Raw genomic sequence first — 144,179 nt, 5'->3', positions numbered from 1 at the left:
AATGGAGCCTTTGTTGTCTTTTCCTAGCGCTACCTAGCACACATGAGGGGAAGGGGGATGTTATTCCATATGTGGCGAGGTGGCGATGAAATAAATAAAGGCAAACAGTATGAATTATGTACATGTGTATATATGTATATGTCTGTGTGTGTATATGTATGTGTACTTTGAGATGTATAGTATGTATATTTACCTGCGTGGACGTGTATGTTTATAAATGTGTATGGGGGTGGGTTGGGCCATACTTTCGTCTGTTTCCTTGCGCTAACTCGCAAAACGCGGAAGACAGCGAAAAAGGGAAAATAATATATATATATATAGATATATATATATATATATATATATATATATATATATATATATATATATATATATATATATATATATTTTTTTTTTTTTATTATACTTTGTCGCTGTCTCCCGCGTTTGCGAGGTAGCGCAAGGAAACAGACGAAAGAAATGGCCCCACCCCCCCCCCCCCATACACATGTATATACATACGTCCACACACGCAAATATACATACCTACACAGCTTTCCATGGTTTACCCCAAACTTTCACATGCCTTGATTCAATTCACTGACAGCACGTCAACCCCGGTATACCACATCGCTCCAATTCACTCTATTCCTTGCCCTCCTTTCACCCTCCTGCATGTTCAGGGCCCGATCACACAAAATCTTTTTCACTCCATCTTTCCACCTCCAATTTGGTCTCCCTCTTCTCCTCGTTCCCTCCACCTCCGACACATATATCCTCTTGGTCAATCTTTCCTCACTCATCCTCTCCATGTGCCCAAACCACTTCAAAACACCCTCTTCTGCTCTCTCAACCACGCTCTTTTTATTTCCACACATCTCTCTTACCCTTACGTTACTCACTCGATCAAACCACCTCACACCACACATTGTCCTCAAACATCTCATTTCCAGCACATCCATCCTCCTGCGCACAACTCTATCCATAGCCCACGCCTCGCAACCATACAACATTGTTGGAACCACTATTCCTTCAAACATACTCATTTTTGCTTTCCGAGATAATGTTCTCGACTTCCACACATTCTTCAAGGCCCCCAGAATTTTCGCCCCCTCCCCCACCCTATGATCCACTTCCGCTTCCATGGTTCCATCCGCTGCCAGATCCACTCCCAGATATCTAAAACACTTCACTTCCTCCAGTTTTTCTCCATTCAAACTCACCTCCCAATTGACTTGACCCTCAACCCTACTGTACCTAATAACCTTGCTCTTATTCACATTCACTCTTAACTTTCTTCTTCCACACACTTTACCAAACTCAGTCACCAGCTTCTGCAGTTTCTCACATGAATCAGCCACCAGCGCTGTATCATCAGCGAACAACAACTGACTCACCTCCCAAGCTCTCTCATCCACAACAGACTGCATACTTGCCCCTCTTTCCAAAACTCTTGCATTCACCTCCCTAACAACCCCATCCATAAACAAATTAGATAACCATGGAGACATCACACACCCCTGCCGCAAACCTACATTCACTGAGAACCAATCACTTTCCTCTCTTCCTACATGTACACATGCCTTACTTCCTCGATAGAAATTTTTCACTGCTTCTAACAACTTGCCTCCCATACCATATATTCTTAATTCCCTCCACAGAGCATATCTATCAACTCTCTCATATGCCCTCTGCAGATCCATAAATGCTACATATAAATCCATTTGCTTTTTTAAGTATTTTTCATATACATTCCTTAAAGCAAACACCTAATCCACACATCCTCTACCACTTCTGAAACCACACTGCTCTTCCCCAATCTGATGCTCTGTATATATATATATATACATATCTTTCTTTCTTATTCTTTTAAACTATTCGCCATTTCCCGCATTAGCGAGGTATCGTTAAGAACAGAGGACTGGGCCTTTTTTGGAATATCCTCACCTGGCCCCCTCTGTTCCTTCTTTTGGAAAATTAAGAAAAAAAAAAAAACGAGAGGGGAGGATTTCCAGCACCCCGCTCTCTCCCCTTTTAGTCGCCTTCTACGACACGCAGGGAATACGTGGGAAGTATTCTTAATCCCCTATCCCTAGGGATATATATATATATATATATATATATATATATATATATATATATATATATATATATATATATATATATATGTGTGTGTGTACTGACAATAATCATATATCTTTCTTCTATACTGATGAGGTTCGTGAATGCTTCAGGACCCAGATGCCCGTGGTAGTGTAAGGAGTGTAGTAACCATTTACGAGGTTAGATGCATATTGCAGGGAACCTTCCAGACGTATAATGTTGCCATGGGCGTGCAACACCACTCACCACTGAAGAGGAAGTTCAACCAGCTCATGGGTTGGGTACAGCAGAGTGGCTTGCCCAGGAAGTTTTTCCTAGACTCCCTTCAACAAGCGGCGTCACTCGGGGTAAGAGGTTTAGTAGGGTACAAAAGAACAAATTATAATCACTGCTTTTGTGACTTTCAGTCACACTGTATGTTAACTACCACGCATCAGTGCGCAAGACAAAACAAAGTCAGTTTCCAGTACAAGTTAACATGTTACGAAGGATCTTGATAATAATGATAATGATAATCATAATAATAATAATAATAATAATAATAATAATAATAATAATAATAATAATAATAATAATAATGATAATAATAATAATGATAATAATAATAATAATAATAATAATAATGATAATGATAATAATAATAATAATAATAATAATAATAATAATAATAATAATAATAATAATAATAACAATAATAATAATAATAATAATAATAATATTAATAATAATAATAATAATAATAATAATAATAATGATAATAATAATAATAATAATAATGATAAAAATAATGATAATAATAATAATAACAATAATAATAATAATAATAATAATAATAATAATAATAATAATAACAATAATGATAATGATAATGATAATAATGATAATAATATTGATAATGATGATAGTAGTAATAATAACAATAATAATAATGATAATAACAATACTAGTAATAATGATAGAAATGATAATAATGATGATGACAATAATGATAATGATAACAATAAAAATAATAATAATAATAATAATAATAATAATAATAATAATGATAATAATAATAATAATAATAATAATAATGATAATGATAATAACAATATTAGTAATAGTAATGATAATAATAATAATAATAATAATAATAATAATGATAATGCTAATAACAATATTAGTAATAGTAATGATAATGATAATAATAATTATAATAATAATAATAATGATAATAATAATAATAATGATAATAATAACAATAATAATAATGATAATAATAATTATACTAATAATGATAATGATAAAAATAATAATAATGATAACAATAATAATAATAATAATAATAATAATAATAATAATAATAATAACAATAATAATCATAATAATAATAATAATAATAATAATAATAATAATAATAATAATAATAATAATAATAATAATGATAATAATAATAATAATAATAATAATAATAATATATATATATATATATATATATATATATATATATATATATATATATATATATATATATATATATATATATATATATATAAATATATATATATATATATATATATATATATATATATATATATATATATATATATATATATATATATATATATATATATATATATATATATATATATATATATATATATATATATATATATATTGATAATTATTATAATAATAATGAAAATGATAATGATAATAATAATGATAATAATAATAATAATGATTATAATAATAATGATAATAATGATTATAATAATGATAGTAATGATAACAATAATAATGACATAAATAATGATAATGATTATGATAATAGTAATAATGGTAATAATAATAATGTAATAATGATAACAATGATAATGATAATAATAATAATAAATGTAATAATAATAATAATAATAATAATAATAATAATAATAATAATAATAATAATAATAATAATGATAATAATAATAATAATAATAATAATAATAATAATAATAATAATAATAATAATAATGATAATAATAATAATAATAATAATAATAATAATAATGATAATTATAGTATTGATAATGAAAATAACAGCAATAATAACAATAATGATAATGGTAATAATAATAACGATAATAGTAACGATAATGACAATAATGGTAATAATAGTAATAATAATAATAGTAATGATAATAATCATAATAATAATGATAATAATAATAATAATCATAATAATAATAATAATAATAATAATAATAATAATAATAATAATAATAATAATAATAATAATAACAATAATAATAATAATAATAATAATATTATTATTATTATTATTATTATTATTATTATTATTATTATTATTATTATTATTATTATTATTGACAATGATAATAATAGTAATAATAACAATTATAATAATGATAATAACAATAGAAGTAATAATGATAATGATAATAATAATTTACTTTTCTTTATTAATATAATAATAATAATAATAATAATAATAATAATAATAATAATAATAATAATCAAAATAATAATAATATTAATGATAATGATAATAATGATAATAATGATAATAATAATGATACTAATAATGATAATAATGATAATAATGGCGATAATGATAAGAATAGTAGTAATAATAACAATAATGATAATAATAATGATAATAATAATTTTTTTCATACTATACGCCATTTCCCGCATCAGCGAGGGTAGCGATAAGAACAGAGGATTGAGCCTTCGAGGGAAATCCTCACCTGGGCCCCTCTCTGTTCCTTCTTTTGGAAAAATCATAAACGAGAGGGGAGGATTTGCAGATAATAATAATAACAACAATAATAATAATAATAATAATAATAATAATAATAATAATAATAATAATAATAATAATAATAATAATTGGTATACATAGGGTGTTCAGTGTTGTAAATGGAAATGGTGAAGAGCTTGTAGATTTATGTGCTGAAAAAGGACTGATGATTGGGAATACCTGGTTTAAAAAGCGAGATATACATAAGCATACTTATGTAAGTAGGAGAGATGGCCAGTGAGCGTTATTGGATTACGTGTTAATTGACAGGCGTGCGAAAGAGAGACTTTTGGATGTTAATGTGCTGAGAGGTAAAACTGGAGGGATGTCTGATCATTATCTTGTGGAGGCTAAGGTGAAGATTTGTATGGGTTTTCAGAAAAGAAGAGTGAATGGTGGGGTGAAGAGGGTGGTCAGAGTAAGTGAGCTTGGGAAGGAGACCTGTGTGAGGAAGTACCAGGAGAGACTGAGTACAGAATGGAAAAAGGTGAGAACAATGGAAGTAAGGGGAGTGGGGGAGGAATGGGATGTATTTAGGGAATCAGTGATGGATAGCGCAAAAGATGCTTGTGGCATGAGAAGAGTGGGAGGTGGGTTGATTAGAAAGGGCAGTGAGTGGTGGGATGAAGAAGTAAGAGTATTAGTGAAAGAGAAGAGAGAGGCATTTGGACGATTTTTGCAGGGAAAAAATGCAATTGAGTGGGAGATGTATGAAAGAAAGAGACAGGAGGTCAAGAGAAAGGTGCAAGAGGTGAAAAAAAGGGCAAATGAGAGTTGGGGTGAGAGAGTATCATTAAATTTTAGGGAGAATAAAAAGATGTTCTGGAAGGAAGTAAATAAAGTGCGTAAGACAAGGGAGCAAATGGGAACTTCAGTGAAGGGCGCAAATGGGGAGGTGATAACAAGTAGTGGTGATGTGAGAAGGAGATGGAGTGAGTATTTTGAAGGTTTGTTGAATGTGTTTGATGATAGAGTGGCAGATATAGGGTGTTTTGGTCGAGGTGGTGTGCAAAGTGACAAGGTTAGGGAAAATGATTTGGTAAACAGAGAAGAGGAAGTAAAAGCTTTGCGGAAGATGAAATCCGGCAAGGCAGCAGGTTTGGATGGTATTGCAGTGGAATTTATTAAAAAAGGGTGTGACTGTATATTGACTGGTTGGTAAGGTTATTAAATGTATGTATGACTCATGGTGAGGTGCCTGAGGATTGGCGGAATGCGTGCATAGTGCCATTGTACAAAGGCAAAGGGGATAAGAGTGAGTGCTCAAATTACAGAGGTATAAGTTTGTTGAGTATCCTGGTAAATTGTATGGGAGGGTATTGATTGAGAGGGTGAAGGCATGTACAGAGCATCAGATTGGGGAAGAGCAGTGTGGTTTCAGAAGTGGTAGAGGATGTGTGGATCAGGTGTTTGCTTTGAAGAATGTATGTGAGAAATACTTAGAAAAGCAAATGGATTTGTATGTAGCATTTATGGATCTGGAGAAGGCATATGATAGAGTTGATAGAGATGCTCTGTGGAAGGTATTAAGAATATATGGTGTGGGAGGAAAGTTGTTAGAAGCAGTGAAAAGTTTTTATCGAGGATGTAAGGCATGTGTACGTGTAGGAAAGAGGAAAGTGATTGGTTCTCAGTGAATGTAGGTTTGCGGCAGGGGTGTGTGATGTCTCCATGGTTGTTTAATTTGTTTATGGATGGGGTTGTTAGGGAGGTAAATGCAAGAGTTTTGGAAAGAGGGGCAAGTATGAAGTCTGTTGGGGATGAGAGAGCTTGGGAAGTGAGTCAGTTGTTGTTCGCTGATGATACAGCGCTGGTGGCTGATTCATGTGAGAAACTGCAGAAGCTGCTGACTGAGTTTGGTAAAGTGTGTGGAAGAAGAAAGTTAAGAGTAAATGTGAATAAGAGCAAGGTTATTAGGTACAGTAGGGTTGAGGGTCAAGTCAATTGGGAGGTGAGTTTGAATGGAGAAAAACTGGAGGAAGTGAAGTGTTTTAGATATCTGGGAGTGGATCTGGCAGCGGATGGAACCATGGAAGCGGAAGTGGATCATAGTGTGGGGGAGGGGCGAAAATTCTGGGGGCCTTGAAGAATGTGTGGAAGTCGAGAACATTATCTCGGAAAGCAAAAATGGGTATGTTTGAAGGAATAGTGGTTCCAACAATGTTGTATGGTTGCGAGGCGTGGGCTATGGATAGAGTTGTGCGCAGGAGGATGGATGTGCTGGAAATGAGATGTTTGAGGACAATGTGTGGTGTGAGGTGGTTTGATCGAGTGAGTAACGTAAGGGTAAGAGAGATGTGTGGAAATAAAAAGAGCGTGGTTGAGAGAGCAGAAGAGGGTGTTTTGAAGTGGTTTGGGCACATGGAGAGAATGAGTGAGGAAAGATTGACCAAGAGGATATATGTGTCGGAGGTGGAGGGAACGAGGAGAAGAGGGAGACCAAATTGGAGGTGGAAAGATGGAGTGAAAAAGATTTTGTGTGATCGGGGCCAGAACATGCAGGAGGGTGAAAGGAGGGCAAGGAATAGAGTGAATTGGAGCGATGTGGTATACCGGGGTTGACGTGCTGTCAGTGGATTGAATCAAGGCATGTGAAGCGTCTGGGGTAAACCATGGAAAGCTGTGTAGGTATGTATATTTGCGTGTGTGGACGTATGTATATACATGTGTATGGGGGGGGGGCCATTTCTTTCGTCTGTTTCCTTGCGCTACCTCGCAGACGCGGGAGACAGCGACAGAGTATAATAAATAATAATAAATAATAATAATAATAATAATAATAATAATAATAATAATAATAATAATAATAATAATAGCAATAATTATAATAATGATAATAATGATAATAATAATAATAATAATAATAATGATGATAGTGATGATAATAATAATAGTAATAATAATAATATCAATGATAATAATAATGATAATAATAATGATAATAATAATAATAATAATAATAATAATAATAATAATAATAATTTTTTTTTTTTTATTATTTTTGCTTTGTCGCTGTCTCCCGCGTTTGTGAGGTACCGCAAGGAAACAGACGCAAAATCTTTTTCACTTCATCTTTCCACCTCCAATTTGGTCTCCCACTTCTCCTCGTTCCCTCCACCTCCGACACATATATCCTCTTGGTCAATCTTTCCTCACTCATTCTCTCCATGTGCCCAAACCATTTCAAAACACCCTCTTCTGCTCTCTCAACCACGCTCTTTTTATTTCCATACATCTCTCGATCAAACCACCTCACACCACATATTGTCCTCAAACATCTCATTTCCAGCACATCCACCCTCCTGCGCACAACTCTATCCATAGCCCACGCCTCGCAAAAATACAACATTGTTGGAACCACTATTCCTTCAAACATACCCATTTTTGCTTTCCGAGATAATGTTCTCGACTTCCACACATTCTTCAAGGCTCCCAGGATTTTCGCCCCTCAACCACCCTGTAATTCAATTCCGCTTCCATGGTTCCATCCGCTGCCAGATCCATTCCCAGATATCTAAAACACTTTACTCTCTCCAGTTTTTCTCCATTCAAACTTACCTCCCAATTGACTTGACCCTCAACTCTACTGTACCTAATAACCTTGCTCTTATTCACATTTACTCTTAACTTTCTTCTTTCACACACTTTTCCAAACTCAGTCACCAGCTTCTGCAGTTTCTCACATGAATCAGCCACCAGCGCTGTATCATCAGCGAACAACAACTGACTCACTTCCCAAGCTCTCTCATCCCCAACAGACTTCACACTTGCCCCTCTTTCCAAAACTCTTTCATTCACCTTCCTAACAACCCCATCCATAAACAAATTAAACAAGCATGCAGACATCACACACCCCTGCCGCAAACCTACATTCCCTGAGAACCAATCACTTTCCTCTCTTCCTACACGTACACATGCCTTACATCCTCGATGAAAACATTTCACTGCTTCTAACAACTTACCTCGCACACCATATATTCTTAGTACCTTCCACAAAGCATCTCTATCAACTCTATCATATGCCTTCTCAAGATCCATAAATGCTTCATACAAATTATTTGCTTTTTTAAGTATTTATCACATACATTCTTTAAAGCAAACACCTGATCCACACATCCTCTACCACTTCTTAAACCACACTGCTCTTCCCCAATCTGATGCTCTGTACATGCCTTCACCCTCTAAATCAATACCCTCCCATATAATATACTAGGAATACTCAACAGACTTATACCTCTGTAATTTGAGCACTCACTCTTATCCCCTTTGCCTTTGTACAATGACGCTATGCACGCATTCCGCCAATCCTCCGGCACCTCACCATGAATCATATTGATTCATTTATTTATTTATTTTGCTTTGTCGCTGTCTCCCGCGTTTGCGAGGTAGCGCAAGGAAACAGACGAAAGAAATGGCCCAACCCACCCCCATACACATGTATATACATACACGTCCACTAACGCATATATACATACCTAAACATCTCAATGTAAACATATATATATACACACAGACACATACATATATACCCATGCACACAATTCACACTGACTGCCTTTATTCATTCACATCGCCACCTCGCCACACATGGAATACCATCCCCCTCCCCCCTCCTGTGTGCGAGGTAGCACTAGGAAAAGACAACAAAGGCCCAATCGTTCACACTCAGTCTCTAGCAGTCATGCAATAATGCCCGAAACCACAGCTCCCTTTCCACATCCAGGCCCCACACAACTTTCCATGGTTTACCCCAGACGCTTCACATGCCCTGATTCAATCCACTGACAGCACGTCAACCCCGGTATACCACATCGATCCAATTCACTCTATTCCTTGCCCGCCTTTCACCCTCCTGCATCTTCAGGCCCCGATCACTCAAAATCTTTTTCACTCCATCTTTCCACCTCCAATTTGGTCTCCCACTTCTCCTCGTTCCCTCCACCTCCGACACATATATCCTCTTGGTCAATGTCTCCTCACTCATTCTTTCCATGTGCCCAAACCATTTCAAAACACCCTCTTCTGCTCTCTCAACCACACTCTTTTTATTACCACACATCTCTCTTACCCTTACGTTACTTACTCGATCAAACCACCTCACACCACATATTATCCTCAAACATCTCATTTCCAGCACATCTACCCTCCTGCACACAACTCTATCCATAGCCCTCTCCTCGCAGCCATACAACTTTGTTGGAACCACTATTCCTTCAAACATACCCATTTTTGCTTTCCAAGACAATGTTCTCGACTTCCAAATATTCTTCAAGGCTCCCAGAATTTTCGCCCCCTTCCCCACCCTATGATTCACTTCCGCTTTCATGGTTCCATCCGCTGCCAGATCCACTTCCAGATATCTAAAACACTTTACTTCCTCCAGTTTTTCTCCGTCCAAACTTACCTTCCTATTGACTTGTCCCTCAACCCTACTCTACCAAATAACGTTGCTCTTATTTACGTTTACTCTCAGCTTTCGTCTTTCAAATACTTTACCAAACTCAGTCACCAGCTTCTACAGTTTCTCAAACGGATCAGCCACCAGCGATATATCATCAGCGAACAACAACTGACTCACTTCCCAAGCTCCCTCATCCACATCAGACTGCACACTTGCCCTTCTTTCCAAAACCCTTGCATTCACCTCCCTAACAACACCATCCATAAACAAATTAAACAACCATGGAGACATCACACACACCTGCCGCAAACCAATATTCACTGACAACCAAGCACTTTCCTCTCTTTCTACACGTACACACGCCTTACATCCTCGATAAAAACTTTTCACTGCTTCTAACAACTTGCCTCCAACACCATATATTCTTAATACCTTCCACAGACCATCTCTATGAACTCTGTCATATGCCTTTTCCAGATCCATAAATGCTACATACAAATCCATTTGCTTTTCTAAGTATTTCTCATATACATTCTTCTCTACCACTTCTGATACCACACTGCTCTTCCCCAATCTGATACTCTGTACATGCCTTAACCTTCTCAATCAATACCCTCCCAAGTAATTTCCCAGAAATACTCAACAATCTTATGCCTCTGTAATTTGAGCACTCACTTTTATCGCCTTTGCCTTTGTGCAATGGCACTATGCAAGCATTCCGCCAATGCGCAGGCACCTCACCATGAGTCATGTATACGTTAGATAACCTTACCAACCAGTCAACAACACAGTCACACCTTTTTTTAATAAATTCCACTGAAATACCATCCAAACCCGCTGCCTTCCGGCTTTCATCTTCCGCAAAGCTTTTACTACCTCTTCTCTGTTTAACCAAACATTTTCCCTAACCCTCTCACTTTGCACACCACCTCGACCAAAACACCCTATATCTGCCACTCTATCATCAAATACATTCAACAAACCTTCAAAATACTCACTCCATCTCCTCACGTTACCAAAACCTGTTACCACCTCCCCACTAGCTCTCTTCACTGAAGTTCCAATTTGTTCCCTTTTCTTACGCACTTTATTTACCTCCTTACAAAACATCTTTTTATTCTACCTAAAATCTAATGATACTCTCTCACCCCAACTCTCGTTCGCCCTCTTTTTCACCTCTTGCACGTTTCTCTTGACCTCCTACCTCTTTCTATTATATATCTCCCACTCATTTGCAATATTTCCTTGCAAACTTCGTCCAAATGACTCTCTCTTCTCTTTCACTAATAATCTTACCTATTCATCCCACCACTCACTACCCGTTCTAATCTGCCCACCTCCCACGCTTCTTATGCCACAAGCGTCTTTAGCGCAAGCCATCACTGCTTCCCTAAATACATCCCATTCCTCTCCCACTCCCCTTACGTCCTTTGTTTTCTCCTTTTTCCATTCTGTACACAGTCTCTCCTGGTACTTCTTCACACAAGTCTCCTTCCTAAGCTCACTTGCTCTCACCAATCTTTTTACCCCAACATTCTCTCTTCTTTTCTGAAAACCTCTAGAAATATATAAATATGTATATATATATATATATATATATATATATATATATATATATATATATATATATATATATATATATATATATATATATATATATATATTTTTTTTTTTTTTTTTTCATACTATTCGCCATTTCCCGCGATAGCGAGGTAGCGTTAAGAACAGAGGACTGGGCCTTTTTTGGAATATCCTCACCTGGCCCCCTCTGTTCCTTCTTTTGGAAAAAAAAAAAAAAAGAGAGAGGGGAGGATTTCCAGCCCCCCGCTCCCTCCCCTTTTAGTCGCCTTCTACGACACGCAGGGAATACGTGGGATGTATTCTTAATCCCCTATCCCCAGGGATAATATATATATATATATATATATATATATATATATATATATATATATATATATATATATATATATATATATATATATATATATATATATATATATATATATATATATATATTTACATATATATATTTACATATATATATATATATATATATATATATATATATATATATATATATATATATATATATATATATATCTTTTCTTTTCTTTCATACTATTCGCCATTTCCCGCGTTAGCAAGGTAGCGTTAAGAACAGAGGACTGGGCCTCTGAGGGAATATCCTCACCTAGCCTCATTCTCTGTTCCTTCTTTTGGAAAATTTAAAAAAAAAACGAGAGGGGAGGATTTCCAGCCCCCCGCTCCCTCCCCTTTTAGTCGCCTTCTACGACACGCAGGGAATACGTGGGAAGTATTCTTTCTCCCCTATCCCCAGGGATATATATATATATATATATATATATATATATATATATATATATATATATATATATCATGCCCTGATTCAATCCACTGATAGCACGTCAACCCCGGTATACCACATCGATCCAATTCACTCTATTCCTTGCCCTCCTTTCACCCTCCTGCATGTTCAGGCCCCGATCACACAAAATCTTTTTCACTCCATCTTTCCACCTCCAATTTGGTCTCCCACTTCTCCTCGTTCCTTCCACCTCCGACACATATATCCTCTTGGTCAATCTTTCCTCACTCATTCTCTTCATGTGCCCAAACCATTTCAAAACACCCTCTTCTGTTCTCTCAACCACGTTCTTTTTATTTCCACACATCTCTCTTACCCTTACGTTACTTACTCGATCAAACCACCTCACACCACATATTGTCCTCAAACATCTCATTTCCAGCACATCCATCCTCCTGCGCACAACTCTATCCATAGCCCACGCCTCGCAACCATACAACATTGTTGGAACCACTATTCCTTCAAACATACCCATTTTTGCTTTCCGAGATAATGTTCTCGACTTCCACACATTCTTCGAGGCTCCCAGGATTTTCGCCCCCTCCCCCACCCTATGATCCACTTCCGCTTCCATGGTTACATCCGCTGCCAGATCCACTCCCAGATATCTAAAACACTTCACTTCCTCCAGTTTTGCTCCATTCAACTTACCTCCCAATTGACTTGACCCTCAACCCTACTGTACCTAATAACCTTGCTCTTATTCACATTTACTCTTAACTTTCTTTTTTCACTCACTTTACCAAACTCAGTCACCAGCTTCTGCAGTTTCTCATATGAATCAGCCACCAGCGCTGTATCATCAGCGAACAACAACTGACTCACTTCCCAAGCTCTCTCATCCCCAACAGACTTCATACTTGCCCCTCTTTCCAAAACTCTTGCATTTACCTCCCTAACAACCCCATCCATAAACAAATTAAACAACCATGGAGACATCCCACACCCCTACCGCAAACCTACATTCACTGAGAACCAATCACTTTCCTCTCTTCCTACACGTACACATGCCTTACATCCTCGATAAAAACTTTTCACTGCTTCTAACAACTTTCCTCCCACACCATATATTCTTAATACCTTCCACAGAGCATCTCTATCAACTCTATCATGAACCTTCTCCAGATCCATAAATGCTACATACAAATCCATTTGCTTTTCTAAGTATTTCTCACATACACATATATATATATATATATATATATATATAAATATATTTCTTTTTTGGTGTGTCGCTGTCTCCCGCGTTTGCGAGGTAGCGCAAGGAAACAGACGAAAGAAATGGCCCAACCCACCCCCATACCCATGTATATACATACGTCCACACACGCAAATATACATACCTACACAGCTTTCCATGGTTTACCCCAGACGCTTCACATGCCCTGATTTAATCCACTGACAGCACGTCAACCCCGGTATACCACATCGATCCAATTCACTCTGTTCCTTGCCCTCCTTTCACCCTCCTGCATGTTCAGGCCCCGATCACACAAAATCTTTTTCACTCCATCTTTCCACCTCCAATTTGGTCTCCCACTTCTCCTCGTTCCCTCCACCTCCGACACATATATCCTCTTGGTCAATCTTTCCTCACTCATTCTCTCCATGTGCCCAAACCATTTCAAAACACCCTCTTCTGCTATCTCAACCACGCTCTTTTTATTTCCACACATCTCTCTTACCCTTACGTTACTTACTCGATGAAACCACCTCACACCACACATTGTCCTCAAACATCTCATTTCCAGCACATCCATCCTCCTGCGCACAACTCTATCCATAGCCCACGCCTCGCAACCATACAACATTGTTGGAACCACTATTCCTTCAAACATACCCATTTTTGCTTTCCGAGATAATGTTCTCGACTTCCACACATTCTTCAAGGCTCCCAGGATTTTCGCCCCCTCCCCCACCCTATGATCCACTTCCGCTTCCATGGTTCCATCCGCTGCCAGATCCACTCCCAGATATCTAAAACACTTTACTTCCTCCAGTTTTTCTCCATTCAAACTTACCTCCCAACTGACTTGACCCTCAACCCTAATGTACCAAATTACCTTGCTCTTATTCACATTTACTCTTAACTTTCTTCTTTCACACACTTTACCAAACTCAGTCACCAGCTTCTGCAGTTTCTCACATGAATCAGCCACCAGCGCTGTATCATCAGCGAACAACAACTGACTCACTTCCCAAGCTCTCTCATCCCCAACAGACTTCATACCGCCTCTCTTTCCAAAACTCTTGCATTCACCTCCCTAACGACCCCATCCATAAACAAATTAAACAACCATGGAGACATCACACACCCCTGCCGCAAACCTACATTCACTGAGAACCAATCACTTTCCTCTCTTCCTACACGTACACATGCCTTACATCCTCGATAAAAACTTTTCGCTGCTTCTAACAACTTGCCTCCCACACCATATATTCTTAATACCTTCCACAGAGCATCTCTATCAACTCTATCATATGCCTTCTCCAGATCCATAAATGCTACATACAAATCCATTTGCTTTTCTAGGTATTTCTCACATACATTCTTCAAAGCAAACACCTGATCCACACATCCTCTACCACTTCTGAAACCACACTGCTCTTCCCCAATCTGATGCTCTGTACATGCCTTCACCCTTTCAATCAATACCCTCCCATATAATTTACCAGGAATACTCAACAAATTTATACCTCTGTAATTTGAGCACTCACTCTTATCCCATTTGCCTTTGTACAATTGCACTATGCACGCATTCCGCCAATCCTCAGGCACCTCACCATGAGTCATACATACATTAAACAACCTTACCAACCAGTCAATTATACAGTCACCCCCTTTTTTAATAAATTCCACTGCAATACCATCCAAACCGGCTGCCTTGCCGGCTTTCATCTTCCGCAAAGCTTTTACTACCTCTTCTCTGTTTACCAAATCATTTTCCCTAACCCTCTCACTTTGCACACCAACTCGACCAAAACACCCTATATCTGCCACTCTATCATCAAACACATTCAACAAACCTTCAAAATACTCACTCCATCTCCTTCTCACATCACCACTACTTGTTATCACCTCCCCATTTGCGCCCTTCACTGAAGTTTCCATTTGCTCCCTTGTCTTACGCACTTTATTTACCTCCTTCCAGAACATCTTTTTATTCTCCCTAAAATTTAATGATACTCTCTCACCCAACTCTCATTTGCCCTCTTTTTCACCTCTTGCACCTTTCTCTTAACCTCCTGTCTCTTTCTTTTATACATCTCCCACTCAATTGCATTTTTTCCCTGCAAAAATCGTCCAAATGCCTCTCTCTTCTCTTTCACTAATAATCTTACTTCTTCATCTCACCACTCACTACCCTTTCTAATCAACCCACCTCCCACTCTTGTCATGCCACAAGCATTTTTTGCGCAATCCATCACTGATTCCCTAAATACATCCTATTCCTCCCCCACTCCCCTTACTTCCATTGTTCTCACTTTTTTCCATTCTGTACTCAGTCTCTCCTGGTACTTCCTCACACAAGTCTCCTTCCCAAGCTCACTTACTCTCACCACCCTCTTCATCCCAGCATTCACTCTTCTTTTCTGAAAACCCATACAAATCTTCACCTTAGCCTCCACAAGATAATGATCAGACATCCCTCTAGTTGCACCTCTGAGCACATTAACATCCAAAAGTCTCTCTTTCGCGCGCCTGTCAATTAACACGTAATCCAATAACGCTCTCTGGCCATCTCTCCTACTTACATATGTATACTTATGTATATCTCGCTTTTTAAACCAGGTATTCCCAATCACAAGTCCTTTTTCAGCACATAAATTTACAAGCTCTTCACCATTTCCATTTACAACACTGAATACCCCATGTATACCATTTATTCCCTCAACTGCCACATTACTCACCTTTGCATTCAAATCACCCATAACTATAACCCGGTCTCGTGCATTAAAACCACTAACACACTCATTCAGCTGCTCCCAAAACACTTGCCTCTCATGATCTTTCTTCTCATGCCCAGGTGCATGTGCAACAATAATCACCCATTTCTCTCCATCAACTTTCAGTTTTACCCATACTAATCGAGAATTTACTTTCTTACATTCTATCACATACTCCCACAACTCCTGTTTCAGGAGTACTGCTACTCCTTCCCTTGCTCTTGTCCTCTCACTAACCCCTGACTTTACTCCCATGACATTCCCAAACCACTATTTTCCTTTACCCTTTATCATCATTATCATTATTATCATCATGATTATTATTACTCCCGAGGTAAGCTCCTCTCCACTGTGGCCAGTGTGTAGTTACACTGTACATCCACCACATCGTCTTTGTGTGTGGTATTGATGTGGATCGCATGTCGGATATTTATCAAATCGCATGTGCGGATTTAAGGAATAATGCGGATGTTCGGCTTATGCAGATGTGGATATCTGATACATCTTTATGTACTGCACCTTGAGAACCATGAAAGTCCTGGACCATCAACCATCTGTTATTCCGAATCATTATAGCGACCATGTTTACTTCGCTGATGATGAATGGTCGTAAGACATTGGTCCAGGGTCACAATGGTTAACAAAGGAGGGATAAAATACAAGTTATATCTCGAGACGAAACCATATTACACGAGTCACCATCTTTGTCACCAAGTATCAAACAATGTGTCACCAAGTATCAAACAATGTGTCACCAAGTATCAAACAATGTGTCACCAAGTATCAAACAATGTGTCACCAAGCATCAAACAATGTGTCACCAAGTATCAAACAATGTGTCACCAAGTATCAAACAATGTGTCACCAAGTATCAAACAATGTGTCACCAAGTATCAAACAATGTGTCACCAAGTATCAAACAATGTGTCACCAAGTATCAAACAATGTGTCACCAAGCATCAAACAATGTGTCACCAAGTATCAAACAATGTGTCACCAAGTATCAAACAATGTGTCACCAAGCATCAAACAATGTGTCACCAAGTATCAAACAATGTGTCACCAAGTATCAAACAATGTGTCACCAAGCATCAAACAATGTGTCACCAAGTATCAAACAATGTGTCACCAAGTATCAAACAATGTGTCACCAAGTATCAAACAATGTGTCACCAAGTATCAAACAATGTGTCACCAAGCATCAAACAATGTGTCACCAAGTATCAAACAATGTGTCACCAAGTATCAAACAATGTGTCACCAAGTATCAAACAATGTGTCACCAAGCATCAAACAATGTGTCACCAAGCATCAAACAATGTGTCACCAAGTATCAAACAATGTCAGCAACTATCAAACAATGTCACCAAGTATCAAACAATGTGTCACCAAGTATCAAACAATGTCAGCAAGTATCAAACAATGTGTCACCAAGTATCAAACAATGTGTCACCAAGTATCAAACAATGTGTCACCAAGTATCAAACAATGTGTCACCAAGTATCAAACAATGTCAGCCAACTATCAAACAATGTTCAGCCAAGTATCAAACAATGTGTCAGCCAAGTATCAAACAATGTGTCACCAAGTATCAAACAATGTGTCACCAAGTATCAAACAATGTCAGCAACTATCAAACAATGTCACCAAGTATCAAACAATGTCAGCAAGTATCAAACAATGTGTCACCAAGTATCAAACAATGTGTCACCAAGTATCAAACAATGTCAGCAACTATCAAACAATGTCACCAAGTATCAAACAATGTCAGCAAGTACTGCAAGCACACATCACATACTCAGCTGGTGAAGGGATATGTTTATCATGCATGGCTTGGTGGTAAATGATGATGCAAGATAACGTGAGCTGGTGTTTTGTAACATAGAGATGATGTACACATGATATCTGCCGTACAGTTAAGCACTGATTGTGACGCTAGATGTTGTCTGCCGTACAGTTAAGCACTGATTGTGACGCTAGATGTTGTCTGCCGTACAGTTAAGCACTGATAGTGACGCTAGATGATGTCTGTCGTACAGTTAAGCACTGATAGTGACGCTAGATGTTCTCTAACGTACAGTTAAGCACTGATAGTGACGCTAGATGTTCTCTAACGTACAGTTAAGCACTGATAGTGACGCTAGATGTTCTCTGACGTACAGTTAAGCACTGATAGTGACGCTAGATGTTCTCTAACGTACAGTTAAGCACTGATAGTGACACTAGATGTTGTCTGTCGTACAGTTAAGCACTGATAGTGACGCTAGATGTTGTCTGTCGTACAGTTAAGCTCTGATAGTGACACTAGATGTTGTCTAACGTACAGTTAAGCACTGATAGTGACGCTAGATGTTGTCTGTCGTACAGTTAAGCACTGATAGTGACGCTAGATGTTCTCTAACGTACAGTTAAGCACTGATAGTGACGCTAGATGTTGTCTGTCGTACAGTTAAGCTCTGATAGTGACACTAGATGATGTCTGTCGTACAGTTAAGCACTGATAGTGACACTAGATGATGTCTGTCGTACAGTTAAGCACTGATAGTGACGCTAGATGTTGTCTGTCGTACAGTTAAGCACTGATAGTGACACTTGATGTTGTCTGTCGTACAGTTAAGCACTGATAGTGACGCTAGATGTTGTCTGTCGTACAGTTAAGCACTGATAGTGACACTAGATGTTGTCTATCGTACAGTTAAGCACTGATAGTGACGCTAGATGTTGTCTGTCGTACAGTTAAGCACTGATAGTGACGCTAGATGTTGTCTGTCGTACAGTTAAGCACTGATAGTGACGCTAGATGTTGTCTATCGTACAGTTAAGCACTGATAGTGACACTTGATGTTGTCTGTCGTACAGTTAAGCACTGATAGTGACGCTAGATGTTCTCTAACGTACAGTTAAGCACTGATAGTGACACTAGATGTTGTCTATCGTACAGTTAAGCACTGATAGTGACACTTGATGTTGTCTGGGTAAAGTTAACATCGTCCCAGTTAACTCTGGGTAAGGGAGGTATGTGTGTTGAGCCGACACACTCCAGATCTTGCATAGGTTAACGATGTATAATGCTTGGGTGATCTCTGCTACTTGTAGTCTATCATCACTTCAGAATCATAGTTAAAGATAACCTTTATCATACTGGATAACCTTTATCATACTTGATAACCTTTATCATACTTGATGACCTTTATCATACTTGATAACCTTTATCATACTTGATGACCTTTATCATACTTGATAACCTTTATCATACTTGATGACCTTAATCATACTTGATGACCTTTATCATACTTGATAACCTTTATCATACTTGATAACCTTTATCATACTTGATGACCTTAATCATACTTGATGACCTTAATCATACTTGATGATCTTTATCATACTTGATGACCTTTATCGTACTTGATAACCATTATCATACTTGATGACCTTTATCATACTTGGTTGACCTTTATCATACTTGATGACCTTTATCGTACTTGATAACCTTTATCATACTTGATGACCTTTATCATACTTGGTTGACCTTTATCATACTTGATGACCTTAATCATACTTGGTGACCTTTATCATACTTGATAACCTTTATCATATTTGATAACCTTTATCATACTTGATGACCTTTATCATACTTGGTTGACCTTTATCATACTTGATAAACTTTATCATACTTGATAACCTTTATCATACTTGATGACCTTTATCATACTTGATGACCTTTATCATACTTGGTTGACCTTTATCATACTTGATGACCTTTATCGTACTTGATAACCTCTATCATACTTGATGACCTTTATCATACTTGGTTGACCTTTATCATACTTGATGACCTTAATCATACTTGGTGACCTTTATCATACTTGATAACCTTTATCATATTTGATAACCTTTATCATACTTGATGACCTTTATCATATTTGATAACCTTAGTCATACTTAATAACCTTTATCATACTTGATAACCTTTATCATACTTGATGACCTTTATCATACTTGATGACCTTTATCATACTTGATAACCTTTATCATACTTGATAACCTTTATCATACTTGATGACCTTTATCATACTTGATGACCTTAATCATACTTGATAACCTTTATTGTACTTGATGACCTTTATCATACTTGATAACCTTTATCATACTTGATAACCTTTATCATACTTGATGACCTTTATCATACTTGATGACCTTAATCATACTTGATAACCTTTATTGTACTTGATGACCTTTATCATACTTGATAACCTTTATCATACTTGATAACCTTTATCATACTTGATGACCTTTATCATACTTGATGACCTTAATCATACTTGATAACCTTTATTGTACTTGATGACCTTTATCATACTTGATGACCTTTATCATACTTGATGATGAATATCATATCAGCTCAGCCAGTGTCCTCCCCGCCCACTCTGGTCAGATCATTTAACACTTCGTAAAGTATAATTATTATTATCATATCATTATAACTATAATCATCATTATCATTTATCATTATATTTATCATTTTTCGTGATGAGGAAGACGTCAGATCTCGTGTGTGAGACAGCTCTTCGTCTGTGTTAACCATCTTCAGTGAAATTTGATAACAGTTATAGAGGCAGCGATTAAGGTTAACTCTCTCTCTCTCTCTCTCTCTCTCTCTCTCTCTCTCTCTCTCTCTCTCTCTCTCTCTCTCTCTCTCTCTCTCTCTCTCTCTCTCTCTCTCTCTCTCTCTCTCTCTCTCTCTCTATCTCTCTCTCTCTCTCTTTCTCGTCTATCTTCGTGTATCTTCACACTCCACAGAGGAACTGCTTTGCCTCTTCTGTTAACTGGAGTCAATCGCATAAAAAAGAATTCTTCAGTTTTTCACATGTTGAAAAGCGGGGTTTTTTTCTTTTTTATTTCATGTACATAAACACACTGTGAGTGAGAGGAGTTCAGTCACAGATCTTAATTCCTATCTCCCCTGATATTTTGTATGTGGCTTGGAACCCTTGTTTCACTAACCAGCTTCTTAGCTCCTCAAGACTCAACACAAACTTAATAAATGTTAAGTTGCATGAGGTTAATAAATGTTAAGTTGCATGAGTTAGTATTAGATTATGTACGTTGTGTGAGAAATGATAATAATTGGTTAGATAACTACGTATTGTTATGTTTTTTTTTTTATGAATATGAGCAAGACATGATATCTCAGTGTGTCTCCTACACGGAAGGCTGACGGTGGTGTAGAGGGCAGTGGGAGCAGCCAGGAGGACGTGGCTGAAGCAGACGGGGTCATCCCACTCAGCATAGACCACATGCAGGGTCTCTTCTTCATCACCTGCTTCGGCTGGCTCAGTTCTCTCCTCTCTTTTGCCTTCGAGAAAACAATGTTGTCAGAAGAGCCATGAGTGGGAGTACCACGATACCTGACGCATCCAGGAAACTGGGAATTGATACCAGCATTGTAGAGTTATCGTGATGGACGAAGGTATCGTAGATATGGCAACCACACACACAGGTACCATCCAAACGGGGCACCACACACCGAGGTACCACACACAAGGGTACAACACACGGAGGTACCACACACAGGGGTACAACACACGGAGGTACCACACATGGAGGTACCACACACGGAGGTACCACACACAGGGGCACCACACACGGAGGTACCACACACGGAGGTACCACACACGGAGGTACCACACACGGAGGTACCACACACGGAGGTACGACAACAGAGATACCACACACGGAGGTACCACACACGGAGGTACCACACACGGAGGTACCACACATAGAAGTACCACATACAGGGACACAACATACAGGGACAAAATATACAGAGGTACAACATACAGGGACACAACTTACAGGGACACAACATACAGAGGTACAACATACAGAGGTACAACATACAGGGACACAACATACAGGGACACAACATACAGAGGTACAACATACAGGGACACAACATACAGGGACACAACATACAGAAGTACAAGATACAGGGACACAACTTACAGGGACACAAGATACATGGGCACAACATACAGAGGTACAACATACAGGGACACAACATAAAGGGACACAACATACAGAGGTACAATATACAGGGACACAACACACAGGGACACAACATACAGGGGCACAAAATACAGGGCACAACATACAGGGGCACAACATACAGGGACACAACATACAGGGACAAAATATACAGTGGTACAACATACAGGGACACAACTTACAGGGACACAAGATACATGGGCACAACATACAGAGGTACAATATACAGGGACACAACATACAGGGACACAACATACAGAGGTACAACATACAGGGACACAACACACAGGGACACAACATACAGGGGCACAAAATACAGGGACACAACATACAGGGGCACAACATACAGGGACACAACATACATGAGCACAACATACAGGGACACAACATACAGGGGCACAACATACAGGGGCACAACATACAGGGACACAACATACAGGGGCACAACATACAGGGACACAACATACAGGAACACAACATACGGGGACACATCATACAGAAGTACAACATACAGAGACACAACATACAGTGACACAACATACAGGGGTACAACATACAGGGACACAACTTACAGGGACACAAGATACAGGGGCACAACATACAGAGGTACAACATAAAGGGACACAACAAACAGGGACACAACATACAGAGGTACAACATACAGGGACACAACATACAGGGGCACAACATACAGGGGCACAACATACAGAGGTACAACATACAGGGACACAACATACAGGGGCACAACATACAGGGGCACAAAATACACAACATACAGGGACACAAGATACAGGGGCACAACATACAGAGGTACAACATAAAGGGACACAACATACAGGGACACAACAAACAGGGACACAACATACCGAGGTACAACATACAGGGACACAACATACAGGGGCACAGCATACAGGGGCACAAAATACACAACATACAGGGACACAACATACAGGGGCACAACATACAGGGACACAACATACAGAGACACAACATACAGGGTCACAACAAACAGGGACACAATATACAGGGACACAACATACAGGGGCACAACATACAGGGACACAACATACAGGGACACAAGATACATGGGCACAAAATACAGGGACACAACATACAGGGACACAACATACAGGAACACAACATACAGGGACACAACATACAGGGACACAACATACAGAGGTACAACATAGTGGAACACAACATACAGGGGTACAACATACAGGGACACAACATACAGGGACACAACATACAGAGGTACAACATAGTGGAACACAACATACAGGGGTACAACATACAGGGACACAACGTACAGGGACACAACATACAGGGACACAACATACAGGGGTACAACATACAGGGACACAACATACAGGAACACAACATACAGGGACACAACATACAGGGGTGCAACATACAGGGACACAACATTCAGGGACAAAACATACAGGGGCACAACATACAGGGGTACAACATACAGGGACACAACACACAGGGACACAGCATACAGGGGCACAACGTACAAGGACACAACATACAGGGGCACAATATACAGGGACACAACATACAGGGGTACAACATATAGCGACACAATATAAAGGAGTACAACATACAGGGACACAACATACAGGAACACTACATACAGAGACACAACATACAGGGGTACAACATATAGGGACACACCATACACGGTTACAACATACAGGGACAAAACATACAGGGGTACAACATACAGGGACACAACATACAGGGTACAACATACAGGGACACAACAACCGAGACACAACATGCAGGGACACAACATACAGAGGCATAACACACAGGGACACAACATACAGGGACACAACGTACAGGGACACAACATACAGGGACACAACATACAGGGGCATAACACACAGGGGCACAACATACAGGGACACAACGTACAGGGACACAACATACAGGGACACAACATACAGAGGCATAACACACAGGGACACAACATACAGGGACACAACGTACAGGGACACAACATGCAGGGACACAACATACAGAGGCATAACACACAGGGACACAACATACAGGGACACAACGTACAGGGACACAACATACAGGGACACAACATACAGGGGCATAACACACAGGGGCACAACATACAGGGACACAACATACAGAGGCATAACACACAGGGACACAACATACAGGGACACAACGTACAGGGACACAACATACAGGGACACAACATACAGGGGCATAACACACAGGGGCACAACATACAGGGACAAAATGTACAGGGGCACAACGTACAGGGGTACAACATACAGGGGCACAACATACAGGGACACAACATACAGGGACGCAACATACAGGGGTACAACATACAGGGACACAACATACAGGGTCACAACATACAGGGACACAACTTACAGGGACACGACATACAGGAGTACAACATACAGGGACACAACATTCAAGGACACAGCATACAAGAACACAACATACAGGGGTGCAACATACAGGGACGCAACATACAGGAGTACAACATACAAGGACACAACATACAGGGTACAACATACAGGGACACAACATACCGGGTCACAACATACAGGGACACAACATGCAGGGGCACAACATACAGGGGCACAACATACAGGGACACAACATACAGGGCACAACATGCAGAGGTACAACATACAGGGGCACAACATACAGGCTTACAACATACAGAGGCACAACATACAGAGCCACAACATACCAGGACACAACATACAGGAGTACAACATACAGGGACACAACATACAGGGGCACAACACACAGGGACACAAAATACAAGGACACAACATACAGGGGCACAACACACAGGGACACAACATACAAGGACACAACATACAGGGACACAACATACAGGGGTACAACGTACAGGGTTACAATATACAGGGACACAACATACAGGGGCACAACATACAGGGGTACAACGTACAGGGGTACAATATACAGGGACATAACATACAGGGGCGTAACATAATGGGACACAACATACAGGGGTGTAACATACAGGGATACAACATACAGGGGTACAATACACAGGAACCACACTAAACATGGGCACAAAAGCGATAATCCGATAACATTTAATTTTTGTTATCGGATGATCATATGAAGATAACTTCCATTATCGTTATCGGACTGGTTAACTTCCCATAACTTGATTTTCTAGTAACATAACGTCCGTTGATTTTTTTTTCCGTTAAATTCTTTATTACTTTCATTTTCATTTCTTCAATTCAATTGTTATTCTTTTCTGTTCAGTCTATATCTTGAAATAAAAGTTTAGAATATAATTGGTTATATAACTTATATACATTCTTGTTAATTCTATTTGTTGTCATTTACATATATATATACAATAGTATATAACGTGTTATATAAATAAAATACATAGCTCAGATATATTGTTTATTTACATTGTAAGTCCACCTATCTTTCTTCGAAGTTTTTTTACACGACAGAACATCTGCTTTCACGATGGCTGCTGCATCAAACGTAATCTCGGACACATTTGTCCAAGAGAATAGGATGACGCAAGGCAGCGTTCTTAGCTCAACATTATTTAATATTATGATTAATAATATTCTGTCTCCAGCTTCCGTCCCGCGAGATCTTACATACTCACTTTATGTTGATGATTGTGCACTGTGGCACATCCTCACCTGGTGTACAACTGTCGGCTGTGCGGGTTCAAGTTACACTTGAGTCCGTCCAACGTTGGACGCTACACTGGGAGATGGAAGTTCTCACCAGCTAAAAGTGGCGCGCTGGTTCTTACCCATACAAATAAGACCCCGAATTTGCAGCTGAAATTAGACAATAACCCACCTACAACCTTACATCACATACCATACCCACCTACAACCTTACATCACATACCATACCCACCTACAACCTTACATCACATACCATACCCACCTACAACCTTACATCACATACCATACCCACCTACAACCTTACATCACATACCATACCCACCTACAACCTTACATCACATACCATACCCACCTACAACCTTACACCACATACCATACCCACCTACAACCTTACATCACATACCATACCCACCTACAACCTTACATCACATACCATACCCACCTACAACCTTACATCACATACCATACCCACCTACAACCTTACATCACATACCATACCCACCTACAACCGTACATCACATACAACACCCACCTACAACCTTACATCACATACCATACCCACCTACAACCTTACATCACATACCATACCCACCTACAACCTTACACCACATACCATACCCACCTACAACCTTACATCACATACCATACCCACCTACAACCTTACATCACATACCATACCCACCTACAACCTTACATCACATACAACACCCACCTACAACCTTACATCACATACAACACCCACCTACAACCGTACATCACATACACACACCACCTACAACCGTACATCTCACACAACACCCACCTACAACCGTACATCACATACAACACCCACCTACAACTGTATATCACACACAAACACCCACTTACAACCGTATATCACATACAACACCCACCTACAACCGTACATCACATGCAACACCCACCTACAACCGTATATCACACACAACACCCACCTACAACCGTATATCACATAAAACACCCACCTACAACCGTACATCACATACAACACCCACCTACAACCATACATCACATACAACACCCACCTACAACCGTATATCACATACAACACCCACCTACAACCGTACATCACACACAACACCCACCTACAACCGTACATCTCATACAACACCCACCTACAACTGTATATCACACACAACACCCACTTACAACCGTATATCACATACAAACCCACCTACAACCGTGCATCACACACAACACCCACCTACAACCGTACATCACACACAACACCCACCTACAACTGTACATCACACACAACACCCACCTACAACCGTGCATCACACACAACACCCACCTACAACCGTACATCACACAACACCCACCTACAACCGTATATCACATACAACACCCACCTACAACCGTACATCACACACAACACCCACCTACAACCGTACATCACATACAACACCCACCTACAACTGTATATCACACACAACACCCACTTACAACCGTATATCACATACAACACCCACCTACAACCGTGCATCACACACAACACCCACCTACAACCGTACATCACACACAACACCCACCTACAACTGTACATCACACACAACACCCACCTACAACCGTGCATCACACACAACACCCACCTACAACCGTACATCACACACAACACCCACCTACAACCGTGCATCACACACAACACACACCTACAACCATACATCACACACAACACCCACCTACAACCGTACATCACACACAACACCCACCTACAACCGTACATCACACAGCACCCACCTACAACCGTACATCACACACAACCCCACCTACAACCGTACATCACACAGAACACCCACCTACAACCGTACATCACATACAACACTCACCTACAACCATACATTACACACAACACCCACCTACAACCTTACATCACATACAACACCCACCTACAACCGTACATCACACACAACACCCACCTACAACCGTACATCACACACAACACCCATCTACAACCGTACATCACACACAACACCCACCTACAACCGTACATCACACACAACACCCACCTACAATCGCACGTCACACACAACACCCACCTACAACCGTACATCACATACCATACCCACCTACAACCGTACATCACGCACAACACCCACCTACAACCTGATATCAACAAAATTTTTCAACCAAGATGTGAATCATGACAAATAAATGTGACCACAGAACACCTTCTCATGCCATGCAGCGAAGAGACGAAGCTAGGACGCCATTTAGTAAACATGCGATTGTCCAAGACAGACAACGAGCGTTCATAAGCTTATTATGTGGACAAGAAGGTGAATTGTTTACAAATTTGATCAACAATAAAGCAATCCAATTTGGCGTCCTAGCTACGTCTCTTCGTTGTATATCAAATGACTCTTATATTTCTCTCTTGTGTCTCCCCTGAAGATGTGATTATTACACGAAAGTGCACTTGGGAACTTATCGTGTTTCATTTTCCCCGGGGACTCATAGGAATATACTTGATCACGCGCAAAATTGTGATCCTTTCCAACATGGATTCGACACGGCTCTTCTATTACTTCTCTATAAGCTGTCCTGGACTTTCTTCTCTCGTTACTGCTTTCTCCAAATCGTTAATCAAGTCCCACCAACTGAAGTTTCGATTTGGATTCCTTAGATATTCCTTGATGAACAAGTGATGCCAACATCTGTCCTGCCCCAGCGATTGCTGCAGCTGAGAAAAGAAACGTGCCTTTCAAATGGCTATACCGACATATTGGAAGAACCGGATGTTGGACTATTGCTATAATAGATTAAGGAATGAACACAATGGGTTACAAATGACACTGAATTGTAAGTTGGGCCATCTTATTAATAAACAGCGACTAGACTAAGAACACAAACCTTTCTTTTGTGATAAACCTGTCCAATAAACAACTAAATAAGGATTCCTTGTGTGCATTAGGCTATGGTTTAAGTTTTGTTTGCTCTAACAGGGAAGCCAGCTGTGTTGATGTCACATGGCCTTTTTGCAATTTAGAGAAATACAGTAATTTGAATAATGATAAAATTTATATCAGTAAGGGTTCAGTGTATGCCAATTTGTCAAAACCAGTGGATCCTAATTGCCCTAAAAGATTTGTAAGAACTATTAACACCTTAAAAAAGACGATGATATGCATCTTACTAAAGCAGATAAGGATAACACTGTTGTGATTATGGACAAAAGTAATTGTCTATCTAAAATGAATGATCTTTTAGGTGATGACACAACATATTCTAAACTCAGTAAGAATCCCCTAGAACCAGTTAATTCCCATTTCAATAAAGAAATGAAGTTGTTGTTGAAAGGTAATGGTTCTCTTATCAAAAGTTTGTCATCTATGTCCCCTTCATTGCCATATATGTATGGACTTATCAAAACACATAAACAGAATTTTCCAGCAAGACCTATAGTGAGTTCAGTAGGCTCTATCACATATAAATTGTCAAAATAGTTAGTTTCTTTATTAAGCCCTTTAGTGGGTAAGATATCAAATTCTAATATCATGAACAATGTAGATTTAGTCAACAAGCTTAACAATATCAATGTTAATCTTGATTTCAAAGTTGTTAGCTTTGATGTTCCCTCACTGTTCACAAAAGTTCCAGTTGATGACCTTTCAGAATATCTATTTGATGTCTTGGATGATATTCATTTACCTGTTTCAAAGTCTGTTTTCAGTGAAGTGATAAAATTGTGTATAAAAGACTTTGTATTTGAATTCAATGGAGATTATCATAATCAAAGACTTGGTATGGCAATGGGTAGCCCCCTTTCACTTGAACTAAGTAATCTTTATTATGGAATTTTTTGAAACAAAATTACTAAGGGATATCTTACATTCTAATGCAATTTGGTTTAGGTATGTAGATGATGTTCTTTGAGTTTGGCCAACAAGTGAAAATCTACAAATATTTCTCCCCCTTACTTAACAATTTAGTACCTTCCGTCAAATTTACTGTTGAAAATGAAGAAAATAATGGTATGTTACCATTTTTAGATTACATGATCCATAAGCAAGGAAACAAGTTTAGCGCATAGAGAAAACCTACCAATGTATGCTCATATATCCTTTATTACTCATCGCTGCATTACAGAGTTAGATTATCATCATTTCAATCTACGTTCCTTAGGGCATTACGTATTTGCAGTCCAGAGTTTATTGATGATGAGTTTGAGAAGATATATTCTATTGGATCAAAGTTAAAGTACCCTACATCTATCATTGATAAATCCCTTAAGTTAGCAAAGAAATCATTTTATAGAGTTGAGCCCAAACCTCCCACTAACACCAAGTATCTTTTAGTTCTTCCTTTTGATAAAAATTCTACTTTGCTTCCCATGTTGCTTAAACACTTTTATGTTAATGTTGCCTTCAGCAGCAAGAATACTATAAAGAATGTCTTAATCAGGAACTCACCAGAAAATTCTCCTGGGTGCATCTATAAAGTGCCATGTAGAAATTGTGATAAGTCTTATGTTGGGCAGACTAGTAAGGATCTTTCTGTTAGACTTAAGCAACATGAGTATAGTATAAGAACGGGACAAGAATCAAATGCCTTGTTTAATCACGTTAAAAACTATGCTCATTGTATTGACTGGAGTAAAGCCATCTCAGTTATTAACTCTAACTCTGTCACCAAGAAAGATATTATTGAATATTCTATTATCAAATGCACAAAGAAGTATAATCTTGATATTAGTGATGGTCTTTACAAATTGGATAACTTTATTGTTGATAAAATTTGCAAGCAATTCACCTTCTTGTCCACATAATAAGTTTATGATAAGCTTGTTGTCTATTTTGGACAATCACATCTTTACCAAATGGCGTCATAGCTACGTCTCTTCCTTGTGTATCAATTGACTGTTATATTTCTTGTGTCTCCCCTGTTGATGTGATTATTACACGAAACTGCACTTGGGAACTTATCGTGTTTCATTTTCCCCGTGGACTCATAGGAATATATATATATATATATATATATATATATATATATATATATATATATATATATATATATATATATATATATATATATATATATATATATATATATATATATATATATATATATATATATATATATATATATATATATATATATATATATATATATATATATATATATATATATATATATAATATATATATATATATATATATATATATATATATATATATATATATATATATATATATATATATATATATATATATATATATATAAACGGCACGGGAGCGGGAGGCCAGAAACCCTCCCCTCCTTGTACTTTTACTTTTCTAAAAGGGGAAACAGAAGAAGGAGTCACGCGGGGAGTGCTCATCCTCCTCGAAGGCTCAGATTGGGGTGTCTAAATGTGTGTGGATGTAACCAAGATGAGAAAAAAGGAGAGATAGGTAGTATGTTTGAGGAAAGGAATCTGGACGTTTTGGCTCTGAGTGAAACGAAGCTCAAGGGTAAAGGGGAAGAGTGGTTTGGGAATGTCTTGGGAGTAAAGTTAGGGGTTAGTGAGAGGACTAGAGCAAGGGAAGGAGTAGCACTAAACCTGAAACAGGAGACTGGTGGAATTATGTGATAGAGTGTAAGAAAGTAAATTCTAGATTGATATGGGTAAAACTGAAAGTTGATGGAGAGAGATGGGTGATTATCGGTGCATATGCACCTGGGCATGAGAAGAAAGATCATGAGAGGCAAGTGTTTTGGGAGCAGCTGAGTGAGTGTGTTAGTAGTTTTCATGCACGAGACCGGGTTATAATGATGGGTGATTGGAATGCAAAGGTGAGTAAAGTGGCAGTTGAGGGAATAATTGGTATACATGGGGTGTTCAGTGTTGTAAATGGAAATGGTGAAGAGCTTGTAGATTTATGTGCTGAAAAAGGACTGACGATTGGGAATACCTGGTTTAAAAAGAGAGATATACATAAGTATACGTATGTAAGTAGGAGAGATGGCCAGAGAGCGTTATTGGATTCCATGTTAATTGATAGGCGCGCGAAAGAGAGATTTTTTGGATGTTAATGTGCTGAGAGGTGCAACTGGAGGCATGTCTGATCATTATCTTGTGGAGGCGAAGGTGAAGATTTGTACAGGTTTTCAGAAAAGAAGAGAGAATGTTGGGGTGAAGAGGGTGGTGAGAGTAAGTGAGCTAGGGAAGGAGACTTGTGTGAGGAAGTACCAGGAGAGACTGAGTACAGAATGGAAAAAGGTGAGAACAAAGGAGGTAAGGGGAGTGGGGGAGGAATGGGATGTATTTAGGGAAGCAGTGATGGCTTGCGCAAAAGATGCTTGTGGCATGAGAAGTGTGGGAGGTGGGCAGATTAGAAAGGTTAGTGAGTGGTGGGATGAAGAAGTAAGATTATGAGTGAAAGAGAAGAGAGAGCCATTTGTATAAAAGAAAGAGGCAGGAGGTCAAGAGAAAGGTGCAAGAGGTGAAAAAGAGGGCGAATGAGAGTTGGGATGAGACAGTATCATTAAAATTTAAGGAGAATAAAAAGATGTTTTGGAAGGAGGTAAATAAGTGCGTAAGACAAGGAAACAAATGGGAACTTCAGTGAAGGGGGCTAATGGGGAGATGATAACAAGTAGTGGTGATGTGAGAAGGAGATGAAGTGAGCATTTTGAAGGTTTGTTGAATGTGTTTGATGATAAAGTGGCAGATATAGGGTGTTTTGGTCGAGGTGGTGTGCAAAGTGAGAGGGCTAGGGAGAATGATTTGGTAAACAGAGAACAGGTAGTAAAAGCTTTGCGGAAGATGAATTCGGCAAGATAGCAGGTTTGGGTGGTATTGCAGAGGAATGTATCAAAAAATGGGGTGACTGTATAGTTGACTGGTTGGTAAGGTTATTTAATGTATGTATGACTCATGGTGAGGATTGGCGGAATGCGTGCATAGTGCCATTGTACAAAGGCAAAGGGGATAAAAGTGAGTGCTCAAATTACAGAGGTATGATTTTGTTGAGCATTCCTGGGAATTTATATAGAAGGGTATTGATTGAGAGGGAGAAGGCATGTTTAGAGCATCAGATTGGGGAAGAGCAGTGTGGTTTCAGAAGTGATACTGGATGTGTGGATCAGGAGTTTGCTTTGAAGAATGTATGTGAGAAATACTTAGAAAAGCAAATGGATTTGTATCTAGCATTCATGGATCTGGAGAAGACATATGATAGAGTTGATAGAGATGCTCTGTGGAAGGTATTAAGAATATATTGTGTGGGATGTAAGTTGTTAGAAGCAGTGAAAAGCTTATATCGAGGATGTAAGGCATGTGTACGTGCAGGAAAAGAGGAAAGTGATTGGTTCTCAGTAAATGTAGGTTTTCGCCAGGGGTGTATGGTGTTTCCATGGTTGTTTAATTTGTTTATGGATGGGTTGTTAGGGAGGTAAATGCAAGAGTTTTGAAAAGAGGGGCAATCATGCACTCTGTTGTGGATGATAGAGCTTGGGAAGTGACGCAGTTGTTGTTCGCTGATGATACAGAGCTGGTAGCTGATTCATGTGAGAAACTGCAGAAGCTGGTGACTGAGTTTGGTAAAGTGTGTGAAAGAAGAAAGCTGAGAGTAAATGTGAATAAGAACAAGGTTATTAGGTACAGCAGGGTTGAGGGACAAGTCATTTGGGAGGTAAGTTTGAATGGAGAAAAACTGGAGGAAGTGAAGTGTTTTAGATATCTGGGAGTGGATTTGGCAGTGGATGGAACCATGGAAGCGGAAGCGAATCATATGGTGGGGGAGGGGGCGAAAGTTTTGGGAGTGTTGAAAAATGTGTGGAAGTTGATAACTTTATCTTGGAAAGGAAAAGTGGGTATATTTGAAGGAATAGTGGTTCCAACAATGCTATATGGTTGCGAGGCGTTGGCTATAGATAGTTTTGTGCAGAGGAGGGTGGATGTGCTGAAATGAGATGTTTGAGGATAATGTGTGGTGTGAGGTGCTTTGATCGAGTAACTAATGATAGGGTAAGAGAGATGTGTGGTGATTAAAACAGTGTGGTTGAGAGAGCAGAAGAGGGTGTTTTGAAATGGTTTGGCCACATGGAGAGAATGTGTGAGGAAAGATTGACCAAGAGGAAATATGTGTCAGAGGTGGAGGGAACGAGAAGTGGGAGAACAAATTGGAGGTGGAAAGATGGAGTGAAAAAGATTTTGAGTGATCGGGGCCTGATCATGCTGGAGGGTGAAAGGCGTGCAAGGAATAGAGTGAATTAGAACGATGTGGTATACCGGGGTCGACGTGCTGTCAATGGATTGAACCAGGACATGTGAAGCGCCTGGGGTAAACCATGGAAAGTTCTGTGAGGCCTGGATGTGGAAAGGGAGCTGTGGTTTCGGTGCATTATTACATGACAGCTAGAGACTGAGTGTCAACGAATGTGGCCCATGTTGTCTTTTCCTAGCGCTACTTCGCGCACATGAGGGGGGAGGGGGTTGTTATTTCATGTGTGGCGGGATGGCGATAGGAATGAATAAGGGCAGGCAGTATGAATTATGTACATGTGTATATATGTATATGTCTGTGTGTGTATATATATGTATACGTTGAAATGTATAGGTATGTATATTTGTGTGTGTGGACGTGTATGTATATACATGTGTATGTTGGTGGGTTGGGCCATTCTTTCGTCTGTTTCCTTGAGCTATCTCGCTAACGCGGGAGACAGCGATAAAGCAAAATATATGAATACATATATATATATAATATATATATATATATATATATATATATATATATATATATATATATATATATATATATGTATTCTTTTTTCCTCTTTTTCTTTTCATACTCTTCGCCATTTCCCTTATTAGGGAGGTAGCGTTAAGAACAGAGGACTGAGCCTTTGAGGGAATACCCTCACTTAGTCTCCTTCTCTGTTCCTTCTTTAAGAAAACTAAAAACGAGAGGGGAGGATTTCCCCCCCCCTCCTCCCCCCACTCCTTTCCCTTTCAGTCGCCTTCTACGACACGCAGGGAATACGTGGGAAGTATTCTTTCTCCTCTATCCCCAGGGATGATAGATAGATAGATAGATAGATAGATAGATAGAGAGAGAGAGAGAGAGAGAGAGAGAGAGAGAGAGAGAGAGAGAGAGAGAGAGAGAGAGAGAGAGAGAGATAGAGAGAGAGAGAGAGAGAGAGAGAGAGAGAGAGAGAGAGAGAGAGAGAGAGAGAGAGAGAGAGAGAGAGAGAGAGAGAGAGAGAGAGAGAGAGAGAGAGATTATTTTGTACGTGGCTTCTTTATTGCTGATAATTGTTCTTGCATATTACAAGGTAAACAACACTAAAAATTCGTTAAGCAATGGACGCGTTCGTTATGAAATGTACGAACACGCAAAAACACAACGAAATTGGTTGATTAGACTGTAAAGATCTTGTAACATGTAATGTGAAATTCCTTTGAAATCTTGATAATATGTTTAATATCGGAAATAGTACGGGGCTGTTCTGAAAAATCACACCAAATTGAATATAGGCATCAATCAATACCAAGGTTAGACTGAAAGACGTTGTTGTATATTCTACATTATAATGTATGGTAAAGAAGATGGTGCTAATATCTGTATATCACAATCTTGCTATAGCTTTGTATAGCTGATGTTCTTAGTGATATCAGATTTCCAGATGGACATTCCATTTCCACTCGTAACTAATCTGTCAGAATAAGTTTCTCAAAGATGAAGGAGATGACACCAGAGAGCCAGCCAAAGCAGGTGATGAAGAAGAGACCCTGCATGTGGTCTATGCTGAGTGGGATGACCCCGTCTGCTTCAGCCACGTCCTCCTGGCTGCTCCCACTGCCCTCTACACCACCGTCAGCCTTCTGCAGAAGAGAGACACGAGGGATATATATATATATATATATATATATATATATATATATATATATATATATATATATATATATATATATATATATATATATATATATATATTTAATTTGCTTTGTCGCTCTCTCCCGCGTTTGCGAGGTAGCGCAAGGAAACAGACGAAGGAAATGGCCCAACCCACCCCCATACACATGTATATACATACGTCCACACACGCAAATATACATACCTACACAGCTTTCCATGGTTTACCCCAGACGCTTCACATGCCCTGATTCAATCCACTGACAGCACGTCAACCCCGATATACCACATCGATCCAATTCACTCTATTCCTTGCCCTCCTTTCACCCTCCTGCATGTTCAGGCCCCGATCACACAAAATCTTTTTCACTCCATCTTTCCACCTCCAATTTGGTCTCCCACTTCTCCTCGTTCCCTCCAACTCCGACACATATATCCTCTTGGTCAATCTTTCCTCACTCATTCTCTCCTTGTGCCCAAACCATTTCAAAACACCCTCTTCTGCTCTCTCAACCACGCTCTTCTTATTTCCACACATCTCTCTTACCCTTACGTTACTTACTCGATCAAACCACCTCACACCACACATTGTCCACAAACATCTCATTTCCAGCACATCCACCCTCCTGCGCACAACTCTATCCATAGCCTTGCAACCATACAACATTGTTGGAACCACTATTCCTTCAAACATAGCCATTTTTGCTTTCCGAGATAATGTTCTCGACTTCCACACATTCTTCAAGGCTTCCAGAATTTTCGCCCCCTCCCCACCCTATGATCCACTTCCACTTCCATGGTTCCATCCGCTGCCAGATCCACTCCCATATATCTAAAACACTTTACTTCCTCCAGTTTTTCTCCATTCAAACTTACCTCCCAATTGACTTGACCCTCAACCCAACTGTACCTAATAACCTTGCTCTTATTCACATTTACTCTTAACTTTCTTCTTTCACACACTTTACCAAACTCAGTCACCAGCTTCTGCAGTTTCTCACATGAATCAGCCACCAGCGCTGTATCATCAGCGAACAACAACTGACTCACTTCCCAAGCTCTCTCATCCCCAAAAGACTTCATACTTGCCCCTCTTTCCAAAACTCTTGCATTCACCTCCCTAAGAACCCCATCCATAAACAAATTAAACAACCATGGAGACATCACACACCCCTGCCGTAAACCTACATTCACTGAGAACCAATCACTTTCCTCTCTTCCTACACGTACACATGCCTTACATCCTCGATAAAAACTTTTCACTGCTTCTAACAACTTGCCTCCCACACCATATATTCTTAATACCTTCCACAGAGTATCTCTGTCAACTCTATCATATGCCTTCTCCAGATCCATAAATGATACATACAAATCCATTTGCTTTTCTAAGTATTTCTCACATACATTCTTCAAAGCAAACACCTGATCCACACATCCTCTACCACTTCTGAAACCACACTCCTCTTCCCCAATCTGATGCTCTGTACATGCCCTCACCCTCTCAGTCAATACCCTCCCATATAATTTACCAGGAATACTCAACAAACTTATACCTCTGTAATTTGAGCACTCACTCTTATCCCCTTTGTCTTTGTACAATGGCACTATGCACGCATTCCGCCAATCCTCAGGCACCTCACCATGAGTCATACATACATTAAATAACCTTACCAACCAGTCAATAATACAGTCACCCCCTTTTTTAATAAATTCCACTGCAATACCATCCAAACCTGCTGCCTTTCCGGCTTTCATCTTCCGCAAAGCTTTTACTACCTCTTTTCTGTTTACCAAATCATTTTCCCTAACCCTCTCACTTTGCACACCACCTCGACCAAAACACCCTATTTCTGCCACTCTATCATCAAACACATTCAACAAACCTTCAAAATACTCACTCCATCTCCTTCTCACATCACCACTACTTGTTATCACCTCCCCATTTGCGCCCTTCACTGAAGTTCCCATTTGCTCCCTTGTCTTACGCACTTTATTTACCTCCTTCCAGAACATCTTTTTATTCTCCCTAAAATTTAATGATACTCTCACCCAACTCTCATTTGCCCTCTTTTTCACCTCTTGTACGTTTCTCTTGACCTCCTGTCTCTTTCTTTTATACATCTCCCACTCAATTGCATTTTTTCCCTGCAAAAATAGTCCAAATGCCTCTCTCTTCTCTTTCACTAATAATCTTACTTCTTCATCCCACCACTCACTACCCTTTCTAATCAACCCACCTCCCACTCTTCTCATGCAGCAAGCATCTTTTGCGCAATCCATCACTGATTCCCTAAATACATCCCATTCCTCCCTCACTCCCCTTACTTCCATTGTTCTCACCTTTTTCCATTCTGTACTCAGTCTCTCATAGTACTTCCTCACACAAGTCTCCTTCCCAAGCTCACTTACTCTCACCACCCTCTTCACCCCAACATTCACTCTTCTGAAAACCCATACAAATCTTCACCTTAGCCTCCACAAGATAATGATCAGACATCCCTCCAGTTGCACCTCTCAGCACATTAACATCCAAAAGTCTCTCTTTCGCGCGCCTGTCAATTAACACGTAATCCAATAACGCTCTCTGGCCATCTCTCCTACTTACATGCGTATACTTATGTATATCTCGCTTTTTAAACCAGGTATTCCCAATCATCAGTCCTTTTTCAGCACATAAATCCACAAGCTCTTCACCATTTCCATTTACAACACTGAACACCATATGTATACCAATTATTCCCTAAACTGCCACATTACTCACCTTTGCATTCAAATCACCCATCACTATAACCCGGTCTCGTGCATCAAAACCACTAACACACTCATTCAGCTGCTCCCAAGACACTTGCCTCTCATGATCTTTCTTCTCATGCCCAGGTGCATATGCACCAATAATCACCCATCTCTCTCCATCAACTTTCAGTTTTACCCATATTAATCGAGAATTTACTTTCTTACATTCTATCACATACTCCCACAACTCCTGTTTCAGGAGTACTGCTACTCCTTCCCTTGCTCTTGTTTTCTCACTAACCTCTGACTTTACTCCCAAGACATTCCCAAACCACTCTTCCCCTTTACCCTTGAGCTTCGTTTCACTCAGAGCCAAAACATCCAGGTTCCTTTCCTCAAACATACTACCTATCTCTCCTTTTTTTCACATCTTGGTTACATCCACACACATTTAGACACCCCAGTCTGAGCCTTCGAGGAGGATGAGCACTCCCCGCGTGACTCCTTCTTCTGTTTCCCATTTTAGAAAGTTAAAAAAATACAAGGAGGGGAGGATTTCTGGCCCCCCGCTCCCGTCCCCTCTAGTCGCCTTCTACGACACGCGAGGAATGCGTGGGAAGAATTCTTTCACCCCTATCCCCAGGGATAATATATATATATATATATATATATATATATATATATATATATAATATATATATATATATATATATATATATATATATATATATATATATATATATAATATATATATCCCTGGGGATAGGGGAGAAAGAATACTTCCCACGTATTCCCTGCGTGTCGTAGAAGGCGACTAAAAGGGAAGGGAGCGGGGGGCTGGAAATCCTCCCCTCTCAATTTTTTTTTCTTTTTTATTTTCCAAAAGAAGGAACAGAGAAGGGGGCCTGGTGAGGATATTCCCTAAAAGGCCCAGTCCTCTGTTCTTAACCGCTACCTCGCTAATGCGGGAAATGGCGAATAGTATGAAAGAAAGAATATATATATATATATATATATATATATATATATATGTATATATATACATACACATACATACGCACATATACACACACACACACATATACATATATATACATATGAAAAATGTAGAGAAATAATTTAGAAAACTGAAACTTCTAGCTTGAAATGATATGAAAAAATAAATGTCACATAATGGTTCAACCTCTGGCTATGGAAAAGGGAAATGTATAATTTATTTACACAAACGTCAATAGTAGTTCTCATATATATATATATATATATATATATATATATATATATATATATATATATATATATATATATATATATATATATATATATATATATATATATATATATATATATATATATATATAATATATATATATATATATATATATATATATTTATATATATATATATATATATTTATATATATATATATATATATATATATATATATATATATATATATATATTTTTTATACTATTTGCCATTTCCCGCATTAGCGAGGTAGCGCTAAGAACAGAGGACTGGGCCTTTGAGGGAATATCATCACCTGGCCCCCTTCTCTGTTCCTTCTTTTGGAGAGAGAAAAAAAAAAAATGAGAGTGGAGGATTTCCAGCTCCCCGCTCCCTTCCCTTTTAGTCGCCTTCTACGACACGCAGGGAATACGTGGGAAGTATTCTTTCTCCCCTATCCCCAGGGATATATATACATATACATATATATACATATATATATATATATATATATATATATATATATATATATATATATATGTATATATATATATATATATATACGAATAAAGTGTATATGAACGCGCACCTTCATAGAACATACAAAGCTCCAACATCCAGGATCCAACCTGGGACCCCTTGTGCAAGAGGCAGGCATGCTAACCGCTAGTTTAAGGGACTGTCTGACGCTCAAGTAATTAGCAAAATTATGCATCAAAGATGTCTTTTATTTAATGGGAGAGACTTGGGAAGGTAAAGAGTTCCAAAGCCTCCAGGTGTAGTGATAGGAACAACTATCAAAACGGCCTACCCTTGAGCTGGCAACAGCCACACAGTAATCATATGACGCAGCAGCTTGCCGAGTATCGTGTGGTCTAGCTAGTGATGTGGGCACACAAGCAGCCAGCTCTTGGGAGCAAAAGCCAAAGTAATAATTTAAGAAAAAGTAAACAGAACCAACATTGCGGCATAGGGTAAGCGGGTCAAGTTTTGAAGTTGGGTTAGGGGAGTTGATAAGATGTGAAAGCAATAGGACGATATGTTGAGGGGTCGAAACGGTCACCCTTGTTTGTGATGGAATCATCAACGTATGCTTTTCAGCATGTTACAACTTTATCCAAGAAAAAAGAAAAAAAAATGTTTTCCACACTGTACATGAAATCTCTTACACTGGGATTTTACTAGTTGATGCAAATGACATGCAAAACACATTCCAGTGTGGAGTACTGCGTTCGTCATGAGAAGCTACAGAACTGAATACTGAAGGGAAGGGTCTAATCCACCTGCATAATGACAAATGAATACTTACCACTAGAAGCTTCTTCGATCGTTCATGCGCATTCAAGACACTTTGGTCGATGTTATATTCTAGTTTTCCGAGGCGTTGATTCTCCTTGTCCTACGTATGGTTGTGGAACTTAGTGAGACTGCTGACTTGACTATAAGACTAACGATCTATTGTACTGATGTTCCGCTGAGACTAAGATGTATTGTCTAGTGTTCAGACGGAACCTGCCTTAGTGTGGATAACTGCACTGATCACCAGATACTGATCCTCTCTGTAGAGTTGCCTCAGAGAAGATTATTAAGTTGGATTATTAAAGAGACAATTACGGAGCTACTTTGCGGCAAGTATGGTCATCTTATTAAGAGATCTCGTACATGAAGGTCCTCTCCAAATCTCAGCTCTGGCATCAAAATGAGAAGGGTTGGAACACGTTGATACAGCTTATGTTCTGGACGTGAAGGGTTGGAACACGTTAATGCAGCTTATGTTCTGGACATGAAGGGTTGGAACACGTTGATACAGCTTATGTTCTGGACGTGAAGGGTTGGAACACGTTGATACGGTTTATGTTCTGGACGTGAAGGGTTGGAACACGTTGATACGGCTTATGTTCTGGACGTGAATGTAAGTAATCCTTTTAAGTATTTTATTCTTCACGGCCGAAGAATAAGATGTAGTCACTTTAGACTCTTAAGTAAATTTTCGCACGTTGGCCTTGAAGGCCATTTGAAGCCATCAAAGGCCGCTTTTCAAAAGCCTCATAGCACACGGAAAGCATCCAACATAGGCGACCTATCAACTCCAGAGAAGGTATATCAGAAATGAAGGCAGGATCCATGAGCATCAGATACCAGCCCTCACAACCACTGAAGACGAATTATCTAAATTTAAACGAAAAAGAAAATACCAAGGCCGTGGTTGGCCTAGCACCTCCTGGTGCTCAATTGTATGGAACCGAGTGATCAAAGCTGTGTACAGCAACATGTAATGTAAGGTTATCACACCTGGAGTCACAATAATAGAAATTATATTGAGGTTTCTAGGAACCCAGACACACTGTCCAATACTACATCACAGTGATAAATCTTGTGTCTCCTCAGTGTTGCATATAGTAGCATATAACATATATAATGCACATAACATATAGTAGCATATAACATATATAATATATATAACATATAGTGGCATATAACATATAGTAGCATATAACATATATAATACATATAACATATAGTAGCATATAACATATATGATACATATAACATATAGTGGCATATAACATATATAATACATATAACATATATAATACATATAACATATATAATACATATAACATATATAATACATATCTTTCCTTGTATTAGACTGTCTAATCCATCTTGTTTTTGACATTTGCAGTGACTGTAGAGAGAAAGTGGAAGTCAGTCTTGCAAAGGATTTCCTTTTTGCTATGAGTTTTGATATGTCTGGCAGACCTTCATAGGTCATCAGGAAGACAGAGAAGGAGTCAAAATATGTGATGGCAGTTTCTTCTGCAACTATTAATGACAATGCATTGGCCCAACAGCACACTGGTTGAGAGAGCAGAAGAGGGTGTGTTGAAATGGTTTGGTCACTTGGAGAGAATGAGTGAGGAAAGATTGATAAAAGGGATATATGTGTGTCAGAGGCGAAGGGAACGAGAAGTGGAAAACGAAATTGGAGGTGGAAGGATACAGTGAAAAAGATTTTGAGCGATCGGGGTCTGAACATACAGGAGGGTGAGAGGCGTGCAAGGAAAAGAGTGAATTGGAACGATGTGGTATACTGGGGTCGACATGCTGTCAATGGTCTGAACCAGGGCATGTGAAATGTCTGGGGTAAACCATGGAAAGGTCTGTGGGGCCTGGATGTAGAAAGGGAGCTGTGGATTCGGTGCATTACATGTGACAGCTACAGACCGAGTGTGAACGAGTGTTGCCAATTTTTGTCTGTTTTCCTGGCGCAACCTCGCTGAGGTAGGGGTTAGCGATGCTGTTTCTTGCGGGGTGGGGTAGCACCAGTAATGGATGAAGGCAAGCAAATATGAATATGTACATGTGTATGTATGTATGTCTCTTTACATGCGTATGTATATGTATGTTTATGTGTATACATGCGTGTATGGGAGTTTATGTATATGTATGTGTATATGAGCGTATGGGCCATTCTTCGTCTGCTTTCTGGCGCTACCATGCTAATGCGGGAAACGGCAATCAAGGTTGATAAAATATACAAATACATATAAATTCTAACGTATACATACATATACATACACAAACATATACATATATACACATGTACATTTTGATACTTGCTGCCCTCATCCAATCTCGTCGCCACCCCGCCACACACGAAATAGCATCCCCCCCTCCAGCAAAGCAGCGGCAGGAACAAACTAAAAAGGCCACGTTCGTTCACACTCAGTCTCTAGCTGTCATGTATAATGTACCGAAACCACGGCTCCCTTTCCACATCCAGGCCCCACACACCTTTCCATGGTTTACCCTAGATGCTTCACTTGTCCTGGTTCAATCCATTGACAGCACGTCAACCCCGAATACCACATCGTTCCAATTCATTCTATTCCTTGCACGCCTTTCATCCTCCTGTATGTTCAGGCCCCGATTGCTGAAAATCTTTTTCATTCCATCTTTCCACCTCAAATTTGGTCTCCCGATTCCCCTTGTTCCATCCACCTCTGACACACATATATCATCTTTGTCAATCTTTCCTCACTCATTCTCTCCATATGTCCAAACCATTTCAACACACTTTCTTCTGCTCTTTCAACCACACTCTTTCTATTGCCACACATCTCTCTAACCCTTTCATTGCTTACTCGATCAAACCACCTCACACCGCATATTGTTTTCATTTCCAACACATTCACCCTCCTCCGTACAACCCTATCTATAGCCCACGCCTCACAGCCATATAACATTGATGGACCACTATTCCTTCAAACATACCCATTTTTGCCCTCCAAGATAACGGTCTCGACTTCCACACATTCTTCAACGCTACCAGAACTTTCGACTCCTCCCCCGTCCTATGATTCACTTCCGCTTCCATACTTCCATCCGCTGCCAAATCCACTCCCACATATCTAAAACACTTCACTTCCTCCAGTTTTTCTCCATTCAAACTTACCTCCCAATTAACTTTTCCCTCAGCATTACTGAACCTAATAACCTTGTTCTTATTCACATTTACTCTCAGCTTTCTTCTTTCACACACTTTACCAAACTCAGTCACTAACTTCTGCAGTTTCTCACCCGAATCAGCCACCAGTATTGTATCATAAGCGAACAACTGACTCTCTTCCCAAGCCCTCTCATCCACAACAGACCGCATACTTGCCCCTCTTTCCAAAACTCTTGCCTTCAGCTTCCTAACCATCCCATTCACAAACAAATTATACAAACATGGAGACATCACACACCCCTGCCGTAAGCCGACATTCACTGGAAACCAATCACTTTCCATTCTTCCTACTCGTACACATGCCTTACATCCTTTGTAAAAACTTTTCACAGCTTCTAGCAACTTACCTGCTACACCATATACTCTTAAAACCTTCCACAATGTGTCTCTATCCAGCCCATCATATGCCAGCTCCAGATCCATAAACGCTACATACAAATTCATATGCTTTTCTAAGTATTTCTCAAATACATTCTTCAAAGCAAACACCTGATCCACACATCCTGTACCACTTTTGAAACCTCACTGCTCTTCCCCAACCAGATGCTCTGTACATACCTTGACCCTCTCAATCAATACCCCACCCATATAATTTCCCAGGAATACTCAACAAACTTATACCTCTGTAATTTGAACACTCACTTTCATCCCCTTCGCCTTTGTACAGTGGCACTATGCACGCATTCCGCCAATTGTTAGGCACTTCACCATGATCCATGCAGACATTAAATATCCCTACCAACCAATCAAAAACTCAGCTACCCCTTATTTCATAAAATACACTGCAATACCATCCAAACCCGCCGCCTTCCCGGCTTTCATTTTCCGCAAAGCTTTCACTACCTCTTCTCTGTTCACGAAACCATTCTCCTTGACCCTCTCACTTCAACCACCACCCCAGACCAAAACACCCTATATAGGCCAATCTATCATCAAACTTATTCAACAAACCTTGAAAATGCCCACTCCATCTGCTGACTTCATCACTACTTGATATTACCTATCCATCTGGCCCCTCCACCGATGCCCCCTTATATATATATATATATATATATATATATATATATATATATATATATATATATATATATATATATATATATATATGTATGTATATATATATATATATATATATATATATATATATATATATATATATATATATATATATATATATATATATATATATATATATATATATATATATATATATATATATATGTATATATATGGGTTTTCAGAAAAGAAGAGTGAATGTTGGGGTGAAGAGGGTGGTGAGAGTAAGTGAGCTGCGGAAGGGGACTTGTGTGAGGAATTACCAGGAGAGACTGAGTACAGAATGGAAAAAGGTGAGAACAATGGAAGTAAGGGGAGTGGGGGAGGAATGGGATGTATTTAGGGAATCAGTGATGGATTGCGCAAAAGATGCTTGTGGCATGAGAAGAGTGGGAGGTGGGTTGATTAGAAAGGGTAGTGAGTGGTGGGATGAAGAAGTAAGAGTATTAGTGAAAGAGAAGAGAGAGGCATTTGGACGATTTTTGCAGGGAAAAAATGCAATTGAGTGGGAGACGTACAAAAGAAAGAGACAGGAGGTCAAGAGAAAGGTGCAAGAGGTGAAAAAAAGGGCAAATGAGAGTTGGGGTGAGAGAGTATCATTAAATTTTAGGGAGAATAAAAAGGTGTTCTGGAAGGAGGTAAATAAAGTGCGTACGACAAGGGAGCAAATGGGAACTTCAGTGAAGGGCGCAAATGGGGAGGTGATAACAAGTAGTGGTGATGTGAGAAGGAGATGGAGTGAGTATTTTCAAGGTCTGTTGAATGTTTGATGATAGAGTGGCAGATATAGGGTGTTTTGGTCGAGGTGGTGTGCAAAGTCCGAGGGTTAGGGAAAATGATTTGGTAAACAGAGAAGAGGTAGTAAAAGCTTTGCGGAAGATGAAAACCAGCAAGGCAGCTCGTTTGGATGGTATTGCAGTGGAATTTATTAAAAAAGGGGGTGACTGTATTGTTGACTGGTTGGTAAGGTTATTTAATGTATGTATGACTCATGGTGAGGTGCCTGATGATTGGCGGAATGCTTGCATAGTGCCATTGTACAAAGGCAAAGGGGATAAGAGTGAGTGCTCAAATTACAGAGGTATAAGTTTGTTGAGTATTCCTGGCAAATTATATGGGAGGGTATTGATTGAGAGGGTGAAGGCATGTACAGAGCATCAGATTAGGGAAGAGCAGTGTGGTTTCAGAAGTGGTAGAGGATGTGTGGATCAGGTGTTTGCTTTGAAGAATGTATGTGAGAAATACTTAGAAAAGCAAATGGATTTGTATGTAGCATTTATGGATCTGGAGAAGGCATATGATAGAATTGATAGAGATGCTCTGTGGAAGGTATTAAGAATATATGGTGTGGGAGGCAAGTTGTCAGAAGCAGTGAAAAGTTTTTATCGAGGATGTAAGGCATGTGTACGTGTAGGAAGAGAGGAAAGTGATTGGTTCTCAGTGAATGTAGGTTTGCGGCAGGGCTGTGTGAAGCTCCATTGTTGTTTAATTTGTTTATGGATGGGGTTGTTAGGGAGGTGAATGCAAGAGTTTTGGAAAGAGGGGCAAGAATGAAGTCTGTTGGGGATGAGAGAGCTTGGGAAGTGAGTCAGTTGTTGTTCGCTGATGATACAGCGCTGGTGGCTGATTGATGTGAGAAACTGCAGAAGCTGGTGACTGAGTTTGGGTAAGTGTGTGAAAGAAGAAAGTTAAGAGTAAATGTGAATAAGAGCAAGGTTATTAGGTACAGTAGGGTTGAGGGTCAAGTCAATTGGGAGGTGAGTTTGAATGGAGAAAAACTGGAGGAAGTGAAGTGTTTTAGATATCTGGGAGTGGATCTGGCAGCGGATGGAACCATGGAAGCGGAAGTGGATCATTGGGTGGGGGAGGGGGCGAAAATTCTGGGAGCCTTGAAGAATGTGTGGAAGTCGAGAACATTACCTCGGAAAGCAAAAATGGGTATGTTTGAAGGAATAGTGGTTCCAGCAATGTTGTATGGGTGCGAGGCGTGGACTATGGATAGAGTTTTGCGCAGGAGGATGGACGTGCTGGAAATGAGATGTTTGAGGACAATATGTGGTGTGAGGTGGTTTGATCGAGTAAGTAACGTAAGGGTAAGAGAGATGTGTGGATATAAAAAGAGCGTGGTTGAGAGAGCAGAAGAGGGTGTTTTGAAATGGTTTGGTCACATGGAGAGAATGAGTGAGGAAAGATTGACCAAGAGGATATATGTGTCGGAGGAGGAGGGAACGAGCAGAAGAGGGAGACCAAATTGGAGGTGGAAAGATGTAGTGAAAAAGATTTTGTGTGATCGGGGCCTGAACATGCAGGAGGGTGAAAGGAGGGCAAGGAATAGAGTGAATTGGAGCGATGTGGTATACCGGGGTTGACGTGCTGTCAGTGGATTGAATCAAGGCATGTGAAGCGTCTGGGGTAAACCATGGAAAGCTGTGTAGGTATGTATATTTGCGTGTGTGGACGTATGTATATACATGTGTATGGGGGTGGGTTGGGCCATTTCTTTCGTCTGTTTCCTTGCGCTACCTCGCAAACGCGGGAGACAGCGACAAAGCAAAAAAAAAAAAAAAAATATATATGTATATATATATACATATATATATATATATATAGGGGTGAAAGAATACTTCCCACGTATTCCTCGCGTGTCGTAGAAAGCGACTAGAGGGGACGGGAGCGGGGGGCCGGAAATCCTCCCCTCCTTGTATTAACTTTCTAAAATGGGAAACAGAAGAAGGAGTCACGCGGGGAGTGATCATCCTCCTCGAAGGCTCAGAGTGGGGTGCCTAAATGTGTGTGGATGTAACCAAGATGTGAAAAAAGGAGAGATAGGTAGTATGTTTGAGGAAAGGAACCTGGATGTTTTGGCTCTGAGTGAAACGAAGCTCAAGGGTAAAGGGGAAGAGTGGTTTGGAAATGTCTGGGGAGTGAAGTCAGGGGTTAGTGAGAGGACAAGAGCAAGGGAAGGAGTAGCAATACTCCTGAAACAGGAGTTGTGGGAGTATGTGATAGAATGTAAGAAAGTAAATTCTCGATTAATATGGGTAAAATTGAAAGTTGATGGAGAGAGGTGGGTGATTATTGGTGCATATGCACCTGGGCATGAGAAGAAAGATCATGAGAGGCAAGTGTTTTGGGAGCAGCTGAATGAGTGTGTTAGCGGTTTTGATGCACGAGACCGGGTTATAGTGATGGGTGATTTGAATGCAAAGGTGAGTAATGTGGCAGTTGAGGGAATAATTGGTATGCATGGGGTGTTCAGTGTTGTAAATGGAAATGGTGAAGAGCTTGTAGATTTATGTGCTGAAAAAGGACTGATGATTGGGAATACCTGGTTTAAAAAGCGAGATATACATAAGTATACTTATGTAAGCAGGAGAGATGGCCAGAGAGCGTTATTGGATTACGTGTTAATTGACAGGCGTGCGAAAGAGAGACTTTTGGATGTTAATGTGCTGAGAGGTGCAACTGGAGGGATGTCTGATCATTATCTTGTGGAGGCTAAGGTGAAGATTAGTATGGGTTTTCAGAAAAGAGGAGTGAATGTTGGGGTGAAGAAGGTGGTGAGAGTAAGTGAGCTTGGGAAGGAGACCTGTGTGGGGAAGTACCAGGAGAGACTGTGTACAGAATGGAAAAAGGTGAGAACAATGGAAGTAAGGGGAGTGGGGGAGGAATGGGATGTATTTAGGGAATCAGTGATGGATTGCGCAAAAGATGCTTGTGGCATGAGAAGAGTGGGAGGTGGGCTGTTTAGAAAGGGTAGTGAGTGGTGGGATGAAGAAGTAAGAGTATTAGTGAAAGAGAAGAGAGAGGCATTTGGACGATTTTTGCAGGGAAAAAATGCAATTGAGTGGGAGAAGTATAAAAGAAAGAGACAGGAGGTCAAGAGAAAGGTGCAAGAGGTGAAAAAAAGGGCAAATGAGAGTTGGGGTGAGAGACTATCAGTAAATTTTAGGGAGAATAAAAAGATGTTCTGGAAGGAGGTAAATAGGGTGCGTAAGACAAGGGAGCAAATGGGAACTTCAGTGAAGGGCGTAAATGGGGAGGTGATAACAAGTAGTGGTGATGTGAGAAGGAGATGGAATGAGTATTTTGAAGGTTTGTTGAATGTGTCTGATGACAGAGTGGCAGATATAGGGTGTTTTGGTCGAGGTGGTGTGCAAAGTGAGAGGGTTAGGGAAAATGATTTGGTAAACAGAGAAGAGGTAGTAAAAGCTTTGCGGAAGATGAAAGCCGGCAAGGCAGCAGGTTTGGATGGTATTGCAGTGGAATTTATTAAAAAAGGGGGTGACTGTATTGTTGACTGGTTGGTAAGGTTATTTAATATATGTATGACTCATGGTGAGGTGCCTGAGGATTGGCGGAATGCGTGCATAGTGCCATTGTACAAAGGCAAAGGGGATAAGAGTGAGTGCTCAAATTACAGAGGTATAAGTTTGTTGAGTATTCCTGGTAAACTATATGGGAGGGTATTGATTGAGAGGGTGAAGGCATGTACAGAGCATCAGATTGGGGAAGAGCAGTGCGGTTTCAGAAGTGGTAGAGGATGTGTGGATCAGGTGTTTGCTTTGAAGAATGTATGTGAGAAATACTTAGAAAAGCAAATGGATTTGTATGTAGCATTTATGGATCTGGAGAAGGCATATGATAGAGTTGATAGAGATGCTCTGTGGAAGGTATTAAGAATATATGGTGTGGGAGGCAAGTTGTTAGAAGCAGTGAAAAGTTTTTATCGAGGATGTAAGGCATGTGTACGTGTAGGAAGAGAGGAAAGTGATTGGTTCTCAGTGAATGTAGGTTTGCGGCAGGGGTGTGTGATGTCTCCATGGTTGTTTAATTTGTTTATGGATGGGGTTGTTAGGGAGGTAAATGCAAGAGTTTTGGAAAGAGGGGCAAGTATGAAGTCTGTTGGGGATGAGAGAGCCTGGGAAGTGAGTCAGTTGTTGTTCGCTGATGATACAGCGCTGGTGGCTGATTCATGTGAGAAACTGCAGAAGCTGGTGACTGAGTTTGGTAAAGTGTGTGGAAGAAGAAAGTTAAGAGTAAATGTGAATAAGAGCAAGGTTATTAGGTACAGTAGGGTTGAGGGTCAAGTCAATTGGGAGGTGAGTTTGAATGGAGAAAAACTGGAGGAAGTGAAGTGTTTTAGATATCTGGGAGTGGATCTGTCAGCGGATGGAACCATGGAAGCGGAAGTGGATCATAGGGTGGGGGAGGGGGCGAAAATTTTGGGAGCCTTGAAAAATGTGTGGAAGTCGAGAACATTATCTCGGAAAGCAAAAATGGGTATGTTTGAAGGAATAGTGGTTCCAACAATGTTGTATGGTTGCGAGGCGTGGGCTATGGATAGAGTTGTGCGTAGGAGGATGGATGTGCTGGAAATGAGATGTTTGAGGACAATGTGTGGTGTGAGGTGGTTTGATCGAGTAAGTAACGTAAGGGTAAGAGAGATGTGTGGAAATAAAAAGAGCGTGGTTGAGAGAGCAGAAGAGGGTGTTTTGAAATGGTTTGGGCACATGGAGAGAATGAGTGAGGAAAGATTGACCAAGAGGATATATGTGTCGGAGGTGGAGGGAACGAGGAGAAGAGGGAGACCAAATTGGAGGTGGAAAGATGGAGTGAAAAAGATTTTGTGTGATCGGGGCCTGAACATGCAGGAGGGTGAAAGGAGGGCAAGGAATAGAGTGAATTGGAGCGATGTGGTATACAGGGGTTGACGTGCTGTCAGTGGATTGAATCAAGGCATGTGAAGCGTCTGGGGTAAACCATGGAAAGCTGTGTAGGTATGTATATTTGCGTGTGTGGACGTGTGTATGTACGTGTGTATGGGGGTTGGGCCATTTCTTTCGTCTGTTTCCTCGCGCTACCTCGCAAACGCGGGAGACAGCGACAAAGTATAAAAAAAAAAAAAAAAAAAAAAAAATATATATATATATATATATATATATATATATATATATATATATATATATATATATATATATATATATATATATATATATATATATATATATATATATATATGTATATATATATGTATATTTATTTTGCTTTGTCGCTGTCTCCCGCGTTTGTGAGGTAGCGCAGGGAAACAGACGAAAAAAATGGCCCAACCCACCCCCATACACAATGTATATACATACACATCCATATACGCAAATATACATACCTATACATCTCAATGTACAGATATATGTACACACACAGACACATACATATATACCCATGCACACAATTCACACTGTCTGCTTTTATTCATTCCCATCGCCACCTCGCCACACATGGAATACCATCCCCCTCCCCGCTCATGTGTGCGAGGTAGCACTAGGAAAAGACAACAAAGGCCCCATTCGTTCACACTCGGTCTCTAGCTGTCATGCAATAATGCCCGAAACCACAGCTCCCTTTCCACATCCAGGCCCCAAACAACTTTCCATGGTTTACCCCAGACGCTTCACATGCCCTGATTCAATCCACTGCCAGCACGTCAACCCCGGTATACCACATCGATCTAATTCACTCTATTCCTTGCCCTCCTTTCACCCTCCTGCATGTTCAGGCCCCGATCACACAAAATCTTTTTCACTCCATCTTTCCACCTCCAATTTGGTCTCCCTCTTCTCGTTCCCTCCACCTCCGACATATATATCCTCTTGGTCAATCTTTCCTCACTCATTCTCTCCATGTGCCCAAGCCATTTCAAAACACCCTCTTCTGCTCTCTCAAACATGCTCTTTTTATTTCCACACATCTCTCTTACCCTTCTATTACTTACTCGATCAAACCACCTCACACCACACATTGTCCTCAAACATCTCATTACCAGCACATCCACCCTCCTGCGCACAACTCTATCCATAGCCCACGCCTCGCAACCATACAACATTGTTGGAACCACTATTCCTTCAAACATACCCATTTCTGCTTTCTGAGATAATGTTCTCGACTTCCAAACATTCTTCAAGGCTCCCAGGATTTTCGCCCCCTCCCCAACCCTATGATTCACTTCCGCTTCCATGGTTCCATCCGCTGCCAGATCCACTCCCAGATATCTAAAACATTTTACTTCCTCCAGTTTTTCTCCATTCAAACTTACCTCCCAATTGACTTGACCCTCAACCCTACTGTACCTAATAACCTTGCTCTTATTCACATTTACTCTCAACTTTCTTCTTTCACACACTTTACCAAACTCAGTCACCAGCTTCTGCAGTTTCTCACATGAATCAGCCACCAGCGCTGTATCATCAGCGAACAACAACTGACTCACTTCCCAAGCTCTCTCATCCACAACAGACTTCATACTTGCCCCTCTTTCCAAAACTCTTGCATTCACCTCCCTAACAACTTCATCCATAAACAAATCAAACAACCATGGAGACGTCACACACCCCTGCCGCAAACCTACATTCACTGAGATCCAATCACTTTCCTCTCCTCCTACACGTACATATGCCTTACATCCTCGATTAAAATTTTCACTGCTTCTAATAACTTGCCTCCCGAACCATATATTCTTAATACCTTCCACAGAGAATCTCTATCAACTCTATCATATACCTTCTACAGATCCATAAATGCTACATACAAATCCATTTGCTTTTCTAAGTATTTCTCACATACATTCTTCAAAGCAAACACCTGATACACACATCCTCTACCACTTCTGAAACCACACTGCTCTTCCCCAATCTGACGCTCTGTACATGCCTTCACCCTCTCAATCAATACCCTCCCATATAATTAACCAGGAATACTCAACAAACTTATACCTCTGTAATTTGAGCACTCACTCTTATCCCCTTTGCCTTTGTACAATGGCAATATGCACGCATTCCGCCAATCCTCAGGCACCTCACCATGAGTCATACATACATTAAATAACCTTACCAACCAGTCAACAATACGGTCACCCCCTTTTTTAATAATATATATATATATATATATATATATATATATATATATATATATATATATATATATATATATGTATATATATATAATGGTTGTTTAATTTGTTTATGGATAGGGTTCTTAGGGAGGTGAATGCAAGAGTTTTGGAAAGAGGGGCAAGTGTGAAGTCTGTTGGGGATGAGAGAGCTTGGGAAGTGAGTCAGTTGTTGTTCGCTGATGATACAGCGCTGGTGGCCGATTCATGTGAAAAACTGCAGAAGCTTGTGACTGAGTTTGGTAAAGTGTGTGAAAGAAGAAAGTTAAGAGTAAATATGAATAAGAGTAAGGTAATTAGGTACAGTAGGGTTGAAGGTCAAGTCAATTGGGAGGTAAGTTTGAATGGAGAAAAACTGGAGGAAATAAAGTGTTTTAGATATGTGGGAGTGGATCTGGCAGTGGATGGAACCATGGAAGCGGAAGTGGATCATAGGGTGGGGGAGGGGGCGAAAATCCTGGGAGCCTTGAAGAATGTGTGTAAGTCGAGAACATTATCTCGGAAAGCAAAAATGGGTATGTCTGAAGGAATAGTGATTCCAACAATGTTATATGGTTGCGAGGCGTGGGCTATGGATAGAGTTGTGCGCAGGAGGATGGATGTGCTGGAAATGAGATGTTTGAGGACAATGTGTGGTGTGAGATGGTTTGATCGAGTAAGTAACGTAAGGGTAAGAGAGACGTGTGGAAATAAAAGAGCGTGGTTGAGAGAGCAGAAGAGGGTGTTTTGAAATAGTTTGGGCACATGGAGAGAATGAGTGAGGAAAGATTGACCAAGAGGATATATGTGTCGGAGGTGGAGGGAACGAGGAGAAGTGGGAGACCGAATTGGTAGTGGAAAGATGGAGTGAAAAACATTTTGTGTGATCGGGGCCTGAACATGCAGGAGGGTGAAAGGAGGGCAAGGAATAGAGTGAATTAGATCGATGTGGTATACCGGGGTTGACGTGCTGTCAGTGGATTGAATCAGGGTTATATGAAGCGTCTGGGGTAAACTATGGAAAGCTGTGTAGGTATGTATATTTGCGTGTGTGGACGTGTATGTATATACATGTGTATGGGGGTGGGTTGGGCCATTTCTTTCGTCTGTTTTTTTGCGCTACCTCGCAAACGCGGGAGACAGTGACAAAGCAAAAAAAAAAAAAAAAAAAAAAAAATTTATTTATATATATATATATATATATATATATATATATATATATACATATAATTAATTTATATATATATATATATATATATAATTAATTTATATATATATATATATATATATATATATATATATATATATATATTTATATATATATATATATATATATATATATATATATTTATATATATATATATATATATGTATATATATATATATATATATATATATATATATATATATATATATGTTTATATATATAAATCCCTGGGGATAGGGGATTAAGAATACTTTCCACGTATTCCCTAACGCTACCTCACTAAAGCGGGAAATGGCGAATAGTTTAAAAGAAGGGATGAAGAATACTTCCCACGTATTCCCTGCGTGTCGTAAAAGGCGACTAAAAGGGAAGGGAGCGGGAGGCTGGAAATCCTCCCCTCTCTTTTTTTTTTTTTTTTTTTTTTTAAAAGAAGGAACAGAGGGGGGCCACGTGAGGATATTCCACAAAGGCCTAGTCCTCTGTTCTTAACGCTACCTCGCTAATGCGGGAAATGGCGGATAGTTTAAAAGAAAGAAGAAAAAAGATATATATATATATATATATATATATATATATATATATATATATATATATATATATGTATTATATATATATATATATATATATATATATATATATATATATATATATATATATATATATATATATATATATATATATATATTATATATATTATTATTATTTTCCTTTGTCGCTGTCTCCCGCGTTTGCGAGGTAGCGCAAGGAAACAGACGAAAGAAATGGCCCAACCCACCCCCATACACATGTATATACATACACGTCCACACACGCAAATATACATCCCATACATCTTAATGTACACATATATTTACACACACAGACACATACATATATACACATGCACACAGTTCACACTGTCTGCATTTATTCATTCCCATCGCCACCTCGCCGCACATGGAATAACATCCCCCTCCCCTCTCATGTGTGCGAGGTAGCGCTAGGAAAAGACAACAAAGGCCCATTCGTTCACACTCAGTCTCTAGCTGTCATGCAATAATGCCCAAAACCACAGCTCCCTTTACACATCCAGGACACACAGAACTTTCCATGGTTTACCCCAGACTCTTCACATGCCCTGATTCAATCCATTGACAGTACGTCGAACCCGGTTACCACATCGATCCAATTCACTCTATTCCTTGCCCGCCTTTCACCCTCTTGCATGTTCAGGCCCCGATCACTCAAAATCTTTTTCACTCATCTTTCCACCTAAAATTTGGTCTCCCATTTCTCCTCGTTCCCTCCAACTCTGACGCATATATCCTCTTGGTCAATCTTTCCTCACTCATTCTCTCCATGTGACCAAACCATTTCAAAACACCTTCTTCTTCTCTCTCAACCAAACTCTTTTTATTTCCACACATCTCTCTTACCCTTACATTACTTACTCGATCAAACCACCTCACACCACATATTGTCCTCAAACATCTAATTTCTAGCACATCCACCCTCCTGCGCACAACTCTATCCATAGCCCACGCCTCGCAACCATACAACATTGTTGGAACATCTATTCCTTCAAACATACCCTATTTTTGCTTTCCGAGATAATGTTCTCGACTTCCACACATTTTTCAAGGCTCCCAGGATTTTCGCCCCCTCCCCAACCCTATGATTCACTTCCTCTTCCATGGTTCCATCCGCAGCCAGATCCACTCCCAGATATCTAAAACACTTTACTTCCTCCAGTTTTTCTCCATTCAAACTTACCTCCCAATTGACTTGACCCTCAACCCTACTGTACCTAATAACCTTGCTCTTATTCACATTTACTCTTAACTTTCTTCTTTCACACACTTTACCAAACTCAGTCACCAGCTTCTGCAGTTTCTCACATGAATCAGCCACCAGCGCTGTATCATCAGCGAACAACAACTGACTCACTTTCCAAGCTCTCTCATCCACAACAGACTTCATACTTGCCCCTCTTTCCAACACTCTTGCATTCATCACCTAACAACCCCATCCATAAACAAATTAAACAACCATGGAGACATCACACAACCCTGCCGCAAACCTACATTCACTGAGAACCAATCACTTTCCTCTCTTCCTACACGTACACATGCCTTACATCCTCGATAAAAACTTTTCACTGCTTCTAATAACTTGCATCCCAAACCATATATTCTTAATACCTTCCACAGAGCATCTCTATCAACTCTATCATATGCCTTCTCTAGATCCATAAATAATGCATACAAATCCATTTACTTTTCTAGGTATTTCTCACATACATTCTTGAAAGCAGACACCTGATCCACACATCCTCTACCACTTCTGAAACCACACTGCTCTTCCCCAATCTGACGCTCTGTACATGCCTTCACCCTCTCAGTCAATACCCTCACGTATAATTAACCAGGAATACTTAACAAACTTATACCTCTGTGATTTGAGCACTCACTCTTATCCCCTTTGCCTTTGTACAATGGCACTATGCACGCATTCCGCCAATCCTCAGGCACCTCACCATGAGTCATATATACATTAAATAACCTTACCAGCCAGTCAACAATACTGTCACTCCCTATTTTAATAATATATAAATTTTTTTTTTTTTTTTCCAAAAGAAGAAACAGAGAAAGGGGCCAGGTGAGGATATTCCCTCAAAGGCCCAGTCCTCATCCTCCGTTCGTAACGCTACCTCGCTAATGCGGGAAATGGCGATTAGTATAAAAAATATATATATATATATATATATATATATATATATATATATATATATATATATATATATATATATATATATATATATATATATATATATATGTGTATAAATATATATATATATATATATATATATATATATATATATATATATATATATATATATATATATATATATATATATATATATATATATATATATATATATATATATATATATATATATATATATATACATATATATGTATATATATATATATATATATATATTTATATAAATATATATATATATATATATATATATATATATATATATATATATATATATATATATATATATATATATATATATATATATATATATATATATATATATATATTTATATAAATATATATATATATATATGTATATATATACATATTTATATATATACATTTATATATACATTTTTATTATCATTATTTTCCTTTGTCGCTGTCTCCCGCGTTTGCGAGGTAGCGCAATTAAACAGACGAAAGAAATGGCCCAACCCACCCTCATACACAATGTATACACAGACGAGTGCACACTCGCAAATATACATACCTATACATCTCAATGTACACATATATATACATACACAGACACATACATATATACCCATGCACACAATTCACACTGTTCGCCCCCATTCACTCCCATCGCCACCTCGCCAAACATGGAATACCTACCCTTCATTTGTGCGAGGTAGCACTAGGAAAAGACAACAAAGGCCCAATTCGTTCACACTCATTCTCTAGCTGCCATGCAATAATGCCCGAAACCACAGCTCCCTTTCCACATCCAGGCCCCACACAACTTTCCATGGTTTACCCAAGACGCTTCATATGCCCTGATTCAATCCACTGACAGCACGTCAAAAAAACAAAAAAAAAAAAAAAAATAAAAATAAAAAAAAAAAAAATAAAAAAAAAAAAAAAAAAAAATAAAAAAAAAAAAAAAAAATATAAAAATAAAAAAAAAAAAAAAAAAAATAAAAAAAAAAAAAAAAAAATAAAAAAAAAAACAAAAAAAAAAAAAAAAAAAAAAAAAAAAAAAAAAAAAAAAAAAAAAAAAAAAAAAAAAAAAAAAATTTATTTATATATATATAATAAATATATATATATAATATATAATATATATAAATTTTTTTTTTTTTTAAATTTCCACACATCTCTCTTACCCTTACATTACTTACTCGATCAAACCACCTCACACCACACATTGTCCTCAAACATCTCATTTCCAGCACATCCACCCTCCTGCGCACAACTCTATCCATAGCCCACGCCTCGCAACCATACAACATTGTTGGAACCACTATTCCTTCAAACATACCCATTTTTGCTTTCCGAGATAATGTTCTCGACTTCCACACATTCTTCAAGGCTATCAGGATTTTCGCCCCCTCCCCAACCCTATGATTCACTTCCGCTTCATACTTCCATCCGCTGCCAGATCCACTCCCAGATATCTAAAACACTTCACTTCCTCCAGTTTTTCTCCATTCAAACTTACCTCCCAATTGACTTGACCCTCAACCCTACTGTACCTAATAACCTTGCTCTTATTCACATTTACTCTCAACTTTCTTCTTTCACACACTTTACCAAACTCAGTCACCAGCTTCTGCAGTTTCTCACATGAATCAGCCACCAGCGCTGTATCATCAGCGAACAACAACTGACTCACTCCCAAGCTCTCTCATCCACAACAGACTTCATACTTGCCCCTCTTTCCAAAACTCTTGCATTCACCTCCCTAACAACCCCATCCATAAACAAATTAAACAACCATGGAGACATCACACACCCCTGCCGCAAACCTACATTCACTGAGAACCAATCACTTTCCTCTCTTCCTACACGTACACATGCCTTACATCCTCGATAAAAACTTTTCACTGCTTCTAATAACTTGCATCCCAAACCATATATTCTTAATACCTTCCACAGAGCATCTCTATCAACTCTATCATATGCCTTCTCCAGATCCATAAATGATACATACAAATCCATTTGCTTTTTAAGTAATTTCTCACATACATTCTTCAAAGCAAACACCTGATCCACACATCCTCTACCACTTCTGAAACCACACTGCTCTTCCCCAATCTGATGCTCTGTACATGCCTTCACCCTCTCAAATCAAAAAAAAAAAAAAAAAATATATATATATAATATATATAACATATAGTGGCATATAACATATAGTGGCATATAACATATATAATATATATATATTATTATTATTTTCCTTTGTCGCAAGGAAACAGACGAAAGAAATGGCCCAACCCACCCCCATACACATGTATATACATACACGTCCACACACGCAAATATACATACCCATACATCTTAATGTACACACATATATATACACACACAGACACATACATATATACACATGCATACAATTCACACTGTCTTCCTTTATTCATTCCCATCGCCACCTCGCCACACATGGAATAACATCACCCTCCCCTCTCATGTGTGCGAGGTAGCGCTACGAAAAGACAACAAACGCCCATTTGTTCACACTCAGTCTCTAGCTGTCATATAATAATGCACCGAAACCACAGCTCCCTTTCCACATCCAGGACACACAGAACTTCCCATGGTTCACCCCAGACTCTTCACATGCCCTGACTCAATCCATTGACAGTACGTCGAACCCGGTATACCACATGGATCCAATTTACTCTATTCCTTGCACGCCTTTCACCCTCTTGCATGTTCAGTCCCCGATCACTCAAAATCTTTTTCACTCCATCTTTCCACCTAAAATTTGGTCTCCCATTTCTCCTCGTTCCCTCCACCTCTGACGCATATATCCTCTTGGTCAATCTTTCCTCACTCATTCTCTCCATGTGACCAAACCATTTCAAAACACCTTCTTCTGCTCTCTGAACCACACTCTTTTTATTTCCACACATCTCTCTTACCCGTACATTACTTACTCGATCAAACCACCCCACACCACATATTGTCCTCAAACATCTCATTTCCAGCACATCCACCCTCCTGCGCACAACTCTATCCATAGCCCACGCCTCGCAACCATACAACATTGTTGGAACCACTATTCCTTCAAACATACCCATTTTTGCTTTCCGAGATAATGTTCTCGACTTCCACACATTCTTTAAGGCTTCCAGAATTTTCGCCCCCTTCCCCACCCTATGATTCACTTCCGCTTCCATGGTTCCATCCTCTGCCAGATTCACTCCCAGATATCTAAAACACTTTACTTCCTCCAGTTTTTCTCCATTCAAATTTACCTCCCAATTCACTTGACCCTCAACCCTACTGTACCTAATAACCTTGCTCTTATTCACATTTACTCTTAACTTTTTTCTTTCACACACTTTACCAAACTCAGTCACCAGCTTCTGCAGTTTCTCACATGAATCAGCCACCAGCGCTGTATCATCAGCGAACAACAACTGACTCACTTTCCAAGCTCTCTCATCCACAACAGACTGCATACGTGCCCCTCTTTCCAAAACTCTTTCATTCACCTCCCTAACAACCCCAATCCATAAACAAATTAAACAACCATGGAGACATCACACACCCCTGCCGCAAACCTACATTCACGAAGAACCAATCACTTTCCTCTCTTCCTACACGTACACATGCCTTACATCCTCGATAAAAACTTTTCACTGCTTCTAACAACATGCCTCCCACACCATATGTTCTTAATACCTTCCACAGAGCATCTCTATCAACTCTATCATATGCCTTCTCCAGATCCATAAATGATACATACAAATCCATTTGCTTTTCTAAGTATTTCTCACATACATTCTTCAAAGCAAACACCTGATCCACACATCCTCTACCACTTCTGAAACCACACTGCTCTTCCCCAATCTGATGCTCTGTACATGCCTTCACCCTCTCAATCAATACCCTCCCATATAATTTACCAGGAATACTCAACAAACTTATACCTCTGTAATTTGAGCACTCACTCTTATCCCCTTTGCCTTTGTACAGTGGCACTATGCAAGCATTCCGCCAATCCTCATGCACCTCACCATGAATCATACATACACTAAATAACCTTACCAACCAGTCAACAATACAGTCACCCCCTTTTTTAATAAATTCCACTGCAATACCATCCAAACCTGCTGCCTTTCCGGCCTTCATCTTCCGCAAAGCTTTTACTACCTCTTCTCTGTTTACCAAATAATTTTCCCTAACCCTCTCACTTTGCACACCACCTCGACCAAAACACCCTATATCTGCCACTCTGTCATCAAACACATTCAACAAACCTTCAAAATACTCACTCCATCACCTTCTCACATCACCACTACTTGTTATCACCTCCCCATTAGCCGCCTTCACTGAAGTTCCCATTTGCTCCCTTGTCTTACGCACTTTATTTACCTCCTTCCAAAACATCTCTTTATTCTCCCTAAAATTTAATGATACTCTCTCACCCCAACTCTCATTTGCCCTCTTTTTCACCTCTTGCACCTTTCTCTTGACATCCTGCCTCTTTCTTTTATACATCTCCCACTCATTTGCATTTTTTCCCTGCAAAAATCGTCCAAATGCCTCTCTCTTCTCTTTCACTACTAATCTTACTTCTTCATCCCACCACTCACTACCCTTTCTAATCAACCCACCTCCCACGCTTCTCATGCTACAAGCATCTTTTGCGCAAGCTATCACTGCTTCCCTAAATACATCCCATTCTTCCCCCACTCCCCTTCCCTCCTTTGTTCTCATCTTTTTCCACTCTGTACTCAGTCTCTCCTGGTACTTCCTCACACAAGTCTCCTTCCCAAGCTCACTTACTCTCACCACTCTCTTCATCCCAACATTCTCTCCTTTTTTCTGAAACCCCTACAAATCTTCACCTTCGCCTCCACAAGATAATAATCAGACATCCCTCCAGTTGCACCTCTCAGCACATTAACATCCAAAAGTCTCTTTTTCGTGCGCCTATCAATTAACACGTAATCCAATAACACTCTCTGGCCATCTCTCCCATTACATACGTATACTTATGTATATCTCGCTTTTTAAACCAGGTATTCCCATTTTACCAGTCCTTTTTCAGCACATAAATCTACAAGCTCTTCACCATTTTCATTTACAACACTGAACACCCCATGTATACCAATTATTCCCTCAACTGCCACATTACTCACCTTTGCATTCAAATCACCCATCACTATAACCCGGTCTTTTGCATCAAAACCACTAACACATTCATTCCGCTGCTCCCAAACACTTGCCTCTCATGATCTTTCTTCTCATGCCCAGGTGCATTTGCACCAATAATCACCCATCTCTCTCCATCACCTTTCTGTTTTACCCATATCAATCTAGAATTTACTTTCTTGCACTCTATCACATACTCCCACAACTCCTGTTTCAGGAGTAGTGCTACTCCTTCCAATGCTCTTGTCCTCTCACTAACCCCTGACTTTACTCCCAAAACATTCCCAAAGCACTCTTCCCCTTTACCCTTGATCTTCGTTTCACTCAGAGCCAAAACATCCAGGTTCCTTTCCTCAAACATACTACCTATCTCTCCTTTTTTCTCTTCTTGGTTACATCCACACACATTTACACACCCCAATCTGAGCCTTCGAGGAGGATGAGCACTCCCCGCGTGACTCCTTCTTGTTTCCCCTTTCAGAAAGTTAAAATACAAGGAGGGGAGGGTTTCTGGCCCCCCGCTCCCGTCCCCTTTAGTCGCCTTCTACGACACGTGAGGAATGCGTGGGAAGTATTCTTTCTCCCCTATCCCCAGGGATATGGATTATTATCACTACTACCTTTATCACTATTTTCTTTTAAGTACTTCATTTTACCCTCTCAAAGATGAATATCAACGAATTTGCACTAACAGTACTTACTTATCTTTATACCTGATTTACCCCCTACCTGATTTACCCCTACCTGATTTACCTCCTTTCTAATTTGCCCCCTACCTGATTTACCTACTATCTGATTTACCCTCTGCCTGATTTACCACCTGCCTGATTTACACCTGCCTGATTTACCCCTACCTGATTTACCCTCTACCTGATTTATCCCCTGCCTGATTTACCCCCTACTGGTTTACCCCTACCTGATATACCCCTGCCTGACTCACGCCTGCCTGATTTACCCCCTGCCTGATTACCCCTTCCTGATTTACGCGCTGCCTGATTTACCCCTTACCTGATTTTCCCTTGCCTAATTTACCCCTTGCCTGATGTACCCCCTGCCTGATTTACCACCTGCCATCACCTATGTACAGCGTCTCACCTTCAGCGACGCTTCCAGTTGTAGGGACTGCAGGAGGAACTTGTTGACCAGTCCACTCTGCTGTATCCAGCCCATGATCTCGTCGAACTTCGTCTTGAGCGGCGAGTGACGCTGCAACCCCATACCGACGCTGTACGTCATGTAATGTTCCTGCAAGACATGATCTGGTCTTACTCGGAAGACAATGTTCCTGCAAGACATGATCTGGCCTTACTCGGCAGACAATGTTCCTGCAAGACATGATCTGGTCTTACTCGGAAGACAATGAACACAGTAAACAGGAAAGGAAAACAAAAATATCAACATTTACGGATGTAGAAGTGTATACACAATCTCACGTGGACTGGAGCCACGTCTACAGATCTACAGGAGATCTGTGTGTTGCTACTTAACTGTGATGTTGTGGAGGATATGGTCGCTACACTCCTCTACTGGTGAATGTTGTGAGGCACAAGAGACGTGTGGAGAGGAGCGTCTACCATGTGACTTGCTCTCTTGAAAATACTTTACCGTAATTCGTTCAATTTTAAAAACAGTTTCTGGATACTTTTTCATATGTCCCGTCGTAATACAATCATAAATGATTATAGAAAGTCGCATTATTTCTTAAGGTTGATAAATAGTCGCAATTGCAAATGATAGTTTTAAATTTTCTCTTCTTAGCTGGAGAGGTTCAGCGTTGAAACCAAAGTAAGTTTCAGAATGATGTTAGATTATAATCAGTGATTTATGAATTTGAAGCTTTTTCGGTTATTATTCCCTGATTAACATTATCAGTTATATTCAACAGCCACTCATAACCTTCGTGGTGTAGCGGTTAGCGTTCCCGACCGTCATGCATACACAGGTCGCCTGAGATCAAACCCTCATGGGTTCGATTTCTGTTCGCAGTGGCCGGTCCACAGTCCACACAGCTGTTCATCCTTCCATAGAAGTTGGTCGACAAGATTGGTACCTGGCATAGGCTAAGGTGTGTTTGTGCGTATATGCATATATACATAGGAATAAATACTTGACCCATATATACAAAATTAAGAAAGGGAATGAAACGAGTACCAAACTCTTCCTGTAACACAAATAGCAATCACATCACTGACCTTCATGAGCCTGACGCGAGAGACACCTCTCTTGGTAAACCTGTTCTTGATCAAGTAGTCCCAAGTGAACTGGTTCACAAGGTAAACACACTTCCCCTCCAGCAGTGACGGGAATACTTTCTCTTGGTTGTCGTAATACTTGAAGACCTTCGTCAGGCCCTGTGAAGATGAGGTCATAACTGCACTCCAATATTGATATTAGCAAGTTTTGCTTCGTGAAATGTCTAACATGTAGATATATAAACACAAAAAGATAAAGAGACTCTAACATACACAGAATTACATTCAACTACACATACATACACATAAATGCACATATGTAAACACGAAAATACATATAAATGCACATATGTAAATACGGAAATATACATATATGCACATATGTGAACACGAAAATTAGTTATACATTTAAACGATTCATACAAAATGAACTAGAATAGTTTCTTCGGAAACGTAAATTGAAATTTGGAATTGTGAAGCAATGATACATAGCTACAAACACAGAAGGAAGGTTAAAGAAGAAAATCTGGTTCAGTAAAAGAAGTTACATCGCAAAAGACTTAAAGAAATACACTATACAACAGTCAACCGAGATCTGAAACATATAAGAGAACCAGGAAGAATTATAGTGGGATAAAAAGAAGGGACAGAAAAAATCTGACAAGCTTATTATGGACAAACCAAGAGATAGTATACGTAGTTTCCATGAATGTGCCTGGAGTAGCTGATTAAGATATGGAGTTAAGATGAATGAGTTGCAGTGGACAGATGAAATTATGCAACGAGCTGAGCGACAGGTTCAAGAATCTTTCCAAAGTGGAAGACAACGTAGCCACAACACCAACAAGATAAAGTGGTGAGGAAAATTGATAAAGTATAGAATTCTCTTTGAATAGTTGAGCAGTGTGCTAAAACCCTTGACATACTGGGCTCACAATGCTGAGGATGGTTCTCTATATGTCCTTAAAGCGTGTGTAGATAAAGTTGATAGATCTCTTGAATCATGGTTCAGTATGTGGCTAAAGGAAGGTAATGTGGCAGAAGGGTGTTTTGAAAAACGAGACTCACTGACCCACAGACCAGTTTCTCTAATGATGAGTATAGTCTTCAAAACACAGAGAAAAACAATAAAAAAAAGCAAATGGTTGACTACTTGTAAGTGTAGTTCTAACGAGAGACAACAGAGATTCATGGCAAGTAGTCAGGAGTGATAAAGTTCTTCAACTTTTTTGAGAATGTTGGCTTTGTTCTTCACAGAACAATAAAATGGTTGGATTGCACATACGGAGTGCCAGAAAGCATTTGACACTGTGCCAGAAAGGAAGTTGGTTAAGAAGTTAGAACTTCATACAAGAGCAAAGGGGAAATACCTTCGACGGCCAGAAATTATCCCCCTGGACGGGAACAGTGGACGGTGTCAGAGCGGCCCTTTCAAAATGGGTTTTGCTTACCATCGGTGACTAACTTTGGAATGGAAATATGAGCTACGTAGAATATGCAAGTCCTCACAAAGTGGTGATAAACATCGTACGCAAGTATCATTATTGCTTTTGGTGTTAATAGTTCTTAGTGGCGCCGTCTTCTTCATGAAGAGGGATAGTGAATAAGAATGAACAGTACACTACAGTACAGTAACATTTCCATGTTACATCAAAAATCATCTTATAAGCTTTGTGATGGTAACTATAGCTCCCCCAGACGAAGACCCTCACATCTACCAGCGATGAAAAGGATTATATAAATGGCATTGATTAAGTTGTAAATACTGCTTGTTAGTCAGATGTATATTAACACTATCAAGACAAAACCAAACACAACAATTGCTAATCATTTTAACAGGAATAAAGATGACTGAATTCTGGGACGTTGAAGTGATCGTCACCAAAAGTGAGCGTCACCAGAAGTGATCGTCACCAAAAGTGATCGTCACCAGAAGTGATCGTCACCAAAAGTGAGCGTCACCAGAAGTGATCGTCACCAAAAGTGATCGTCACCAAAAGTGATCGTCATCAAGTGTGGCAGAGGCAGCGTTACATCGTCAGTGGAGTTTCCTCCAGGAGGCAGAGCAGCAAGCTCTCTCGTCATTTCTGATGGCACAACCCCCAAAAGTCTGCTGCTGTGCAACTCTACACTGTTACACATGATCTCTCTCTCTCTCTCTCTCTCTCTCTCTCTCTCTCTCTCTCTCTCTCTCTCTCTCTCTCTCTCTCTCTCTCTCTCTCTCTCCTTCCCTTCTGGGGTATTCCAGCTTCATGCTGAACATTTCTTCAAGTTCTCGTCGTTACGTTAAGTTGCTGGTCTTTTATAGCGACATCTTTGAGGAATGGATAAGCTTAACAGCTTCTCGTACTGTCTGGATGTATGGATAAGCTTAACAGCTTCTCGTACTGTCTGGATGTATGGATAAGCTTAACAGCTTCTCGTACTGTCTGGATGTATGGATAAGCTTAACAGCTTCTCGCACTCCGGATGGACTCCGGATGGACGAAGAAGACTCACAAACAAGTAAATGAATATCATCCAAAACATCAAATAGATATCATAAAAGGTCATCAACTGGTAAATGAATATCTTCCAAACCTTTATAAAACATTCTAAGAGGTCAACTGGAACTTTTGTGAACAGTGAGGAAACATCAAAGCTAACTAGTTTGAAATCAAAATTTACATTGATATTGTTTAGCTTGTTGACTAAATCTACATTGTTCATGATATTAGAATTTGATATCTTTCCCACTAAAGGACTTAATAAAGAAACTAATCATTGTGACAATTTATATGTGATGGAGCCTACTGAACTCACTATAGGTCTTGCTGGAAAATTCTGTTTATGTGTTTTGATAAGTCCGTACATATATGGCAATGAAGGGGACAAAGATGACACACTTTTGATAAGATGAACAGATAAATAGATAAATAATCACAAAAGTAATTATCTACCTGAAATGAATGATCTTTTAGGTGATGACACAACATATTCTAAACATAGTAAGAATCCACTGGAACCAGTTAATTCCCATTTCAATAAAGAAATGAAGTTGTTGTTGAATGGTAATGGTTCTCTTATCAAAAGTTTGTCATCACTGTCCCCATCATTGCCATATATGTATGAACTTAAAACATAAACAAATTTTCTAGCAAGACCAATAGTGAGTTCAGTAGGCTCCATCACATATAAATTGTCAAAAGGGTTAGTTTCTTTATTAAGCCCTTTAGTGGGAAAGATATCAAATTCTAATATCATGAACAATGTAGATTTAGTTAACAAGCTTAACAATATCAGTGTTAATTTTGATTGAAACTTGTCATCTTTGATGTTTCATCTCTGTTCACAAAAGTTCGAGTTGACCTCTTTAGAGGTTTTATAATGTTTTGGAAGACATTCATTTACCTATTTCTAAGATTGTTTTTATTGAATTGATAAGATTGTGTGTAAAAGACTGTGTATTTCAATTCAATAGAGATTCTTTATTTCAAAAATTTGGTGTGGTAATGGGTAACTCTCTTTCACCTGTATTAAGTTTATAAGGTATTCTTTGAAACAAAATAACTAAAGGATAGCTAACCCTCTAATGCAATTTAGTTTAGGTATGTGTTTGGCCAACAAATGAAAATTTACAAACATTTCTCACTTTACTTCACAATTTACTACTTTCCATCAGATTTACTGTAGAAAATGAAATAATTGTATGTTACCATTTTTACATTGTATGATCCGTAGGCAAGGAAACAAGTTTAAGTTTAGCATATACAGGAAACCTAACAATGTATGCTCATATATCCATTATTAATCATCTCAACAAGACAGTTAAATTATCATTTCAGTTTATGTTCCTTAGGGCAGTGCGTATTTGCTGTCAAGAGTTTATTGATGATGAGTTTGAGAAGATACATTCTGTTGGATTCAAGTTGAAATATCCTAAATCTTTCATTGGTAAGTCCCTTAAGTTGACAAAGAAATCATTTTATAGAGTTGAACCAAAACCTCCACTTCACACCAAGAACCTTTTAGTTCTCCCTTTTGATTATAATTTTACTTTATTCCCATTTTGCTTAAATCTTTTGATGCAAATGTTGCCATCAGCAACAAAAATACTTTAAAGAATATCTTAATCAGAAAATCACCAGAAAGTTCTGCTGGATGCATCTATAAAGTGCCATGTAGAAATTGTGATAAGTTTTATGTTGGGCAGACTGGTAAGGATCTTTATGCAAGACTTAAGCAACATGAATCAAATGCCTTGTTTAATCATGCTAAAAATCATGATCATCATATTGAGTGGAGTAATGCCATTTCTGTTATCAACTCTAACTACAGTACCACGAGAAATATCATTGAATCTTCTATTATCAAATACATAAAGAACTGTAACCTTGACATTAGTGAAGGTCTGTACAAATTGGATAGCTTTATTGTTGATAAAATTTGTAAACAGTTCCCCTTCTTGTCCATATGATATGATCATGATACGCTTGTTGTCAGTCTTGGACGCACCTGACCTCCATTCGAGTAGTCACTTGTTTACCAAATTGTCGTCCTAGCTTCGTCTCTTCGTTGTATATCAACTGATTGTTATATTTCTGTCTTGTGTCTCCCCTGATGATGTGATCATTACACGAAACTGCACTTAGGAACTTATCGTGTTTCATTTCAATTGTCAATTAACTGATGTTAGGAGGAAAAATAAATATATCTGCATGTTGTCCTAAGAGCTCTATCGGGAATGGTTGTATTTATGAAAGTGTTTGGCATTCAAAGGTCTAGTGAACATAACTTATAGATCCGAAGCTGCGTTATGAGGCTTAGAATATACTGTATATATCTTGTGGAATCTCCTTAGTGCTATATTTCTTTTGTAGGTAACGTTGGTCACTTACCTGTAAGTGGGGATTACTTGATAAAGCAAATTCGTATTTATACCGCTCTACCACACCCGCCACTTCCAGGCCAGATTCATGCAGGTCCTGAAATGTATCCATCATGGCCGGCTGTTTCTTGACTAACAAGAAAGCTTTCAAGCTGGCGGAGTAGCTGATGGTCAGTAACATTGTGTACAGCCAGAGGAACAGGACGAAGATCTGAGTGCTGGTGCTCCGGGGGAGGGACTTGTGAGCCTCACAGAAGTGCATACCGAAGGCATAGTACCAGGCGAAAGTGAGGTCCTGCAGGATTGGTACCTCACCAACACTGTTGGAGGAGAACATATCATAACCACTCATGATTCTTTACTACCAACACTATGACAAAATGTACTCTAAATTAGAGTTGATATACCGTATTACGTCTCAGGGAAATAAGAAGTTGGAACTTTGTGAATAACTGCATCAAGAAGTGTGATGGTATGATGGAAAGGTTTTGGATGGATCAATATGCGCTCCTACAGCCATATAGATCTGTGTTTGCAGGTACGTTCTTCTACATCCATTAAGATATAATCATAGAAAAAAATCTCCATCAAGAATGTCTATATGTATTTATATATAGACATACACATGTATATACATAAACACCCACACACCCACATATACATACCTATACATTTCAACGTATACATATATATATATATATATATATATATATATATATATATATATATATATATATATATATATATATATATATATATATATATATCTTTCTTTTCTTTTAAACTATTCGCCATTTCCCACGTTAGCGAGGTAGCGCTAAGAACAGAGGACTGGGCCTTTTATAGAATATCCTCAACTGGCCCCCTCTGTTCCTTCTTTTGGAAAATTTAAAAAAGAAAAAAAAAAAAAAAAAAACGAGAGGGGAGGATTTCCAGCCCCCCGCTCCCTCCCCTTTTAGTCGCCTTCTACAACACGCAGGGAATACGTGGGAAGTATTCTTAATCCCCTATCCCCAGGGATAATATATATATATATATATACATATATATATATATATATATATATATATATATATATATATATATATATATATATATATATATATATATATATATATATGTATATATATCCCTGGGGATAGGGGAGAAAGAGTACTTCTCACGTATTCCCTCCGTGTCGTAGAAGGCGACTAAAAGGGGAGGGAGCGGGGGGCTGGAAATCTTCCCCTCTTGTTTTTTTTTTCAATTTTCCAAAAGAAGGAACAAAAAAAGGGGCTAGGTGAGGATATTCCCTCAGAAGCCCAGTCCTCTGTTCTTAACGCTACCTTGCTAATGCGGGAAATGGCGAATAGTTTGAAAGAAAAGAATATGTATATATATGTATGTCTATATATATATATATATATATATATATATATATATATATATATATATATATATATATATATATATATATATATATATATATATAAACCATGGAAAGCTGTGTAGGTATGTATATTTGCGTGTGTGGACGTGTGTATGTACATGTGTATGGGGGGGAGGGTTGGGCCATTTCTTTCGTCTGTTTCCTTGCGCTACCTCGCAGACGCGGGAGACAGCGACAAGGTATAAAAAAAAAAAAAAAAAAAAAAAAAAAATATATATATATATATATATATATATATATATATATATATATATATATATATATATATATATATATATATATATATATATCGAGGATGTAAGGCATGTGTACGTGTAGGAAGAGAGGAAAGTGATTGGTTCTCAGTGAATGTAGGTTTGCGGCAGGGGTGTGTGATGTCTCCATGGTTGTTTCATTTGTTTATGGATGGGGTTGTTAGGGAGGTAAATGCAAGAGTTTTGGAAAGAGGGGCAAGTATGAAGTCTGTTGGGGATGAGAGAGCTTGGGAAGTGAGTCAGTTGTTGTTCGCTGATGATACAGCGCTGGTGGCTGATTCATGTGAGAAACTGCAGAAGCTGGTGACTGAGTTTGGTAAAGTGTGTGGAAGAAGAAAGTTAAGAGTAAATGTGAATAAGAGCAAGGTTATTAGGTACAGTAGGGTTGAGGGTCAAGTCAATTGGGAGGTGAGTTTGAATGGAGAAAAACTGGAGGAAGTGAAGTGTTTTAGATATCTGGGAGTGGATCTGGCAGCGGATGGAACCATGGAAGCGGAAGTGGATCATAGGGTGGGGGAGGGGGCGAAAATCCTGGGGGCCTTGAAGAATTTGTGGAAGTCGAGAACATTATCTCGGAAAGCAAAAATGGGTATGTTTGAAGGAATAGTGGTTCCAACAATGTTGTATGGTTGCGAGGCGTGGGCTATGGATAGAGTTGTGCGCAGGAGGATGGATGTGCTGGAAATGAGATGTTTGAGGACAATGTGTGGTGTGAGGTGGTTTGATCGAGTGAGTAACGTAAGGGTAAGAGAGATGTGTGGAAATAAAAAGAGCGTGGTTGAGAGAGCAGAAGAGGGTGTTTTGAAGTGGTTTGGGCACATGGAGAGCATGAGTGAGGAAAGATTGACCAAGAGGATATATGTGTCGGAGGTGGAGGGAACAAGGAGAAGAGGGAGACCAAATTGGAGGTGGAAAGATGGAGTGAAAAAGATTTTGTGTGATCGGGGCCTGAACATGAAGGAGGGTGAAAGGAGGGCAAGGAATAGAGTGAATTGGAGCGATGTGGTATACCGGGTTTGACGTGCTGTCAGTGGATTGAATCAAGGCATGTGAAGCGTCTGGGGTAAACCATGGAAGCTGTGTAGGTATGTATATTTGCGTTTGTGGACGTATGTATATACATGTGTATGGGGGGGGGGGGTTTGGGCCATTTCTTTCGTCTGTTTCCTTGCGCTACCTCGCAAACGCGGGAGACAGCGACAAAGTATAAAAAAAAAATATATATATATATATATATAGACATACACATATATACACATGCACATAATTCATACTTGCTGCTTTTATTCATTACCGTCGTCACCTCGCCTCACATGAAATGACACCCCCCCCCCCTCCCACCACACGCGCGCGAGGTAGCGTTAGGAAAATACAAGAAAGGCCACATTCGTTCACACTCAGTCTCTAGCTGTCATGTATAATGCACCGAAACCACAGCTCCTTTTCCACATCCAGGCCCCACATAACGTTCCATGGTTTACCCTAGACACCCTGGTTCAATACATTGACAGCACGTCGACCCCGGTATATCACATCATTCCAATTCACTCTATTCTTTGCACGCCTTTCACCCTACTGAATGTTCGGGTCCCGATTGCCCAAAATCTTTTTTACTCCATCTTTCCACCTCCAATTTGGTCTCCCACTTCTCCTCGTTCCCTCCATCTCTGACACATATATCCTCTTGGTCAATCTTTCCTCACTCATTCCCTCCATGTGACCAAGCCATTTTAATGCACCCTCTTCTGCTCTCTCAACCACACTCTTTTTATTACCACACATCTCTCTTACCCTTTCATTACTTACTCGATCAAACCACCTCACACCACATGTTGTCCTCATACATCTAATTTCCAGCACACCCACCTCACACCACATGTTGTCCTCATACATCTAATTTCCAGCACATCCACCCTCCTCCGCACAACCCTATCTATAGCCCACGTCTCGCAACCATATAACATTGTTGGAACCACTATTCCTTCAAACGTACCCATTTTTGCTCTCCGAGATGATCTTCTCGCCTTCCACACATTTTTCAACGCTCCCAGAACCTTTGCCTGCTCCCCCATCCTGTGACTCACTTCCACTTCCATGGTTCCATCCGCTGCAAATCCACTCCCAGATATCTAAAACACTTCACTTCCTCCAGTTTTTCTTCATTTAAACTTACCTCCCAGTTGATTTGTCCCTCAGCTCTACTGTACCTAATAACCTTGCTCTTATTCACATTTACTCTCAGCTATCTTCTTTCACACACTTTACCAAACTCAGTCACCAGCTTCTGCAGTCTCTCACCCAAATCAGCCACCAGCTCTGTATCATCAGCGAACAACAACTGACACTTCCCAAGCTCTCTCATCCACAACAGACTGCATACTTGCCCCTCTATCCAAAACTCTTGCATTTATCTCCCTTACAAACCCATCCATAAACAAATCAAACAGCTATGGAGACATCACGCATCCCTGCCGCAAACTGACATTCACTGGGAACCAATTACTTTCCTCTCTTTCTACTCGTACACATGCCTTACATCCTCGATAAAAACTTTTCACTACTTCTAGTAACTTGCCTCCCACAAAATATACTTTTAATACCTTCCACAGAGCATCTCTATCAACTCTATCATATGCCTTCTCCAGATCCATAAATGCTACATACAACATCCATTTGTTTTTCTAGGTATTTCTCACGCGCATTCTTCAAAGCAAACACCTTATCCACACATCCTCTACCACTTCTGAAACCGCACTGCTCTTCCTCAATCTGATGCTCTGTACATGCCTTGACCCTCCCGATCAATAACCTCCCACATAATTTCCCAGGAATACTCAACAAACTTATACCTCCGTAATTTGAACACTCACCTTTATCCCCTTTGCCTTTGTGTAATGGCACTATGCATGCATTCCGCCATACATTCATTGAATATCCTCACCAACCAGTCAGAAACACAGGCACCACCTTTTTTAATAAATTCCACTGCAATACCATCCAAACCCGCTGCCTTGCCGGCTTTCATCTTCCGCAAAGCTTTCACTACCTCTTCTCTGTTTACCAAACCATTTTCCCTGACCCTCTCACTTCGCACACCACCTCGACCAAAGCACTATATTTGCCACTCTATCATCTAACACATTTAATAAACCTTCAAAATACTCACTCCATCTCCCTCTCACATCACCACTACTTGTTATTACCTCCACATTAGTCCCCTTTACCGATGTTCCCATTTGCTCTCATGCCTTACGCATTTTATTGACCTTCCAAAACATCTTTTTATTCTCCCTAAAATTTAATGATACTCTCTCACCCCAACTCTCATTTCCCCTCTTTTTTTACCGCTTGCACATTTCTCTTGACCTCTTGCCTCTTTCTTTTATACGTATCTCAGTCATTTCCCTGTAAAACTCGTCGAAATGCCTCTCTCTCCTCTTTCAATGATAATCTTACTTCTTCATCCCACCACTCACTTCCCTTTCTAATTTCCCCACCTCCCACGATTTTCATGCCACAAGCATCTTTTGCGAAAACCATCACTGTTTCTCTAAATACATACCATTCCTCCCCCACTCCCTTTACGTCCTTTGCTGTCACCCTTTTCCATTCTGCACTCCGTGTCTCCTGATACTTTCTCACAAAAGTCTCCTCCCCAATCTCACATACTCTCACCACTCTCTTCATCCCAACATTTTCTCTTCTTTTCTGAAAACCCCTATAAATCTTCACCTTCGTCTACACAAGGTAATGATCAGACATCCTATATATATATATATATATATATATATATATATATATATATATATATATATATATATATATATATATATATATATATATATATATATATATATATATATATATATATATATATATATATATATATATATATATATGTATATATATATATATATATATATAGGATGTCTGATCATTATATATATATATATATATATATATATATATATATATATATATATATATATATATATATATATATATATATATATATATATATATATATATTCCCATATTAAATTCTCGATCAATATGGGTAAAACTGAAAGTTGATGGAGAGAGATGGGTGATTATTGGTGCATATGCACCTGGGCATGAGAAGAAAGATCATGAGAGGCAAGTGTTTTGGGAGCAGCTGAATGAGTGTGTTAGTGGTTTTGATGCACGAGACCGGGTTATAGTGATGGGTGATTTGAATGCAAAGGTGAGTAATGTGGCAGTTGAGGGAATAATTGGTATACATGGGGTGTTCAGTGTTGTAAATGGAAATGGTGAAGAGCTTGTAGATTTATGTGCTGAAAAAGGACTGATGATTGGGAATACCTGGTTTAAAAAGCGAGATATACATAAGTATACTTATGTAAGTAGGAGAGATGGCCAGAGAGCGTTATTGGATTACGTGTTAATTGACAGGCGCGCGAAAGAGAGACTTTTAGATGTTAATGTGCTGAGAGGTGCAACTGGAGGGATGTCTGATCATTATCTTGTGGAGGCTAAGGTGAAGATTTGTAGAGGTTTTCAGAAAAGAAGAGTGAATGTTGGGGTGAAGAGGGTGGTGAGAGTAAGTGAGCTTGGGAAGGAGACTTATGTGAGGAAGTAACAGGAGAGACTGAGTACAGAATGGAAAAAGGTGAGAACAATGGAAGTAAGGGGAGTGGGGGAGGAATGGGATGTATTTAGGGAATCGGTGATGGATTGCGCAAAAGATGCTTGTGGCATGAGAAGACTGGGAGGTGGGTTGATTAGAAAGGTTAGTGAGTGGTGGGATGAAGAAGTAAGAGTATTAGTGAAAGAGAAGAGAGAGGCATTTGGACGATTTTTGCAGGGAAAAAATGCAATTGAGTGGGAGACGTATAAAAGAAAGAGACAGGAGGTCAAGAGAAAGGTGCAAGAGGTGAAAAAAAGGGCAAATGAGAGTTGGGGTGAGAGAGTATCATTAGATTTTAGGGAGAATAAAAAGATGTTCTGGAAGGAGTTAAATAAAGTGCGTAAGACAAGGGAGCAAATGGGAACTTCAGTGAATGGCGCAAATGGGGAGATGATAACAAGTAGTACTGATGTGAGAAGGAGATGGAGTGAGTATTTTGAAGGTTTGTTGAATGTGTTTGATGATAGAGTGGCAGATATAGGGTGTTTTGGTCGAGGTGGTGTGCAAAGTGAGAGGGTTAGGGAAAATGATTTGGTAAACAGAGAAGAGGTAGTAAAATCTTTGCGGAAGATGAAAGCCGGCAAGGCAGCAGGTTCGGATGGTATTGCAGTGGAATTTATTAAAAAAGGGGGTGACTGTATTGTTGACTGGTTGGTAAGGTTATTTAATGTATGTATGACTCATGGTGAGGTGCCTGAGGATTGGCGGAATGCGTGCATAGTGCCATTGTACAAAGGCAAAGGGGATAAGAGTGAGTGCTCAAATTACAGAGGTATAAGTTTGTTGAGTATTCCTGGTAAATTATATGGGAGGGTATTGATTGAGAGGGTGAAGGCATGTACAGAGCATCAGATTGGGGAAGAGCAGTGTGGTTTCAGAAGTGGTAGAGGATGTGTGGATCAGGTGTTTGCTTTGAAGAATGTATGTGGGAAATACTTAGAAAAGCAAATGGATTTGTATGTAGCATTAATGGATCTGGAGAAGGCATATGATAGAGTTGATAGAGATGCTCTGTGGAAGGTATTAAGAGTATATGGTGTGGGAGGCAAGTTGTCCTCAAACATCTCATTTCCAGCACATCCACCCTCCTCCGCACAACTCTATCCATAGCCCACGCCTCGCAACCATAAAACATTGTTGGAACCACTATTCCTTCAAACATACCCATTTTTGCTTTCCGAGATAATGTTCTCGACTTCCACACATTCTTCAAGGCTCCCAGGATTTTCGTCCCCTCCCCCACCCTATGATTCACTTCCGCTTCCATGGTTCCATCCGCTGCCAGATCCACTCCCAGATATCTACAACACTTTACTTCCTCCAGTTTTTCTCCATTCAAACTTACCTCCCACTTGACTTGACCTTCAACCCTACTGTACCTAATAACCTTGCTCTTATTCACATTTACTCTTAGCTTTCTTCTTTCACACACTTTACCAAACTCAGTCACCAGCTTCTACAGTTTCTCACATGAATCAGCCACCAGCGCTGTATCATCAGCGAACAACAACTGACTCACTTCCCAAGCTCTCTCATCCACAACAGACTGCATACTTGCCCCTCTTTCCAAAACTCTTGCATTCACCTCCCAAACAACCCCATCCATAAACAAATTAAACAACCATGGAGACATCACACACCCCTGCCGCAAACCTACATTCACTGAGAACCAATCACTTTCCTCTCATCCTACACGTACACATGCCTTACATCCTTGATAAAAACTTTTCACTGCTTCTAACAACTTGCCTCCCACACCATATATTCTTAATACCTTCCACAGAGCATCTCTATCAACTCTATCATATGCCTTCTCCAGATCCATAAATGCTACATACAGATCCATTTGCTTTTCTAAGTATTTCTCACATACATTCTTCAAAGCAAACACCTGATCCACACATCCTCTACCACTTCTGAAACCACACTGCTCTCCCCATGTACATAATTCATACTGTCTGCCTTTATTCATTCCCATCGCCAATTCGCCACACATGAAATAACAACTTCCTACCCCTTCATGTGTGCGAGGTAGCGTTAGGAGGACAACAAAGGCCCCATTCGTTCACACTCAGTCTCTAGCAGTCATGTAACAATGCACCGAAACCACAACTCCCTTTCCACATCCAGGATCCACAAAACTTTCCATGGTTTACCCGAGACGCTTCATATGCCCTGTTTCAATCCATTGACAGCACGTCGACCCCGGTATACCACTCCGTTCCAATTCACTCTATTCCTTGCACGCCTTTCACCCTCCTGCATGTTCAGGCCCCGATCACTCAAAATCTTTTTCACTCCATCTTTCCACCTAAAATTTGGTCTCCCACTTCTCCTCGTTCCCTCCACCTCTGACACATATATCCTCTTGGTCAATCTTTCCTCACTCATTCTCTCCATGTGACCAAACCATTTCAAAACACCCTCTTCTGCTCTGTCAACTACACTATTTTTATTACCACACATCTCTCTTACCCTTACATTACTTACTTGATCAAACCACCTCACACGACATATTGTCCTCAAACATCTCATCTCCAGCACATCCACCCTCCTGCGCACAACTCTATCCATAGCCCACGCCTCGTAACCATACAACATTGTTGGAACCACTATTCCTTCAAACGTACACATTTTTGCTTTCCGAGATAATGTTCTCGACTTCCACACATTCTTCAACACTCCCAGAACTTTCGCCCCCTCCCCCACCCTAAGATTCACTTCCGCTTCCATGGTTCCATCCGCCACCAAATCCACTCCCAGATATCTACAACACTTCACTTCCTCCAGTTTTTCTCCATTCAAACTTACTTCCCAATTGACTTGACCCTCAACCCTACTGTACCTAATAACCTTGCACTTATTCACATTTACTCTCAACTTTCTTCTTTCACACACTTTACCAAACACAGCCACCAGCTTCTGCAGTTTCTCACATGAATCATCCACCAGCGCTGTATCATCAGCGAACAACAACTGACTCACTTCCCAAGTTCTCTCATCCACAACAGACTGCATACTTGCCCCTCTTTCCAAAACCCTTGCATTCATCTCCCTAACAACCCCATCCATCAACAAATTAAACAACCATGGAGACATAACACACCCCTGCCGCAAACCTACATTCACTGAGAACCAATCACTCTCCTCTCTTCCTACACGTACATATGCTTTACATCCTCAATAAAAACTTTTCACTGCTTCTAACAACTTGCCTCCCACACCATATATTCTTAATACCTTCCAAAGAGCATTTCTAACAACTCTATCATATGCCTTCTCCAGATCCATAAATGCTACATACAAATCCATTTGCTTTTCTAAGTATTTCTCACATCCATTCTTAAAAGCAAACACCTGATCTACACATCCTCTACCACTTACGAAACCACACTGCCCTTCCCCAATCTGAAGCTCTGTACATGCCTTCACCCTCTCAATCAATACCCTCCCATATAATTTACCAGGAATACTCAACAAACTTATAACTCTGCAATTTGAGCACTCACCTTTGTCCCCTTTGCCTTTGTACAATGGCACTATGCAAGTATTCCGCCAATCCTCAGGCACCTCACCATGAAATATACATACATTGAATAACCTTACCAACCAGTCAACAATACAGTCACCCCCTTTTTTAATAAATTCCACTGTAATGCCATCCAAACACGCTGCCTTGCCGGCTTTCATCTTCCGCAAAGCTTTTACTACCTCTTCTCTGTTAACCAAATCATCCTCCCTAACCCTCTCACTTTGCACACCACCTCGACCAAAACACCCTATATCTGCCACTCTATCATCAAACACATTCAACAAACCTTCAAAATACTCATTCCATCACCTTCTCACATCACCACTACTTGTTATCACCTCCCCATTAACCCCTTCACTGAAGTTTCCACTTGTTCCCTTGTCTTACGCACTTTATTTACCTCCTTCCAAAACATATTTTTATTCTCTCTAAGATTTAATGATACTCTCTCACCCCAACTCTCATTTGCCCTCTTTTTCACCTCTTGCACCTTTCTCCTGACCTCCTGCCTCTGACTTTTATACATCTCCCACTCATTTGCATTATTTCCCTGCAAAAATCGTCCAAATGCCTCTCTATTCTCTTTCACAAATAATCTTACTTCTTCATCCCACCACTCACTACCCTTTCTAATCTCCCCACTTCCCACGCTTCTTATGCCACATGTATCTTTTGCGCAAGCCATCACTGCTTCCCTAAATACATCCCATTCCTCCCCCACTCCTCTTACCTCCTTTGTTTTCACCTTTTTCCATTCTGTACTCAGTCTCTCCTGGTACTTCCTCACATAAGTCTCCTTCCCAAGCTCACTTACTCTCGCCACTCTCTTCACCCGAACATTCTCTCTTCTATTCTGAAAACCTCTACAAATCTTCACCTTCGCCTCCACAAGATAATGATCAGACATCCCTCCAGTTGCACCTCTCAGCACATTAACATCCAAAAGTCTCTATTTCGCGAGCCTATCAATTAACACGTAATCCAATAACGCTCTCTGGCCATCTCTCCTACTTACATACGTATACTTATGTATATCTCTCTTTTTAAACCAGGTAATCCCAATCACCAGTCCTTTTTCAGCACATAAATCTACAAGCTCTTCACCATTTCCATTTACAACACTGTACACCCAATGTATACCAATTATTCTCTCAACTACCACATTCAAATCACCCATCACTATATGTATATATATATATATATATATATATATATATATATATATATATATATATATATATATATATATATATATATATATATATATATATATATATATATATATACATACACGAATAAAGTGCATATGAACGCGCACCTTCATAGAAACAACCAGTATAGACCCCGTTGCTCACCATTGTGAGACGAAGGGTATTCGAGTACTTAGTATTTCGAATAGTTGTTTCCTATTATACAGTCTCATAGCCTAGCGGTTAGCATGCCTGCCTCTTACACTGGGGTCCCGGGTTCGATCCTGGCTGTTGGAGGTTTGTATGATATATATATATAAATATATATATATATATATATATATATATATATATATATATATATATATATATATATATATTTGTTAGCCCTCATCCTTTCTCGCCGCCACCCCGCCCTATATGAAACAGCATCTCTACCCCCTGCATCAGCGAGGAGGTATCAGGAAACAGATGAAAAAGGCCACATTCGTTCACACTCAGTCTCTAGCTGTCATGTATAATGCATCGAAACCACAGTTCCCTTTCCACATCCAGACCCGACACACATTTTTTCAGTGCTTTACCTTGGACCTTTGTCATGCCCTTTTTCAATCTATTGACATTACATCAACCCTAGTATACTACATCGTTTAAATTCACTCTATTTTCCTGCACGCCTTTCACCCTCCTGCCTTTTCAGTCCACAATCGGTCAAAATCTTTTTCACATCTTCCTTCCACCTCCAATCTAGTCCCCCACTTTTCCGTGTTCCTTCCACCTCTGACACATATATCCTCTTTGTCAATCTTTCCTCACTCATTCTCTACATGTGACCAAACCGTTTCAAAACATCCTCTTCTGCTCTCTCAACCACACTCTTTTCATTGCCACACATCTCTCTTACCCTTTCATCACATACTCGATCAAACCACCTCACACTAGATATTGTCCTCAAACATCTTATTTCCAACACATCCAACCTTCTCCTTACAATCCTGTCCATATACCATGCCTCGCAACCATATGATATTGTTGGAACTAATATTCCATCAAGCATATCCACTTTTGCTCTTCGAGATAATGTTCTATCCACACATTCTTCATCGCTTGCAGAACCTTTTGCTCCTACCCAACCCTAAGACTCACATTCGCTTTAATGGTTCCATTCGCTTCCATTGTTCCACTCGCTTACATGTCCACCCACAAGATATCTAAAACACATTACTTCCTTCAATTTTCTCTTGAAACTTACGTCCCAATTAACTTGTCTCTCAATCTTGTTGAGCCTAATAACCTTGCTTTTGATTCACATCTACTCTCAACTTTCTCCTTTCACAAGCTTTTCGAAACTCAGTCACCAACGTCAACAGGTTCTCACTCGAAACAGCCACCAACGCTGTATCATCGGCTAATAGGAATTGAATCACTTCCTAGGCCTTGTCATCCACAAGACTGAATACTCGAACCTCTCTCCAAAACTCTTGCATTTACATCTCTAACCATCCCATCCATTAACAAATTAAATAATTATGGTGACATCACACAACCCTGCCGCAACCCAACCTTCACTGGGAACCGCATCACCCTTGTCTCATCCTACACCCTTTACAAAAGCTTCTCACAGCTCTCAGGAACATACCTCCGACACCATGCATTCTTAAGACCTTTCTGAAAGTATTTCTGTCAACCCTATTATTTGCTCTCTCAAGATCCATAAATGTTACATACAAATCCATCTTTTTTTTTTCCTTTTTGAAGTATTTCCCATACACATTCTCCAAACTAAACACCTGATTTTCACATCCTCTACCACTTCTAAAACTACTCTGCTTCTCCCCTGTCTCATGTTCTGCATATGCATTCACTCGCTCAATCAACACGCTCCCATACAACTTGCCAGGAATACTCAACAAACTTATGCCTCTGTAGTTTGAAAGTTCACCTCTATCCCCTTTGCTTTTGTTCAACGGCAGTATACATGTATTCTGCCAATCCTCAGGCACTTTACCATGATTCCACACATACACTGAATATCCTTACCAACCAATGAACAACACAGTCACCCCCTTTCTTGACTTATATAAATTCAACTGCAATACTATCTAATCCCGCCGCCTTGCCGGATTTCACCTTAGGCAAGGCTTTCACCACCTGTTTTCTCTTCACATAACCACTCTCTGACTCTCTCACTTCGTACACCACCCTCACCAAAGCAACCTACATCTGTCACACTGTCATCAGACACATTGAACAACCCTTCAAAATACTCACTTCATCTCCTTCTCACTCCATTACTTCCTGATATCACTTCCCCCTTGCTCTCTTTACCGATGTTCCCATTTATTCTCTTGTCTTACGCACGTTATTTACCTATTTCAAAGCATCTATTCTCCCTAATGTATAATGATTCTCTCTCACACCAACTCTAATTTGACCTCTTTTCAACCCTTGCACCTTCCTCTTGACCTTCTGGTGTTTTCTCTTATACTTCTAGTTATTTGCACTCCTTCCTTTTAAGTATGGTCCAAGCGTCTCTCTTTTCTCTTTCACAAACAACTTTACTTCTTTATCCCACCACTCTGCAGCCTTCCTAATCTGCCCACCTCCCATCTTTCTCATGCGACATCCATCTCTTGCATATGTCATCACTGCTCCACTAAAATGCATCCCATTACACACCCACTCCTCTCACATCATTTTGTTCTCACCTCTTGCCATTTGACAAAAAATCTCATTGTATTTCTTCACAAATGCGTCCTTTTCAAGCTCAGTTACTCTCACCACTCTCTTCTCCACTACATTTTCTCTTCTTTGTTTGAAAACCTCTACAAATCTTCACCTTCGCCTCCACATGGTAGTAATCAAACATCTCACCAGTTGCCCTTTTCAGAATAATTACATCCAATAGTCTCTCTTTTGCACGCCTATCAATCTATCAATTAGCACGTAATCCAGTAATGACCTTTGACCATCTCTTCTACTCACATACGTATATTTGTGTATATCTTTCTTTTTTAACCAGGTATTCCTAGTCACCAATCTTTTTCCAGCACACAAGTCCACAAGTTTTTCACCATTTCCATTCACAGCACAGAATTCCCCATGCCAACCAAGTATATCCTTAATTGCTACATTACTCACCTTATTTTTTCAAATCACCCATCACTAAAAGCCAGTCTCGTGCACGAAAATTGCTGACACACACTCACCCAGCTGCTCCCAAAACACTTGCCTTTGAAGATCTTTCTACCAATGGCCCGGTGCATAAGCATAAATAATCACTCATCTCTCTCTATCCACTTTCAATTTTACCCATATCAATCTAGAATTTACTCTCTTACGATCTGCTGCACACTCCCACAACTCCTGCTTCAGGAGTAGTGCTACTTCTTCCTTAGCTCTTGTCCTCTCACCAATCTCTGGCGTTATTCCCATAAAGTTCCAATCCATTCTTCGCCTTTACCCTTAAGCTACGTTTCACTCAGCCAGAACAACCTGGTTTCTTTACTCGAACATATTACCCATTTCTCCTTTCCTCTCATCTTGGTTACATCCACACACATTCAGACACCCCAATCTGAGCCTTCTAGGAGGATGAGCACTCTTAGCTTGACTCCTTCTTCTATTTCCTCCTTTCGAAAATGAATTACAAGCAGGGGATAGTTTCCAGTCCCTCGCTCCTTCTTCTTTTAGTCGTCTTATACCACACGTAAGGAATACGAGGGAAGTATTCTTTCTTCCCTATATATATATATATATATATATATATATATATATATATATATATATATATATATATATATATATATATATATATATATATATATATATATATATATATATATATATATATATATATATATATATATATATATATATATATATATTTAGACCTCCAAGGTATACATATCAGCGTTGCTGACCGTAACGCATTCGTAGTTTCCAGCTAAGATAAGCTTAAATCATCGTTATATTCCGACATCAAGTAGGCATGAATATTGCTGCGTCATCAGGAAAGGAAAATTGATGACCTTGTAAAGTGTAAACCAAGCGGGTGAGGTTATAACAAAGTGGCGTGTACAGGATTGCTCGCGACGGATGTCAACACATCTATGTATGGAGACACTGGGTGGTGGCTGAAGAAGATAATCGTAGACTAAATGTTTGACTTGAAGGATCATAGACATCCAGTGTTGTCAGGGTGTATGTAGAGGAATACGAGCGCTAACGGACACCTGGGTCAAAGGAAAAAGTCTGCAGAAGGAGTGAGTAAGCATATGAGAAAAGCGCTAGAAACCGCCTACAATAGCATGGAAACCTCCGGTAATATACGATTTAGCGGCAGAGATTACAGCGAGCGAAGGTACACTAGAGGAACAATATGTGGTCAGCAGACACAACTACTACGTCTTGTATAGATGGCGTCGGTGTCTCCCTTTCTCTTAGGTTCTGAGGAAACTTCTGTCAACTCGAAACGTTTTAGGGAATCTCAGTTCAAACCAATTTGTTCCAACACAACTCTGTTTTTTCGACATTGGATGAACAACAGCTGCATGATAAGTACTACATATAAACTAGGCACAAGATAATGTATACATAACGAACGGGATACAGACGCTGCATCACCACACGATGATCTTCACTGTCTAGCCTGACTCACCATCGGCCGCTGCTCCAGGCCAGGAGGAAGAGAAGTGGTCCTGAGATAATGAGGCCAACCAGGACGGCCAGCCAGGTCCACTGGTGGAAGGGGAAGGCCAGGGCCTGCCAGTGGGGCAACGGAGGCTCCGTCCGGGTCATGAAAAGCATCGCCTGTGTTCAGTTAAAGATTTAGACTGATGGCTAAGTCTACAAGTGACGGGTATAGACAACATTCATAGATTCATGAATCTAAAAACAAACACACAAAGACAATAAGGAAGAAACTGTATCTCCAAGGGAAGTTGAAAGTACATCATCAGCATTTCATGTGGGTATGAAGGTAGTATTGAAGAGAACATATCATGATTCATGTGACCAACAGGGTCTACCAGTGTCTTCCCGATGTTTCTCTGTCCTTAACCTTATACTTATCTTTCCTTATACTTTCACCTCACTTATAGTCTGCCTCTTTTGCGTCGTCTTCTCTTCACATCAGTCAAAACTCTTACCCTCAAAGAGATTCTTTCCTCATTCACCTTCAATATTGCCTCACCATCTTCTCTTGTTATCCAGAAGGAAATGAAAGAGAGAATGTTACTCTGGAAAGTTACCTATAAGGAAAGCGAAAGGGATACTAGAAACTGTTTCCCTGCTGTATCATTCACTTTGTATCAGCAAACACAGAGGAAGAAGGAAAATGACTCTTCCTGGAAAGCTCTGCAGCTGATGTTAATTGGCTGAGTTGGGAACGTGGAGCAAATGGAAAGATAGATCATGATTACATGAACACTCTTGGTCTTACAATACATATAACTCCATCCAGCACCTTCATGTGTCATGTGTTCTGTCTCTCGTCCCAAGCTTTAGTTACATGTTGAACAATCCAGACCACAGCTTTCACTCTAGTGTTATCATGTCGTTACACACCCGATTACCACAATCATGCACTGCACAAGACCCCACCACACCTCCTCCCAACAGACTTAGTCACAGTTGAACCGTTGTGGCAATTGATCGGACCTGACTCTCACATCCGATCTTATATTCGTGGTTTGTTTGGCTCAAGTTAAAGTGAATCAGTTCATTGTCTTTAGGATCTTTCTACTTCGTGATGAACATCCTCGTCCAGAACCCTCACTGTCAGTCTTGTATACTTACAGAAGGTTTCAGTGATGAGCCTCGAGCTTATTATGATCCATCTGTCCAGAAAGAAATAGTGAAGGTATGCCAGATGGCAGAGCTTCCTATTGATGATCAATGGTTTTCATTTGTTCCCCTATCTCTCTCATCCTCCTTTTGTATCTATAGATTCAATAAACTTTCTATTTTACTCAGTTTTATTTACTCACGTGTTATCTACGTGTGTGATTACTCTTATGGGAATTGAGTTGTGCACGTGCGTTATCTCTTTATCAACCTTATATATGTGTACTATATCTTTACTCTTGCTTTTATACACACACACACACACACACACACACACACACACACACACACACACATACACAAAACTGCTTAAGCCACATAACGGTGTGTGTGTGTGTGTCTGAGTGTGTGTGTGTGTGTGTGTGTGTGTGTGTGTGTGTGTGTGTGTGTGTGTGTGTGTTTGTGTTATTGCAGTTACAAAATCATCAGTATCCCGGTTATCAAATACTGTCGTAATGTACAATAATATAATCAGTATATGAACGAAGAATCTCTACAAACATATAATTCTTTCTGCCATCACAACCACTTGGGTGGCGCCAAGATCTGTATGGGGCTGTCAAGTCTGCAACCTGCAACATTACCTCACTTCTGTATGGGGCTGTCAAGTCTGCAACCTGTAACATTACCTCACTTCTGTATGGGGCTGTCAAGTCTGCAACCTGTAACATTACCTCACTTCTGTATGGGGCTGTCAAGTCTGCAACCTGTAACATTACCTCACTTCTGTATGGGGCTGTCAAGTCTACAACCTGCAACATTACCTCACTTCTGTATGGGGCTGTCAAGTCTGCAACCTGCAACCAATGGCTGGTGATGAAAAGGTTGGCCAGTCCAATGTCCACTTCTTGCCTCTGGAGCTGACCCATTACTCCGTACCATGACCCATTCCCCATCTTCTCACCCCACGTCTCATCTGGAATGGGTAAACAGTTCGTGCATACATCATTTGCCCTCGAACTCCATAAACCAAGAAGCAAGGTAAGAGGCATATCAAAGTCCATGAGACATTGTGTTCATGGTATGTCATATTTCATCTGTATATCTAAATGTTAGTTTGGCGGAATAGTATATTGTTAGCCTAGTTAAATTCTTTGATAAGATAAACCACATAGCTTGCGATAACCACAAAAATATCACCTTGTTTAAGATGCCACAAAGTATATCTTAGATTTCAGGCCTGTCTATAAGTCCACATCACAACTGCAACACATAATAAGTTATCACTGGACAAACGTATCGAACTTCATTATTACTATTATCATTATTATTATCATTATGATTATTATCATTATTACTCTTAATACTATTATTGTTATCATTATCATTATTATTATTACTATCATTCTCATTATCATCATCATTATTATCATTATTATTATCATTATTATTATCATTATTATTATTATCATTATTATTATTATTATTATTATTATTACTATTATTATTATTATTATTATTATTATTATTATTATTATTATTATCATCATTATTATCAATATTATTATTATTATCAATACTACCATTATTATTACGACAGCTAGAGACTTGGTGTGAACGAATGTGGCCTTTATTGTCTTTCCCTAGCGCTACCTCGCGCACATGCAGGGGGAAGGGGTTTTCATTTCATGTGTGGCTGGGTGGCGATGGGAATGAATAAAGGCAGGCAGTATGAATTATGTACATGTATATATATGTATATGTCTGTGTATATATATGTATGTATACGTTGAGATATATAGATATGTACATGTGCGTGTGTGGACATGTATGTATATACATGTGTATGTGGGTGGGTTAGGCAATTCTTTCGTCGTTTCCTTGCGCTACCTCGCTAACGCGGGAGACAGCGACAAAGTATAATAAACAGAAAATTATTTCATTATTATAATTATTGATATTATTATTGTTATTATTATCATTATTATTATTATTATTATTATTATTATCATTATTATTATTATTATTATTATTGTCATTATTATCATTAGTAAGATTTGTATGGGTTTTCAGAAAAGAAGAGAGAATGTTGGGGTGAAGAGGGTGGTGAGAGTAAGTGAGCTTGGGAAGGAGACTTGTGTGAGGAAGTACCAGGAGAGACTGAGTACAGAATGGAAAAAGGTGAGAACAATGGAAGTAAGGGGAGTGGGGGAGGAATGGGATGTATTTAGGGAAGCAGTGATGGATTGCGCAAAAGATGCTTGTGGCATGAGAAGCGTGGGAGGTGGGTTCATTAGAAAGGGTAGTGAGTGGTGGGATGAAGAAGTAAGATTATTAGTGAAAGAGAAGAGAGAGGCATTTGGACGATTTTTGCAGGGAAAAAATGCAAATGAGTGGGAGATGTATAAAAGAAAGAGGCAGGAGGTCAAGAGAAAGGTGCAAGAGGTGAAAAAGAGGGCAAATGAGAGTTGGGGTGAGAGAGTATCATTAAATTTTAGGGAGAATAAAAAGATATTCTAGAAGGAGGTAAATAAAATGCGTAAGACAAGGGAGCAAATGGGAACTTCGGTGAAGGGGGCTAATGGGGAGGTGATAACAAGTGGTGATGTGAGAAGGAGATGGAGTGAGCATTTTGAAGGTTTGTTGAATGTGTTTGATGATAGAGTGGCAGATATAGGGTGTTTTGGTCGAGGTGGTGTGCAAAGTGAGAGGGCTAGGGAAAATGATTTGGTAAATAGAGAAGAGGTAGTAAAAGCTTTGCGGAAGATGAAAGCCGGCAAGGCAGCAGGTTTGGATGGTACTGCAGTGGAATTTATTAAAAAAAGGGGGTGACTGTATTCTTGACTGGTTGGTAAGGTTATTCACTGTATGTATGATTCATGGTGAGGTGCCTGAGGATTGGCGGAATGCTTACATAGTGCCATTGCACAAAGGCAAAGGGGATAAGAGTGAGTGCTCAAATTACAGAGGTATAAGTTTATTGAGTATTCCTGGCAAATTATATGGGAGGGTATTGATTGAGAGGGTGAAGGCATGTACAGAACATCAGATTGGGGAAGAGCTGTGTGGTTTCAGAAGTGGTAGAGGATGTGTGGATCAGGTGTTTGCTTTGAAGAATGTATGTGAGAAATACTTAGAAAAGCAAATGGATTTGTATGTAGCATTTATGGATCTGGAGAAGGCATATGATAGAGTTGATATAGATGCTCTGTGGAAGGTACTAAGAATATATGGTGTGGGAGGCAAGTTGTTAGAAGCAGTGAAAAGTTTTTATCGAAGATATAATGCATGTGTACGTGTAAGAAGAGAGGAAAGTGATTGGTTCTCAGTGAATGTAGGTTTGCGGCAGGGGTGTGTGATGTCTCCATGGTTGTTTAATTTGTTTATGGATGGGGTTGTTAGGGAAGTGAATGCAAGAGTTTTGGAAAGAGGGGCAAGTATGAAGTATGTTGTGGATGAGAGAGCCTGGGAAGTGAGTCAGTTGTTGTTCGCTGATGATACAGCGCTGGTGGCTGATTCATGTGAGAAACTGCAGAAGCTGGTGACTGAGTTTGGTAAAGTGTGTGAAAGAAGAAAGCTAAGAGTAAATGTGAAGAAGAGCAAGGTTATTAGGTACAGTAGGGTTGAGGGTCAAGTCAATTGAGAGGTGAGTTTGAATGGAGAAAAACTGGAGGAAGTGAAGTGTTTTAGATATCTGGGAGTGGATCTGGCAGCGGATGGAACCATGGAAGCGGAAGTGAATCATAGGGTGGGGGAGGGGGCGAAAATCCTGGGAGCCTTGAAGAATGTGTGAAAGTCGAGAACATTATCTCGGAAAGCAAAAATGGGTATGTTTGAAGGAATAGTGGTTCCAACAAGGTTGTATGGTTGCGAGGCGTGGGCTATGGATAGAGTTGTGCGCAGGAGGGTGGATGTGCTGGAAATGAGATGTTTGAGGACAATGTGTGGTGTGAGGTGGTTTGATCGAGTAAGTAACGTAAGGGTAAGAGAGATGTGGGGAAATAAAAAGAGCGTGGTTGAGAGAGCAGAGGAGGGTGTTTTGAAATGGTTTGGGCACATGGAGAGAATGAGTGAGGAAAGATTGACCAAGAGGATATATGTGTCGGAGGTGGAGGGAACGAGGAGAAGTGGGAGACCAAATTGGAGGTGGAAAGATGAAATGAAAAAGATTTTGTGTGATCGGGGCCTGAACATGCAGGAGGGTGAAAGGCGGGCAAGGAATAGAGTGAATTGGATCGATGTGGTATACCGGGGTTGACGTGCTGTCAGTGGATTGAATCAGGGCATGTGAAGCGTCTGGGGTAAACCATGGAAAGCTGTGTGGGCCTGGATGTGGAAAGGGAGCTGTGGTTTCGGGCATTATTGCATGACAGCTTGAGACTGAGTGTGAACGAATGAGACCTTTATTGTCTTTTCCTAGCGCTACCCCGCACACATGAGCGGGGAGGGGGATGTTATTCCACGTGTGGCGAGGTGGCGATGGGAATAAAGGCAGTATGAATTATGTACATGTGTATATATGTATATACATTGAGATGTATAGGTATGTATATTTGCGTGTATGGACGTGTATGTATATACATGTGTGTGGGGGTGGGTTGGGCCATTTCTTTCGTTCTGTTTCCTTGCGCTACCTCGCAAACGCGGGAGACAGCGACAAGGGAAAATAAATAATAAGATATAAATACTTATTATCATTATCATTATTATCATTATTATTATTATTATTATTATTATTATTATTATTATTATTATCATTATTATTATTATTATCATTATTATCATTATTATTATTATCATTGTTAATAATTGTTATTGTCATTATCATTATCATGATCATAATCATTATCATTATTACCATTATTTTTGTCATTATTGTTGTTATTATCATTACCATTATTATCATTATTATTGTCGTTATCATTATCATTATCATTATTATCATTATTGTTGTCATTATCATTATTATCACTATTGTTGTCATTATTGTTGTTATTATCATTACCATTATTATCATTATTATTGTCGTTATCATTATCATTATCATTATTATCATTATTGTTGTCATTATCATTATTACCATTATTTTTGTCATTATTGTTGTTATTATCATTACCATTATTATCATTATTATTGTCGTTATCATTATCATTATCATTATTATCATTATTGTTGTCATTATCATTATTATCACTATTGTTGTCATTATCACTATTATCATTATCATCATTATCACCCCGGGACATAATGTTGCTCACGTTTCTCAAGGACCTTAATTCCAGGAGTTCCTGCAGCTCCAGGGTTGCGCTACATTCAGCAGCAGGAACAGGATGAACTTCTTTGAAGGGAAAAGTTCTTTGACGAGAAAACGGAAAATACCAAGTGTTGGTCGCTTTCTTATGACTCCATGTTCAGGACGGAGTACAGATTAACAGAACCAGAATACAACATACAAGCCCTCACTGGGCTATGTTCTGGAAAATGTGTATATTCTTTTCTCACTTATAAAGTTATCAGATTTATATAAAGCAATGTTTGAGTTATAGTAACATCTGTACTATCTTTGATGAGAGATGAATCAACGATATTTCTCTCCGTTACTAAATTATTGTATGTAATTACCTTAAACATTGTTCTGGTCAATTAGTTGGCCGAAGCTTTTGAGATGGACAAATAACCTCAATTAGTAACAATCCAAAAAAATCTGGCTAAGATACGGTGATGATTGTGTGTGGAAAAAGTTTGTAAATTGGCGTTTCTTGATGTGTTGATAGCTTGAGAATCTGATCAGTTGTCCTTTAAGATCCACAGGAAGCCTACCAACGCTGAGAGATATATAAACAATTTCTTCGTACATGATCCTTCTGTAAAAATGTCTGTAGTTATGTCTGTGTGCCTCAGAGCATCAAGGATATGTGATCCCATGAATCTAGTAGAAGAATATTGCCATGTGAGATGTTTCTTTTGGCTGTTATGTTATCCTATGTGGTTTATTGACAGTATTTGCTGGAAAGCCTGCAAGAAATAAAATGCATCTAGTAACAAAAATGTAGAAAATGATGATTGATCTAAATGTCTGGTGTTGCCCTATCCTCTTAACTTAGCTAGTATAAGACAAGTACTTGAAAAACATTGCTTTTAATGTTGCCTTCCAGTACAATAACACTACCAGTAAGACCTTAATTAAAAGCACGACCAATAATCAAAATATTGGTAATGTTTTGGTGTCAAATGTAAGGCATGTAAAGATGTATATGTTGTCCAGGCCGGTGAAAACAGTAACTGAGAGAGGTTATTAGCACAGATATCCTGTACTCACCGTTGACCACAATAATGTTATCGCTAAACACTAGCAAGAAAACGATCATCCTGTACACCTTAACCACCCAGTCACATTGTTCCCCTAGTCTGGTCATGTTAACCGTAACGTCATGGAATCTGTCTTAATTGTTAACACAAAGAACTTTATCTTCACATGATATTAAAACATATCCCATGGCTAACCCAATCATTATGAAAGAATTATTATCAACAAACTATAACATAAAAGTAGTTGACCACATCTTGTTAACCAGACCAGCCTTCCCCACACAGCCACCCCACCCAACCCTACACCCACCAACCCCTACACCCACCCACCCCTACACCCACCCACCCCTACACCCACCCACCTTAACTCTCCCCCCCCCCCCCCTTCCTCCATTCCTCGAACGTTCGGGCCAGTGGTACATACCTCGGCATGGTGATGACAAGACAGTCTACATGTTTATGTGGGAAAGACAGACAACAGGAGGCCCGATTGGCCACGAATGGGTTGTCTGATTTAGAAAAAAAAGAGAAAAAGAAAAAATGACATTAGCCTTTTACTGTCCCCGTTACCGCTGTCGTTTATACAGTTTATTTCTGCCCTTTTCTCAGAGTATACCTGAATCTATAAGATGTTTGAAGGTATATATAGTTTTAGCATTCACTACGTCTGACGATAACTTATTCCTACAGGAAAAGAAGCTTTTTCCCACGTCCGTACTACATCATTTCGCTTTGAGTTTTATTCCATTTGTCCTGGTAACCGTACTTTCTTGTATTTTGAAAAGATGTTCATGGTTTACTTTATCAAACTTGTTCAGAATTTTGAACACTTGGATTAAGTCGCCGCGGAGTCTATGTTTTTCAAGGGAGAAGAGATACAATCATTTTAGCCTCTCTTCGTATGCCAGATTTCTAAGAGATGGGATCAAATATAATTTTCTAAGCGTAATTTGTGAGTAGGAATGAATAGAGAATAATGTTAGTGAACACGTATCATACACATCCAAACTTAGCTAAGACTTGTAGAACAAACATAACAATTATTGTTCTTCTCACTCTGTTCTGACCTGTTCTTTCCAGTCACAATGCTTGGTTAAGATAACAACGGTCAAGATCAAATGTCATCTGCTTAATATTGACCACTGCTTGATGACTGAGTGATCCAATCATCAAATTCTTGTGGAGTTTATTGCCTGCGTGGTTGGTGCAAGCAGATAAGATGAGGTCAGTTCAAGTCATATTTGGGAGAGCATAAAGTCCACCATAGTCCAGTCATACTGGCACTGCTTGTGACATAACTACATGTCAACATGGCAGTGATTTTACAGTGATGTGGTGAGTGAGAATAATATCCTCCTCCAGACCACTCGACAACCAGCAGGTTCAGACTACGGTCTTAAACTGAAAGAAATAATAATTAAATCTGTCACATTTGATGTATAGTAATAGTCATGAACTAATGTTTGATGCCATGTAACAACTACAGATTATCACAACAGCAGTAATCAAGAACGTGGAAGGTCTATGGTATCAGGAAAGCTTGCATTCTTTATCTACTCAAACATCACAATAATGAGATCTTTATCAAGCAAATTCTGTCTTGGTTATTGATAATGGCCCACGGTGGTAATCGCATGGTGTAATAAAGAAAACGTCTAGTGATTAGAATCAGTGAAAATAAGGCAATTTCATCATCATGTTGTAAGTAGGCAATTATGACACACCAACCCGAGGTGTTGGCACACCTTCACGGCTTCAGGTGGATCACTGCTTCTCTCGTGCTCACAACAACAACAACAACAACAACAACAACAACAACAACAACAGCTAATTAAGCCCAACCATATCATCGCCCATCCACTAGGCTTCCACGGTGGCCAAGTGGATGAGAGGAAACGAGGGAACTGGTGATCATCAGACCTTGAACATAGTTTGAATGTAAACATCACTGTGAATATAGTGCGATAATTCTGGTCACCAATAGAGGCGTTATCTCCTATATTTTATCATGAGTTATGACCATCCGCCCGCCAGGAAGACGAGAACAGTATTTGTAAAGTTTTCATATGTAAAGAAAAACATGGATGACGAGAGAGAGAGAGAGAGAGAGAGAGAGAGAGAGAGAGAGAGAGAGAGAGAGAGAGAAGAGAGACAAGAGAGAGAGAGAGAGAGAGAGAGAGAGAGAGAGAGAGAGAGAGAGAGAGAGAGAGAGAGAGAGAGAGAGAGAGAGAGAGAATTTTGGAAGAGGAATTTGATGTTGATGTGTCAAAGTATTTCTAAGCTGTTGATAACAACAATGTACGAATAATAATGACTAATACTTGCCACAATTGCAATAAATTACGTATAATAATTGATACTTATCACAACTACAACAAATTACGTGCAATAATGATTAACATTTATCGCAATTATAATAAATTACGTGTAAAGATAATTAACATTTATCACAATTACAATAAATTACGTGTAAAGATAATTAACATTATAACAATTACAATAGATTACGTGTAATGATAATTAACATTTATCACAATTACAATGAATTACGTATGATAGTTATACTTGTCACAATTAAACAAACTGTATATTATAATTGATATTTATCACAATTACAGCAAATTACGTATAACAATTAACATTTGTCACAATTCATTATTGTTTTGATCTTGTAATTATTACTTACAACCTTCGGTTAGCACTACGTTGAAGACATGATGTAAATATTATTTACAACCTTATTTAGTAATACGTTGTAAACATAACGTAATCGTAATTATTATTTACAACCTTCATTTAGTAATATGTTGTAAACATGATGTAATCGTAAGCAGGTATCGTAATCATTGGAACTGATTCCATGTTTTTTGAGGAATCGTAATCACAATCAGTTCCATCACTGGAATCGTAATTGTAATCATAATCACAGTCTTTCTAAGTAATCGTGATCGTAATTGATTCCACGGTTGATGGCATGGTAACATGCCTACTGTAATATCACCTCTCCCTCTCCTGATCCCCCCCCCCCTCCCTTGCCCCCTCCCTTGTGAATGGTTCGTATCCAGGAGTCGATCCAGGGTTCACACTTGCCACACTCTTGACAACACTGACTGTACCAGCCAGCAGTGTGGTCAACTGTACATAGCTAGTTCCCCCACACTGCTCACACATCACATAAGCATGGCTCCTCCCAGGCAGAATTCTAAAGTGCACACACAGAAGTGATGGCAATGGTGGATATAAGTGAACACTTATCCACTCCTCCCTGGTGTTAGAGATTTGTTAAAAAAAAGATATAAAAAGTTAATGGACAGTGAACAAGTCAATGAAGTATATCATTAGTCTTGATTCAGATGTTCTGATGAAAAATGTAGGAGGCGATGTGTTCATGGTGCTGGGTTGGTCCGTATAATACACTAGAATAACATTAGTAAATGCTCAAATATGACCTAAGTTGCAGTAAGAGTGTGGAGGTCACAAGAGGATTAACTGGTTAAGTTAGCTATGATATGGAAGAACTGTCACGAAGCTAAGGTTTTACCTGGAAAGGGATAAATAAAAGGTTAAAGAACACATAGGAAAAAGTATCCAGATAAACACACCCACACACACACACACACACACACACAAGACAATAGTGAGGTAGTTTGAGAATATCATTCACTTCTGTGATGAATGTGTTTGTATGAACGAAAGTTGTGGTCAGGTGAAGTAGATAGCAGTGATGACTTTAAGATACCGTTGGGTGTTTCAATGATCTTGAGGGAGATGTTCAGCACACGAGCGATGGCCTGGACTACCTCAATAACCACACCGTAGCGAAGCAACACCGTTCCGTTCTCTGCCCGGTGGAGGAAGGTAACTGGTTCATAGTTGAAGGATGAAGCCTGGGGATGAGAGAGCACACCTCACTAACTACGCATACCTCCCTCATCAGTATACTCACACACTCACACTGTTCATACCACATAGTTATGCACACCTCACTAGCTACGTGCACTTCCCTCACCAGTACACAAACACACTCACACTGTTCATACCACATAGTTATGCGGGATGTAAGCGGCTGTTGTGGTGAGATGTATTGCGATGATAAAGGGTTGTTGCTTCACCTTAACTACCAGGTTCAACTCCTCCAGAACCTCGTCTGCTCCCTCCAGCGGAGGGTTGCCTCACCTTCCCTCACCAAAACAACACCCTCCTCCCTCATAACAAGTACTCCCTCCCTCCCTTACTATCACATATACACCCTCACAACCCTCAAGCCTTCCCTCTCTGGTGTCCACACCTTACCTCACTACCACTACTCCAATCCGCCCTGCTACCCACACCGCTGGACACCACTACGCTCTCCTAGCTTGGCCAAGACACCCTCCCCACCCACCTCCTGGCCATTACATCTCCCTCACCACTACCATTTCCTCTCTCCCTGGCCACATCATACCCTCCCTCATCACCACCATTTCCTCCCTCTCTGGTTCATACCCTCCTTTATTGTAACCATTTCTACCCCCTTGGCTACCACTCCGTCTTTTAACCACCATATTCCTACTCACCACCCCTAGCCCTTCCCTTCCTGGTCACCGCACCCTAAACGGTGGAATGGCATTGTTTGTTGGTATGATTACTCACCCCCGCCATTTGCCCTCTTCATATTCCTTATATTGACGGTTCAGCCATAAGATATTTTCCCGAAAATATATCATTACTGCAGCCAACAATTGCCATTCTGCTAAGGAACTGTGTATAGGGTTACATCGTGCGTCTGGCAACTTCCTCGTCGTTTCTCAAGACAAGGGACGGACAGAGAGGACAATGTTTATCGTAAAGATTATTACAGCATTATGATTGTTTGCATCAAAGGGTCATTTGTAACCCTAGAGAAACTTAAGTATTGGGAATCATATGATGATATAATTAAAAACCTTTTCTCCCTCCTCAGTTTATCCTGACTGATACAATCAACATCAATGTCCTTTGAAAATGTCGTTTCTGGGTCAGTTACCTTGATCATGATCACCCAAATCTTATCCTCAAAAGAACCATTGTCAGCTTACCTTCAACACAGCGCCTTGGAAGTCCGCCAGTTTATCAGGGAAGAGTTCCACCTGGCGGGTGAACCTGTGGTGGTACCAGGTGTTGATCCGCCTGGCTCCAGGACCCCAGTACAGCTGGTTCATGTACAGCACCCACTCCCCCTCGGTGTCAGACTGTGGGATAGATCATAAGCTATTGTACAGCTGGTTCATGTACAGCACCCACTCCGCCTCGGTGCTAGACTGTGGGATAGATCATAAGCTATTGTACAGCTGGTTCATATGTACAGCAGCACCATTGGCCGGTTCTATGTAAGACAGCTCACGGTGCAGCTGAATCAAATATATTCATACTCTGACACATTAAAACAAATGATAGACTGAAAATCATCTTAAATATATTTGATTATATAACCACAGGACACTTCTACAGGGCATCTGCAGTCACTACTGCGCTACACTCATTAGCAGGGAATGGATGGTGTATTTGGAGTGAGATGGTCGTGCGTCAGATGATATTCCTGCTAGACCATTAATGATGATGATGATGAGACAACCTTATTAATGGACACTTTGGTGCTGAAGCCACACTCAGGCTATCATCGTCGTGTTTGTTTTATTTTCATCTTGATGATATTTTCAAAATTCCATTTATATTTCTATCAATCAAAATTTTATTGGAAATATAGAGAAGATGTTTTGGTATGATCTATAATGTTTAGGCCAGACGCATCCTCACATTTCCTTTGACCCTGGTCTACCAAATTGTTCCAAATCACTCTATTCCTTGCACGCCTCTCACCCTACTGTATGTTTAGGCCCCGATCGCTCAGAATCTTTTACACTTCATCCTTCTATCTATAATTTGGGCTCCCAATTCTCGTTCCCTCCACCTCTGACACATATATCCCCTTTGTCAATCTTTCCTCACTCATTCTCTCCATATGTCCAAACCATTTCAATACGCCCTTTTCTGCTCTCGCAACCACACTCTTTGTATTACCAACTTCTCTCTTACCCTTACACCACAAATTTTCCTCAAAACATCTAATTTCCAACACATCTACCCTCCTATCTGTAGCCCACGCCTCGCAACCAAATAACATTGTTGGAACTACTCTTCCTTCAAACGTACCCATTTTTGGTCTCCAAGATAACGTTTTCCCCTTCCACACATTCTTCAACGCTCCCATAACCTTCGTTCCCTCCCCCACCCTGTGACTCACTTCCTATTCCATGGTTCCATCCGCTGCCAAATCCACTCCCACATATCTAAAACACTTCACTTCCTCCAGTTTTTCTCCATTCAAACTTACCTCCCAATTGACTTGTTCCTCAAACCTACTGTACCTAATAACTTTGCTCTTATTCACATTTACTCTCAGCTTTCTTCTTTCACACACTTTACCAAACTCAGTCACCAGCTTCTGCAGTTTCTCACCCGAATCAGCCACTAGCGCTGTATCATCAGCGAACAACTGACTCACTTTAATCCCATTTGCCTTTGTACAATGGCACTATTCAAGCATTCCGTCAATCCTCAGGCACCTCACCATGAGTCATACATACATTAAATAACCTTACCAACCAGTCAGCAATACAGTCTAAAGGGGACGGGAGCGGGAGCGAGAGACCCCCCACCCCCCCCATCTCCTTGTATCTTAACTTTCCAAAAGGGGAAACAGGAGAAGGAGTCACACGGAGAGGCTCAGATTAGGGTTTCTAAATGTGTGTGGATGTAACCAAGATGAGAAAAAAGGAGAGATAGGTAGTATATTTGAGGAAAGGAACGTAGATATTTCGGCTCTAAGTGAAACGAAGCTCAAGGATGAAGGAGAAGTGTGGTTTGGGAATGTCTTGGGAGTAAAGTCAGGGGTTAATGAGAGGACAAGAGCAAGGGATGGAGTAGCACTACTCTTGAAACAGAAATGGTGAGAGTATGTGATAGAGTGTAAGAAAGTAAACTCTAGATTGATATGGGTAAAACTGAAAGTGGATGGAGAGAGATGGGTGATTATTGGTGGATATGCACCTGGGCATGAGAAGAGAGATCATGAGAGGCAAGTGTTTTGGGAGCAGCTGAGTGCGTGTGTTAGTAGTTTTGATGCACGAGACCAGGTTATACTGATGGGTGATTTGAATGCAATGGTGGGTAAAGTGGCAGTTGAAGGAATAATTGGTATAAATGAGGTGCTCAGCGTTGTAAATTGAAATGGTGAAGAGCTTGTAGATTTATGTGCTGAAAAAGGACTGGTGATTGGGAATACCTGGTTTAAAAAGAGAGATATAAGTAAGTATACGTATGTGAGTAGGAGAGATGGCCAGAGAGCGTTATTGGATTACGTGTTAATTGATAGGCGCGCGAAAGATAGACTTTTGGATGTTAATGTGCTGAGAGGTGCAACTGGAAGGATGTCTGATCATTATCTTGTGGGGGCAAAGGTGAAGATTTGTAGAGGTTTTCAGAAAAGAAGAGAGAATGTTGGGGTGAAGAGAGCAGTGAGAGTCAGTGAGCTTGGGAAGGAGACTTGTGTGAGGAAGTACCAGAAGAGACTGAGTACAGAATAAAAAAGGTGAGAACAAAGGATGTAAGGGGAGTGGGGGAGGAATGGGATGTATTTTGGGGAAGCAGTGATGGCCTGCGCAAAACATGTTTGTGGCATGAGAAGCGTGGAAGGTGGGCAGATTAGAAAGGGTAGTGAGTGGTGGAATGAAGAAGTAAAATTACCAGTGAAAGAGAAGAGTGAGGCCTTTGGGTGATGCAAATGAGTGGGATATGTATAAAAGAATGAGGCAGGAGGTCAAGAGAAAGGGGAACAAATGGGAACATCAGTGAAGGGGGCTAATGGGGAGGTAATAACAAGTAGTGATGATGTGAGGAGATGGAGTGAGTATTTTGAAGGTTTGGTAAATATGTTTGATGATAGAGTGGCAGATATAGGGTGTTTTGGTATATACATACACGTCCACACACGCATATATACATATACATACCCATACATTTCAATGTATACATATATATATACACACACAGACATATACATATATACACATGCACATAATTCATACTGTCTGCCCATATTCATTCCCGTCGATACCCCGCCACACATGAAATGATAACCCCCTCCCCCCGCATGTGCGTGAGGTAGCGCTAGGAAAAGACAACAAGGCCACATTCGTTCACACTCACTCTCTAGCTGTCATGTATAATGAACCGAAACCACAGCTCCCTCTCCATTTCCAGGGCCCACAAAACTTTCCATGGTTTACCACACTCGCTTCACATGCCCTGGTTCAATCCTTTGACAGCACGTCGACCTCGGTACACCAAATCGTTCCAATTCTCTCTGTTCCTTGCACGCCTTTCACGTTTCTGCATGTTCAGGCCCCGATCACTCAAAATCTTTTTCACCTCATCTTTCCACCTTCAATTTGGTCTCCCACTTCTCCTCGTTCCCTCCACCTCTGACGCATATATCCTCTTTGTCGATCTTTCCTCACTCATTCTCTCCATGTGACCAAACCATTTCAAAACACCCTCTTCTGCTCTCTCAAACACTCTTTTTATTACCACACATCTCTCTTACCCTCTCATTACTTACTTGATCAAAACACCTCACACCACATATTGTCCTCAAACATCTCATTTCCAGCACATCCACCCTCCTCCGCACAACTCTATCTATAGCCCACGCCTCGCAACAATAGAACATTGTTGGAACCACTGTTCCTTCAAACGTACCCATTTTTACTTTCCAAGATAACGTTCTGGACTTCCACTCATTTTTCAACGCTTTCAGAACTTTCGCCCCCTCCCCCACCCTATGATTCACTTCCGTTTCCGTAGTTCCATCCTCTGCCAAATCCACAACCAGATATCTAAAACACTTCACTTCCTCCAGTTTTTCTCCATTCAAACTTACCTCCCAATTGACTTGTCCCTCAACCCTACTGTACCTAATAATCTTGCTCTTATTCACATTTACTCTCAGCCTTCTTCTTTCACACACTTTACCAAACTCAGTCACCAGCTTCTGCAGTTTCTCACATGAATCACCAGCGCTGTTTCATCAGCGAACAACAACTGACTCGCCTTCCAAGCTCTCTCATCCACATCACACTGCACACTTGCCCCTCTTTCCAAGACTTTTGTATTCACCTCCCTAACAACACCATCCATCAACTTATTAAACAACCATGGAGACATCACGCATCCCTGCCGCAATCTAACATTCACTGAAAACCAATTACTTTCCTTTCTTCTTACTCGTACACATCCCTTACATCTTCGATAAAAACTTTTCACTGCTTGTAACAACTTGCCTCCCACACCATATATTCTTGATACCTTCCACAGAGCATCTCTATCAACTCTATTATATGCCTTCTCTATAGAATATATATATATATATATATATATATATATATATATATATATATATATATATATATATATATATATATATTCTATTTTGTCTATTATACTTTGCCGCTGTCTCCCGCGTTAGCGAGGTAGCGCAAGGAAACAGATGAAAGAATGGCCCAACCCACCCACATACACATGTATATACATACACGTCCACACACGCACATATACATACTTATACATTTCAAGGTATACATATGTATACATACGCAGATATATACATATACGCACATGTACATAATTCACACTTGCAGCCTTTATTCATTCCCGTCGCCATCCTGCCACTCATGAAATGACAACCCCCGCACGTGCGCGAGGTAGCGCTAGGAAAAGACACCAAAGGCCACACTTGTTCACATTCAGTCTCTAGCAGTCATGTGTAATGCACCGAAACCACAGCTCCCTTTCCACATCCAGGCCCCACAAAACTTTCCATAGTTTACCCCACTCGCTTCACATGCCCTGGTTCAATCCATTGACAGCACGTCGACCCCGGTATACCAAATCGTTCCAATTCACTCTGTTCCTTGCACGCCTTTTATGCTCCTGCATGTTCAGGCCTCGATCACTCAAAATCTTTTTCACCCCATCTTTCCACCTTCAATTTGGTCTCCCACTTCTCCTCGTTCCCTCCACCTCTGACGAAATATCCTCTTGGTCAATCTTTCCCCACTCATTCTCTCTATGTGACCAAACCATTTCAATATACCCTCCTCTGCTCTCTCAACCTCACTCTTTTTATCACCACACGTCTCTCTTACCCTTTCTTTACTTACTCGATCAAACTACTTCACACCACATATTATCCTCAAACATCTCATTTCCAACACATCCACCCTCCTCCGCAACACTCTATCTATAGCCCACGCCTCGCAACCATATAACATTGCAGGAACCACTATTCCTTCAAACATACCCATTTTTGCTTTCAGAGATAATGTTCTCACTTTCTTCATATTTTTCAACGCTCCCAGAACTTTCACCCCCTCCCCCACCCTGTGACTTACTTCCACTTTTGTGGTTCTATCAGCTGCCAAATCCACTCCCACATATCTAAAACACTTCACTTCCTCCAGTTTTTCTCCATTCAAACTTACCTCCCATTTGACTTGTCCCTCAACCCTTCTGTACCTAATGACCTTGCTCTTATTCACATTTACTCTCAGCTTTCTTCTCTTACACACTTTACCAAACTCAGTCACCAGCTTCTGCAGTTTCTCACCCGAATCACCCACCAGCGCTGTTTCATCAGCGAACAACTGACTCGCTTTCCAAGCTCTCTCACCCACATCAGACTGCATACTTGCCCCTCTTTCCAAAATTCTTGTATTCAGCTCCCTAACAACACCATCCATAAACATATCAAAGGACCATAGAGACATCACACACCCCTGCCGAAAACCTACATTCACTGAGAACCAATCACTTTCCTCTCTTCCTACACGTACACATGCCTTACATCCTCGATAAAAACTTTTCACTGCTTCTAACAATTTGCCTCCCACACCATATATTCTTATCACCTTTCACAGAGCATCTCTATCAACTCTATCATATGCCTTCTCCAGATCCATAAATGCTCCATACAAATCCATCTGTTTTTCTAAGTATTTCTCACATATATTCCATATAGATTTTTCCTTTCTTTCTGAGTGTCATCATACGAGTAGTTAAACCTTACCTTCACTACTCCCACGACCTTTTCTGTCCTCCTTCCTATGTATGAGTCTATGAAGCCCTCCAGGTACTGTAGGGAAGGTGCCACCAACACATACCTGATGGCAAGATGATTTTCAGGTAAGGATTAATGAGACTTTCCTCTTCATTGTTTCATCGTTACATTGCGAGGGAACACAGAGGAATGTACGGACAGCAACCTTTACCACTGGAGTCTTTCAAGAATGTTATCTGATGTGAGAAGCTTTGATCCTCAGCTCCACATTAATGCCATTCCACTCACTATCTTTTCGAAGTCGGAAATAGCATTAGACTTTGTTCCTTCATATGGAGAGAGAGAGAGAGAGAGAGAGAGAGAGAGAGAGAGAGAGAGAGAGAGAGAGAGAGAGAGAGAGAGAGAGAGAGAGAGAGAGAGAGATGCCACCTGCCGGTGTCTGAGTTTTGTTAAACGTGTGAAAGTAAGAAGTTAAGAGTAAATGTGAAGAAAAGTAACATTATGGCGCACAGCTTCATGCTGGAGGCGAGTGAATGAAGCCATTTGTTCGTTTGTTCTTGGCGCTACCTCGCTAGCGCGAGAAACAGCAAACGGGTATGGGAGATTCATTACGGGGAAGCAATGATGATTATTATTGATCAAAGTGAGGGAGGTTATCACAGGTGTACGCTGCTGCGACTCTCCATTCACTGCATTAAGGATTCTCGTCCTCCATCGTGCAGGCAACTTTGAGACAATGTTAAAAGTAGTACTTTGACCTGAGAACAACATATGATTTTAATAATCTTTATACTTATATGAATATCTACAATGCTCAGCCACTACCGTCGCACGTCATCATGTAGATTACTCTAGAACCATTACAATAGTCAAGACTTTATAAGGATTTAACTAACAATATATTCATACATTCTTATCCCTGGGGATAGGGGAGAAAGAATACTTCCCACGTATTCCTCGCTAGCGCAGGAAATGGCGAATAGTATGAAAGAAAGATATTCATACAGGAATAAAGTTCTAACTCAACAGATCATAGAATTCATAACTACATATTATAAAAAGTATCATTATGTTACGAATCATTTTGTTACATATCATTATGTTACATATCATTATGTTACGTATCATTATGTTACGTATCATCATGGTACATATCATTATGTTACGTATCATTATGTTACGTATCATTATGTTACGTATCATCATGGTACATATCATTATATCATGTATCATCATTTTACGTATCATTATGCTACGTATCATTATGTTACGTATCATTATGTTACGTATCATTATGTTACGTATCATCATGGTACATATCATTATGTTACGTATCATTATGTTACGTATCATTATGTTAAATATCATCATGTTACATATCATTATGTTACGTATCATTATGTTACGTATCATCATGTTACGTATCATTATGTCACGTATCATTATGTTATGTAACATCATGCTACGTATCATTATGTTACGTATCATTATGTTACGTATCATTATGTTACGTATCATTATGCTAAGTATCATTATGTTACGTATCATTATGTTACATATCATTATGTTACGTATCATTATGGTACATATCATTATATCATGTATCATCATTTTACGTATCATTATGCTACGTATCATTATGTTACGTATCATTATGTTACGTATCATTATGTTACGTATCATTATGCTAAGCATCATTATGTTACGTATCATTATGTTACATATCATTATTTTACGTATCATCATGTTACGTATCATTATGCTACGTATCATTATGTTACGTATCATTATGTTACGTATCTTTATGTTACATATCATTACGTATCATCATGTTACATATTATGTCATGTATCATCATGTTACGTATAATTATGTTACATATCATTTTGCTACGTATCATAATGTTACATATCATCACGTTACATATCATTATATTACGTATCATTATGTAACGCATCATTATGTTATGTATCATTATGTTACGTATCATCATGTCACGTATCATTATGTTACGTATCTTTATGTTACATATCATTATTTTACGTATCATCATGTTACGTATCATTATGCTACGTATCATTATGTTACTTATCATGTTACGTATCATTATGTCACGTATCATTATGTTACGTATCATCATGTTACGTATCATCATGTTACGTATCATTATGTCACGTATCATTATTTTATGTATCATTATGTCATGTATCATTATGCTACATATCATTATGTTACGTATCATTATGTCATGTATCATTATGTTGTGTATCATCATGTCATGTATCATTATGCTACATATCATCATGTTACGTATCATTATGTCATGTATCATTATGTTACGTATCATCATGTCATGTATCATTATGATACATATCATCATGTTACGTATCATTATGTCACGTATCATTATGTTACGTATCATCATGTTACGTATCATCATGTTACGTATCATTATGTCACGTATCATTATTTTATGTATCATCATGTCATGTATCATTATGCTACATATCATTATGTTACGTATCATTATGTCATGTATCATTATGTTATGTATCATCATGTCATGTATCATTATGCTACATATTATGTTACGTATCATTATGTCATGTATCATTATGTTACGTATCATCATGTCATGTATCATTATGATACATATTATGTTACGTATCATTATGTTACGTATCATTATGTCACGTATCATTATGTTATGTATCATCATGTCATGTATCATTATGATACATATTATGTTACGTATCATTATGTTACGTATCATTGTCACGTATCATTATGTTATGTATCATCATGTCATGTATCATTATGATACATATCATTATGTTACGTATCATTGTCACATATCATTATGCTACGTATCAGTTAAGGAAATTTTGTTAATGACATGACTAAAGGGGAAGTATTAACCTCCGTACCATGAGAGCCGCTAGCTTGCTCTCCGCCCATGTCTGGGTCGTCGAAAGAAAACAAATGAGCATCATCGTCAGTGTTAGGTTCATGAAAACCTTCATTGTCAATATCGTCCAAACAATCAACTTAAATACCTGATTTCCGCACTTATGTTCGCCATTCAATAGAGTCTATGTGTAGGAAAAATCTTGAGTGTTGTGTGTTAAGTTCACGCATAGAGAGGGTGTCGTAGCTAGTAACGGCTGAGAGTGTGACGTAGGTAGTAACGGCGGAGAGTGTGACGTGGGTAGTAACGGCTGAGAGTGTGACGTAGGTAGTAACGGCGGAGAGTGTGACGTGGGTAGTAACGGCTGAGAGTGTGACGTAGGTAGTAACGGCTGAGAGTGTGACGTAGGTAGTAACGGCGGAGAGTGTGACGTAGGTAGTAACGGCGGAGAGTGTGACGTAGGTAGTAACGGCGGAGAGTGTGACGTAGGTAGTAACGGCTGAGAGTGTGACGTAGGTAGTAACGGCGGAGAGTGTGACGTAGGTAGTAACGAATGAGAGGGAAGTGTAAGTATTAACGACCAAAGGGATGGTGTAGGTAGTAACGACCAAAGGGATGGTGTAGGTAGTAACGTCCAAAGGGATGGTGTAGGTAGTAACGACCAAAGGGATGGTGTAGGTAGTAACGACCAAAGGGATGGTGTAGGTAGTAACGACCAAAGGGATGGTGTAGGTAGTAACGACCAAAGGGATGGTGTAGGTAGTAACGACCAAAGGGATGGTGTAGGTAGTAACGACCAAAGGGATGGTGTAGGTAGTAACGACCAAAAGGATGGTGTAGGTAGTAACGACCAAAGGGATGGTGTAGGTAGTAACGACCAAAGGGATGGTGTAGGTAGTAAGAACTGAGAGGGAGGCGGATGAAGTAAATAATTGTCTGTGGTGTTGACCCTCAGAGACTCTACAGCTCCTCCCAGCGCTGCTTCTTGTGTTTAAATCCCAGGAATTTGGCTGGAAAATCTCACATCTCAGATATACAGTCCAGCTCAAGACATGAAACAACGCATTGATTGTCTTTACCAATATCCACTTGAAATTTCCCTTCAGTCCTGATAAAGATGGAGTAAAGTTATGGTCCGACCAATGCTGTAGGTCTGTCCGCACCTTTCATGGGTTAAAACTCACGTACAAGTTTTGTATAATATTTTTCATCAGACACAATCACTCACACGCCAGTCTGGAGGTCACTACGTCTTGAATCAGTGCTTCATCCAAGGAATGATCAGCCAGTTATCCTGGGATGTTTGGCGTTATCTTGGGTGGAAAGCCTGTCTCCAATATCGGTCGCATAGAAGGAAACCATGTCATGCCTGTGGGATGAGCAGGGTCAGTAGTCATCATAAGTGTGACCTTCTAATCGCAAGTCAACAATATTCTTTTTTATGGTAGATGATGTGGCTCGGGTAAGTGAACGCCCTAATCACTTTCGCTTCCTTGATTCCATTCGCTGCTAAGTTCACTCCCAGATTTCTAAAACATTTCAATTCCTCCAATTTTTCTCCATTCAAACTTACCTCCCAATTAACTTGTCTCTCAACATAACAACCTTGCTCTTATTCACATTTACTCTCACCTTTCTCTTTTCACAACTTTTCCAAACTCAGTCACCAGCTTCTACAGTTTCTCACTTGAGTCAGCCTCCAGAATTGTATCACCAGCGAATAACAACTGACTCACTTCCCAGGGCCTCTCATCCCAACAGACTGCATACTTGCCCCTCTCTCCGAAGCTCTTGCATCTACCTTCCTAACCCTCCCCCCCTCAGTGTACAAATTAAACAACTATGGGGACATCACATATCCCTAACGCTGGGAAGCAATCACTCTCCTCTTCCTACACGTACACATGCCTTACATCCCTGGTAAAAACTTTTCACTGCTTCTAGCAACTTATCTCCTATACCATAAACACTTGATACCTTCCACAGAGCATCTCTATCAACTCTATCCTATGCCTTCTCCAGATCCATAAATGCTACATACAAATTCATTTGTTTTTCCAAGTATTTCGCACATACATTTTTCAAATCAAACACCTGATCCACACATCCTCTACCACTTCTGAAACCACACTGCTCTTCCCCAATCCGGTGCTCTGTACATGCCTTCACCCTCTCAGTCCATGCCTGTGTATGCGTCACAGTCAGTAACGGTAACTACTACGCCCACGACTTTCATGTGCGCAATACGCTGTGCACTTGAGTTGCCTCAGTGAGAAGTCGCTTACAGGAAGGGTATCCTCTCCTGGTTCCTCATAATTCAGTAACTTAAGATTGTGAGACGACGTTATCATACCAGTCTCCTGTATTGTCTAAGTTGTTTAACATACCTAAAGTACATCTCTTAATCTGACAGGTTCCAGCCAGTCTATTCTCCAACCGTCGCAAAGTATCGACAACATTGTGTTTACGTTAATGATGCGCGGGTTGACTGATGGAAACTTGTAAGGTATAGAATCATCAGCATTATGGTATACTGTCCGTGTTTTGAACATGAGTAAATCGTACGGAGGCCTCGTGTCAACGGCATAAATGGATCGTCTCCAGTCGTGTAAGTGATTTGGTTCTGATTGTCAATAATTCCTCTGTATGTCTCCAGAGTCTTACATCTATGTCTTTCCTCTGTGTCTGCTTGTTATGAAGGGCGTGACCTGCGGGAGGACCTGGTGAAGGCAAGGGACAAATCCTTGACTCTTGGTCCGTCTTTGACTAGCGTGAGCCTGTGTCAGTCCGCCGCTTATTGTGTTGTGAATATTGGTGCCATGGAGGTGGATAGGATGAGGGAGGATAGTCCGTGAGGAGGTGGATAGGATGAGGGAGGATAGTCCGTGAGGAGGTGGATAGGATGAGGGAGGATAGTCCGTGAGGAGGTGGATAGGATGAGGGAGGATAGTCCGTGAGGAGGTGGATAGGATGAGGGAGGATAGTCCGTGAGGAGGTGGAGAGGATGAGGGAGGATAGTCCGTAAGGAGGTGGATAGGATGAGGGAGGATCGTCCGTGAGGAGGTGGATAGGATGAGGGAGGATTGTCCGTGAGGAGGTGGATAGGATGAGGGAGGATCGTCTGTGAGGAGGTGGATAGGATGAGGGAGGATCGTCCGTGAGGAGGTGGATAGGATGAGGGAGGATCGTCCGTGAGGAGGTGGATAGGATGAGGGAGGATCGTCCGTGAGGAGGTGGATAGGATGAGGGAGGATCGTCGGTAAGGAGGTGGATAGGATGAGGGAGGATCGTCCGTGAGGAGGTGGATAGGATGAGGGAGGATCGTCCGTAAGGAGGTGGATAGGATGAGGGAGGATCGTCCGTAAGGAGGTGGATAGGATGAGGGAGGATTGTCCGTGAGGAGATGGATAGGATTAGGGAGGATCGTCCGTAAGGAGGTGGATAGGATGAGGGAGGATCGTCCGTGAGGAGGTGGATAGGATGAGGGAGGATCGTCGGTAAGGAGGTGGATAGGATGAGGGAGAATAGTCCGTGAGGAGGTGGATAGAATGAGGGAGGATCGTCCGTGAGGAGGTGGATAGGATGAGGGAGGATAGTCCATGAGGAGGTGGATAGGATGAGGGAGGATCGTCCGTGAGGAGGTGAATAGGATGAGGGAGGATCGGCCGTAAGGAGGTGGATAGGATGAGGGAGGATAGTCGTTGAGGAGGTGGATAGGATGAGGGAGGATAGTCCGTGAGGAGGTGGATAGGATTAGGGAGGATCGTCCGTAAGGAGGTGGATAGGATGAGGGAGGATCGTGCGTGAGGAGGTGGATAGGATGAGGGAGGATCGTCCGTGAGGAGGTGGATAGGATGAGGGAGGATCGTCCGTGAGGAGGTGGATAGGATGAGGGAGGATCGTCGGTAAGGAGGTGGATAGGATGAGGGAGGATCGTCCGTGAGGAGGTGGATAGGATGAGGGAGGATCGTCGGTAAGGAGGTGGATAGGATGAGGGAGGATAGTCCATGAGGAGGTGGATAGGATGAGGGAGGATCGTCCGTGAGGAGGTGGATAGGATGAGGGAGGATCGTCCGTGAGGAGGTGGATAGGATGAGGGAGGATCGTCCGTGAGGAGGTGGATAGGATGAGGGAGGATCGTCGGTAAGGAGGTGGATAGGATGAGGGAGGATCGTCCGTGAGGAGGTGGATAGAATGAGGGAGGATCGTCCGTGAGGAGGTGGATAGGATGAGGGAGGATCGTGCGTGAGGAGGTGGATAGGATGAGGGAGGATCGTCCGTGAGGAGGTGGATAGGATGAGGGAGGATCGTCCGTGAGGAGGTGGATAGAATGAGGGAGGATCGTCCGTGAGGAGGTGGATAGGATGAGGGAGGATCGTGCGTGAGGAGGTGGATAGGATGAAGGAGGATCGTGCGTGAGGTGTAGTTGAAAGTCCAGGTGAACGCTGTGGTGGTGTGAATGTCTTGAAGTCTGCGAGTCAATTGATAGCACCGCCTCCTGGGTCGCTTGGGATATGACACAGGAATAACTTGGTGAGGGACTGAATGTAGAAAAGTACTTTAGGCTTCATGATCTACGTTTTATCCTTGGGTACTGATGATCGACGTCCATGGCAAGGTTCTTAACTCCACTGTGTTTGCAGATTACAGCTGTCAGGGTGTCACCTTCAGCTCCCAAGTTTATGTTACACTTTCCCTGACGTCCGGAGCGGCTGCTTGTACATCCAAAGCCCAAGTATGAGATTGTTCCATAGATTCCGCTAATAGTCACTGCTTTCCCTCAACATCTACCCTAGCCGTGCCATGCAAAGACCGTCTCAATCCTATTCCTAGACTGTCAGTGTTAGAAGTATATCATCAACAGTCTTTAATCTCGCTTGTGTCTCACAGTAACAATGTCTTTGCAGTTACCACCAGTGTATCATCCCTTGTGTCACGTCTAAGACATTCGCTTCAGTAATGTTCAAACTTCTCGTTGTCATTTGTAACTGTACAGTCACTAAAGCCTCACCACAGGTCGAGGTGTCCATTATTGTAATCAATTAATCCTTTATCCTCCTCAGATTTGACCTATATGGCGTCTTTGTCACCCACTAAGGATAAGCTAACTGCATATTTCTATACCAATTTTCTATGTCTTTGTTCTGCTTGACAAGGGACTGTGGTAGCGTCCTCGTGGACTAGGTCTACGGGTAACTAGAGTTTGTCGTGGTTAAAATATAATGGAAATTGGATCTTGTATATACGGGCCTTACTGTACCTCATGAGGAAATATCCATCACGTAACATAATCGTACATCCTGGTGTGGTAACGTTGCCTCCTCCACACCTTACAACACGATCGTTTCTCGTCTTTACTGTTCACCCGACACAGGACTCTCTCCCGAGACGTCGGGACTCTCTCCCGAGACGTCGGGACTCTCTCCCGAGACGTCGGGGACTCTCATGCGAGACGTCGGAACTCTCTCCCGAGACGTCGGGACTCTCTCCCGAGACGTCGGGGACTCTCATGCGAGACGTCGGAACTCTCTCGCGAGACGTCGGAACTCTCTCGCGAGACGTTTGGCACGATATCATCCTCCGTATCCCTGTCACAGACAGACTCGTGGATGTTACTCCCTGCTGGATGATGTTCATATTGTGGTCATCTGTCATCCTTGTACCTACAATTACATCAACCATGTATCATACATGGGTTGAACTGCATCAACCATGTATCATACATGGGTTGAACTGCATCAACCATGTATCATACATGGGTTGAACTGCATCAACCATGTATCATACATGGGTTGAACTGCATCAACCATGTATCATACATGGGTTGAACTGCATCAACCATGTATCATACATGGGTTGAATTACATCAACCATGTATCATACATGGGTTGAACTGCATCAACCATGTATCATACATGGATTGAACTGCATCAACCATGTATCATACATGGGTTGAATTACATCAACCATGTATCATACATGGGTTGAACTGCATCAACCATGTATCATACATGGATTGAACTGCATCAACCATGTATCAAACATGGGCTGAATTATATCAACCATGTATCAGACCAACTTTGTAATCTTGCAAGATGATGTAATCCTTCCTTCTTTTCATGTCTCTCATGACTCCTGTGTCATGTGTGTGCGTGTGTGTGTGTGTGTGTGTGTGTGTGTGGTTCAGATTGTTTGACTTTGGCGTTTTTATGCTTATATGTACGTATGTCTGTATGTCTGTATGTATGTATGTACGTCTGTCTGTCTGTCTGTATGTATGTATGTATGTATGTATGTATGTATGTGTGTACGTATGTATGTATGTATGTACGTGTATTTTCTGTATTTTCCATTTCTCTCACGTAAAGGTAAGCTCACAGTGGACAGTAGAAGTAAACAAAGATGAAAAGATTCTTGGACACATAGGCTGGGTGTTCGGGTACAGCCAGGGTCAGGAAGTCGACACCGTACGATCCATTGTCTCTTGTGAACCTTGAGTCTTGTGCTCCATGTTGGTCACCTTACGTGAAGAAGACTACGTAAACAATGGAAAAATACAGAAGCGAGTTACCAAGATGATTCCAGAACGGGGAAGCAAAGTTTATAAGAGATGATGAAGCAATTCAAATTGATTCAGCTTCAAAACGAAAAAGGTCAGATGATTTGATGAAAGTGTTTAGAAGTGGAAAAAAGCTTTGATGCTCTCGACCGAAGAAGCTGTCTCAAGCTTGATCCATCTGATTTCCCTCACAATTTGGATACAAACTCATGAACAAATGTTTTGCTTTTAATAAAGTAGTAAACTTTTTCTTCAACAGGATTGTTAACACAGGAATGATTTACCATTTACAGTAGCTGGAAACACCATTATGAATATACTTAAAGATAAACTTCATATATATTTTGCTTCAAATCCATGACTGGCAAAATATGCGACACTTCACTTACATGAAAAGGTTTCAGGTTTTTTTTTTTACCAAATATTTATATGCCTTTCTCCTCTTACCACAATATTCCATGATGTTCCTGCTCTCTTGTGCTATCATAGACAACCTCAATGTAATCCAGTGATCTGTTGCTATGTGCATTCCTTTGTATTCCGTAATACAGTTTTGTTGTGTGCATCTTTTTTGAGAGTGAGAATACTGCTATCATGAATGTACGTTTTCTCGTAATTTTTGTGTATTGTCAGGAATCAGATCATTCAAGCATCAACCATCATCACAAACTTATGAAACTGATGATGTCTGTTCTACCAAATGTATCCCTACCTGCCACCGTAGTCCCATGTATCTTGGTAAGTCGTGGCGAAGGTCAACAATGGTTCAGGATCGTCCAGCAGGAAGAAGTAACCACGACACTTTGACGACGTCCAGATTATCTTGGTCAGGTCTTGTGTTGTCTTGACGTACACCACCTGGATAGTGGAGGATGGAGACGGATATAGTATGGACAGCCAGTCTTATGGTTTGTTCATACGGACACCACCTGGATAGTGGATAAGGATGGAGTACGTACAATGAACAAAAAAGTATCTATGCAATACCAAATAAAGAACAAAGTCTTTCATAACTCCTGATTCTCTCCTCATTCCCTAACGTTACCACAAATGATACAAAAAGTATTAAATACTTTTGAAGGGTTGAAGGACTTTCCTTAAGTAGACTTGCCTAATACTTCTACATTTCTATCATTTGTTGTTTGTTAGATTGAAAACTTTCTTCTGTTTTATAGGAGGATATGCCTGAATATCTACTATACTTGTGGGAAATGTGGAAGAATATTCCAGTGATCTAAAATGAAATATTCGTATGTGAAACAATATTTAGAAAATCTGCCAGATTTCTAAATTCACTTTTAAGTGAAGTCATTAATGCCTTTACTTCCCTCTGTTATGACGTCATGCCCTTCCTTCCCTCTGTTATGAGGTCATGCCCTTCCTTCCCTCTGCTATGACGTCATGCCTTTCCATTCCTCTGTTAGTGCTTGTTCATGAATGTAACAGCCCAGTGGTCATGTACACCCATGCCTCTCTCTCACTTACATGAACTTCGACTCTGGTAGTTTCGTGTTTGTAAACAATATGGTTATTCAGTCTCAAATTCCTATAATCGAAGGAAAATAAGTATACATCTCTCTAATGGTTCTCTCACGACTAATATACTGTAGTCATCCTGTTTATATGTTTCACTGGGTCAATCTTAATAGCTTTTCTAGCGACGTTAGGCCACTTCTTCACTTTCTCATGACTTTCTTTCATAATCACACAATATTGATAACAATTCGTCCCTTTAACTCTTTAAAGTCCTTTTTCCTGCCACAAGTATGGAACAAATATGTTTTTTCAGATGAGTAAAACCAGATAAGTAACTTGTACCTATTCGATTTATTTCAAAACACAATTAATCTATGATATCATATCAAAGATACATGTTAATGTCTACAGCACTATTAGAGCAGATGTAAGTAGGCGACTGAACGCATCCAAATACCATCTTACCTGTCGTGTGTTGTGCAGGAGGAGCAGGTGGTGTAGTAGAACGAGGTCACTGTAGCCAGTATCATAAACCACCACCAGGTCACACTCCCTGAGCTCTGCCTTGACCACAGCTGCCAACATCTGACCCAATGATGACGCCTCATCTTCAGACATCATGGTTACCTTCCGAGCGTTCTGCGGTTTGAGAGTTTTCAACGATTCCTTCTCTCTTCCTCTTTCTCTTGGTACAAAGTTTTCAACCTTCATTGCTGCTGGTGCTAAATTTATCACTTGATGACTTGAATCATGAATCATATTCTTGAATTCAGCAGTGGAATTAGGTGGTGTTTCTTGCTGTCCGTCGTCGTTCGTTAATGGTCTGGGGATCTGGAAGTTTTCCATTATGTTCTCTGTGTCAACTTTAGCATCGTAGTGGTAGGTCAGTTCGGCTACAGACTCTCCCATGGTTTTCACTAGGGCTTCCCCACATGTTGAGAACGTCAGGAGAAGTAACCACAGCACCTGCTGAAGTCCCATCTCCTCGGTTACCTTGGGTAGAGGAAGACTCTGTGGTTGGAAACGTAGGATCTCAAATGCTGTTATGGACATTGACCTAAAAACTGTAACATCCAAAGCTGTGTTTTTTGTTACGTTTGAGCCAACGGTCACTTAAGTAAGTCCACGTCCAGGTTTTAATGCGAAGAAAGTTAATGATAAATGATAATTATAAGAAGAAAGAAAAAATCGGTGGATATGAAAAACTTGATAAAAGAACCAAGCCACAGTTATTAGGAAATAATTGAGTGAGCAGAGAATTCCAAAGCTTCGAAGTGTAGGGTAAAAAAACAGATATCAAAATCCGTCAGTGAGCCACAGTGTTAAGTGTTGACATACTTGCTGTCGCGGGAGAAAGGTTGTCTCCAGATGACGAAAATACGGCAGCATTCACCTTCAGCTGAGGTGAACAACGCTTTGCCTGAGCCCCCCTCGCCTCGCTGACCAACGAAAGAGGTGGAGGCTTGTCTATAAAGCGGTTGTGGATGGATGAACTCCTGGTCGGCCGCTGGGTTATGCTGGACCACTTGCTGCTCGGCCCACACCACGCCAGACGGAAGAGGAGGAGGGATCCACACGAGCGAGCTGTGGGATGCAGCCACCACCAGCCCAGGTGCTGAGCTGGCCGGCAGGTTCCGCCACCATCACACTAAGTAGCACAGTTGCCACTCAAACACCTTGCCACCTCACACTTCCTAATGGAAGGTCAAGTGACGCTGAAGGTCACCAATAATTAAATATTATTGGCTTCTCATGAGTCACTTTCCTCGCTCCAAGGATAACTATAACACACACACACACACACACACACACACACGTACACCAACATACGCGCATGCACTCACTATATATATATATATATATATATATATATATATATATATATATATATATATATATATATATATATATATATATATATATATATATAGATATATATATATATATATATATATAAAGAATAGCCCAATCCACCCACATACACATGTATATACATACACGTCCACACACGCAAATATACATACCTATACATCTCAATGTGCACATATATATACACACACAGACATATACATATATACACATGTACATAATTCATACTGTCTGCCTTATTTATTCCCATCGCTAACCCGCCACATATGGAACAACAACCCCCTCCCGCTCATGTGTGCGAGGTAGCGCTGGGACAAGACAACAAAGGCCCCATTTGTTCAAACTCAGTATCTAGCTGTCATGTAATAATGCACCGAAACCACAGCTCCCTTTCCACATCCAGGCCCCACACAAATTTCCATGGTTTACCCCAGACGCTTCACATGCCTTGGTTCAATCCATTGACAGCACGTCGACCCCGGTATACCACATCATTCCAATTCACTCTATTCCTTGCACGCCTTTCACCTTCCTGCATGTTCAGGCCCCGATCACTCAAAATCTTTTTCACTCCATCTTTCCACCTCCAATTTGGTCTCCCACTTCTCCTCGTTCCCTCCACCTCTGACACATAAATCCTCTTAGTCAGTCTTTCCTCACTCATTCTCTCCATGTGACCAAACCATTTCAAAACACCCTCTTCTGCTCTCTCAACCACACTCTTTTTATTTCCACACATCTCTCTTACCCTTACATTACTTACTCGATCAAACCACCTCACACCACATATTGTCCTCAAACATCTCATTTCCAGCACATCCACACTCCTGCTCACAACTCTATCCATAGCCCACGCCTCGCAACCATACAACATTGTTGGAACCACTATTCCTTCAAACATACCCATTTTTGCTTTCCGAGATAACGTTCTCGACTTCCAAACATTCTTCAAGGCTCCCAGATTTTTCGCCCCCTCCCCCACCCTATGATTCACTTCCGCTTCCATGGTTCCATCCGCTGCCAGATCCACTCCCAGCTATCTAAAACACTTTACTTCCTCCAGTTTTTCTCCATTCAAGCTTACCTCCCAATTAACTTGACCCTCAACCCTACTGTACCTAATAACCTTGCTCTTATTCACATTTACTCTTAGCTTTCTTCTTTCACACACTTTACCAAACCCAGTCACCAGCTTCTGCAGTTTCTCACATGAATCAGCCACCAGCGCTGTATCATCAGCGAACAACAACTGACTCACTTCCCAAGCTCTCTCATCCACAACAGATTGCATACTTCCTCCTCTTTCCAAAACTCTTGCATTCACCTCCCTAACAACCCCGTCCATAAACAAATTAAACAACCATGGAGACATCACACACCCCTGCCGCAAACCTACATTCACTGAGAACCAATCACTTTCCTCTCTTCCTACACGGACACATGCCTTACGTCCTCGATATAAACTTTTCACTGCTTCTAAAAACTTGCCTCCCACACCATATATTCTTAATACCTTCCACAGAGCATCTCTATCAATTCTATCATATACCTTCTCCATATCCATAAATGCTACATACAAATCCATTTGTTTTTCTAAGTATTTCTCCCATACATTCTTCAAAGCAAACACCTGATCCACACATCCTCTACCACTTCTGAAACCACACTGCTCTTCCCCAATCTGATGCTCTGTACATGCCTTCACCCTCTCAATCAATACCCTCCCATATAATTTACCAGGAATACTCAACAAACTTATACCTCTGTAATTTGAGCACTCACTCTTATCCCTTTTGCCTTTGTACAATGGCACTATGCAAGCATTCCGCCAATCCTCAGGCACCTCACCATGAATCATACATACATTAAATAACCTTACCAACCAGTCAACAATACAGTCACCCCCTTTTTTAATAAATTCCACTGCAATTCCATCCAAACCTGCTGCCTTGCCAGCTTTCATCTTCCGCAAAGCTTTTACTACCTCTTCTCTATTTACCAAATCATTTTCCTTAACCCTCTCACTTTGCACACCACCTCGACCAAAACATCCTATACCTGCCACTCTATCATCAATGCCATTCAACAAACCTTCAAAATGCTCACTCCATCTCCTTCTCACATCACCACTACTTGTTATCACCTCCCCATTAGCCCCCTTCACTGAAGTTCCCATTCGCTCCCTTGTCCTGCGCACTTTATTTACCTCCTTCCAAAACATCTTTTTATTCTCCCTAGAATTTAATGATACTCTCTCACCCAAACTCTCATTTGCCCCTTTTTCACCTCTTGCACCTTTCTCTTGACCTCCTGCCTCTTTCTTTTATACATCTCCCACTCATTTGCATTTTTCCCTTCAAAAATCGTTCAAATGCCTCTCTCTTCTCTTTCACTAATAATCTTACTTCTTCATCCCACCACGCACAACCCTTTCTAATCAACCCACCCCCCACGCTTCTCATGCCACAAGCATCTTTTGCGCAAGCCGTTACTGCTTCCCTAAATACATCCCATTCCTCCCCCACTCCCTTCACCTCCTTTGTTCTCACCTTTTTCCATTCTGTACTCAGTCTCTCCTGGTACTTCCTAAAACAAGTCTCCTTCCCAAGCTCACTTACTCCCACATCTCTCTTCGCCTCAACATTCTCTCTTCTTTTCTGAAAACCTCTACAAATCTTCACTTTCGCCTCCACAAGATAATGATCAGACATCCCTCCAGTTGCACCTCTCAGCATAAAAACATCCAAAAGTCTCTCTTTCGCGCGCCTATCAATTAACACGTAATCCAATAACGCTCTCTGGCCATCTCTCCTACTTACATACGTATACTTATGTATATATCGCTTTTTAAACCAGGTATTCCCAATCACCAGTCCTTTTTCAGCCCATAAATCTACAAGCTCTTCACCATTTCCATTTACAACATTGAACACTCCATGTATACCAATTCTCTCAACTGCCACATTACTCACCTTTGCGTTCAAGTCACCCATCACTATAACCCGGTCTTGTGCATCAAAACAACTAACACACTCATTCAGCTGCTCCCAAAACACTTGCCTCTCATGATCTTTCTTCTCATGCCCAGGTGTCTTATGCATCGATAATCATCCATCTCTCTCCATCAACTTTCAGTTTTACCCATATTAATCTAGAATTTACTTTCTTACACTCTATCACATACTCCCACAACTCCTGATTCAGGAGTAGTGCTACTCCATCCCTTGCTCTTGTCCTCTCACAAACCCCTGACTTTACTCCCAAGACATTCCCAATCCATATATATATATATATATATATATATATATATATATATATATATATATATATATATATATATATATATATATATATATATATATATATATATATATATATATATATATATAGGGGATAGGGGAGAAAGAATACTTCCCACGTATTCCCTGCGTGTCTTAGAAGGCGACTAAAAGGGAAGGGAGCGGGGGGCTGGAAATCCTCCCCTCTCGTTTTCTTTTTTTTTTTTTTTTTTTTTTAATTTTCCAAAAGAAGGAACAGAGAAGAGGTCCAGGTGAGGATATTTCCTCAAAGGCCCAATCCTCTGTTCTTAACGCTACCTCGCTATCGCGGGAAATGGCGAATAGTATGAAAAAAAAAAAAAAAAATATATATATATATATATATATATATATATATATTGCCGTAAGATGTATTAGAAAAGGCGGTGACTGTATTGTTGACTGGTTGGTAAGATTATTTAATGTATGTACGACTCATGGTGAGGTGCCTGAGGATTGGCGGAATGCATGCATAGTGCCATTATACAAAGAGGAAGGGGATAAAGGCGAGTGTTCATTCTTCCCCTATACCTTATCTATCTGACTATATTTCTGACACCCGATCCATCTATGAACTCCCATCCAGTGCTGGTCATGGCAAAAGAGTCTCCGCTATCCCAACATGCCTCCCTCACGTACCCCAGTCCACGCATTCTTCCACTATTTCTCTCCCTCCAGTATTCCTCCACCGTATATGCCCATGTCACAGGTGGTCTTCCACTCACACTGACCCCTTTTGATTGTACTATCACACACTTCCAGTCTTGCATTCTTTCCACCTACCCTAACCATCTGAAAGTATTTCTTTCACCCACTCTAACACTCCACAATTCATTCCCTTCGCATCCCCGGCTATACCACATCTCTCATACACCCCCTCATTCCTTCCTTCATTCCATCTAGTCACACCACACACTCTTCTCAAATGGTTCATTTCCACAGCCTGGATTCTTGGCCTCTGTGACTCGTTCCACGTCCATGTGTCGGCAGCATAGGTCTGTTTGGGAAAGACTATGTTGTCCCTTAATCCTTTCTTCACTTCCATACTCACACCTCAACCCTTCATTATTCTGTAAAGTGACCCAGTGACTCTTCTACCCTGTACTACTCGCTCCCTCATCTACCCTTTCTTACCATCAAACATACACAAGACAGCTCCTACATACTTAACTTCTCTCACTTCTTCCAGTCGTACCCCGTCCCCCAACATCCAAAGTACAATTGATTCCACTTTCTTCTTTCACTCTTTATGGTTTTAAGGATCTACATTTTCACTCTGTTTCCCTTCAAACACCATTACTTTACTGTTACTTGCATTTATCTTCAGTCACCTATGCTTACACACATCATAAAACACACCATCTTCAGCAACTCCACTCACAGCAAACAACAGAGTATCATCCGCAAACAGGAGTTCCACTAGCCACCATACCTCCGCCACACTCCATCCCTCCATCCCTTTTCCCTAGTATTGCTTTTATCTCTCTTATCACTCCATCCGTCCATATATACATTATAATATTCATTATACTTTGTCGCTGTCTCCCGCGTTAGCGAGATAGCGCAAGGAGATACACGGAAGAATGGCCCAACCCGCCCACACACACATTAATATACATACGTACACATTTCAACGTATACATGCATATACATACACAGACATATATATATATATATATATATATATATATATATATATATATATATATATATATATATATATATATATATATATATATATATATATATATATATATATATATATATATATATATATATATATATATATATATATATATATATATATATATATATATACATATATATATATCAGTGATGGATTGCGCAAAAGATGCTTGTGGCATGAGAAGAGTGGGAGGTGGGGTGATTAGAAAGGGTAGTGAGTGGTGGGATGAAGAAGAAAGAGCATTAGTGAAAGAGAAGAGAGAGGCATTTGGACGATTTTTGCAGGGAAAAAATGAAATTGAGTGGGAGACGTATAAAAGAAAGAGACAGGAGGTCAAGAGAAAGTGCAAGAGGTGAAAAAAAAAGGGCAAATGAGAGTTGGGGTGAGAGAGTATCATTAAATTTTAGGGAGAATAAAAAGATGTTCTGGAAGGAGGTAAATAAAGTGCGTAAGACAAGGGAGCAAATGGGAACTTCAGTGAAGGGCGCAAATGGGGAGGTGATAACAAGTAGCGGTGATGTGAGAAGGAGATGGAGTGAGTATTTTGAAGGTTTGTTGAATGTGTTTGATGATAGAGTGGCGGATATAGGGTGTTTTGGTCGAGGTGGTGTGCAAAGTGAGAGGGTTAGGGAAAATGATTTGGTAAACAGAGAAGAGGTAGTGAAAGCTTTGCGGAAGATGAAAGCCGGCAAGGCAGCAGGTTTGGATGGTATTGCAGTGGAATTTATTAAAAAAGGGGGTGACTGTATTGTTGACTGGTTGGTAAGGTTATCTAATGTATGTATGACTCATGGTGAGGTGCCTGCGGATTGGCGGAATGCGTGCATAGTGCCATGGTACAAAGGCAAAGGGGATAAGAGTGAGTGCTCAAATTACAGAGGTATAAGTTTGTTGAGTATTCCTGGTAAATTATATGGGAGGGTATTGATTGAGAGGGTGAAGGCATGTACAGAGCATCAGATTGGGGAAGAGCAATGTGGTTTCAGAAGTGGTAGTGGATGTGTGGATCAGGTGTTTGCTTTGAAGAATGTATGTGAGAAGTACTTAGAAAAGCAAATGGATTTGTATGTATCATTTATGGATCTGGAGAAGGCATATGATAGAGTTGATAGAGATGCTCTGTGGAAGGTATTAAGAATATATGGTGTGGGAGGAGAGTTGTTAGAAGGAGTGAAAAGTTTTTATCGAGGATGTAAGGCATGTGTACGTGTAGGAAGAGAGGAAAGTGATTGGTTCTCAGTGAATGTAGGTTTGCGGCAGGGGTGTGTGATGTCTCCATGGTTGTTTAATTTGTTTATGGATGGGGTTGTTAGGGAGGTAAATGCAAGAGTTTTGGAAAGAGGGGCAAGTATGAAGTCTGTTGGGGATGAGAGAGCTTGGGAAGTGAGTCAGTTGTTGTTCGCTGATGATACAGCGCTGGTGGCTGATTCATGTTAGAAACTGCAGAAGCTGGTGACTGAGTTTGGTAAAGTGTGTGGAAGAAGAAAGTTAAGAGTAAATGTGAATAAGAGCAAGGTTATTAGGTACAATAGGGTTGAGGGTCAAGTCAATTGGGAAGTGAGTTTGAATGGAGAAAAACTGGAGGAAGTGAAGTGTTTTAGATATCAGGAAGTGGATCTGGCAGCGGATGGAACCATGGAAGCGGAAGTGGATCATAGAGTGGGGGAGGGGGTGAAAATTCTGGGGGCCTTGAAGAATGTGTGGAAGTCGAGAACATTATCTCGGAAAGCAAAAATGGGTATGTTTGAAGGAATAGTGGTTCCAAAAATGTCGTATGGTTGCGAGGCGTGGGCTATGGATAGAGTTGTGCGCAGGAGGATGGATGTGCTGAAAATGAGATGTTTGAGGACAATGTGTGGTGTGAGGTGGTTTGATCGAGTAAGTAACGTAAGGGTAAGAGAGATGTGTGGAAATAAAAAGAGCGTGGTTGAGAGAGCAGAAGAGGGTGTTTTGAAGTGGTTTGGGCACATGGAGAGAATGAGTGAGGAAAGATTGACCAAGAGGATATATGTGTCGGAGGTGGAGGGAACGAGGAGAAGAGGGAGACCAAATTGGAGGTGGTAAGATGGAGTGAAAAAGATTTTGTGGGATCGGGGCCTGAACATGCAGGAGGGTGAAAGGAGGGCAAGGAATAGAGTGAATTGGAATGATGTGGTATACCGGGGTTGACGTGCTGTCAGTGGATTGAATCAAGGCATGTGAAGCGTCTGGGGTAAACCATGGAAGGCTGTGTAGGTATGTATATTTGCGTGTGTTGACGTATGTATATACATGTGTATGGGGGGGGGGGCATTTCTTTCGTCTGTTTCCTTGCGCTACCTCGCAAACGCGGGAGACAGCGACAAAGTGTAATAAAAAAAAAATAATGAATATATATATATATATATATATATATATATATATATGTATATATATATATATATATATATATATATATATATATATATATATATTTTTTTTTTTCTTTTTTTTTTTTTTATACTTTGTCGCTGTCTCCCGCGTTTGCGAGGTAGCGCAAGGAAACAGACGAAAGAAATGGCCCAACCCCCCCCCCCATACACATGTACATACACACGTCCACACACGCAAATATACATACCTACACAGCTTTCCATGGTTTACCCCAGACGCTTCACATGCCTTGCTTCAATCCACTGACAGCACGTCAACCCCTGTATACCACATGACTCCAATTCACTCTATTTCTTGCCCTCCTTTCACCCTCCTGCATGTTCCGGCCCCGATCACACAAAATCTTTTTCACTCCATCTTTCCACCTCCAATTTGGTCTCCCTCTTCTCCTCGTTCCCTCCACCTCCGACACATATATCCTCTTGGTCAATCTCTCCTCACTCATTCTCTCCATGTGCCCAAACCATTTCAAAACACCCTCTTCTGCTCTCTCAACCACGCTCTTTTTATTTCCACACATCTCTCTTACCCTTACGTTACTTACTCGATCAAACCACCTCACACCACACATTGTCCTCAAACATCTCATTTCCAGCACATCCATCCTCCTGCGCACATCTCTATCCATAGCCCACGCCTCGCAACCATACAACATTGTTGGAACCACTATTCCCTCAAACATACCCATTTTTGCTTTCCGAGATAGTGTTCTCGACTTCCACACATTTTTCAAGGCTCCCAAAATTTTCGCCCCCTCCCCCACCCTATGATCCACTTCCGCTTCCATGGTTCCATCCGCTGACAGATCCACTCCCAGATATCTAAAACACTTCACTTCCTCCAGTTTTTCTCCATTCAAACTCACCTCCCAATTGACTTGACCCTCACCCCTACTGTACCTAATAACCTTGCTCTTATTCACATTTACTCTCAACTTTCTTCTTCCACACACTTTACCAAACTCAGTCACCAGCTTCTGCAGTTTCTCACATGAATCAGCCACCAGCGCTGTATCATCAGCGAACAACAACTGACTCACTTCCCAAGCTCTCTCATCCCCAACAGACTTCATACTTGCCCCTCTTTCCAGGACTCTTGCATTTACCTCCCTTACAACCCCATCCATAAACAAATTAAACAACCATGGAGACATCACACACCCCTGCCGCAAACCTACATTCACTGAGAACCAATCACTTTCCTCTCTTCCTACACGTACACATGCCTTACATCCTCGATAAAAACTTTTCACTGCTTCTAACAACTTGCCTCCCACACCATATATTCTTAATACCTTCCACAGAGCATCTCTATCAACTCTATCATATGCCTTCTCCAGATCCATAAATGCTACATACAAATCCATTTGCTTTTCTAAGTATTTCTCACATACATTCTTCAAAGCAAACACCTGATCCACACATCCTCTACCACTTCTGAAACCGCACTGCTCTTCCCCAATCTGATGCTCTGTACATGCCTTCACCCTCTCAATCAATACCCTCCCATATAATTTACCAGGAATACTCAACAAACTTATACCTCTGTAATTTGAGCACTCACTCTTATCCCCTTTGCCTTTGTACAATGGCACTATGCACGCATTCCGCCATGCTTGTGGCATGAGAAGAGTGGGAGGTGGGCTGTTTAGAAAGGGTAGTGAGTGGTGGGATGAAGAAGTAAGAGTATTAGTGAAAGAGAAGAGAGAGGCATTTGGACGATTTTTGCAGGGAAAAAATGCAATTGAGTGGGAGAAGTATAAAAGAAAGAGACAGGAGGTCAAGAGGTGCAAGAGGTGAAAAAAAGGGCAAATGAGAGTTGGGGTGAGAGACTATCAGTAAATTTTAGGGAAAATAAAAAGATGTTCTGGAAGGAGGTAAATAGGGTGCGTAAGACAAGGGAGCAAATGGGAACTTCAGTGAAGGGCGTAAATGGGGAGGTGATAACAAGTAGCGGTGATGTGAGAAGGAGATGGAATGAGTATTTTGAAGGTTTGTTGAATGTGTCTGATGACAGAGTGGCAGATATAGGGTGTTTTGGTCGAGGTGGTGTGCAAAGTGAGAGGGTTAGGGAAAATGATTTGGTAAACAGAGAAGAGGTAGTAAAAGCTTTGCGGAAGATGAAAGCCGGCAAGGCAGCAGGTTTGGATGGTATTGCAGTGGAATTTATTAAGAAAGGGGGTGACTGTATTGTTGACTGGTTGGTAAGGTTATTTAATGTATGTATGACTCATGGTGAGGTGCCTGAGGATTGGCGGAATGCGTGCATATATATATATATATATATATATATATATATATATATATATATATATAGGTGTGTATGTTTGCGTGTGTGAACGTGTGTGTATGTGCATGTGTGTGGGGGTGGGTTGGGAAGTTTCTTTCGTCTGTTTCCTTGCGCTGCCTCGCAAGCGCGGGAGACGGCGACAAAGCGAAATAAATAAATAATATATGCCCCTATCCCTGGGGATAGGGGAGAAAGAATTCTTCTCACGTATTCCCTGCGTGTCGTAGAAGGCGACTAAAAGGGAAGGAAGTGGAGGGCTGGAAATCCTCCCCTCTCGTTTTTCATTTTCCAAAAGAAGGAACAGAGAAGGGAGCCAAGTGAGGATGTTCCCTCAAAGGCTCAGTCCTCTGGTCTTAACGCTACCTCGCTAATGTGGGAAATAGCGAATAGTAAAAAAAAAAAAAAAGAATATATATATACATATATATATATATGTATATATATATATATATATATATATATATATATATATATATATATATATATATATATATATATATATATTGAGTGGGAGATGTATAAAAGAAAGAGAAAGGTGCAAGAGGTGAAAAAGAGGGCAAATGAGAGATGGGGTGAGAGAGTATCATTAAATTTTAGGGAGAATAAAAAGATGTTCTGGAAGGAGGTAAATAAAGTGCGTAAGACAAGGGAGCAAATGGGAACTTCAGTGAAGGGCGCAAATGGGGAGGTGATAACAAGTAGTGGTAATGTGAGAAGGAGATGGAGTGAGTATTTTGAAGGTTTGTTGAATGTGTTTGATGATAGAGTTGCAGATATAGGGTGTTTTGGTCGAGGTGGTGTGCAAAGTGAGAGGGTTAGGGAAAATGATTTGGTAAAAAGAGAAGAGGTAGTAAAAGCTTTGCGGAAGATGAAAGCCGGCAAGGCTTTCAAGGCAGCAGGTTTGGATGGTATTGCAGTGGAATTTATTAAAAAAGGGGGTGACTGTATTATTGACTGGTTGGTAATGTTATTTAATGTATGTATGACTCATAGTGAGGTGCCTGAGGATTGGCGGAATGCTTGCATAGTGCCATTGTACGAAGGCAAAGGGGATAAGAGTGAGTGCTCAAATTACAGAGGTATAAGTTTGTTGAGTATTCGTGGTAAATTATATGGGAGGGTATTGATTGAGAGGGTGAAGGCATGTACAGAGCATCAGATTCGGGAAGAGCAGTATGGTTTCAGAAGTGGTAGAGGATGTGTGGATCAGGTGTTTGCTTTGAAGAATGTATGTGAGAAATACTTATAAAAGCAAATGGATTTGTATGTAGCATTTATGGATCTGGAGAAGGCATATGATAGAGTTGATAGAGATGCTCTGTGGAAGGTATTAAGAATATATGGTGTGGGAGGCAAGTTGTTAGAAGGAGTGAAAAGTTTTTATCGAGGATGTAAGGCATGTGTACGTGTAGGAAGAGAGGAAAGTGATTGGTTCTCAGTGAATGTAGGTTTCCGGCAGGGGTGTGTGATGTCTCCATGGTTGTTTAATTTGTTTATGGATGGGGTTGTTAGGGAGGTGAATGCAAGAGTTTTGGAAAAAGGGGTAAGTATGAAGTCTGTTGGGGATGAGAGAGCTTGGGAAGTGAGTCAGTTGTTGTTCGCTGATGATACAGCGCTGGTGGCTGATTCATGTGAGAAACTGCAGAAGCTGGTGACTGAGCTTGGTAAAGTGTGTGAAAGAAGAAAGTTAAGAGTAAATGTGAATAAGAGCAAGGTTATTAGGTACAGTAGGGTTGAGGGTCAAGTCAATTGGGAGGTAAGTTTGAATGGAGAAAAACTGGAGGAAGTAAAGTGTTTTAGATATCTGGGAGTGGATCTGGCAGCGGATGGAACCATGGAAGCGGAATTGATCAGAGGATGGGGGGAGGGGGCGAAAATTCTGGGAGCCTTGAAGAATGTGTGGAAGTCGAGAACATTATCTCGGAAAGCAAAAATGGGTATGTTTGAAGGAATAGTGGTTCCAACAATGTTGTATGGTTGCGAGGCGTGGGCTATGGATAGAGTTGTGCGCAGGAGGATGGATGTGCTGGAAATGAGATGTTTGAGGACAATGTGTGGTGTGAGGTGGTTTGATCGAGTAAGCAACGTAAGGGTAAGAGAGATGTGTGGAAATAAAAAGAGCGTGGTTGAGAGAGCAGAAGAGGGTGTTTTGAAATGGTTTGGGCACATGGAGAGAATGAGTGAGGAAAGATTGACCAAGAGGATATATGTGTCGGAGGTGGAGGGAACGAGGAGAAGTGGGAGACCAAATTGGAGGTGGAAAGATGGAGTGAAAAAGATTTTGTGTGATCGGGGCCTGAACATGCAGGAGGGTGAAAGGAGGGCAAGGAATAGAGTGAATTGGATCGATGTGGTATACCGGGGTTGACGTGCTGTCAGTGGACTGAATCAGAGCATGTGAAGCGTCTGGGGTAAACCATGAAAAGCTGTGTAGGTATGTATATTTGCGTGTGTGGACGTATGTATATACATGTGTATGGTTGTGGGTTGGGCCATTTCTTTCGTCTGTTTCCTTGCGCTACCTCGCAAACGTGGGAGACAGCGACAAAGCAAAAAAAAAAAATATATATATATATATATATATATATATATATATATATATATATATATATATATATATATATATATATATATATATATATATATTCATATTTGCTGCCTTCATCCATTCCCGCCACCACCCACACACATATGAAATGGGCACACCTCTCCCCTGCGTGCCCGCGAGGTAGCGCTAGGAAAAGACAACAAAGGCCACATTCTTTCACACTCATTCTCTAGCTGTCATGTATAATGCACCGAAACCACTGCTCCCTTTCCACATCCAAGCCCCACAGAACTTTCCATGGTTTACCCCAGATGCTTCAAATGCCGTCGATCAACCCATTGACAGCACGTCGACCCCGGTATACCACATCGTTCCAATTCACTCTATTCCTTGCTCGCCATTTACCCTCCCTCATGTTCAGGCCCCGATCACTCAAAATCTTTTTCACTCCATCTTTCCACCTCCAATTTCGTCTCCCACTTCTCCTCGTTCCCTCCACCTCTTACATCCTCTTGGTGAATCTTTCCTAACTCATTCTCTCCATGCGACCAAACCATTTCAAAACACAATTTTCTGCTCTTTCAACCACACTCTTTTTATTACCACACATCTCTCTTACTCTTTCATTACTTATTCGATCAAACCACCTCAAACATATTTCCAGCACATCCACCCTCCTCAGCACATCTCTGTCCATAGCCCACGCCTCGCAACCATATATCACTGTTGGAACCACTATTCCTACAAACATACCCATTTTTGCTTCCCAAGATGTCGTTCTGGACTTCCACACATTCTTCAACGCTCCCAGAACTTTCGCCCCCTCCTCCACCCTATGATTCACTTCCGCTTCCATGGTTCCATCCGCTGCCAGATCCACTCCCAGATATCTAAAATACTTCACTTCCTCCAGTTTTGCTCCATTCAAACTTACCTCCCAATTGAATTGTCCCTCAACCTTACTGTACCTAATAACCTTGCTCTTATTCACATTTACTCTCAACTTTCTTCTTTCACACACTTTACCAAACTCAGTCACCAGGTTCTGCAGTTTCTCACCCGAATCAGCCACCAGTGGTGTATCATCAACGAACAACAACTGCCTCACTTCCAAAGCTCTCTCATCCACAACAGCTGCATACTTGCCCCTCTTTCCAAAACTGTTGCATTCACCTCCCTAACAACCCCATCCATAAACAAATTAAACAACCATGGAGACATCACGCACCCCTGCCCTAAACCAACATTCAGTGAGAACCAATCACTTTCCTTTCTTCCCACACGTACACATGACTTACATTCTCGATAAAAACTTTTCACTGCTTCTAACAGCTTGATTCCTACACCATATATTCTTAATACCTTCCACAGAGCATCTCCATCAGCTCTGGCCTATGCCTTCTCCAGATCCATGAATGCTACATACAAATCCATTTGCTTTTTTAAGTATTTCTCACATTCATTCTTCAAAGCAAACACCTGATCCACACATCCTCTACCACTTTTGAAACCACACTGCTCTTCGCCAATCTGATGCTCTGTGCATGAGTTCACCCTCTTAATCAATACCCTCCCATATAATTTACCAGGAATACTCAACAAACTTATACCTCTGTAATTTGAGCACTCACTTTTATCTCATTTGCCTTTGTACAAAGGCACTAAGCAAGCATTCCGCCAATCCTCAGGCACCTCACCATGAGTCATATATACATTAAATAACCTTAACAACCAGTCAACAATACAGTCACCCCCTTTTTTAATAGATTCCACTGCAGTACTATCCAAACCCGCTGCCTTGCCGGCTTTCATCTTCCGCAAATTTTTACTACCTCTTCTCTATTTACTAAATCATTTTCCCTAACCCTCTCACATTGCACACTACCTCGACCAAAACACCCTATATCTGCCACTCTATCATCAAACACATTCAACAAACCTTCAAAATACTCACTCCATCTCCTTCTCACATCACCACTACTTGTTATCACTTCCCCACTAGCCCCCTTCACTGATGTTCCCATTTGTTTCTTTACCTTATGCACTATAATTACCTCCTTCCAAAACATCTATTATTCTCCCTATAATCTAATGATACTCTCACATAATCCTATGAGTCCACGGGAAAAATTAAACACGATAAGTTCCCAAGTGCACTTTCGTGTAATAATCACACCATATGGAGAGACACAAGAGAGAAATATATGTCAGTTGATATACTACGAAGAGACGTAGCTAGGACGCCATTTGGTAAACATGGGATTGTCCAAGACATTCGCATGATCCAGTTCACACAATTTCTTGCAAGCCTTTCACCCTCCTGTATGTTAAGGCCCCGATCGCTCAAAATCTTTTTCACTCCATCCTTCCACCTCCAATTTGGACTCTCACTTCTCCTCGTTCCCTCCACCTCTGACACATATATCCTCTTTGTCAATCTTTCCTCGCTCATTCTCTCCATGTGACCAAACCATTTCAGTACACCCTCTTCTGCTCTCTCAACCACACTCTTTCTATTACCACACATCTCTCTTACCCTTACATTACTTACTCGATTAAAGCACCTCACATCACCTAATGTCCTCAAACATCTCATTTCCAACACATCCACCCTCCTCCGCACAACCCTATCTATAGCCCACGTCTCACAACCATACAACATTGTTGAAACCACTATTCCTTCAAACATACCTATTTTTGCTCTCCGAGATGATATTTTCGCCTTCCACATATTCTTCAACGCTCCCAGAACTTTCGCCCCCTACCCCACATTGTCACTCACTTCCGCTTCCATGGTTCCATCAGCAGTTAAATGCACTCCCAGATATCTAAAAAAACTTCACTTCCCCCAGTTTTTCTCCATTCAAACTTACCTCCCAACTGACTTGTCCCTCAACCTTACTGAACCTAATAACCTTGCTCTTATTCACATTCACTCTCAGCTTTCTTCTTTCACACACTTTACCAAACTCATTCACCAGCTTCTGCAGTTTCTCATCCGAATCAGCCACCAGCGCTGTATCGTCAGCGAACAACAACTGATTCGCCTGCCAAGCCCTCTCATCCACAACAGACTGCATTCACCTCCCTAACATCCCCATCCATAAACAAATCAGACAATCATGGAGACATCACGCACCCCTCCCGGAAACCAACATTCACTGGGAACCAATCGCTTTCCTCTCTTCCTACTCTTACAAATGCATTATATCCTCGATAAAAACCTTTTCACTGCTTCTAGCAACTTAACTCTCACACCATATATTCTTAATACCTTCCACAGAGCATCTATATCAACTCTATCATATGCCTTCTCTAGATCCATAAATGCTACATACAAATCCATTTGCTTTTCTAAGTATTTCTCACATACATTCTTCAAAGCAAATACCTGATCCACACATCCTCTACCACTTCTGAAACCACACTGCTCTTCCCCAATCTGATGCTCTGTGCATGCCTTCACCCTCTCAACCAATACCCTCCCTTATAATTTCCCAGGAATACTCAACAAACTTATACCTCTGTAATCTGAACACTCACCTTAATCCCCTTTGCCTTTGTACAATGGCACTATGCATGCATTCCGCCGATCCTCAGGCACTTCACTATGAACCATATATACATTGAATATCCTCACCAACCAGTCAACAACACAGTCACCCCCTTTTTTTGATAAATTCCACAGCAATACCATCCAAACCCGCCGCCTTGCTGGCTTTCATCTTCCGCAAAGCTTACACTATCTCTTCTCTGTTTACCAAATCATTCTCCCAGACCCTCTCACTTTACACACCACCTCGACCGAAACACCCTGTATCTGCTACTCTACCATCAAACACATTCAACAAACCTTCAAAATACTCACTTCATCTCCCTCTCACTTCACCCCTACTTGTTATTACCTCCCCATTTGTCCCCTTCACCGATGTTCCCCTTTGTTCTCTTGTCTTACGCACTTTATTTACCTCCTTCCAAAACATCGTTTTATTCTCCCTAAAAAATTGATGATTCTCTTTCACCCTAACTCTCATTTCCTTCTTTTTCTCCTCTTGCACCTTTCTCTTGACTTCCTGTCCCTTTCTTTTATACATCTCCCACTCATTTGCAATATTTCCCTGCAAATATCGTCGAAATGCCTCTCTCTTCTCTTTTACTAATAATCTTACTTCTTCATCCCACCACTTACTACTCTTTCTAATCTGCCCACCTCCCATGTTTCTCATGCCACAAGCATCTTTTGCGCAAGCCATCACTGCTTCCCTCAATACATCCCATACCTCCCCCACTTCCCTTACATCCTTTGTTCTCATCTTTTTCCATTCTGCACTCAATCTCTCATGGTACTTCCTCACACAAGTCTCCTTCCCAGGCTCACTTACTCTCACCACTCTCTTCACTCCAACATTCTCTCTTCTTTTCTAAAAATCTCTACAAATCTTCACCTTCGCCTCCACAAGGTAGTGATCAGACATCCCTCCAGTTGCACCTCTCAGCACATTAACATCCAAAAGTCTCTCTTTCACGCGCCTATCAATTAGCACTTAATCCAAATACGCTGTGGTCATCTCTCCTACTTACATACGTATACTTATATATATCTCGCCTTTTAAACCAGGTATTCCCAATCACCAGTCCTTTTTCAGCACACAAATCTACAAGCTCTTCACCATTTCCATATACAACACTGAACACCCCATGTACACCAAGTATTCCCTCAACTGCCACATTACTCACCTTTGCATTCAAATCACCGAATACTTTAACCCAGTTTCATGCATCAAAACTGCAAAGACATTCACTCAGCTGCTCCCACAATACTTGCCTCTCATGAACTTTCTTCTCATGCCCAGGTGCATAGGCTCCAACAATCACCCATCTCTCTCATTGCACTTTCAGTTTTCCCCATATCAATCTAGGGTTTACTTTCTTACAACTTAATTACATACTCCCACAACTCCTGCTTCAAGAGTAGTGCTACCCCTTCCTTTGTTTTTGTCCTCTCACCAACCCCTGACTTTACTCCCAAAACATACCCAAACCACTCTTCCCCATTACCCTTGAGCTTCGTTTCACTCAGAGCCAAAACATCCACGTTCCTTTCCTCAAACATACTACCTATCTCTCCTTTTTCTCATCTTGGTTACATCCACACACATTCAGACACCCCAAACTGAGCCTTCGAGGAGGATGAGCACTCCCCGCGTGATTCCTTCTTCTGTTTCCCTTTTTAGAAAGTTAAAATACAAGGAGGGGAGGGTTTCTAGCCCCCCTCTCCCTCCCCTTTAGTCGCCTCGTACGACACGCGGGGAATGCGTGGGAAGTATTCTTTCTCCCTATCCCCAGGGATATACATATTTTTTTTTTTCATTTCATACTATTCGCCGTTTCCCGCATTAGCTAGTTAGCGTTAAGAACAGAGGACTGGGCCTTTGAGGGAATATCCTCACGTGGCTCCCTTCTCTGTTCCTACTTTTGGAAAATAAAAAAAAACGAGAGGGGAGGATTTCCACAGCCCGCTCCCTCCCCTTTTAGTCGCCTTCTACGACACGCAGGGAATACGTGGGAAGTATTCTTTCTCCCCTATCCCCAGGGATAATATCTTTTTCTTTCAAACTATTCGCCATTTCCCGCATTAGCGAGGTAGCGTTAAGAACAGAGGACTGGGCCTTTGAGGGAATACCCTCACCTGGCCCAATCTTCTGTTCCTTCTTTTGGAAAATTGAAAAAAAAAACCGAGAGGGGAGGATTTCCAGCCCCCCGCTCCCTCCCCTTTTAGTCGCCTTCTACGACACGCAGGGAATACGTGGGAAGTATTCTTAATCCCCTATCCCCAGGGATAATATATATATATATATATATATATATATATATATATATATATATATATATATATATATATACACACAAACTACATATATTTCCACGCAAATGCAAATGATTATGAAAGGCAAAGTTTCTTCAGAGAACTGGTATAATTACTTCGTAAATCTAAACGTGAAGTGGAAGATGTAAAGTTAAGTCTTTGTATAACAGAGGAGTGAGTATTCAAATTTTGAATATCCTTTTTGTTGCTCCGACTTAAGGAAGTCAATTCTTTTGATATAAGTTTGGAGAAATGATTAGGATCTAAGGTAATGTCTCTGATAGTTATACAGTAGTCTATTTGTATTATAACTTAATATGTATAATTGTAGGTGATTTTGATGTTTCACCAGTTTTCTCTGTAAACAGTCAGTCTCTTTTTTTCTCTCTCATTACCTTAAGGTTCCTAAATACTCATCAAATATTTGGTCTCGATGAATAATGAGTGAACATTTCTTTTGACTTTTGAACTTGCGAAATGTTCGGATAGACTAATTAGTCTCAGAAAAGTCAAATATAAATATTGGAAAATATCACAGAGAAGGTCGAGCAGTTGACTTTGAAAACACTCATTTAACATTATGGAAGTTAGTTTTCTGTGAGTGTAAACTTACAATGTCAACAATGCATTGTTAACATCCACTCCCAATGTATGGGTTACCCTGCACCTTCTGTTGGTAAACATTCTCTATTGTTTACGTGTCTACATCCTTGATGTAAGGCAAACTGCCATCAGATCCACTTATGGAGTTTATAGATATCATCTCTATCATATGTATTCATTAACACATAAATCCAATAAGCTGTTTATTTTTCGCTTTATTGAAACATGCTCTTATGTGCCATTTCGATTATATTTTTGCTGCTCAAGGAAAAGGTATCTTTCTAATATAGATTTATTTTTCATCAGACAGTATAGGATATATATTAGATATAGCTATGTCAAGTGAGTCTCCTCAGTTCACTTCATTCCTAAAGCCTAACTATATTCTTCACTTCATTTTCCAGGTCACATCATATTCTTCACTTCATTTTCCAGGTCCAATCATGTAATTCAACACAATGTTCCTTCGGCCCAATCATTTAATTCTTCACACCATTTTCAGGCCCAGTCATACAATCCTTTGTTGTTTTTCCCTAAGCCAATCATTGAATTTTTCATTCATTTCCTAATCAATTCCATCATGTAATTCTTCACGTCATTCCCTAATCCAAATCATGTAATTCTTCTCTTCGTCCCTTAAGCCCAATCATATAATTCTTCATATCATTCCCTAATTCATAATGTAATTCTTCAACTTATTCCTCCTGACCAATCATGTAATTCTTCTTTTCACTCCTTAACCGAATCATGTAATTCTTCACCTCATTTCTGAAGCCTGACCATATGATTCTTCACTTCATTTCCTGATCCCAATCATGTAATCTACACTTCATTCCCGTAGCCCAAACATGTAGTTGTTCAACTCTATTTCCAAAGCTATTCATGAAATTCATTAAATCCTTCCCTCTGCTCAGTTACTAAGGTCTTCACTTCATTTCTGAAGTCCAACCATATAATTCTTTTTTTTCTTCTTTCCCTAAACCAATCATGTAATTCTTCACTTCATTCCTTCAGCCCAGTCATGTAATTCTTCACTTCATTCCTTCAGCCCAGTCATGTAATTCTTCACCTATTTCCTAAGCCCAATCATATAATTCCTCGAATCGTAACCAAAGCCCAATAATGTAACCCTTTATTTATTATCCCTTGAACAACAATGTAATTATTCACTTTATTCCCTAAACCAATCATGTAACTCTTCACTTCATTCCTTCAGCACAATCATGCGATTCTTCACCTATTTCCTAAGCCCAATCATATAATTCCTCACATCATATCCAAAGCCCAATAATGTAATTCTTTATTTCACATCCTGTGCCCAGCAATATAATTATCCACTTCATTCCCTAAGCCTCCTCATGCATTGTATCACTTCATTTCCTAATGCCATTCATGTGATTCATCACTTCATTCCTTAAGTCCAATCATGTAATTCTTAACTTCATTAACCTAATAATGTAATTCTTTACCTTATTTCCTAATCCCTATAACGTAATTCTTCACTTCATTCAATATGCCAGGTAATATAATTCTTTATCTCATTTCCTGAGCCTTATCATGTAATTCTTCACTTGGTCCCTAATACCAGTCATGTAATTCGTTACTTCATCCCCTAATCCCACTTCAATCTCATAGATAATTATGTAATTCTTTCTCTTATTCCCTAATCTCAATAGTGAAATTTTTCACATCATTCCATGATCCAAAGCATATAATTCTTCAATTCATACACTAAGCCTAATAATGTAATTCTTCAGTTCATACACTAAGCCTAATAATGTAATTCTTCAATTCATACACTAAGCCTAATAATGTAATTCTTCACTTCATACACTAAGCCCAGTAATGTAATTCTTCACTTCATACACTAAACCCAATAATGTAATTCTTCACTTCATACACTAAACCCAATAATGTAATTCTTCACTTCATACACTAAACCCAATAATGTAATTCTTCACTTCATACACTAAACCCAATAATGTAATTCTTCACTTCATACACTAAACCCAATAATGTAATTCTTCACTTCATACACTAAGCCCAGTAATGTAATTCTTCACTTCATACACTAAGCCCAATAATGTAATTCTTCACTTCATACACTAAGCCCAATAATGTAATTCTTCACTTCATACACTAAGCCCAATAATGTAATTCTTCACTTCATACACTAAGCCCAATAATGTAATTCTTCACTTCATACACTAAGCTCAATAATGTAATTCTTCATTCATTTCTTAAGCCCATTTCATGCAGTTCTTAACTTCATATCCTAAGCCATATCGTATCATCTTTTTTTTTTTCATTTTCTAATCCCAATCATGTAATCCTTCATTGCACAATACTGTAATTCATCATATCATTTCCTAATCCAAATTCTACAATTTCTCACTTCATTCCCTGAATCAAAATATGTAAATCCTTATTTCTTAAGACCATCTTGTAAATCTTCACTTCATTCCTTGATTCCAATCATGTAAATCTTTACTTCACTTCCTAAGCCTAATCATGTAATTCTTCACTTCATTCTCTAATCCTAATCATGTCATTCTTCATTCCATTATCTGATTCCAATCATGGAATTCCTCACTTCAGTCCCAAATTCCAATCATGTAATTATTCACTACATTCATGTAATTCTCCACTTCATTCCCTAATCCCAGTCATGTAATTCTCCACTTCATTCCCTAATCCCAGTCATGTAATTCTTCACTTCATTCCCTAATCCCAGTCATGTAATTCTTCACTTCATTCCCTAATCCCAGTCATGTAATTCTTCACTTCATTCCCTAATCCTCGCCCTGTAATGCTTCGCCTCATTCCCTAATCTCAGTCATGTAATTCTTCACTTCATTCCCTGATCCCACTCATGTAATTCTTCACTTCATTCCCTAATCTCAGTCATGTAATTCTTCACTTCATTCTCTAATCCCAGTCATGTAATTCTCCACTTCATTCCCTAATCTCAGTCATTTAATTCTTCACTTCATTCCCTAATCCCAGTCATATAATTCTTCACTTCATTCTCTAATCCCAGTCATGTAATTCTTCACTTCATTCCCTGATCCCAGTCATGTAATTCTTCACTTCAATCTCTAATCCCAGTCATGTAATTCTCCACTTCATTCCCTAATCTCAGTCATTTAATTCTTCACTTCATTCCCTAATCCCAGTCATGTAATTCTTCACTTCATTCTCTAATCCCAGTCATGTAATTCTCCACTTCATTCCCTAATCTCAGTCATTTAATTCTTCACTTCATTACCTAATTCCAGTCATGTAATTCTTCACTTCATTCTCTAATCCCAGTCATTTAATTCTCCACTTCATTCCCTAATCTCAGTCATTTAATTCTTCACTTCATTCCCTAATTCCAGTCATGTAATTCTTCACTTCATTCCCTAAGCCCAGTCATGTAATTCTCCACTTCATTCCCTAATCTCAGTCATTTAATTCTTCACTTCATTCCCTAATCCCAGTCATGTAATTCTTCACTTCATTCCCTAATTCCAGTCATGTGATTCTTCACGTCATTCCCTAATCCCAATCATGAAATTCTCCACTTCATTCCCTAATTCCAGTCATGTAATTCTTCACTTCATTCCCTAATCCCAGTCATTTAATTCTTCACTTCATTCCCTAATCCCAGTCATTTAATTCTTCACTTCATTCCCTAATCCCAGTCATGTAATTCTTCACTTCATTCCCTAATTCCAGTCATGTAATTCTTCACTTCATTCCCTCATCCCAATCACGTAATTCTTCAATTCATTCTCTAATCTCAGTCATGTAATTCTCCACTTCATTCCCTAATCTCAGTCATTTAATTCTTCACTTCATTCCTTGATCCCAGTCATGTAATTCTTCACTTCATTCCCTGATCCCAGTCATGTAATTCTTCACTTCATTCCCTGATCCCAGTCATGTAATTCTTCACTTCATTCCCTGATCCCAGTCATGTAATTCTTCACTTCATTCCCTGATCCCAGTCATGTAATTCTTCACTTCATTCCCTGATCCCAGTCATGTAATTCTTCACTTCATTCTCTAATCCCAGTCATGTAATTCTTCACTTCATTCCCTGATCCCAGTCATGTAATTCTTCACTTCATTCCCTGATCCCAGTCATGTAATTCTTCACTTCATTCCCTGATCCCAGTCATGTAATTCTTCACTTCATTCCCTGATCCCAGTCATGTAATTCTTCACTTCATTGCCTGATCCCAGTCATGTAATTCTTCACTTCATTCCCTGATCCCAGTCATGTAATTCTTCACTTCATTCCCTGATCCCAGTCATGTATTGCTAAGACTTCTCTCATTTTCTGCCAGGTGTTTCACAGCGTCATCTGTAGTCAGGATTTGTGGTGGCTGCAGGACGGCCAGTGGCTGCGTCATGGTCAGCACTAAACATCACAATGATCAGTCTGTCTGAAGGTCCGTATGACCACATAGTATAACTTTGATCATCTGGGATAAGACGGTTGTCTTCTGGAGCCAAGCCACCATGACCTGGTCGCCTCAGGTGCCAGGGTTGGTATACACAAAGCTTCTCAGAACGTTTAAGTTTGCTTAACTCCAAAGAATTTTACTTAAGAATTTTACTAAGCGTGTTACTGGAAGCTGCTTTACGCTTAAGTGTTTCCTTAGCAGACGACCAATTTGAGAAACCTCGGAAGGACTCTTAACCAATTAAGAATTTGCTTAGCCATGTAAACATGGCTGGACGACAAGAGAGACTTGTTCAACTGAAAATCTATAAGCCACGTAAATATGTTCTGCTGGTGTGTCTGATAATACGGAACTTGTCAGAAGGTATCGATCGTGCATGAATACAGTTAGTCACATATTTAGTCACATATTTAGTGAGAAATAAGATAGAGAGTCCGACCGCAAGGAACATGTCTATCACGCCAGAACTGATCATAATAACCTTACGTTATCTTGCTACTGGAGAATTGCAGTTGTGTAGTGTTGATGATCTTGGCCCAACACAACCTTACGTACTGTATGTAAGGTTATCACACACACACACACACACACACATCACAAGCTGTAACCTCACCAGAGATGGTCCTCCGGTTCATCAAGTTTCCCTACAGATGTTAGGGAGACAAAAAGAAAACGAGGACAATTTATGCAAATTACGGGCTTTCCTGTTATTGTGGATGCTATAAATGGCACATATGTAAGGTATGAATGAAGAACATTATGTAGTAGGAAATATACCATAATATCAACTGACATCGTTTGCAAACTGGCCAGGACCAATACATGCTTCGAGAATCCTTCAGGAAAATGGCCTGAAAAGATTATTTGCAAACCATCATGTAGCACCAAGTTGTCATCTTACTGGTGGTGGTAGTTACCCTTGTAAGCGATGGGTTTTGACCCCTTACCTACGACCTGGAGATGGTGCTCAGACAGCTTATAACAGGTAACACAGAACGCTTTGCTGGATATTTACGTGAGACCAAATGTAGTATTGTTTACATTTGCACACAGGATATAGAAGAAACGAGCTAGCTTTCAGGTCTCTTGCAACTTCTTCCACAATCCAAAATTAACCTAACCTAACCTAACCTGACCTAGCCTAACCTAGCCTAACCTAACCTAACCTAACCTAACCTAACCTAACCTAGCCAACTTAATCTGGGACCCAAAAGATCTCTGGATTGCGAGAAAACAAGCTAAATGATGAGCCTAGAATAACATCCCACACTCAGATTTGTACATAATAAGTTCCTGGTATTACGTGAGATACAAGACAACTACATGTATTGTGGGAAGATGGATTGGTCACCTGGAACGAAGATGGCATGTTTTGCAGGGAGAAGATAAGGTCAAGATGGAACAAGTCTGTCAAATGATCATGACCTGTGTTGTTCTCCATGATGTATGACCTGTGTTGTTCTCCATGATATATGACCTGTGTTGTTCTCCATGATGTATGACCTGTGTTGTTCTCCATGATATATGACCTGTGTTGTTCTCCATGATGTATGACCTGTGTTGTTCTCCATGATGTATGACCTGTGTTGTTCTCCATGATATATAACCTGTGTTGTTCTCCATGATATATGACCTGTGTTGTTCTCCATGATATATGACCTGTGTTGTTCTCCATGATGTATGACCTGTGTTGTTCTCCATGATATATGACCTGTGTTGTTCTCCATGATATATGACCTGTGTTGTTCTCCATGATATATGACCTGTGTTGTTCTCAATGATATATGACCTGTGTTGTTCTACATGATATATGACCTGTGTTGTTCTCCATGATATATGTCCTGTGTTGTTCTCCATGATATATGACCTGTGTTGTTCTCCATGATATATGACCTGTGTTGTTCTCCATGATATATGACCTGTGATGTTCTCCATGATATATGACCTGTGTTGTTCTCCATGATGTATGACCTGTGTTATTCTCCATGATGTATGACCTGTGTTGTTCTCCATGATGTATGACCTGTGTTGTTCTCCATGATATATGACCTGTGTTGTTCTCCATGATATATGACCTGTGTTGTTCTCCATGATATATGACCTGTGTTGTTCTCCATGATGTATGACCTGTGTTGTTCTCCATGATGTATGACCTGTGTTGTTCTCCATGATGTATGACCTGTGTTGTTCTCCATGATGTATGACCTGTGTTGTTCTCCATGATATATGACCTGTGTTGTTCTCCATGATATATGACCTGTGTTGTTCTCCATGATATATGACCTGTGTTGTTCTCCATGATATATGACCTGTGTTGTTCTCCATGATATATGACCTGTGCTGTTCTCCATGATATATGACCTGTGTCGTTCTCCATGATATATGACCTGTGCTGTTCTCCAGGATATATGAACTGTGTTGTTCTCCATGATATATGACCTGTGTTGTTCTCCATGATGTATGACCTGTGTTGCTCTCCATGATGTATGACCTGTGTTGTTCTCCATGATGTATGACCTGTGTTGTTCTCCACGATGTATGACCTGTGTTGTTCTCCATGATATATGACCTGTGTTGTTCTCCATGATATATGACCTGTGTTGTTCTCCATGATGTATGACTTGTGTTGTTCTCCATGATATATGGCCTGTGTTGTTCTCCATGATATATGACCTATGTTGTTCTCCATGATGTATGACCTGTGTTGTTCTCCATGATATATGACCTGTGTTGTTCTCCATGATATATGACCTGTGTTGTTCTCCATGATATATGAGCTGTGTTGTTCTCCATGATATATGACCTGTGTTGTTATCCATGATGTATGACCTGTGTTGTTCTCCATGATATATGAACTGTGTTGTTCTCCATGATGTATGACCTGTGTTGTTCTCCATGATGTATGACCTGTGTTGTTCTCCATGATATATGACCTGTGTTTTTCTCCATGATATATGAACTGTGTTGTTCTCCATGATATATGACCTGTGTTGTTCTCCATGATATATGACCTGTGGTGTTCTCCATGATATATGAACTGTGTTGTTCTCCATGATATATGACCTGTGTTGTTTTCCATGATATATGACCTGTGTTGTTCTCCATGATATATGACCTGTGTTGTTCTCCATGATATATGACCTGTGTTGTTCTCCATGATATATGACCTGTGTTGTTCTCCATGATATATGACCTGTGTTGTTCTCCATGATATATGACCTGTGTTGTTCTCCATGATATAATGACCTGTGTTGTTCTCCATGATATATGACCTGTGTTGTTCTCCATGAGTATGACCTGTGTTGTTCTCCATGATGTATGACCTGTGTTGTTCTCCATGATATATGACCTGTGTTGTTCTCCATGATGTATGACCTGTGTTGTTCTCCATGATGTATGACCTGTGTTGTTCTCCATGATATATGACCTGTGTTGTTCTCAGCATTGGGGGGGACCTTAGTGTCTCAAGATATGACCTGTGTTGTTCTCCATGATATGACCTGTGTTGTTCTCCATGATATATGACCTTGTTGTTCTCCATGATATATGACCTGTGTTGTTCTCCATGATATATGACCTGTGTTGTTCTCCATGATATATGACCTGTGTTGTTCTGCATGATGTATGACCTGTGTTGTTCTCCATGATATATGACCTGTGTTGTTCTCCATGATATATGACCTGTGTTGTTCTCCATGATGTATGACCTGTGTTGTTCTCCATGATGTATGACCTGTGTTGTTCTCCATGATGTATGACCTGTGTTGTTCTCCATGATATATGACCTGTGTTGTTCTCCATGATATATGACCTGTGTTGTTCTCCATGATGTATGACCTGTGTTGTTCTCCATGATATATGGCCTGTGTTGTTCTCCATGATATATGACCTGTGTTGTTCTCCATGATATATGACCTGTGTTGTTCTCCATGATATATGACCTGTGTTGTTCTCCATGATGTATGACCTGTGTTGTTCTCCATGATATATGACCTGTGTTGTTCTCCATGATATATGACCTGTGTTGTTCTCCATGATATATGACCTGTGTTGTTCTCCA

The 144,179-nt window shown here is 40.1% G+C and overlaps 1 protein-coding gene across 1 annotated transcript; it reads right to left on the bottom strand.

Annotated features, from left to right (window-relative positions):
* Positions 1-35,771: 35,771 nt before the first annotated feature.
* On the bottom strand, positions 35,772-116,693 carry LOC139746843 (ionotropic receptor 21a-like). The gene is made up of 12 exons (XM_071658448.1): positions 116,413-116,693; positions 115,540-116,085; positions 114,311-114,456; positions 104,141-104,234; positions 98,055-98,207; positions 96,737-96,884; positions 87,513-87,664; positions 85,562-85,713; positions 69,838-70,147; positions 64,961-65,119; positions 63,864-64,013; positions 35,772-36,162 (listed from the first exon to the last, which is right to left on the bottom strand). Exons 1-12 carry the CDS (start codon positions 116,461-116,463, stop codon positions 35,989-35,991), a joined length of 2,235 nt encoding a protein of 744 aa, XP_071514549.1. The 5' UTR covers positions 116,464-116,693; the 3' UTR covers positions 35,772-35,988.
* Between the last annotated feature and the right edge of the window lie 27,486 nt (positions 116,694-144,179).

Source organism: Panulirus ornatus, chromosome 5, assembly GCF_036320965.1.
Source record: "Panulirus ornatus isolate Po-2019 chromosome 5, ASM3632096v1, whole genome shotgun sequence".
In the NCBI taxonomy this organism is placed as follows: Eukaryota; Metazoa; Arthropoda; class Malacostraca; order Decapoda; family Palinuridae; genus Panulirus; species Panulirus ornatus.
Note: the sequence above shows the minus strand (reverse complement) of the source record. Positions and strands in the feature narration are given on the sequence as shown.

Coding starts and splice junctions, on each gene's coding strand:
- LOC139746843 (XM_071658448.1), bottom strand. CDS start 116,463: ATGCTGCCGTATTTTCGTCATCTGGAGACAACCTTTCTCCCGCGACAG. Junction 98,208..104,140: donor AGGTCGTGGGAGTAGTGAAG/GTAAGGTTTAAC, acceptor TCTATCCCACAG/TCTGACACCGAGGGGGAGTG. Junction 87,665..96,736: donor GATCATTGAAACACCCAACG/GTATCTTAAAGT, acceptor TACCCATTCCAG/ATGAGACGTGGGGTGAGAAG.